The following is a 144,179-nucleotide window of genomic DNA, read 5'->3' as shown; positions in this document are numbered from 1 at the left end:
TGTCAAAACATTATGCCCTTTCCTGCTTACGAAGTCCTTCTTTATATGATTTAGCAGCTTCCACACATTTTTTCCGTGGCTTAGACAGCATAAAATTAACAAAACAGCGTATTTAGTAGTGTTGTTCTTGGCGGCCGGTTTTAATTTTAGTTTGTGTGAAGATGTCATTTTAGTTTTTATTAGTTTTAGTCACGTTCATACTCTTTTTAGTCTAGTCAGGTTTTAGTCAACTAAAAGTCTGAGCATTTTAGTCAGAATTATCCATGACTATTTTCGTCTAGTTTTAGTCGACGAAAACTGATTACATTTTCGTCTAGTTTTTATTTCATATGGTTATTTCATAGTTGATTTATTTTATGAAACTGTCCAAAAATCGCTTGGACATCTGAGATGCGAAAGCAACTTTTTCCACCTTTGACCACAAGATGTCATTAGTGTGCAACGTGTTAAAAATGGTTGAAAAGCTTCGAGTAATGTACCTTTTTACGATACAGTTAAGGGGAAAGCCTCTGTGCTTCGAAAAGCTTCATTTTCCCATCACTACTAAAAAACGCAAATAAAATGTGTGTATCGTTTCTTCTTTTTCTCCCAAAGACGAACCCCGGCTGGCCGGCCATCGGTCCCTTTATCTGTGTCAGACTTAACTTTGTGTGTAGTCGTCTTCTAGATAATGCAGCGAGTGTGGCTTGAGGAAGTGACGTCGCCTGCGTCTGCACGGTTTAGGCTAGAAGGAATACAGCTCTGGCTACTGGGCATGCACTGGGCATACATAACTAATCAATACAAATGATGCGTTTTTACGACCGGCCATATTGGTGGCACTGAATGTAAACAATGCCACTGAACCAAACGAAACTCCTATATTTTGTTTATTCCTGCTGAAAGTGATCAATTATTGTCTTGTTTTGGGCTGCACTAATCGGTCAGACCAGGAAAAACAATTGGAGTTCTATAGACTGCCAAACGTTATAACAAATCAAGGAGAATAGTGCAAAAACCTTTCTGTGGATGTGATTGGCCAAACTGAGCAAGAATCTTGACAACATTCATGTTTGTTTTTATCATTTCCAGTCAGGTAGGTGAAATATTAGGCTAATATCTCAATTAATACTGCTTGTATGTATCTTTACCATCGATTAACTATAGTTTGTCAAAACATTATGCCCTTTCCTGCTTACGAAGTCCTTCTTTATATGATTTAGCAGCTTCCACACATTTTTTCCATGGCTTAGACAGCATAAAATTAACAAAACAGCGTATTTAGTAGTGTTGTTCTTGGCGGCCGGTTTTAATTTTAGTTTGTGTGAAGATGTCATTTTAGTTTTTATTAGTTTTAGTCACGTTCATAGTCTTTTTAGTCTAGTCAGGTTTTAGTCAACTAAAAGTCTGAGCATTTTAGTCAGAATTATCCATGACTATTTTCGTCTAGTTTTAGTCGACGAAAACTGATTACATTTTCGTCTAGTTTTTATTTCATATGGTTTTCGTAGCACGAGTTGATTTATTTTATGAAGCTGTCCAAAAATCGCTTGGACATCTGAGATGCGAAAGCAACTTTTTCCACCTTTGACCACAAGATGTCATTAGTGTGCAACGTGTTAAAAATGGTTGAAAAGCTTCGAGTAATGTACCTTTTTACGATACAGAAAAGGGGAAAGCCTCTGTGCTTCGAAAAGCTTCATTTTCCCATCACTACTAAAAAACGCAAATAAAATGTGTGTATCGTTTCTTCTTTTTCTCCCAAAGACGAACCCCGGCTGGCCGGCCATCGGTCCCTTTATCTGTGTCAGACTTAACTTTGTGTGTAGTCGTCTTCTAGATAATGCAGCGAGTGTGGCTTGAGGAAGTGACGTCGCCTGCGTCTGCACGGTTTAGGCTAGAAGGAATACAGCTCTGGCTACTGGACATGCGCACATCAATCTAACGTTATAACATTTCGTTTCGTCTCGTTTTCGTCAACGAAAATAAAGAGACATTTTAGCATAGATTTTATTTTGTAAACCACATTTAGTCTCGTTTTTATTCGTCATCGATATTGCATTATACATTTAATTATAGTCATCGTCACATGACCAGCATTTACGTTTCATCTCGCCTCGTTTTCGTCACGTGCTAAAGGTTCGTTGATGATGATATTTAGTCATAATTTTCGTCGACGAAAGCAACACTAGTATTTAGTTGTACATTAACCGTGCAATCCATGCTGTTGTTTACATCCGAGTATCACCAATATGGCCGCACCTCCGGATAACTAACCAAATCGTGACTTAAGTGCAAACCCTCTATTACTGTGTTTTTAAACAGTATTAAAAACTATTTTTTATTGCAATGAATGCTTTTATTGTGGATTTAAAAGCCAACATTTTAGGTCCTAAAGATATAAATAAGAATACATTTATAAACACTGTCATTAAATAAAGACATCTCATATTATAGAACGGTTTTAGGTCAATTTCTTCTTCTCTCTCCTTTGTATTCCCCCATGTGTTCTGTATTGAATTATATTTCTCCAATAAAAAAAAATGTCATAAATGTGACCCGGGTTAATTTTTTTAACTTGATATTTACACATCACCTGAAAGCTGAATAAATAATTGATATACGGTTTGTTAGGATAGGACAATATTTGGCCAAATTACAACTATTTGAAAATCTAAAATCTGAGGGTGCAAAAATATCTAAATATTGAGAAAATTGTCTTTAAAGTAGTTCTTATGCATATTAGGAATTAAAAATTAATTTTGATATACACTACCAGTCAAAAGTTTGGACACACTTCCCCATTAAAGAGAATGGGGAAGTGTGTCCACACTTTTGACTGGTAGTGTATTAACAGTAGGAAATTTACCAAATATCGAAATAGATCATGATCTTTACTTAATATCCTAATGATTTTTTGGCATAAAAAAAAAATGTATAATTTTCACCCATACGATTGTATTTTTGCCTAATGCTACAAATATACCTATGCGACTGGTTTTGTGGTCCAGGGTCACAAATACCAGAGTCTGTGCACCTGTTGACTTTTGAGATGAATCGATAGTCAAATTAAATTTCTTTATAACTGATAGCTGACTTAACAGTAAACGTGTGGAAACATAAAACCTGTTTTTATATTTGCTTTCTAAAATGTACGTCCATAATCATCCAAGCCGGGTGTATCCAGAAAGTATAACTAAACAAAGGCTGTCAAGCATTCACAAGCCTCTATATTTCTCCAAGTGTGCATGAAATAAACCACTTACCTTTTAACTAACTTCGTCTACCGCCGTATTTTCCCTATAGGACGCATGAGGATGCAAATAAACTGCAAACCGGTCAGATGAAATCCACGTTTCATGATACTCTTTGAGGAAACATATTAACCGTGATCTTTAATAAGCGGGAGGCAAATGTTGATGAGCAAAAAACTTTCCTATCAGTTTTTTTGCGTCTTCCAAGCGGTGGCCCAGAAATCCGAATCCACCATTGAGACGCAGTGAAATCTAAGCTCGTTTATTTCCTTATTACAAACGTCTGTACGCTAAAAAGCGTAATCGTTTATATGTATTATTTATAAGAAATAGAGCTTGATAATAAAACAAAAATTCGCTCTAGTAATCTCTATAAAATTATGACACAAAATAGTATATTCTGTAATCACAAACGATTGTGATTGGTCCATCCTAATCAGCGATGAGAAAAGTATCAGGTATCAGGTGACATTGGCTGCGTCAGCATCGTTTTGAATAATAATTTATACCTGAATAATGTCTCTAAATAACAATTGCTCTACGCTGAATTGAAAATACCCAGTAATAGTCAAATATACAAAATAATTATTTAGATCCAGCGTACCTTGACTAATCACAGACAACCTCAGTGCCGTCTAAGCCACGCCCATCTTATTATTTCGCTTGTGAATAAATAATGTGAATAAACATTATTTTTTATATATAACATTATGTGCGTCTCTACTAAAGACATTTGAGTTTGGTTTCTAAAACTGGTAAATTAACAACATTTTATTGATTATTAATGTACCTTCTTTCTTTGAGAATGTTAACAGTTGAATATTTTCAATAAGATTTGTCATCAGCAGGTGTTTTATAGTTTGTTGTGGCGCCCTCTGGCGATAAGTAAATAGACTGCATTGCAAAAACCCATGATGTCTACAGTCGTGGCCAAAAGTTTTGAGAATGACACAAATATTAGTTTTCACAAAGTTTGCTGCTCAACTGCTTTTAGATCTTTGTTTCAGTTGTTTCTGTGATGTACTGAAATATAATTACAAGCACTTCATACGTTTCAAAGGCTTTTATCCACAATTACATGACATTTATGCAAAGAGTCAGTATTTGCAGTGTTGGCCCTTCTTTTTCAGGACCTCTGCAATTCGACTGGGCATGCTCTCAATCAACTTCTGGGCCAAATCCTGACTGATAGCAACCCATTCTTTCATAATCACTTCTTGGAGTTTGTCAGAATTAGTGGGTTTTTGTTTGTCCACCCGCCTCTTGAGGATTGACCACAAGTTTTAAGATCTGGGGAGTTTCCAGGCCATGGACCCAAAATGTCAACGTTTTGGTCCCCGAGCCACTTAGTTATCACTTTTGCCTTATGGCACGGTGCTCCATCGTGCTGGAAAATGCATTGTTCTTCACCAAACTGTTGTTGGATTGTTGGAAGAAGTTGCTGTTGGAGGGTGTTTTGGTACCATTCTTTATTCATGGCTGTGTTTGGGCAAAATTGTGAGTGAGCCCACTCCCTTGGATGAGAAGCAACCTCACACATGAATGGTCTCAGGATGCTTTACTGTTGGCATGACACAGGACTGATGGTAGCGCTCACCTTTTCTTCTCCGGACAAGCCTTTTTCCAGATGCCCCCAACAATCGGAAAGAGGCTTCATCGGAGAATATGACTTTGCCCCAGTCCTCAGCAGTCCATTCTCCATACTTTTTGCAGAAGATCAATCTGTCCCTGATGTTTTTTTTGGAGAGAAGTGGCTTCTTTGCTGCCCTTCTTGACACCAGGCCATCTTCTAAAAGTCTTGGCCTCACTGTGATGCAGATGCGCTCACACCTGCCTGCTGCCATTCCTGAGCAAGCTCTGCACTAGTGGCACTCCGATCCCGCAGCTGAATCCTCTTTAGGAGACGATCCTGGCGCTTGCTGGACTTTCTTCGACGCCCTGAAGCCTTCTTAACAATGCAGTGGAAAGTTTTTTTCGGGATTAAGTTAATTTTCATGGCAAAGAAGGACTATGCAATTCATCCGATCACTCTTCATAACATTCTGGAGTATATGCAAATTGCTATTATAAAAACTTAAGCAGCAACTTTTCTAATTTCCAATATTTATGTAATTCTTAAAACTTTTGGCCACGACTGTAGACATGAGAGCATTTTTTGGGCAAAATGAGGACGGTAAGCAACATTTTAAGCCATAAAAGGGAACAGTTGATCATAAAAATAATATGCTTTTAAATATATATTCATTCTATTAATATGAACAAAGTGTGATGATAATGAATGAGATAGGAAGCAAAAGCAGTGTGAACACATATATTTATTAACGACAAATATGGTGAACACAAACTCCGTGAAGACAATGATGAACTCCGTGGGTGATGATGTTATCTCTCGGCTGGGTGGCGCAGTGGCTTGATGGCTTGGTGATGACGTGGCGTGAATCTCCCGTGATGAATACAAATCCAGTGACGATCAACGGCGAAATAGACAATCCAACATGAACAAGACCAAGACAAACCAACACGACAGTCCGACATCCAGATCAACTATCAGACAGGGAAGGAGAGAATGAGGTGAGTATATGTAGCTGATGGTAATGTGTGACACCTGGTGCGGGGACTGATTAGCAGCTGAATCCAATGAGCATGACAAACCACATGAAAGACACCAAATCACAAGACCTGAGAATGCAGCCGATCCATGCACCGTGACAGTACCCCCTCTCCTAGGAACGTCCCCTGACGTTCCCAGCCTCCTGTACCTGTTGATTGAATTCATCAATAAGTGAGTGATCCAGTATGTCTCTAGCAGGTACCCAACTTCTCTCCTCCGGACCGTAACCTTCCCAGTCCACCAAGTACTGGAATCCGCGTCCCCTCCGCCTAGAGTCCAGAATACGGTTGACCGAATAGGTTGGTTCCCCGTCTACGAGCCGCGGCGGTGGGGGAACCGGGGCAGGCGGATTTATGCGAGCAAAAAATACGGGTTTAATTTTAGATACATGGAACACGGGATGAATCCTCCTGTACGCTGGAGGGAGGTTGAGGCGGACTGCCACCGGACTAATGATTTTGGTGACAGAAAACGGGCCAATAAATTTGGGAGCAAGTTTATTCGAAACGGATCGGAGAGGAATGTTCTTGGTAGAAAGCCACACTTTGGAACCGACGACGTATACGGGAGGCCTCGACCGGTGGCGATCGGCTTTGGCCTTGGTGCGCGCTCCCACCTGGACCAGAGTCTCACGGGCTCTGGACCATGTGCGACGGCACCTCTGGACGAAGGCGTGAGCGGAGGAGACCGCGACTTCGGATTCCAGACTGGGAAAAATTGGTGGCTGGTACCCTACACTACATTCAAATGGCGAAAGGCCCGTGGCAGACACTGGTAAGGCATTGTGTGCGTACTCCACCATCGACAGCTGCTGACACCAGGAGGAAGGATTTCGAGCGACCATACATCGTAGTGTTCTCTCCAAATCTTGGTTGGCTCTCTCAGTTTGCCCATTGCTTTGAGGATGGAACCCCGAAGAGAGACTAACAGTGGCCCCCAGAAGTTTACAAAACTCTCGCCAAAATTTGGACACAAACTGGGGTCCTCTGTCAGAGACCACATCTGTCGGGAGGCCATGTAACCGAAAGACGTGATCAATGACTGCTACCGCTGTCTCCTTGGCTGAAGGTAATTTGGGCAAGGGGATGAAATGAACCGCCTTCGAGAACCGGTCCACCACGGTCAAAACTACCGTGTTACCCTGAGAGGGTGGGAGGGCGGTAACAAAATCTAGCGCAATATGGGACCAGGGTCTCGAAGGGATTGGCAGCGGTTGTAGGAATCTCCCGTGATGAATACAAATCCAGTGACGATCAACGGCGAAATAGACAATCCAACATGAACAAGACCAAGACAAACCAACACGACAGTCCGACATCCAGATCAACTATCAGACAGGGAAGGAGAGAATGAGGTGAGTATATGTAGCTGATGGTAATGTGTGACACCTGGTGCGGGGACTGATTAGCAGCTGAATCCAATGAGCATGACAAACCACATGAAAGACACCAAATCACAAGACCTGAGAATGCAGCCGATCCATGCACCGTGACACAAAGTTGCCCAGCACAGGGGTGCTCAAACTTGGTCCTAAAAATATATATTTTATTTTATTGTATTATTATTGATTTATTTATTTTATTTTATTTTATTTTATTTTATTTTATTAATGTATTTTTAGGGCTGTCAAAGTTAAAGTGTGCACTTAAGTATTAATGAAATACACTGATTGTAATTATTATAGCAATTATTTTATGTTCCTTTCTAAAGACTGGCCAGAAATCAGTGCATAAATTACTATTATTTGATTTTTTTATTGGTTCTTTTTAAAATATTTTTCAAATTTTTTCTACTTTTCGTATAAAAAAGATATTTTAAAAAAATTAGAAAAATAAAAGTTTCATGTACTTTTTTTAATTATGTTTTAATATATTTAATATTAATACATAAAAATGTAATATTTCCATATTTGCACAATTTTAGTAAAATTGTGATGAAAGCGAAATACTTTATATTTATTTTAAAAACAATCACAGAATAAAATATTTTTAATATACATTTTATTTTATTATTATTATTATTATTATTATTATTATTATTATTATTATTTATTTCTATTAAAATGTGTTTTAGGGCTGTCAAATTTAAAATGTGCAGATTGTGCACTTAAGAAATTAATAAAATAAATGTATTTAAATAATTTTTTTATGTTTACATTCACTGAATGTAATTGATTTATTCTCCTTTCTAAAGACTGGTCAGGAATATATTATTGCTATTATTTTTCTGTGAAAAAATAAGAGTTAATCTAATGTACTTTTTAAAAAAAAATTCTAATTTTTTAAAATAATTTAAATAAATATTTTCCATATTTAAACAATTTCAGTAACATGGCAAAAAAAAGCTAAATTTATTTTTATTTTGAAAACAATTACATAGTTAATAATGTTATATTTAATATTTTTCCTCATACAGTATAAATTAATTTTCACACATCCAAACATACAGCTGCATTTTTATTTTATTTTATTTCTTGGGGTCATGTTGGATTTTCTGTTAAAAAGTTAATCTCATGTACTTTGTAACTTTGTAACTTTGTACTTTGTAAATTTTTAAACATTTTTTTCTACTTTTAAAATAATAAAAAATAGAGATATATTTCCATATTTGAACAATTTTAGTAACATGCCAATAAAAGCTAAATACATTATATTTATTTTAAAAACAATTGTTAATAATATTACATTTAATATTTTTCTTACACAATATAAATAAATTTTCACACATCCAAATATACAGCTGCTTTTGTTTATTTATTTATTTATTTATTTATTTTATTTTATTTTTCATTTTTTGGTGTCTTATTGGATTTTTTCCTGTGAAAAATAAAAGTTAATCTCATGTACTTTGTACATTTTTAAACATTAAAAAAAAACTTGCTAAAATAATTTAAAAATAAATATTTTCATATTTGAACAATTTTAGTAAAATGCCAATAAAAGCTAAATACTTTATATTTATTTTGAAAACAATTTTTAATAATATTACATTTAATATTTTTCTTCCACAATATAAATTAATTTTCACACATCCAAATATACAGCTGCTTTTATTTATTTATTTATTTTTTCATTTTTTGGTGTCTTATTGGATTTTTTCCTGTGAAAAATAAAAGTTAATCTCATGTACTTTGTACATTTTTAAACATTAAAAAAAAACTTGCTAAAATAATTTAAAAATAAATATTTTCATATTTGAACAATTTTAGTAAAATGCCAATAAAAGCTAAATACTTTATATTTATTTTGAAAACAATTACTTAGTTAATCATATTACATGTAATATTGTTTCTCACACAATATAAATTAATTTTCACACATCCAAATATACAGCCGCTTTTATTTTATTTTATCTCATTTTTTGGTGTCTTATTGGATTTTTTCTATTAGATAAGAATTAATGTCATGTACTTTGTAATTTTTTAAACAAAAAAAACTTTTTAAAATAATTTACAAATAAATATTTCCATATTTGAAGAATTTTAGTAAAATGCCAATAAAAGCTAAGTACTTTATTTTATTTTGTAAACAATTACTTATTTAATATTACAAATTATAACACAATGACTAAATTAATTTTCACACATCCAAATATACAGCTGCCCTTTAATTAATTTTTTTTTTTTTTTTTTTGAGGTCTTTAAAAAGTTTATCAAAACATATCCAAGACATCTTACCCTGGAACAATGAGAGTCTACATGTAAAGTTTAGTGTGAAACAGTAAAAAAGTGCTTACATCTGACACTTTTAACACTTTAAGAACAAATAATATTTCCAAAACACACTATTTGCATATATACAGTGAGCCGCTGCTTCTGTGCATTGTGAATGGAAGTTCAGGGGTCTCTGAATAATGAGCTTCATGATCCTCAATGAACTGTCACCAGTGTGTTTAGAAATCCCCGGACAAGCCTTCTCTCCCCCCAGCAGAGTTCTGGTGTTAGATAAATAAGGAAACAGTGAAAGAAAAGACTCTTCTCTCTGTGTCACGCTGAGCTGCACTTCACCGCAATCGCCGTAGTCAGAGTAGGGAGAAGCGTGAAGCGAATTTCAATTTCCCGTCAGCTCCCAGTCTGCCACCAATGAAGAGAGATGGGAAACAAGCTTGACACAATGAAGTACATTGCCAGCTTTGTCCCGTCACAAAAGCTGTTTTGTACATTGAAGGACTTGCCGGAGGAGGAAAGTAACGGCGGCAGGGTGGGCTGTCAGACTCGGGCCAGCTATGTCAAAGTTGATTCATGCAGAGTTGGGGAGGTTTTATGGTGGTCAATGATGTTGTTGTGTCTTGTCTTCCACTTCATTATGCATTGAAATATGGACTGTGTTGCTGCTATTGAAGATTTCAAAGAACTGTGTGCTTAAATAATAAAAGCTTAATACTATTAAACAACTAAACAGATTTAAAGGAACACTCCACTTTTTTTGGAAATAGGCTCATTCTCCAACTCCCCCCGAGTTAATAAGTTGAGTTTTACCATTTTGAAATCCATTCAGCCGTTCTCCTGTTCTGGTGATATCACTTTTAGCATAGCTTAGCATAGATCATTGAATCCTATTAGACCAATAGCATCACGTTCAAAAATGACCAACGAGTTTCGATATTTGTCCTATTTAAAACTTGACTCTTCTGTAGTTATATCGTGTACTAAGACCGGTGGAAATGCAAAGCTTCAATTTTCTAGGCTGATAAGATTAGGAACTACACTCCCATTCCGGCGTAATAGTCAAGGAAGTTTGCTGCCGTAATATGGCTGAAGCAGGAGCAGTAATACCATGCAGCACATGTGCAAATGCTAAACTAGCTGGGAACTCATTTCTGATAATACTCCGCCTGCTTCGGCCATATTACGGCAGCAAACTTCCTTGACTATTACGCCGGAATGGAAGTGTAGTTCCTAATCTTATCAGCCTAGAAACTCGCAGCTTTGCATTTCCACCGGTCTTAGTACACGATATAACTACAGAAGAGTCAAGTTTTAAATACAACAAATATGGAAACTCGTTGGACATTTTTTAACGCGATGCTATTGGTCTAATAGGATTCAATGATTTATGCTAAGCTATGCTAAAAGTGATATCGCCAGAACAGGAGAACAGCTGAATGGATTTCAAAACGGTAAAAATCAACTTATTAACTCGGGGGGAGTTGGAGAATGAGCCTATTTCCAAAAAAAGTGGAGTGTTCCTTTAATGTAAGCCGTAGAATATCATTTTCAGGAAACAGTGCCATGTGTTTGCTTCATTCACTACTAATATTATTATGACACTGTAAGGATATTGAACTTATTTTATTACTTATTTGTGACCCTGGACCACAAAACCAGTCTTAAGTAGCATGGTTTTATTTGTAGCTAAGGCCAAAAATACATTGTATGGGTTCCTTTAAGTCAAAATATAACAATTAGATTTGATTAGTAATATGCATTGCTAATAGCTTCATTTGGACAACTTTAAAGGCGATTTTCTCAATATTTCGTTTTTTTTGCACCCTCAGAATTATTTTTTATTATTATTAATTTAATTTATTTATTTATTCAAAATACACAACTGTTAAAATTTTGGAGTTATTTTTTAAGGAATTTTCTTCTGCTCACCAAGCCTGCATTTATTTGATCCAAAGTACACCAAAAACAGTAAAATCTTGAAATATTTTTACTATTTAAAATAACTTTTCTAAATATATTTTAAAATGTAATTTATTCCTGTGATTTCAAAGCTGAATTTTTAGCATCTTTACTGCAGTCTTCAGTGCATGATCCTTCAGAAATTATTATAATATTCAGATTTGCAGCTCAAAAAACATATAGTCTTATTATTATGTTGAAAACAGCCGAGTAGAATTACTTTTCAGCTGAATTTCTTACTGAAAAATAAACTTAAACTTATTTGTGTTATTATCAATTATGAAGACAGTTGTGCTGCTTAATATTTTGTGTAAACTGATACCTTTTTGCAGGATATTTTATGTGATTAACAGAATTTCAAAAGAACAGCATTTATTTTCGACAAAATATAAATCATATAAATAAATATCTTTACTTTTGATCAGCTGAATGCATCCTTTCTGAATAAAAGTTTTAATTTCTTTCAAAAAAAACTTTTGAAACAGCAGTGAAGTTCAAACAGAAGTAAGACTTAAAAGACTTTTTAAAGACTTATATATATAGAATTTTCAATTATAGTACATGCATTATATAGGCCTATACACTGTATACCTTTGCATTTAATCATTTAGGAGACACTTTTATCCAAATCGACTTTAGAAATGAGAGCAATAGAAGATTATTTTTTATTATATATTTTTTAATAAATAAAAATAATAAAACAGTTAAAAAAGAGATTAAGTGTTAGAAGGTCATGTGTTTTTTTCATAATTAAAAAGAAAAAAGTTTTTTATTAAACAAAAAGAAAACAAGTAGACAGAATAAAAATAGAATAGAGAGTAAGCAGTTAAAGTTATTTATATTTTTCATTATAATTAAAAAGAAAACGGGTAGATAAAACAGAAAACAAATAGAGAATGCTAATGTTAGAGGGTTGTATTTTTTAGTAGTAAGTAGATAGAACAAAATTAAAATGAAGAGTTCTAGTGTTAGAACAATATATTTAATGAATAGTAAGCTAATATTTCATTCACTCTTAAACATGAAGGTTCCAAAAGGGTGTTTTTGTGGTGATGCCATAAATAGAAGAACCATATTTGGTTCCCCAAAGAACCTTTCAGTGAACAGTTCTTAAAAGAACCATTTTGAAGAACATTTTAAAAATCTAAAGAACCTTTTCTGCATTTGAAAGGTTCCAAGGATGTTCAAGGTTCTTCATGGAATCATTGATGCTAATAAAGAACTTGTGTTTTTAAGAGTTACTTGCTGTTTTCGGTCCACAAAGAAACACTAGATGGCGCCTTCCACTATTTGTCTATTTGGGGATAAAGTCAAGATTAAAAAAAAAAACTTTATTACTCTGAAGGCCAGATACACAATAAAAATGTCAGTCAGTGGAAACTTACATAACTGAGATTATTTATCATTAAGCAAGAACTATCCAAAGAAATCAAACACTTGGGTTGGTCACGCATTGAGGCTCGCATCTCTGTCAGTCAGGTGACTGGAACCGCGGTCACGCTCCAATCAGTTCTGACGGTTTTGATTGGGTCAGTTTGGTTGTGACGTTTACCGTCTTTCATTCCCACGTCCGTTCTCTTAAAATTTAAGGATTACACTTGCAGACCTCGCAGACCTGGAAAACAAGATCCACAGAGTAAGACTGCCCGAGTATGACACAACACAAACAGTCATTATAATTTACAGCTAATTTAGAAAATGCCATTATTAATATAAATATATTTGATGTTAATAATGACATTCAATAATAATAATAATAATAATCATAATAATAAAATAATAAAATACATTTGGGCACGCAATCCTCAGGGCATTAGAGAAACCTTAATACTTGAGATTCAAAAATAAAAAATTTTAATTAAATATTAAATTTAAATAATAGAGATTGTTAGTGTGATTCAAAAATGAAATGAATAATAAAAGATTTAATTAATTTTTAAAATAAAATAGAATTAAATTAATTAGGGATTATTAGTGGAACTTTGAATTCCTGCAATTCAAAAATTAAATGACAAAAAAAATTAAATTAAATTAAATTATTTAGGGATGATTAGTGGAACTTTTAATACCCGCAATTCAAAAATTAAATGAATAATAAAAAATAAATTAAATTACATTACATTAAATTGAATTATTAGTGGAACTTTTAATACCGGCAATTCAAACATTAAATTAATAAAAATTAAATTAAATTAAATTAGTGATTATTAGTGGAACCTTTAATACCTGCAATTAAAAAATTTAATGAATCACATAAAATAAAATTAATTAGGGATTATTAGTGGAACTTTGAATTCCTGCAATTCAAAAATTAAATGAATAATAATAATAAAATAAATTAAATTAAATGAAATTAGGGATTATTAGTTGAACCTTTAATACCTGCTATTCAAAATTTAAATGAATAAAATAAAATAATAAAATAAAATTAATTAATTAAATTAATTAGGGATTATTAGTGGAACATTTAATACCTGCTATTCAAAAATGAAATTAATAATAAAAAAAATTAAATTAAATTAAAATTAATTAATTAAGGATTATTAGTGGAACTTTTTAATACCTGCAATTCAAAAATTAAATGAAAAAAAAAATTAAATTAAATTATTTAGGGATGATTAGTGGAACTTTTAATACCTGCAATTCAAAAATTAAATGAATAATAAAAAATAAATTAAATTACATTACATTAAATTGAATTATTAGTGGAACTTTTAATACCTGCAATTCAAACATTAAATTAATAAAAATTAAATTAAATTAAATTAGTGATTATTAGTGGAACCTTTAATACCTGCAATTAAAAAAATTTAATGAATCATATAAAATAAAATAAAATTAATTAGGGATTATTAGTGGAAACTTTAATACATGCAATTCAAAAATTAAATGAATAATATAAAAAATATATATATATAAAAAAAAATAATAAAAAATAAAATAAAATAAAATAAAATTAGGAGTTATTAGTGGAACCTTTAATTCCTGCAATTCAAAAATTAATCGAATAAAGTAAAATAAAATAAAATAAATTAGGGATTATTAGCGGACCTTTAATACCTGCAATTCCAAAATTAAATGAATTATAAAAAATAAAATAAATTAAATTATTTTATTTTTTTAATAAATAAATAAACTAAAATAAATAATAAAAGTTATTCTCCTGCAGGTTCACTAACTAAAAAGTTCAATAATATAAAAACAAACAGCAGTTTTTACAAAATGATGGATTAACTGGTCGCGACAGGACATTAAATGTGTTGTATTAAGTAGTCTGCCATCTGAGACTGCCATTTAAGAACAACTGTGTTAAAACAAGGATTTGTGCAGGTGAAGCTGGTCTTACAGTAGATCAACTGCCCACTTAGTAAGTTTAGATGAATTGGTGGGAGGGGAAAGTAAAGAGGCGGAGCAAGCGGAGAAAACACAGGGAATATGTGATCTAAAAATAACCAATGGTTCTGTTGGGGTGGAGCTAATCCTCTTTGCAACAGAATTACTGGCTGTGGGATTAGGCAGCTTTACTGTGTGCAAGACATCTACCCTCTATAATACTGTCCCGGAGCAGGCCGTACAAACCAGCTCTGAACATAACCGGAAATGGGCATTTTAGGCCATACTGTGTCTCTGATGTCAGCAAATTTCTGTATGTTAATAAAAAAAGTTTTGAAAGATATTGTACTTTGACACAAGCAAACATTGCAGGCCATGACAGCTAAAAGAAACACATTTGGCTATTCAAAGGATATAATCCGTGGTTTAATCTAAATTAATAAACCAAACATGTTCCAAACTTTTAATTCAATAACAAGCATGTGAGGTAAAATCATTAACATACATGATTGTAACAGTATTCTCCACCCCCAAAACATGCAATAGCATCTGGTTTGGTCTATTCATGTGTTCTTTAAACTGGACTCTACCATTTGTTCTGGCAGCATCAAGTGTAGGGAGAATCCATCTGGATGAGCCGGAGGCACTGATCATGAGGTCGACCCATAATCCTCTGGTCTGCCCAACAGCCTCCTGTTAAGGTGACATGTAGGGATTGCCTTCTGAAACTCTGCCAGGATTTTCCTTTGGATTTTTAACATTCGTATCAAACACCATAACACAGAAAGGAAAAATAATTCTGGTAAGTTATTTTCATTTTAACATCTTAAAACTGCCTTCAAAGCCATTGTTTTTAAATCATGCCTGCATTTAGTGATGTGAATGCTTCACGTTCAACTTTAAATGTCCGCAGTAAAATATTCGACTACACAGTATTGGATCACAACAGTAAAATGGAAACCATGAGCAGAGATTAGAATTCTAGTTTGAAAGTGACTGTTTCACGCTATTTTGCAGATCTATAAAGCTGATGGAAAAGCTTCATGACATGTTGCCTTGCATTGTACAACAGATTGTTTATTGATTTTTAGCCATTGACATTTTTGGTCCTGTCTGTCCTACAGTTTATGATTACAGTTATAAAATGACAGCTCTAAAATTAAATAGCTATATATATAAATTCTATATATTCAACGTGTGTGAATAAACATATATATGTGTGAATAAATATATATGTATAGCATTCGTATATATCCTGCACACCACTTAGACTTATTTTAATATACATTTTAATTTTTTTTTTGCTCTTATATTTGTGGATTTCTTTTGTATACTATGCCTAAGAAAGGTCAGCTTATTGAAATGCTGCAAAATAAAAATTATTAAACAATTAAACAACGACAGTTGTGTGGGATATACACGTATGCAGAATATAAGAAACTATAATAAAACTAATGCATTTATAAAATTAAAATGCAGAAATATATCTAAATGAACTATGTTGATACAAGGTTAAAGGTGACTGCCATTGCCCAGAGACTACAGGTGACATGCTTAAGTGAACGTGCCCTTCAGACTTGCCCTCCGTTAGGTACCGCCTCCTCCCAGTGACATCACTAAAGACCCGCCCACACCATGTGCACTTTCGGCCATATATGGATATATCACCTGATGGAGAGGATGTCACAAATTAATTTAGTGGGAAGATTGTATAAACACTTAATTGTTGATTTCAGTTTAGCTTTCAGATGTTAGAGCTTATTTTAAATGCAATATATTATTATTGTTATTATCAATAATAATTTTATTATGATGTTTTAAATGAAATTTAAAATGCAAATGTAATGACTTTTTAATATATATTAGTAGTACTAGTACTAATTTTTCCTAATTTCGTGTCATCTACTTTAATAATGTTTCAGGATATATGTATGCATACCACTTTTATATTTTTATATTCACGACGTGAATGGATGAATATCATGATCTAATGTCATAACAGTCCCTACAGACCTAACTGCATGCATTTGCTAGGTTTGTTTTAGCTTATTTTGTCACAGTACAAGTCTAAAGTTATATAATGCCCATCTGGGGTTGTCAGATCAGGATGGCCAGGTCGAGACGGGATACTCAGTGAATGTATTCGCTCAGTAATCTCTTTTCTACTGTTTTTAATTTTTGGGCAAAGGACAATTGTCAGTGGATGGATAGCATTTTTTAACTAGTTCAATCTATGTATCTGTTTTGCTCTTATACACAAAATCTTATACTCTGTTATACTCCAAACATTTGAACATTTTATCGTAGTGTTCATCACCCTCCAAATTTAATCTGGCCTTCTGGGAATGAATAAAATTCATCTGTTTTTAAGCTGGATTAAATCATAGCTTTCACTTGGAAAGCAGGAGGAAATACAGCACATGTCAGGGCACAAGAAAAGCTGTCTGTCTTTATAGTACTTAAACATTTTGATATTGCAAGTGTTTTGATCCATTGCTAAACGGTGCATTGTCATAAAAGCTGCCACATTTTGTTGCATTGGCATTTATTCATCAGATCTGCAAATACATAACTTTTCAATAAATATATTTTGATTTCAGGCATGCAATGAGCAGGATGTCTTGTCTCTGTGTGGTCAGATCAAATGGCTTGGGCTAGATAAGTAGGGGTCTTATAATGAAGTCCAGTCTTGACCAATGAGAGTGTGGGATTATTGTCTTGTATCACAAAACACTCGCGTGGCAGCACGAGACAAGAGGAAGTGGCAGTACAAAATGTAACCATTGTTTGTAAACATTTCAAAAGTTATTGAGAGCATGTACACTCTTGAAAAATAAAGGTGCTTTAAAAGGTTCTTCTCAGCAATGCCGTAGAAGAACCATTTTTAGTTCTACAAAGAACCATTCAGTGAAAGGTTTTTTTTTAAAGAACCATGTCTTTCTTGTCTTTTTTATAATCTGTAGAACCTTTTATGACACAAAGAACCTTTCGTGAAACAGAAAGTTTCTTTAGATGTTAAAGGTTCTTTATGGAACCAATTAAACAAAAAAGGCTCTTCTATGGAATCGTGAAGCACCTTTATTTTTAAAGGTATACTCCTCAGTGTTTATACTATGTTTGCTAAATGGCACTTAAAAGTATTTGGTCAATGTTTTACAACCATAAAGTGTCCTATTCTCTGATATACACTGAAGAAAGAAAGAAAGGATGAGGGATCGACAGCTGATATGATGGGAACCGAGAGTCTACTTATTATAGTCCAAGCTGTTCTAAAGCATCCTAATTACCCTGATTCATTGGGAACAGCTGTTTTAATCAACTCAACAGGTGAAAAACAGAAGCTCTCTGCTGTTGGTTTGTGGACAGTCGTGTCTAAGACAAAGGAGCTCAATGAGGACCTGCGGCTGCGCATTATGGCTGCTCACAAGTCAGGAAAGGGCTATAAGACCATATCTAAATGTTTTGAAGTTCCAGTGGCTACAGTGCAAAGTATTATTAAAAAATACAAGAGGTTCTGCACTGTGAAAAATCTCAGAGGACGTGGTCGGAAGCCAAAAGTGACACCTGTGCTGGCCAGGAGGATAGTGAGAGAGGTAAAAAAGAATCACCACCAAGGCCATCCTGATGAATCTGGGCTCTGCTGGTGGCAACATCTCAAGGCAGACAGTCCAACGGACACTGCACACCGCTGGGCTCCACGGACGCAGACCAAGGAGGACACTGCTTCTCCAGATAAGGCACACAAAAGCCCGCTTGGCCTTTGCAGATGCTCATCTGGACAAAGAAGAAGACTTCTGGTCTTCTGTTTTATGGTCAGATGAAACAAAAATTTAATTGTTTTGGCCACAATGATGTAGCCTTCATTTGGCGTAAAAAAGGAGAAGACTTCAACCCTAAGAACACCATCCCCACTGTCAAACATGGTGGTGGGAACCTAATGTTTTGGTTGGTGTTTTTCAGCCGGTGGACCAGGGAACCTAATCACAGTAAACGGCACCATGAAAAAGGAGCAATACATCAAAATTCTCAACAACAACATCAGGCAGTCTGCAGAGAAACGTGGCCTTGGGCACCAGTGGACATTTCAGCATGACAACAACCCAAAACACACAGAAAAAGTGGTGAAGAAATGGTTAGCAGACAAAAACATTAACGTTTTGCAGTGGTCCAGCCAGAGTCCTGACTTAAATCCAATTGAGAATCTGTGGAAGGAGCTAAATATCAAGGTGGACCCTCAAACCTGAAAGAGTTGGAGCTCATCGCTAAAGATGAATAGGCAAAAATACCAGTGGAGACATACAAAAAGCTGGTCAGCAATTATAGGAAGCATTTGATTGCTGTAATAGCCATTAAAGGCTTTTCTATTGATTATTGAGAAGGGTATGAATAATTTTGGACATGACACTTTTTGTTCAAATGTAAATAAAATATGGGAGATGTCTGTGTCATTTCTAATCAAAAAAAAAAAAAACTTGCTGGTTGAATAAAAGTAACTTTAAGTCAGAATTTGCCAGGAGTATGAATAATTTCGGGCTTGACTGTATATAGCGCGACTCTTTTACAAATGACTAGTGAGTCGGTTCTTTTTAGTGAATCAAACATACAGCGCGACTCTTATACGATATATAAGCCCAATATTTCACCTACCTGACTGGAAATGAAAAGAAGAAACATGAAAGTTGTCAAGATTTTTGCCCTTAAGATCCTGGTTCAGTTTGGCCAACCACAAACTCCTTTTGTTCCTCAGACAGTTTTTTGCAGTCTTCTCCTTGATTTGTTATAACTTTTGGCAGTCTATAGTACTCCAAATGTTTTTCCTAGTCCGACTGATTAGTACAGCCCAAAACATTACAATGATTGACCATTTTCAGCTGCAATAATCAGCAAAATATGCAAGTTTCATTAGGTTCAGTGGCAACGCGTCATGAAAATAAGTCGGTTCTTTTTTCATCAATCAAACACACACTCAAAAAGATTGTAAAAATGAATTACAGTAAACAACTTTTGTGAGATGAAATTCATTTGGCAATGGAATTGCATTTGTTTTTTTCAACCTCCCTCCAAACTTTTATTAACTAATGTTCTTTTTTTTCCAGGTTCAGCATGTGGCCTTGTGTAGAACCAACCAAAGGGAACTAACTCACTTGTCATAACTATTGAGGCCTTAACTTAAGCCAGGTGCAATTAATATTTTAAGATCTTTTTTGGATTTGGAACTGTTACCAAAGACTCAGAGATTTCTAAGGGATTATGCTAATTTAGCTATTTTTTTCTTCAAGAACATAACAAATTCAAGCCAAAATGGATGACCCCTACCAAAACAATATAAACCAGCAGGGAGAAGCCTATCCCGCGTACGGAGAAGGAGGAGAGTACACTTACCCCTATCAGACAGATTTCCCTCCTCGAGAGGAGGACGATGCTGCTAGTGATGCCACCGAGGGGCATGATGAAGATGATCAGATGTACGAGGGCGAGTACCAGGGCATCCCTCATCCGGACGAGATCAAGGAGGCCCGGAGAGCCGCCCGAAGAGAGGCCCGCATGAAGGCCAGGATGGCAGCTGAGGTCGAGGAGGAATCGTTGCCTGAGCAATACGAGTCCATCATGGAAGACTGCGGTCACGGACGCTTCCAGTGGACCCTCTTCACGGTGCTAGGTTTGGCCCTGATGGCTGATGGGGTGGAGTGCTTCGTAGTGAGTTTCGCCCTGCCCAGTGCTGAGAAGGACATGTGCCTGTCGAATGCTGACAAGGGCATGCTGGGTGAGTAGTTTTAGTTATATTTCATTCAGAATAAATCAATATGATAAGTCTTTGTTTGTAGGAAAGCCCGAATTAGACTTCTTTTATAATGTGGTTCAATGCCTAAACACTGTAAATGCTGTTGTTTTTACACATTCCACAAATGGACTTTTATAGGAATGAATACTCTTATTCAGCTACTATGTGTTAAACAGTGCAGGAAGTAAGAGTAAAGACGTTTATAATGTACAGTTTCCACAAAAATATTAAGTAGCATAACTGCATTCAACGCTAATAATAATAATAATAAATGTTCCTTGAGTAGCAAATCAGCATATTAGATTATTTCTGAAGGATCATGTGACATTGAAGACTGGAGTAGTAATTCTAAAAATTCAGCTTTGCATCCCCAAAATAAATTACATTTTAAAATATATGAAAATAGACAATATTTATTTTACAATATTACTGTTTTAACTGTATTTTTCATCAAAGAAGTGCAGCCTTGGTGAGCATTAAGTGAGCACCTCTTTTTAGAATTCTTTTCAAAATGTTCTGATCCTAAACCTTTGAACGGTACTGTATATTTATTGTTTGAGACTTGACTCTGAACGAATTTCACTAACCAAAAAATTTAATATTTTCTTTAATCTCTAGATATCAGACCACATTTAAACCCTGAAGTATATCTTTGTGTACTGTGTTTTGTTGGTGACAGAATGGCAGCTCAGGTCGAATGAGAACGTTTCTTTGCTCGCGTGCCATAGTAAGAGGGAAGCAGGAAAAGTTTCAATCAGGGATGAAAGTAGTCTGCTGTCTAGTAAGGCGTGTAATCCACAGGGAGGTTCACAATCCCTGCCACGTGCCTGATAATCACTTATCCCATTCTCTAATTAGCTGTTTGAGACTTGGTGTGTATGAGAGAAAGAGAGACAGTAGCAGACGACTAATAAAGGCAAGAGAGACACAGATAAGGTGTGATATTTTGATGCTTTTGTTAAATATTGATTGTGATAAAGATCAAACATTTGTCCAAACTAATAAATACTGTACCTTAAGACCTACTTTTACAGGGGGACGTTAGAGGAATTTGTGTTTCACCAACATACTTTGCTAATTTTATCCCGTGTGAATCTGCCAAGTGTGTTAGTGCCAACCTTCATAAAAATTCCAGTGCAAATTACCTACTGTTTTTCAGCAAACTCAATGGTCCTCTGAGAAATCTAATCCCGTAAAAAAGGCAATGTCTGTGATTACTGATTTTGTATTATCCCAACACTTCTCCACACATGTTTTTTTGGAGTTACCATTTGCACACCTATCTTACACATTTTACAATGTATCGGACCAAAAAATAAAATAATATAAATTAATAAGAAATTCACAGAAGCTGACTAGCCATTTTAACTTCCCTGCTAAAAACAACTAAAACCAGTCTAAGCCAGTTGGCTGGTTTTAGCTGGTCATCCAGTTTTAGAGGGGTTTTGGCTACTTCTTTAGTAGGTCAGGCTGGTCTTAGCTGGTCAGGCTGGGAGAAAACCAGCTTGGCCAGGCTGATAGACAAGCTTGACCAGCCTAGTCAGGCTGGGAGACAAGCTAAAACCAGCTACTTCCAGCTTAAACCATCTTAGACTGGTTTTAGCTGTTTTTTTCCAGCAAATGCTTGTCTAGATTTCTCTGGCTGGGTGTATTATGAGCAGCCACTTTTATAAAGTGAAGTGAAGTGAAGTTTATTTAAATTAAAGTTTTTTTATTATTATATTATTACATATATCACAGACATATACGGCATATTTGATGCATGCAACCACATAAGGTTTAGAAAACACACTCACCTCTGTAATAAACATGGAGATGTTAGTCCTGTCCTTGGTATACGAAAATCGCAGATGTTGGGTAAGAACTGAAACTCAAACGTAGTTTAGAAAACTAGTCTTGTCCAAATAGAGCTTTAGGAAGGGATATTTCACAAAAAAAATCTGTTATCATTTTTTCATCCTTTTGTCATTCCAAAGTTATATCACTTTCTTTCTTCTGTGGGACGAAAATGAAACAAACAAAACAGCTGGAAACTGCTGTTTTTAACTTTGATTTTCAAATTTTACAGAAGTACCATGTAGATTTACTATGATTTGCAATGTTTTCCTCAGTAGCTGACTGTCTGGCTCTCTGTTTTGTGTGTATGTTCAGGTTTAATAGTGTACGTGGGGATGATGATCGGCGCTGTCCTGTGGGGTGGTCTGGCTGATAAACTGGGCAGACGACAGTGTTTACTCTACGCACTGGCCATCAACTGCATCTTCTCCTTCCTGTCCTGTTTCGCACAGGGCTACGGCTTCTTCATCTTCTTCAGGCTCTGCTCGGGAATCGGGTGAGACTTTTTTTTCCAAAATGAGCAGGAACTACCATATGCATATACATTACCATTCAAAATGTTGCGGTCAATGAGACTTATTAATGTTTTTGGAAAAAAGTCTCTTATGCTCCTAAAATGTTATATTTGTTTGATCAAAAATACTGTAAAAACAGTAATATTGTGAACAGTATTGGGGGTAACACATTACAAGTAACGCAGGTCACGTAATCAGATTACTTTTCCCAAGTAAGTAGTAAAGTAAAGTGTAACGGAGGCCAGCCAGTAGGTGCTGTGCAGGTAAACCTCACTCCCCGATCTCAAGAGACGCACTAGCGACTGACGCTAGAGGTTGCAGCCTTTAGCCTCCTAGTTAGTGGGTCCGCCTCCTGTGCCGGAGACCCGGGTTCGAGACCAGCTCAGAGTGGGTGCGCTAGGACCCGGTTGTGAGGGGTTACATTGGTGCCGTGACCCGGATGGGAGTGAGGTTTAGGGGGGTGAGTGTAACGGAGGCCAGCTAGTAGGAGCTGCGCCGGTAAACCTCACTCCCCGATCTCAAGAGATGCACTAGCGACTGACGCTAGAGGTTGCAGCCTTTAGCCTCCTTGTTAGTGCATCCGCCTCCTGTGCCGGAGACCCGGGTTCGAGACCAGCTCGGAGCGGGTGCGCTAGGACCCGGGTGTGAGGGGTTACATTGGTGCCGTGACCCGGATGGGAGTGAGGTTTGGGGGGTGAGTGTAACGGAGGCCAGCTAGTAGGAGCTGCGCAGGTAAACCTCACTCACCGATCTCAAGAGATGCACTAGCGACTGACACTATAGGGGTTGCAGACTTTAGCCTCCTTGTTAGTGCGTCCTCCTCCCGTGCCGGAGACCCGGGTTTGAGACCAGCTCGGAGTGGTTGCGGTAGGACCCGGGTGTGAGGGGTTACATTGGTGCCGTGACCCGGATGGGAGTGAGGTTTAGGGGGGTGAGTGTAACGGAGGCCAGCTAGTAGGAGCTGCGCCGGTAAACCTCACTCCCCGATCTCAAGAGATGCACTAGCGACTGACGCTAGAGGTTGCAGCCTTTAGCCTCCTTGTTAGTGCATCCGCCTCCTGTGCCGGAGACCCGGGTTCGAGACCAGCTCGGAGCGGGTGCGCTAGGACCCGGGTGTGAGGGGTTACATTGGTGCCGTGACCCGGATGGGAGTGAGGTTTGGGGGGTGAGTGTAACGGAGGCCAGCTAGTAGGAGCTGCGCAGGTAAACCTCACTCCCCGATCTCAAGAGATGCACTAGCAACTGACGCTAGAGGTTGCAGCCTTTAGCCTCCTTGTTAGTGCATCCACCTCCTGTGCCGGAGACCCGGGTTTGAGACCAGCTCGGAGTGGGTGCGGTAGGACCCGGGTGTGAGGGGTTACATTGGTGCCGTGACCCGGATGGGAGTGAGGTTTAGGGGGGTGAGTGTAACGGAGGCCAGCTAGTAGGAGCTGCGCAGGTAAACCTCACTCCCCGATCTCAAGAGACGCACTAGCGACTGACGCTAGAGGTTGCAGCCTTTAGCCTCCTTGTTAGTGCATCCGCCTCCTGTGCCGGAGACCCGGGTTCGAGACCAGCTCGGAGCGGGTGCGCTAGGACCCGGGTGTGAGGGGTTACATTGGTGCCGTGACCCGGATGGGAGTGAGGTTTAGGGGGGTGAGTGTAACGGAGGCCAGCTAGTAGGAGCTGCACAGGTAAACCTCACTCACCGATCTCAAGAGATGCACTAGCGACTGACACTATAGGGGTTGCAGCCTTTAGCCTCCTTGTTAGTGCGTCCTCCTCCCGTGCCGGAGACCCGGGTTTGAGACCAGCTCGGAGCGGGTGCGCTAGGACCCGGGTGTGAGGGGTTACATTGGTGCCGTGACCCGGATGGGAGTGAGGTTTGGGGGGTGAGTGTAACGGAGGCCAGGTAGTAGGAGCTGCGCAGGTAAACCTCACTCCCCGATCTCAAGAGACGCACTAGCGACTGACGCTAGAGGTTGCAGCCTTTAGCCTCCTTGTCAGTGCATCCGCCTCCCGTGCCGGAGACCGGGGTTCGAGACCAGCTCGGAGCGGGTGTGGTAAGACCCGAGTGTGAGGGGTTACAAAAGCATTACTTTTTAATTGACAAGAAAATATTTATTACTTTTTCAAATAAGCAACTGCAGTTACTTTGTTTTATCATTGCCTGATTGACAGCTCAGAGTCCAGAGTCGAACTCTCAATATGCCGCAACCCTGCAATAATTAAATATGTTATACAACACATTTACGTTCCTTTATGTTTTTAATCCCATTTTATTTGCTGCTGACCTTCAATGATCCAATACCAATACCATACTAATAAGCAAAAAGTATTTTAATCTAACATTAAACTAACATTTTACATAATTTGTGCTTCATTTTTTTTTTATATTAGACTTTTTTCTTCTGCATTCTACGTTACAGATGTAAATTCACATTTCCTTCAGCCTGAGACTAATTAATTTCACTTTTGGTGTGAAAAAGATTTTACCTTTGCCAAAAATATAACTTTTTATATTGAAAACAAACAAGCCAGCACAGATTTAAAAAGTAACGAAAAAGTAAAGCAACACATTACTACATACTGTAAAACGTAGTATAATTAGTTACTTTTTTAGAGAGTAATGCAATATTGTAATGCACTACTTTTAAAAATAACTTTCTCCAACACTGATTAAGAATTTTATCACAAATAATCATTTTAAATTGGCAATATGTTTTAAAATGTCATTTATTCTTGTGATACAAAGCTGCATTTTTAGCATCAGTCTTCAGTGTCACATGATCCTTCAGAAATCATTATAATATGCTGATTTTGCACAAAACATTTCTTATTACCATTTCTTTTTGATGAATATAAATTTCAAATCAGCATTTATTTGAAACAGAAATATTTTGATACATGATATTTGTCTTTATTGTCACTTTTGATCCATTTAATGCATCCTTGGTGAATAAAATATTAGTTGATTTAAAAAATCTTATTGACCCTAAACTTTAGAATAGTAGTGTACATATGCTTCTACATTATTTCATATTTCACAAGTGAAAATTTTCATACATTTGTTTAACATAGACTCATTTACCACAGTATAATTGTTGTGGATTACACCAAGGCAGAAATATCTTACTATACTGGCCGTATGGTAAAATAAAATTTTATTAGTCAATTAAATTACATTAAGACAGTCTCTGATGATCTCCTGCAGGATTGGCGGCTCAATCCCTGTCGTGTACACGTACTTCGCTGAGTTCCTGCAGATGGATAAGAGAGGAGAACATCTCAGCTGGCTGTGCTTGTTCTGGATGCTCGGAGGACTGTATGCTTCTTTCACCGCATGGGGAATCATCCCACATTATGGTCATTCATCATAATTCTTTACATTGTTTCCAATAATGGCAATTACTACAACTGTAAAAGCACACTTGTAGAAGACAAATGTCTTTAGACGTGACAAAACATATTTAATGAATAATGAGTTTTCTGGAAGTACCAAAACCACTTGTCAAGATTCATGTTTTCATGTTTCTCTTGAGGTTTCTGATGATTTAGTTTTTTTTTTTTTTTTTTTTTGTTGCAGGCTGGGGTTTCAGTATGGGGACAGAGTTCCAGTTTCACAGTTGGAGGGTGTTTGTGCTGGTTTGTTTCCTTCCCTCTGTGGCTGCTCTCGCTGGGCTGGTGTTCATGCCAGAAAGTCCCCGTTTCCTCCTGGAGGTAACATAGTGAATGATAGTTTACTAGTAGGGCGCATGGGAGTTTAGCACATTTTTGTCATATGTGACCCTGGACTACAAAACCAGTCCTATTGGTCAGTTTTATGAGATCTATACATCATCTAAAAGCGGAATAAATAAGCTTTCCATTGATGTACTGTTTGAAAATCTGGAATCTGAGGGTGCACAAAAAATCTACATTTTAAAATCGCCTTTAATGTTGTCCAAATGAAGTTTTTAGCAATGCACATTACTAATCAAAAAGTTTTGATATATTAACAGTAGAAAGTATACAAAATATCTTCATGGAACATGATCTTTACTTAATATCATAATGATTTTTGGCATAATAAAAAAATAAAAATCAATAATTTTGACACATACAGTGTTTTTTCGGCTATTGCTACACATATACCTGTGCTACTAAGGACTGGTTTTGTGGTCCTGGGTCACATATAAATTTGTTTATTTAGAAATATATTTTAATATTATTACTTATAAATAATTTATTTTAAACAAATAAATATTTATTTAAATAAACAATTATATATATACAATATATATATATATATATATATATATAATGTTTTCCTGTCTAATTTAAGTTTATATTTATTAAGACATCTGTAACTTCATGACAAACTAATAACACATTTATATATTTTATTATTTATATTATTATTTATAAATAATTTAATATTTTAAATAAGTAAAAACAATCATTTAAATAAACAAATATATTATAATATTATATATTTTATATATCTATTATTTTTATATATCTATTTAATTTTTTAATTTGATATCCATTAAGACATATCAGTAACTTAATGTAAAAAAAAAACTGAAAATCCTGCACACATTTAAATTGATTTATTGTTTATTTAATATTCATAAATAATTATTTTTAAATAAGTCATATATATATATAAAAGAATAAAAAATATATTAAAAATATATATTAAAATAAATAATAAATAATAAATCTGAGTAAAGAAAAACCTGCACACAATTTCCAAAAAAAAAAGTGCTGTCAAAAACAAAACATTTTGATATCACACCATAATTGTTTAAAAACAGTAATCAAATAAATGAATAAATAAGATGTCAATAAAATAATAAACTAGTTTATTAGCTCAACATTGAGTTCAAATAATAATTGGTGCACACAAAATTCATGGTATTTTAATGTGAATTTCAGACTGCAAGACACGATGAGGCCTGGATGATCCTGAGGCAGGTTCACGACACCAACTGGAGGGCGAAGGGAGAGCCAGAGAGAGTGTTTCAAGTAAAGATGTCCATTTTAAACTACTAGACCACTAAATAACTGACCCTCTATTCCCTGAGTTTACTGAGTACAGCCTTGATATTAAAAACTGAATTGGTGACACCTGATAAATCCTGTTATGTGGCTCGGCTTACATGGTCTTATCTATGAAATAAATCGGTCTCTTTTAGGTTTCTCAGATCAAAATACCTCAAACACAGGATGATGAGTTCATAGAGATTCAGAGTGAAACTGGCACTGCCTTCCAGAGATTCATGGTCAGACACATGACCCTGGTTAAACAGGTATGCTAATGAGTACAGTCAGTATCTTCCAACATATTCTTTCTCATCCTGCACTCTTTGAGCTAAAGACCTGAGTGACGACTAAAAGTGTGAGGCTTGTTAAGGAGGGGTGTACTATAACCTTTCATAGTGATCAGAATTAGTTGCAATGAAAAGATTAGATGTTAAGATGTTTGTTTTCCATTTCCATTGTTCTTCAAAGGTCATGAAGAACCTGATGTCACTCGCTGCACCTGAGCTTAGACTTCATGGTTTGTTCATTGCCATTGTGTGGTTTACAATGTCCTTCAGGTGAGCAGCTCTTGACAGAGCAGCCTTATAGCTGATATAGTGAGCCTCAAGCTGCCAATTTTTTACGTCGCCTATCCTAACAGTCAGAGAACCTCATAAATGATTGTTGTGAAATGTTCTTTAGTCACCACCATGTCTGGAGCATGTAAATAATAATCTCTCAGTAGACTTCGGAACAGAGCAAAATGACTTTAACAGTAAACAACCTACAGTTTTAATCTATCTTCTGCCACACAGCTATTATGGCCTGGGAGCGTGGTTTCCTGACCAGATCAAGTACCTCCAGTTCGAGGAGTACGAGTCCAATGTCAAGATCTTTCATCGGGAGAAAGTGGAACGCTTTCATTTCAACTTCACTCTGCACAATCAGGTCCACAAGGAGGGGGAGTATATCCATGACAGGTACATTTATTTATTTACAGTAGTACACTTTTTTATTTTATTCCTGTGAAGCAATGCTGAATTGTCAGCATCATTACTTTCAAATGGTAATCTTTGTGTATTGGCTGAGCAGTCAGTTTTATATACTTTACATGCAGGTTTATCAACATAGAAATAAGAAACGTGAAGTTTGAGGAATCACTCTTTGAGAACTGCTATTTTGAGGACATCAGATCAACAGACACCTTCTTTGAGAACTGCACCCTTAAAAACACAGTCTTCTACAATACTGGTATTCAATTCATTCATATATAAATACGGTGGAGGTCAAAAGTTTACATGCATTTTGCAGAATCTGCAAAATGTTAATTATTTTACCAAATAAGAGGGATCAAACTAAATGCATGTTATTTTTTATTTAGTACTGACCTGAATAAGATATTTACTTTAAAATACATTTACATATAGTCCACAATAGAAAATAATAGTTGAATTGAAAAAAATGACCCTGTTCAAAAGTTTACATATACTTGATTCTTAATACTGTGTTGTTACCTGAATGATCCACAGCTGTGTTTAACCCCTTCCAACAATGACTGTTTGATTATGAGAGCCATCTTTTAACACTGAGGACAACTGAGGGACTTATATGCAACTATTACAGAAGGTTCAAATGCTCACTGATGCTTCAGAAAGAAACACGATGCATTAAGACCCGGGGGGGTCCTTATCAGGGTAAATTTAACTTATTTTGTCTTCTGGAAACATGTAATTATATTCTGTAGCTTCTGAAGGGCAGTAATAAATGAAAAAAATATGATATTTAGTTAAAATAAGAAAAATGTACACATTTTCATTCTGTTCAAAAGTTTTCACCCCCTGGCTGTTAATGCATCAGTGAGTGTTTGAACCTTCTGTAATAGTTGCATATGAGTCCCTCAGTTGTCTTCAGTGTGAAAAGATGAATCTCAAAATCATACAGTCTTTATCAGGTCGGTACTAAATAAAAGGTTTTGATCCCTCTTATTTTGATAAAATGATTAACATTTTGTAGATTCTAAGTGTATGAAAACTTTTGACCTCAACTAAATTAACCCTTAGCCTATTAGATTTTTGAATGATTATTGGAGGGTTTCCTTTCATTAACTGTCATTTTTATCACTATTCTTGCAGACCTGTGGGAGGATTCCAAGTTCATTAACTGCAAACTGGAAAATACAACATTTCTCCACCCCAAAAAAGGCTGCCATCTAAATTTCCAAGAGGAAAATGACATCCTGATCTACCTAGTCAGCTTCCTGGGTTGTTTGTCTGTATTACCAGGGAACATCATAGCAGGTCTATTAATGGATAAAATAGGACGACTCAAAATTATAGGTGAGTGGTTACACAAAGCAGTTACAGCTTTGTCAATAACTGTAATGGGTTTATCCACCTTATTTGTCCTGTAAGAGTTGGCGCAGCCATTTGTAAACTTCTGGTCTCATCCGCGTCCAGCTATTTTTATCTGTACAAAACAGCTCATTTTGCTGCTTGAAATTGCAAACTGGTGTGTCTTACCATATTATTTTAATGTAATATCTTGATTATGAACACAACGGTTTGTAGTGCAAAGAGTTTTACCGTTTCTGCACATTGTTATTCTTCTCGTTATTTATAATGAACTGGAAGTCTCACCCATAGGCTTACTTCTGCATTGAAAAATAAGGTGGATAGTACCTAAATGAATTGTATGTGTGTTTGTTTGCAGGGGGATCCATGTTATGCTCTGCTGTCTGCACATTCTTCTTGCTCCTGTGCTTCGATCAGTGGGCTGTCGTCTTGTTCCAGTGCCTGTATTTCGCAGCCAGTGCTGCAGCTTGGAACGGCATTGAGGTCATCACAGTGGAGCTCTATCCAGCCTCAAAAAGGTACAAAAGATCTTAATACTTAAAGGAATAGATCACCCAGAAATGAAAATTATGTTATTAATTAGTGATCTAATGTCGTTTCAAACTTGTAAGACCTTCATCTTCAGAACACAAATTAAGATATTTTTGATGAAAGTCAAGAGCTTTCTGACCTTGCATAGACAGCAATGTAAATGAAATGTTCTCAGTCCCAGAAACACAGTAAGGACATTGGTAAAATAGTCCATGTGACATCAGTGGTTGAACCGAAATTTCACTTTTTGTGCACAAAGGAAACAAACTAAATGACTTTATTCTCCCTATAGTCATTGTCCGCTGCCATTATCAAGAGTACCACAATTGAACCAAAATCTTAATTTATCTTAATCAATATCTTAATTTGTGCTCCGAAGATAAATGAAGGTCTTATGAGTTTGGAAAGACATGAGGGTGAGTAATTAATGACAACATTTTCATTTTTGGGTGAACTAACCCAAAAGTTCATACAAAGCAGATAAAAACAGCCTTTGAATACATTCCTAAAACGGCATTTACTTTTTGAACTACACTACCATTCAAAATATTTTCAAGTCTTTTATGCTCACCAAGGCTACATTTATTTGATCAAAAATACAGTAGTAATATTTTTTTCTGGATTTTCAAAGCTTGATTTTCAGCATTATTACTCTGGTTTTCAGTGTCACATGATCCTTCAGAAATTAGTCTAATATGCAGATTTTCTGCTCAGGAAACATTTCTGGTTATCATTAATACTGAAAACAGTGCTGGTTAATATTTTTATGAAAACTGTAATACTTTTTCTCCAGGATTAATAAATGAATAAAAGTTCAAAAGAACAGCATTTATTAGAAATAGAAATCTTTTGTAACATTACAAAATTGCTTTACTGTCACTTTTGATCAAATTGATGCATTCTTGCTGAATAAAATTATTGATTTCTTAATAAAAAATCTTACTGACCTCAAATGGCTGGTAAACACTAACATAAATCACTGAAAGATTTAGATAATTAAATCCTTTAGATATGATACTGTGGTCAACATGTAAAGTATGAAACAAAACAAACAAAACATTTACGCTGCCGTTCAAAAGTTTGGGATCAGTAAGATGTTTAGTGTTTTTAAAGACGTCTCTCATGCTCATCAAGGCTGCATTTACTTGCTCAAAAATACAGAAAAAACTGTAATGTGAAATATTATTAGCATTTCAAATAATGGTTGTCTATTTTAATGTATTTTAATATATAATTTATTCCTGTGATGTACAACTGAATTTTTATCAGCCATTACTCCAGTATTTAGTGCCACATGATCCTTCAGAAATCATTCTAATATACTGATTTATCATCAAAGTTGGAAACAGTTGTGGTGCTTAATATTTTTTTGCAACCTGTGATACTTTTTTCAGGATACTTTGATGAATAAAAAGTTCAAAAGAACAGCATTTTTTCAAAATAGAAATCTTTTCTAACAATATAAGTAAATTTAATAAATTTAACACATCCTTGCCAAATAAAAGCATCAATTTCTTTCAAAAAAAGAAAGAATAAAAAATATACTGACCCCAAACTTTTGAACGATAGTCTAAAAAATGCTGAATGAATAAATGCTGTTCTTTTCAACTTTTTACTCTTCATGAAATTCTGAAAAAAAGTATTACAGGTTTCAAAAAATAAAAAGCAGCACAACTGTTTTTAACATTGATAATAAATTAGCATATAAGAATGATTTCTGAAGGATCGTGTGACACTGAAGACTGGAATAATGATGCTGAAAATTCAGCTTTGATCACAGAAATAAATTCGATTTCAATGTATATTAAAATAGAAAAATGTTATGTTACATTGTAATAATATTTCAGAATATTATGCTTTTTTCTGTATTTTTGATCAAATAAACGCAGCCTTTACTCTTAAAAATAAAGGTGCTTCACGGTGCCATAGAAGAACCTTTTTGTCTAATTGGTTCCATAAAGAACCTTTAACATCTGAAGAACCTTTCTGTTTCACAAAAGGTTCTTTGAAGCGAAAGAAGGTTCTTTAGATTATAAAGAGGTAAAAAAGAGATGGTTCTTTAAAGAACCTTTGATTGGTTCTTTATGGAACCAAAAATGGCTGTGAAGAACCTTTTAAAGCATCTTTATTTTTAAGAGTGTTGATGAGCTTAAAAAACTACTTTCCAAAGGTTTTTATCTAGAAATGTGCAGAAAAGTCATTTTTTTTCACTATAATTTGAACAATCCAAGTAGATGACTGCAACATATTAAACAACCTGAATTTCTATGCCTCATAGAATGTGTCTGAATAAAGTGCATGATGTTCTCCAACATTATACTCACTCATCTATGATTTGTGTCCTCAGAGCCACAGCTTTCGGTGTGCTGAATGGCACATGTAAACTAGCAGCTATTATTAGCACTTTCGTCTTTGGCAAGTTTATCGGCATCACCAAGATCGTCCCCATCATCCTGTCCTTCTCAGCGCTAGTGTGTGGAGGACTGCTAGCGTTTAAGTTACCTGAGACACGAGAGGTCATTCTTCAGTGAAAAAAAAAGCCAAACTCCTCAAGGCCTCAGCGTTTGGTCCAGCTGGACACTGGATGACTGCATACTGGACTGCTGAACACTGACAGCAAAAGGGCTGAATAAAGCAAAGCTGATATGGTGAACCACTGTTAGAACCACTGTACTGTAGTATTACTTTCATAGTATTACTTCTTTTAAACTTAAGTTGTAGAGTTTATGTTTAATTTGTCCACAGTGGCTATATTTTGAATAAGGAATCCAAAATGTGGAAACAAGGGGAGATTTATTTGCTACAATTATACATGATAGCAAATTCCCTTTTTTATATTGGAAGAAATAATGAATTAATTCAATTAGATTTCTGCATTTTACTTTTATAAGCAGAAATCTTTATCACCAGTTTTTGGTCTTCTGCTAGTTTTTGTTGTGTTGTACTTGTTAATACTGTGGTATATATTTATTTCACATTAGATCATTATATTTTCATTGTGTTTTAACTCTGATGTTCTTGGATTCCCATCTTTTCAACTATTGTTTGTCATGCCTTTTAATTAGAAAATAACCATACTATATCAGAATGACAATGTTTGTATGAAAATAGACGTTTTTAAATTTGACTTGATGTGAAGTGTGTATAATGCTCTTTTCCTCTGAGAAAATATGTAGATGATGTGATTTGGTTTTATTTTTCTTCTTTGTTTTAAACATGTGAATAGTAATTATGAAAGGAATGGCTTATAACAAAAGAAAGGTCACAGAAAACGTTATTTTACTTTATTGGTCAACACTGATTAAATATGAAAGGGCAAGTCTTAATAGCTTTATGTCAAATCTAAAATATATTCTTTTTATATTTTATGTTCAGAAATTTAAATAAGAAATCGTTTAATCATGGTTTTTGTTTGTTCCGGTTTGTGATGGTATAAAAATAAAATATAAAACATAATTTTACTTCTGATTTTGTGTTACTCATGTTCTTTCTCAGCATAATATATTGGAAAATGGCAAAGAAAATGGGAAAACCACAGTGTTTTGGTCTCGTTTTAGGTTCCCATGCTTTTCTGTGAGTATGTGAGCATGGAAAGGCACTTGTAAAAACAAGGCCAAGGCCCACGTGTGAATCAGTCACACCTCTTGTGAGGGTCACTTATTTATGCAAAGGTGTGAAACAAAAATCTAGATAATTCTTTCACCATATTTACTAGATTGTAAGATTGTCTTCTTGTAAAAGCTGAATATGCTTCTCTTCTAATTTTTTTATTTATTTTTTTCTTACATTCTTAAGTTTGTGGCTCTTAGCACAGCTGTATTTATTCATTTAGGAACCATCATCAGCATCATTATTCACTGATGTCAATCAGATAATTTGCTTGTGCAATAACAGTTTCATTCATGCACAATGTGCTTCTCAGTTTAAATCTAGTCTGTGATTAAGTCACTTGTCTTGTTTCATACCAAGGGTGTGAAAGGCCTCACCAGGCCTTTTCTTGCCAGACCACAGTGAAATTTTGATTTGCCAAGTAAACAAGTAAATGAGTACAGTAACTAAAGGCAAAAGAGGCACAAAATGTGAAACTGTATTATCATGTATGTTTCCCCTTTAAAAATAAGCATGAGGAACAGATATTTTAGTTGCGTTTCTGTGGGAGTTCGATCGAAGCTTGCAGAGGAGTGGGAAGACACACACAGGTGCCAGCTTCACTCATTCTTCTGCAGTACGGACTACGGAGGTGCCAAATCTAGCACGCTACTCATTCACTCTAACACTAAAGAAAGACAGAAAGGAGGCGAGATGGAGGTCACAGCATCGGTCACAGAGGTCAGAGTATCCCTTCTTACAAAACAAATATGGAAGATTTTAAACATTACCTGCTTGCATTATAAGTTTAAGGGCAAACTAATCAAAACTATTATGACAGGCCTACAAACAAAAGCTAAATTCTATTATTTGCAAACTTAAGTGTGGATTTCCTCATGACTGTTAACCACTTTCTTGGAAGTAGCACATGTTATTTGATTTTCCTGTGTGCTTCCCATAAAGACAATGTGGCTTATCTGTTGTACACTCTTAAAAATAAAGGTGCTTCAAACGGTTTTTCAAGTGATGCCATAGATGGAAGAACTATTTTTGCTTCTACAAAGAAACATTTAGTCAAAGGTTCTTTAAAGAGCCATTTCTTGCTTACCTTTTTAGAATCTGAAGAACCTTATTTGCCACAAAGAACCTTTTGTGAAACAGAAGGCATTGTGAAGGACCTTTATTTTGAAGAGTGTACTCACCGTTCGTTCTTTGCAAAGCTCACAGTTTATTTCACCTTCTGCAGCTCTCTGGTCTTTTGGTATTCTTTTGTTTTTATTGGGATTTTTTTTTCTGGATCCACCTTATTTTTTCAACACAGAAGCCTATGGGAGAGACTTCCAGTTCCTTAGCCGCTATAGAGAAATAACGAGAATAAAAACAACGTGCAGTAAACAGTAAAACGGTTTGAACTACAAACCAGTGTGTTAATAACTAAGATAATATTTTAAATTATGGTGAGACACACCAATTTGTAATATCAAGCAGTAAAACGAGCTGTTTTGTACAGCTAAAAATATCTTGATTCTGATGAGACGGGAAGCCACATCCATAGAATTTACAAATGCTGCGCCCGCTTTAAGGAAGAGAAAGGTGGGCTGTATCCAAAATCGCCCCCTATACCCTCAAATAGTGCACTATTTGAGGGGACAGCCATTTTAAGTGGTGTTCGAAACCATAGTGGACGTTCCCGAGTGCACTCATTCAATCCCACAATGCACCGCAAAAACAAGTGTACAGCCTATGTACAGTCAACAGCTAGAGATGTTTAACTATAGGTTTTATATGTAATTTCCGTGACATAGTTCAAGATGATTATTAGTTTCAATTGATTACTAAACAGCAAGCACAAACAATGCAAAAGTGGCAGTCCTTCTGGTGCACTGCTGAAAAAAACAGCATATGCTGGTTAGGTAAGTTTTGGTGCTGGGATGCTGGTTTATGCTGGTCCTTTGCTGGTTTTTGCTGGTCCTTTTCTGGTTAATGCTGGTCCTTTGCTGGTTAATGCTGGTCCTTTGCTGGTTTATGCTGGTCCTTTGCTGGTTTATGCTGGTCCTTTGCTGGTTAATGCTGGTCCTTTGCTGGTTTATGTTGGTCCTTGACTAGCAACATGACCAGCATAGACCAGCAAAGGACCAGCATAGACCAGCAAAGGACCAGCATAGACCAGCAAAGGACCAGCATAAACCAGCTAAGGACCAGCATAAACCAGCTGAAACCAGCATCCCAGCACCAAAACATACCTAACCAGCATATGCTGTTTTTTTCAGCAGGGCGAATTCACTCACTCGTTTTCATTCACTCCTTTAAGTAAACTGTATGAGTGGCCTAATGTAGGGAATAGTGAATAGGGTATAGGGAGCTATTTCGGATACAGCCATGGATACGCACATTCTAATCTGCATCGGTAACAACAATATCCAATTTTCCAACATTCCTGCTCTGACTTGAGTTCAAGATTCTCCAGTAATTTGAAGGCATTTTTCCGGAATCAAAATCCAGTGTGAAGAATAAAGTCAACAGGTGAAAACACACCCACAATTCACTTTTACTTCTAATTGCAAACTGATAAGTTGTGTATGCTATGTGCCATTTATATACACAAAATATTAATAGGCTATTAATGGCTTAAATCAACCAAAAATGACAGTAAAGGCTATTTTAATGCTACAAAAGACTTGTATTTCAAATAAATGCTATTCTTTGTGTTTATTAGATAATCCAAGGGGAAAACGTGAATGTTTCTTAAACTGACAATCAGCATATTAAAAAGATTTCTAAAGGATCATGTGACACTGAAGACTGAAAATCCATCTTTGTCTTCACAGGATTAAATTAGGTTTTAAAATATATGAATAAATTTCACTTTTCATTGGTCCCCTCTACATTATACTTTTAATACATATTAATACTTTTTCCATTTAATAAAATTAAATACAGCTGAAGTCCATACACATACACAATGCAGAATCTGCAAAATGGTAATTATTTTACCAGAATATGAAGGATCATACAAAATGCATGTTATTTTTTAATTAGTACTGACCTGAGTAAAATAGTCACATAAAAGACGTTTATAATACACAAGAGAACATAATAGTTGAATTTATAAAAAATTACCCTGTTCAAAATAAACATGTAAGTATCTTCTGTAGCGTCTAAAGGGCAGTGCTACATGAAAAAAAGGATATTTAGGCAAAATGAGAAAAATATACACATCTTCATTCTGTTCAAAAGTTTACACCCCTGGCTCTTAATACAATTTCCTTCTTGAGCATTATAACGTTTGAATCTTCTGAAAAGATGGATCTCAGTATAATACAGTCATTGTTGGAATGGGTTTAAATACTGAAAAAAACACAGTTTAAAGAACAGCGGGCAGTTTAACTCTTCAGGACAAACAAGGGACTCATGAACAACTATCACTAAACAAAAAAACACAGACATATTGTTTTCTCTCGTGGACTATATGTAAACATCTTTTATGTGAAATATCTTACTCAGGTCAGTACTGAATAAAAAATAACAAGCATTTTGTATGATCCCTGTTAATTTGGTGAAATAATGACCATTTTGCAGATTCTACAAGGTGTAAACTTTTGATTTCAACTGTATGTTACTGTATGTTAATTAACATAGTTATATAATTCTAACTCTACACTGAGTTTAGTTTACGTTAGTTTAGTGAACTCATTATCACTTTGAGTCTCTGAATGAGACCCTCTTGACTGCAGTGACTATCTCGACCACTAAACTGCAAACCTGGTCACCAGTCTGTGTGAATGTCACACCTCAAGTGCAATCTGCTAATGGAGTTTATTAAGCATCATTAAACATCATTAAGGTCAATTATGCTGCTTAGCTCTTTGAAATACAACCCCATACAAACAACTACCAGCAGTTTTGAATTTTTAGACTGAGGATTGTGACTGTATCTTATATATAATTCACTGTAGTCTGCTTCCACATATAATGGGAATCATCATATGATTAAACTCAACTGTTTTACCTTACTAGTTTAACCTAAAAGATATAAAAGTATTTGAAAACACAGTTATTTGATATACATTTTTTAAAATGTTGTTAAAAGAAGTCTCTTATGTTGACAAAGTCTGCATTTATTTGAATAAAAACACAGTAAAAACAGTAATGCTGTAAAATATTATTACAAGTTAAAATAACTGTTTTCTATGTTAATATATATTAAAATGTAATTTATTTCTGTAATTTAAAGCTGAAATTTCAGCATCATTACTCCAGTCTTCAGTGTCACATGATCCTTTAGAAATCAAGAAACGTTTTTAAATGATCAAAGTTGAATTATCAGAGGTGTATTTCTTAGATAAATCAAAATCGATTAAACATTGTTTGGTCAGTTGCACATAAGGAGTCTTCTGGCAGAGTAGCTGCGCTGGTTTGTTGTTTTGAAGAGGAGTCAAAATTCACACCTCTGCTCCTGCAGCCTCTCAGAGTCTTTCCCAGACAGACCCAAGCCGAGTCCTGGGGTCTGAGAGACAGCGATGGCTACCGTAAGCCTGCAGAGGTGTCACCTCGCACCTCTGAGTCCAACATATAAACCTCCAGCCCTCCGTCCAGCCTTCATTCACCCTCAGAGTCACAATATGGAAAGCTCAAGACACAACCAGCAGAACCAGTGGAGCTGTTCGAGCTCAGAGTCAGAGTTTTACAGCGTTTCTTCTCCAGACACAGTTTCTCCAGATCCGTCTATGGACCAGGGCTTCTCCCCGTCTCACCAGGCCCAGCCTGCATGCTCAAAATCAGTCAAACCTGCAGGTGCTGTTAAGAGGAAACGCAGATTACGGCTGAAGAACCCGAGCGAGCAACGCCAGAATGCTAGTGAGAAGGAGAAGCTGAGGATGAGGGATCTGACCAAGGCTCTTCACCATCTCAGGACCTACCTGCCTCCGTCCGTAGCTCCCGTAGGGCAAACCCTCACCAAGATTGAGACGCTACGCCTCACCATACGCTACATCTCGTTTTTGTCTGCTCAGCTGGGTCTCAGTGAAGAAGAGCTGAACCATAGGAAGAACTCCATGAACTCCGGCGCCTGCTCTCATTCTCCAGAGATCGTTGGTTATTTTCAGTGCAGGTCTATGGCTGGAGATTGGGTTGAGCATGGGCAATATGATGGACGGTATGAGGGATGCTCTGGTCATACACAGCAATGTGATGAGATCAACATGGATCAGTTTGGTGGTTCCTCACAGCAGCATTCAACAGAGCAAAACTTCTCTGCAAATATAGACGGCTTCCTCCAGTCTCAACAGTGTGCTCAAACAACACAAGCATATCAGGTATGTAAAGAATGCTTAAAATGATTGTATATATTTTAATATAATTTTTAAAATAATTTATTGTAGTATAATATTTGTATTATATTTACATATAATTTATATATATTTATATAATTATAATGATTATATAATTATACATTTAAAAAATAAATAAATAAATAAATATATATATATATATATATATATATATATAAATTCTGGAAAATTATATGCAGTAAAATAATCAATATTTATGTACAGAATCATGTATTTATACATTACATTTTAGTATTACTTATAATTATATTATATAATTATGCATTTAAATTTAATGTATCAAATGTATGTGTATATATATATATATATATATATATATATATATATATATATATATATATATATATATTATGGAAAATGATATGATATATAAATAGTGTAGAAGCTGTAAAATAATCAATATTTATGTACAAAATCATCACATTACATTTTAGTATTACTTAATCATTTTTTAAGGTGAGAGGACCAAATAAATATTTAGCTGAACTTTAGCTTAAGTTTAATTAGCTCAAGAAATAAAATAAAAAAAATTGAACAACTGACCTTTAGGTGTCGCTAAACACCTGGTTCATTGGTGTAAGTTCATATTATTTTTAGATACTTTACATGTAACTGGTCACTATTCTTACTTTTTTCAGCACTTTAAATAGCCCAAACCTTCAGGGAAAAAATGAAAATAATTAATTAATAAAAGGAAAATTAACAAAGAAATAAATAGCTTGATAAAAACAAATATAATTGATTTTGAACTATCTTCATACTGAATATTGAACAAATTTCACAGTTAAAAATGAACAAATCAAGCAAGCAAACTTAGATGTACTCTATTCTGACCAATTCTCTATCCTCTGTTTCAGGTTTATGGCAGAAACTTTGGCTATCATCTTGTTCCTCAAGCTTACTGGAGCTGACAGCAGAAACGTCTCCATCACACCCAATGCAAAACGGCAATACCTACTACTGTATTGTGTACAGTTAATGGATGTGGATGTTTGGCTTGTGAAAGCAATAAATGTGAACCAAAGTTAATCCTGTTATTCTTATAATTTAAATGATATGTGTTGTCCATGTCTGTTCTATGTAAATACAAAACTATATTTGATACGTATTTATAATAAAACATGTATTATTCAAAATTGTTTCTTCTTATTTTGTGTTCTTTATTGATATTTACAAATCCTACACTGGAGTTTCAGACATATTGACCACAATACAAAGATGTTTTGTCTTTTAAAGAAATATTCTGTTCTATATATTCTAAATATACTATTTAGAATAACTGTTTTCTATTTGAATGTATTAAAATGTAATTTATTTCTGTGATCAAAGCTAAATTTTTAGCATCATTACTCAACTCCTTCAGAAATCATTCTAATATTCTAATATTAAAATTCTGATTTGCTGCTTAAAATTTTATTATTATTATTATTATTATTATTATTATTATGTTGAAAACAGCTGAGTAGAATTTTTTGAGGTTTCTTTAATAAATAGAAGTTCAGAGGAACAACGTTTATGTTTCTTCTGTAACATTATGTCTTTATAATCACTTTTGATCAATTAAAGCCTTGCTAAATAAAAGTATTAATTTCTATAAATTCTTTCCCAGAAAAAAAAAAAATATATATATATATACTGACTATATACTGAATAGTATAGTGTACAATGGTACAAACGCTTTTTATTTTAGATAAATGCTGATCTTATAAGAAGATGTACTCAGCTGTTTTAAATATTGATAATAATAATAATAATAATAATAATAATAATAATAATAATAATAATAATAATAATAATAATAATGATAAAAACAATTCTTGAACAGCAAATCAGCATATTAGAATGATTTCTGAAGGATCATGTGACACTGAAAACCGGAGTAATGATGCTGAAAATACAGCTTTGATCACAGGAATAAATTACTTTTTAAAGAATATTCAAATAGAAAGCAGTGATTTTAAATAATAAAAATTTTAATGATTTTACTGTATTTTGATCAAATAAATGCAGGCTTGGTGAGCAGAAGAGACTTCTTTAATAAAAACATCAAAAAATCTTACTGTTCAAAAACTTTAGACTGGTAGTGTATATGTTTAGCCTATAAAAAAAAATAATAATAAAAAAGATTTTTATTTAATTTCTTTTTATGTGTGGTGATTATCCTGTCCTTTGGGTCTAAACAAAACCTTAAAATTCGCCCTCTATTGGTCATCAAGTATACAGCTTTTATATAAACTGGCCTTTATAATTTATAAATTTACATAATATAGTGGTCAGCTATTATATTTGTAGAGATCAATCACGTAAAGTCAGCTATAAAATGACACAAATAGTATTTTGTCCCTGTAAACAACTTTTGGTTTAGGTTACTTAATGTGGAAACTCATGTCCCACTATGCTCCTCAACTACTTCCGGATTCAGGAAAAAAATCCAACCTGCCAGCAGATGTCAGTAAAGTATAAAAAGTAAAACATAAACATGCTTCTTTTTGTTATCTTTAGAAATGTAGTGTTGACAACAAAAGACAATGTTACGTTTTTTTTTTTTTTACTTAATATAGTAGTTATCGTTTGTAAATTGATGATTGACCGCGTAACATTAACGTCTTTAATATTTGACCTGGCTGTTGCTCATAAGACGTAGCCTAATTTTTAATACGAGGGCGGATTTATGTCATAATGACCACTTGAATATATATTTTGAATGCCTAAATGAAATTGAATCGGTGTAGAAATATAACTGACCAATCAGTCAACGCAGAAGTGATACTGTATTTTACGCGGATGAAAACAAGGCTGTGACTGAGAGATAGACTTGCAGTCTTTACAATGACAAGCACAGTATGAAGGTAAAAATATTAAATAATCGTATTTAAAGAAACGAAGTAAACAATATGACCAAACTTTCGTCGAAGCAGGATAACAAAGGTACGTTGTGACAACCGTAAAAGTGAAATTCTGTATTCGTTTACAACGTAGTTTTGTGAGTAACTTCGATGTGGCAAATAAAAATGCTTTTCTTACTTAGATTTTTTGTCTTGTTTCAAAAATATCTATTTATTTTTAAATCAAGAGTTATTTTCTAGACGAGTAAAAATTATTGTCTTGTTTTCAGAAAAAAAAAACAAGTCAGAATTAAGTGTGTTTTCGCTTGAAACAAGCTAAATAATCTGCCAATAGGGTAAGAAAAATTATCTTGTTTCCAATTTGAAATAAGATTTCTTGGTTTGCTAACCTTGTTCTAAGCAAAAACTCACTTAATTTTGACTTGTTTTTTCTGAAAACAAGAAAATATTTTTTCCTTGTCTAGAAAATCCTTCTTAATTTAAGAATTTTTAGATATTTTGGCTGGAAAAAGACAAAAAAAATCTAAGTATTAAAAAAAAAAAGATTATTATGTTGTCTGTCAGTGTCATTTACTTGTGATCATATGTGACCCTGGACCACAAAACCAGTCATAAGGGTCAAGGGTCATCTGAAAGCTGAATAGATAAGCTTTGCACTGATGTATGGTTTGTTAGAATAGGACAATATTTGGCAGAGACACAATCTGAGGGTACAAAAAAATCTAAATAATGAAAAAGCAATTTAAAAGTTGTCCAAATTAAGTTCAATGTTCAATTAATCAATGCATATTACAAATAAAAAAAATGTTCAAAAGTTTAAAAGTAGGAAATTTACAAAATATCTTTATGGAACATTATCTTTACTTTAATATCCTAATGATTTTTGGCATAAAAGAAAAATCAATCATTTTGACCCTTACAATGTATGTTTGGCTATTATACAAATGAGTACTACTTAAGACTGGTTTTGTGGTCCAGGATCAGATTTAAACACAGCCTTGGTGATGATAAGAGACATTTACAAACCAATTTTGTGATTCTGTGCATTAATACATTTGAACTAATATTCAGGCTCCCTCAGAAAACAATGAGTTAAAGTGTTTGGGCAAAATCAATGGAAACTTGATTTGGTTATTTGTTGGTCTGTACTTTAATAACTATTCATAATGGATCTTCACCGCTTTTTGGACGATATTTCGCCCTCATTCGCTGTTTCCACATCTGTTTGCATGTTTACAATGTATTGCCACTAAAGAATGTTTGTTGTGTTCTGATTCAATGAATCTTGTAATTGTATTCACTGCAACTTTAAAGCTGGCACATAACTGCATCATAATAACCAAGCAAATGTGATGTTTCCTGGATAATTGAACTAAAACAATAAGCAGAAAGGAAACCACTTTGACCGCTGATCGCAGATATTAGTTATTTTGTAAGTCGTAGTGTATTCCATCCAAGCTCCAGGCCTGATCCTTCAGAAGTGATGTGTATTAGGTCTGTGACAAGTGAAGCCTATTGCTGCTAATGAAGTTCAACTGACTGTGAAAAGCCCTTCACACCACAAAGTCTAGCCTCAAACCTAGCCCTCGCAATACTCATGTCCTAATGTGAGCGAGCTGCATTTCAAATGCATAGAACAGTTGCGTGTGAATTACGGTATGTTGTGGAATTAGCCCACAAAGTTTATTTTGCCAGCTTGTGAGGGATATTTGATGTGCAAATCCCAATGTCAAATACACACATTCAGCTCTTTCATCTTGGAAGGCAAATACACAATTAAAATGTGTGAATGTGTCACAATCACGCGTTAATCGGCTCATAATCACTTGGGTGTTAAACAAAGTTAGAGGAAATCCCACAAATTAAAGGAATAGTTGTAGCTAAAAATGAAAGCTTACTCTTAGGCCATTCAAGATGTACTGTAGATGAGTTTGTTCCTTCATCAGAACAGATTTGGAGAAATTCATCATTGCATCACTTGCTCACCAATGGATTCTCTGCAGTGAATGGGTGCCGTCAGAATGAGAATTCAAACAGCTGATTAAAACATCGCAATAAATCCATCATTTAGACGTTTTAAACTTTTAACTCTTGTTTCTGGCCAAAATACGTAGCAAAAAAAAAATGCTTTTCTTACTTAGATTTTTTTGTTTCAAAATTAAGTTTTAGCTAATGGGGTAAACTAAATAATCTTGTTTTCTGTTTGAAATAAAATTATTTTGCTTACCCATTGGCAGATTATTTAGCTTGTTTGAAGCAAAAACTCACTTAATTTTGACTTTTTTTTTGAAAACAAGATAATTTTACTTGTCTAAAAAATCCTTCATGATTTAAGAATTTTTAGATATTTTGTCTGGAAACAAGACAAAAAAAAATATAAATAAGAAAAGCATTTTGTGCAGTGTAGACCTTATGATCCATATCCATCCATAGTCTATAATCCAAAAGATCATTCTCTGTTGCTTTCTGACATCAAAGTACACAAACATACTTGTTTCAAACTGTTTTTGTTTGTTAACAGGGCTTGATCTGTTCATATTTCTCTCCTGATTCAGATGAGATGACCTTTTCACTGGAAAAAGCAATATTATGGATAGAGGACCCATAGCTGGAAGCAATGGTTTCGAGGTAAAACATCTTTTGATGGATTTGTTTCTTACAAACACATTTTTTCACTTCATGAGATGGTAACTGATGGACTGGAGTTGTGTGGATTACTTGTGAATCATTGTGATATTTTTTATCAGCTGTTTGGACTCTCATTCTGACGGCACCCATTCACTGCAGAGGATCCATTGATGAGCAAGTGATGCTAAATTTCTCCAAATCTCTTCTGATGAAGAATCAAACTCGTCTACATCTTTGAAGGCCTTTGAGGGTGATTACATTTTCAGCAAATTTTCATTTTTGGATGAACTATTCCTTTAAGTTACATAAGACACACTCTCATTCTGGTAGTTTAGTTTAGTTTATCAAATTTTAGTGTTATATGTGACCCTGGACCACAAAACCAGTCAGGGTCAGTTTTTTTAAAATTGAGATTTATACATCATCTGAAAGTTGAAAAATAAGTTTTCCATGGATGTATGATTTGTTAGGATAGGAAATTTTTTTGGCTCAGATAGAACTATTTGAATATCTGGAACTGAGGGTACATGCGGTAATCGGCTCATAATCACTTGGGTGTTAAACAAAGTTAGTGGAAATCCCACAAATTAAAGGAATAGTTGTAGCTAAAAACAAAAGCTTACTCTCAAGTTTGTTTCTTCATCAGAACAGGTTTGGAGAAATGTATCATTACATCACTTGCTCACCAATTGATCCCTTGCAGTGAATGGGTGCCGTCAGAATGAGAATCCAAACAGCTGATTAAAACATCACAGTAAATCTATCATTTAGACGTTTTAAGTTTTAAACCCTTGATTCTGGCCAAAATACACAGCAAAAAATACTTTTCTTACTTAGATTTTTTACTCTTGTTTCAAAATTAAGTGAGTTTTTACTTGAAACAAGCTAAATAATCTGCCAATGGGGTAAGCAAAATAATCTTGTTTTCTGTTCGAAATAAAAAATACCCCATTGGCAGATTATTTAGAACTCACTTAATTTTGACTTTTTTCTTTAAAAAAAAAAATCATTTTTACTTGTCTAAAAAACCCTTCATGATTTAAGAATTTTTTGATATTTTGGCTGGAAACAAGAAAAAAATCTAAGTAAGAAAAGCATTGTGTGCAGTTTCGTCCTCACAATCCATATCCAGCCATAGTCCATAATCCATAATAACGATTTCTCAAGTGAAAAAGGTCATTCTCTGTTGTTTTTTCTCCCCTGATTCAGAAAAGACAACCTTTTCACTGGAAAAAAGCAATATTATGGGTAGAGGACTCATATTGTAGCTGGAAGCAATGGTTTCGAGTTAAAATGTCTTAATGATGGATTTGTTTCTTACAAACACATTTTTTCACTTCATGAGATGGTAACTGATGGACTGGAGTTGTGTGGGTTACTTGTGAATCATTGTGATATTTTTATCAGCTGTTTGAGGTTGAGTACATTTTCAGCAGATTTTAATTTTTGGATGAACCATTTCTTAAGACACCCTCTCATTCTCGCAGTTTAGTTCGGTTTATCAAATTTCAGTGTTATATGTGACCATGGACCACAAAACTAGTCATAAGGGTAAATTTTTAATATTTTTAACATTTGAGATTTACATTATCTGAAAGTTGAATAAATATGCTTTCCATTGATGTGTGGTTTGTTAGGATAGGACAATATGTGGCTGAGATACAACTATTTAAAAATCTGAAATCCAAGGGTGCGAAAAAATCAAAATATTGAGAAAATCGCCTTTAAAGTTGTACAAATGAAGTTCTTAGCAATGCATATTACTAATCAAAAATTAATAATAGTTTTAATACATTTACAGTAGGAAATTTACAAAATATCTCCATGGAACATGATCTTTACTTAATATCTAAATGGCAAAAAACAAAAATCAACAATTTTGACCCACACTCTTAAAAAAAGGTGCTTTAAAAGGTTCTTCACAGTGATGCCATAGAATAACCATTTTTGGTTCCAAAAAAGGACCATCTCTTTCTTACCACTTTTTAATCTGAAGAACCTTCCTTTGCCACAAAGAACCTTTTGTGAAACAGAAAGGTTCTTAAAATGTTAAAGGTTCTTTATGGAACCATTTAGACATAAAGGTTCTTCTACGACATTGTGAAGCACCTTTATTTTTAAGAGTGCATACAATGTATTATTGCCTATTGCTACAAATATACCCATGCTACTTTTGACTGGTTTTGTGGTCCAGGGTCACATGTCAGTTCAAAACAGCATGTCTGTCAGTAGTCCATGAGAACTTTCTGAACTAACACCGTAAACCTTTCTGAGGTGTGACTTCACACCTTTGATTGAGAAACTACACAATCTTCTTAGTTAAAATAGTCATTTACAATTAAACTAATACATAATTTGTGATCACATTCATTGAGCACATCAATGAGATCTTTCGTATAAAATTACAGCATATATAATTTGTGTTTATATCTATATATATGTGTGTTTCTGTTGTTGCAGGAGTCAAATGCGACACTTCTGTTTGTGGGAACTGCAGTCAGTGATCTCGTCCAGCACCATCATCTGCTTCATCACTACAGGAGCCCTAAGAAGGTGTCATTTTCAGACCCCTGAGGTCAAAACTTCTTGTCTAGCTATGAATGTAATCAAAATGGTGTTAATCATGTTAACATGAAGGAGCGGGTGTGATGGGATTGTGTTTTTCTCATGCCCCTCTTCTCACATGTTTTGATAGAAGCCAGATTTACTGATAAATCCTAATGATTAAATCCTATATTATCTGCTGGTAGAGCTACTGTGTTTGCTAGTCAGGGGATGAATTGTATTTGTAATTTGAGACGGAAACATCTTTGACCTGAATCAAACATGTCATCGGTAGTAAATAAGCACTGACCTTGAAAAACCCAGGGACATCTGAGCTCTAGAGTCTGAGTTCATAATGAAAACACACATAGAAATTCTTCAGACATAGTGCAGCGCTGAAGCCATTGCTGCATTTCTCAGAAATGCTGTATAGATGTGACGATTTAACTGTTCTGCACTTGGCGTTTCAATTCTAGCTTTGTACTGTGTTGCTGACTAATAACATGGACATCAAGATTTATGTTAAAATCTATAGATGATTAATGGAAAGTGCTGTAACTATTAGCATTATTCATTCATTATTATTCTGTATGTTTCTCAGTATTTTTAGATCATATTTTAGGTTTCTTTCAGTTCACTAAAACAGTCTTTTGAAAATACATGCAATTTTAAGAATTAAAAAAAATTACATGTAGTTGCTCTTCAAATTTAGTATTTGAAATGGCAAGTGATACACACACACACACACACACATATATATATATATATATATAAAGAAGTATTTTATTCAGCATTTATTTGATCAAAAAACAGTAAAATAATAATATTTTAAAATCGTTACAATTTAAAATAACTTTTATATTTTAATTAGTGCTGTCAAAATGCTTTTATTTTATTTTTACCACTAAATAATAAGATTAAAATACAAATTTCTATCAAAGGCACATACAAACATTGCTCACATCCACATAAATAGTTTTGCATTATTTGTGCTGTTATTAAGTAAAAATAAAGTAATATTTTAATGTTAAAATAGAAAACAATAACAAAATTGAAATAACAAATTACATTTTGAAATAAATATTTACATTTTAAATGGCATTTTTACGAGTGCTGTCAATCAATAAGAAAAAATTGACTAATAAATCAGACATTTTTTTCTGAAATTAATCACGATCAATCCCACATAACATTAAAGTTTTTAAATATACTTTTTAGTGCTGTTAAAATTATACAATTATACAATATATATATAAATATGTATATACTTGATTTTTAATCATATTTTAGATCTCATTTTCGTCTTTTTTTGCTTTGTTTATTAAACTTTTACTTTGTTTATTTACTTTTTTAGTGCTGTCAAAATTAGCACATTAACGCAGGCAATTTCTTTTTTTCATTTTAACGGAAATAAAAATATTTAACTTATAAATATATATAATCTGATAGTGTATATATTGGGATATATATATTAATATATATACATATATATATATATATATATATATATATATATATATATATATATTAATATTACTTTATTACTTGATTTTTAATCATATTTTAGATCTCATTTCATCTTTCACTTTTTTTTTGCTTTGTTAATTAAACTTACTTTGTTTATTAAACTTTTTAGTGCTGTCAAAATTAGCGAGTTAACGCAGGCAATTTCTTATTTTTTTTCAGTGTAATAGCAATAAAAATATTTAATTAATAGTGTATATATTGGGCATCGAGATTAGTTCAAATTTATTTTTTGCTTACTTTGCTTACTTTTTTAAAAACTTTTATAATAATAACAGGGTAAAAATACAAGATAAAAATACAGGAGAATAATGAAAAAATATTGTTCCTACACCCAAACTCCCAACTTAAAATTAACATAAAATAAACTAGTTACATATAAAATACACACATATGAAAAATAAACAACATCCAAAAATGTACTCAATACCTAATTATACTGTAATATAGACTAAAGGCCATTGAAATTTTGGCACATAAAAAAATAAATACAACCTCACGTTATGTCAATCGAGTTTACACACTGCCTCCAAAACTTTCGTCCATCATAAAAAAATTCAGATCAGGTTTTCTGCTTTTTCACATCCGTATCAAGCATTTTGATAGGAATGGATGACGAATATAGAAAAAAAAAAAACGAAAAAACATACGGAAATTTCGGACTCAGTGTGCAGTGACTTTAAGTCTGTAATTTAGAGCATGTAAATTAATTTTACAAAGTATACATGTAATAAAAAAATTGCTCTTTAAATTTAGAACAGTATTTTAATACAATGTATATAAATGTGACCCTGGAACACAAAACCAGTCATAATGGTACATTTTTTTAAAATGGAGATTTATACATCATCTGAAATCTGAATAAATAAGCTTTCCATTGATGTATGGTTTCTTAGGACAATATTTGGCTGAGATACAACTATCTGAAAATCTGGAATCTGAGGGTGCAAATAATAATAATAAAAAAATATATAAATAAAAATATTGAGAAATCGAAAGTTGTCCAAATCAAGTTCTTAGCAATGCATATTACTAATCAAAAATTAAGTTATATTTATGGTAGGAAATTTATAAAATATCTTCATGGAACATGATCTTGACTTAATATCCTAATGATTTTTGGCTTAAAAGAAGTAATTTTGACCCATACAATGAATTTTTGGCTATTGCTACAAATGTACCCGTGCTAATTATGGCTGGTTTTGTAGTTCAGGGTCACATATATGCAAAATAACTTTTCCATATCACCGTAGATGTATATATGTGTAAAATATTTACATTTTACACATATACAGTCTGCCTATCTATCTATCTATCTATCTATCTATCTATCTATCTATCTATCTATCTATCTATCTATCTATCTATCTATCTATCTATCTATCTATCTATCTATCTATCTATCTCTTAATTAAAATTGCAAGGGTTGTGTGCTCAGGCAGTTTCTGCTCCTCACACCTCACATCTGAGGCAGGAGAAGCTCCTCTTTCCCACAGACCCCCTAGTTCTGGTGTCACTTCTCCTCTCAAGTACTGACTGGGATCCTCTGAGGTGCCAACTCGCACCTCTCAGAGGATATATACAGGAGTAACACGGCCCACCAGCAACCACAACCTCATTCAGCAAAGACCTTCTCAACTCAACAGCCATGGATATCTCCAGCTCTTCCCTTCAGCTCCAAAACAGCAGCTCTTTCCTGTTTGACTGCGAGAACCTTCTGGATCAGAGCTATGCCGTATCAGATGCAGGCTACTACAGCGCCTGCAGCAGCCTGTCTCCAGCCTCTTCCATAGACTCCTGCAGTTTCTCCCCTCCGGCCTACCCTTGTGGAGCAGGACAAGACATACCACAGATCTTTCCACAGCAGGAAAAGAACAAGGTCCAGCAGTCCAAGAGAACCGGACGGCCAAGGTCCAAATTCCCTGGAGTGAAACGGCAAACTGCAAGTGAGCGGGAGAAGCTGAGGATGAGGGATCTGACCAAAGCTTTGCATCACCTCAGAACGTACCTGCCTGCATCAGTGGCTCCTGTTGGAAAAACCTTGACCAAGATTGAGACCCTGCGGCTCACTATTGAGTACATCTCATGCCTGTCTGCTCAGCTCGAACTTGGTGACGACGAGGCGAATCGTGGAGCCCAGGCCGAGGTCAATGCTGCTTCAACCATGTTTGACAGCTTTACTGCGACTCCTTCAGTTACTCAAAGTTTACCAGCTCAGCAGTTCCCATCTATGGCCTGTTATCAGGTATGTACATTGTACTTCAACACTATTTATATACTATTTTAAATAATACTTACTATGAAATATTTTAATATGTAGTGAATTTATACTTTATAGCCAATATTGTACTTTTAAGTGTTGTTTTGTTCTTTTATAGCTGTTATATGTGACCCTGGACGACAAAAAGTCTTAAGTAGCACAGAAATATTTGTAGCAATAGCCAAAAATACATTTTATGGGTCAAATTTGTTGATTTTTCTTTTATGCCAAAAATCATCAATTTCCTACCATAAATATATCAAAACTTAATTTTTGATTAGTAATATGCATTGTTAAGAAATTTGAACAACTTTAAAGGCGATTTTCTCAGTATTTAAAATTTTTTGCACCCTCAGATTCCTGATTTTCTAATAGTTGTATCTCATTCAAATATTGTACTATTCTAACAAACCATACATAAATGGAAAGCTTATTTATTCAGTCAATTTCAAAAAATAACCTTTATGACTGGTTTTGTGGTCCAGGGTCACATATTTATAAAATAATTTTAAATTATAATAATAATGATTCAATTTTTTGTGTTTAAAAAATGTAACTGAATAAAAAAACGTTCCTGCTCTTTTTCTTAATTTGATCTCTATTTTATTTTCCAGACTCAGAATCCAGTCGAAGGCGATTTCCTTTCATTCCCAGCTCAGGATTTTTGGCTTCTGGAGCAACAGAATTTCTTCCACGGATAGTGCTGATCAAAAGGGACTGAAATGCACGATCTGAATGCAAATATTAATTTGTGAAATGTTTGTAAGATAATGAAAATTTAAGACTTATATATTTGTAAATATGTTTGTACAGATATTTATATTTTTCAATTAAAAAAAATATATTAATATTTATAATCTCAATTTTCCAGCAAATAAAGCCTTGCAAAATCTTACATCACTTTTATGAGTTGTTTTTTAACATTACATACCAATGATTTCAATATTATGCCTTTTAATCAATGTACACCATAGAGCAGATCCACTGAAAGAGTTAGTTCACGCAAAAATGAAAATTAGCCCATTATTTACTCACCCTCCAGGCATCCTAGGTGTATGACTTCCTTCTATCAGACGAATCCATTCGGAGTGATATTAAAATTATCCTGCCATTTCCAAGAATTAGAATTGCATGGATAGGTGTTTCTCTTCATCAGTGCAAAACAAGTCCAATAAAGTGCATCCATCCATAATAAAAAGTGTTTCACATGGCTCCGGGGGTTGAATAAAGGCTTCCTGTAGCAAATCGATGCATTTTTGTGAGAAAAATATCCATATTCAAAACATAATCTACATCATCCGCCCAGAGCTGCTTCCGTGTACAACAGTGAGCGCAAGCTAGATTAAAGAGATTATTACATTTTAAATATGGATATTGTTCTTACAAAAACACATTGATTCACTACAGAAGGCCTTTATTCAACCCCCTTTATAAAGTGAATGCACTTTATTGGACTTGTTTGTTGAAGAGAAACACCCACCCATGCAATTCTAAAGCTTGGAAATGGCAGGATAATTTTAATATAACTCCGATTGGATTTGTCTGAAAGAAGGAAGTCATATACACCTAAGATGGCTTGGGGCTGAGTAAATAATGGGCTAATTTTCATTTTTTGAGTGCACCTTACCTTACCGTTTAAGCAGCATCCCAATGAGAGACAGCTGTGATGGTCATTCCACGTTGTAATTCACACGTTTAAGGAAACACCCCTGCGGAGTGAGCATTAATGTGGGCAGGAAAGTAAACTAACTCTCACAGGTGAGATCCTTTAATACCCCTCAGACTGTAAACGCAGCTCTGTGGGGCTCTTCTTCTGAAATGCAAGGCCTGATGCCTCTTTCAAGACAAAAAGATAAACAGGTTTCATGATATTTTAAATTCTTTTTTATCTTAAAGGAACAGTTTACACAAAAATGAAAAGTTTCTGCAAATTCCATCAGGGAATCCAAGATGTAGGTGAGTTTGTTTCTTCATCAGAACAGATTTGGAGAAAATTGGCATTATATAATTTTCTCACTAATGGATCCTCTGCAGTGAATAGGTGCTGTTAGAATGAGAGTCCAAACAGCTGATAAAAACATTACAATAATTCACAAGTAATCCATTTAATAACGTCTTGCAAAGTGAAAATCTGTGTGTTTGTAAATAACAAATCCAGCATTAAGGCATTTTTCCTTTAAACCATCGTTTCTGGCCAAAATACAAGTCCATAATCCATAATAACGCTTCCTCCATTTTCACGGCACCCATTTACTGCAAATGATTCATTGGTGAGCAAGTGATGCAATGCTAAATTTCTCAGAATCTGTTCCAAACTCCTCTACATCTTGGATGAGTACATTTTCAGCAGCTCTATGAGGCTCTTCTTCTGAAATTCAAGGCCTGATGCATCTTTTAAGCCAAAAAGATAAAGAGGTTTCGTGATATTTTAAAATTCTTTTTTATTTAAAGGAACAGTTCACACAAAAATGAAAATTTTCTGAAAATTCCATCAGGGAATCCAAGATCTAGGTGAGTTTGTTTCTTCATCAGAACAGATTTGGAGAAATTTGGCAGTGTATCATTTGCTCAGCAATAGATTCTCTGCAGTGAATGGGTGCCGTCAGAATGAGATTCCAAACAGCAGATAAAAACATTACAATAATTCACAAGTAATCCATTAAATAACTTCTTGCAAAGTGAAAATCTGTGTGTTTGTAAATAACAAATCCAGCATTAAGGCATTTTGCCTTTAAACCATCGTTTCTGACCAATATATATATATATATATATATATATATATATATATATATATATATATATATATATATATATACCAAAGTCCATAATCCATAATAACGCTTCCTCTGTTCTGACGGCACCCATTAACTGCAGAGGATTCATTGGTGAGCAAGTGATGCAATGCCAAATTTCTCCAAATCTGTTCCAATATCATCTACTCTTTGGATGAGTACATTTTCAGCAGCTCTGTAGGGCTCTTCTTCTGAAATGCAAGGCCTGATGTCTCTTTCAAGCAAAAAATGAAAAGTTTCTGAAAATTCCATCAGGGAATCCAAGATCTAGGTGAGTTTGTTTCTTCATCAGAACAAATTTGGAGAAATTTTGCATTATATAATTTGCTCACCAATGGATCCTCTGCAGTGAATGGGTGCCATCAGGACAGCTGACAAAAACATTACAATAATTCACAAGTAATCCATCAAATAACATCTTTCGAAGGAAAAAATCTGTGTGTTTGTAAGAAACAAATCCAGCATTAAGGCATTTTGCCTTTAAACCATTGTTTCTGGCCAAAATACGAGTCCATAATCCATAATAGTGCTTCCTTCATTCTGACGGCACCCATTCACTGCAGAGGATCCATTGGTGAACAAGTGATGCAGTGCTAAATTTCTAAATCTTAAATCTGTTCCAAAATCATCTACATCTTGGATGAGTACATTTTCAGCAGCTCCGTGGGGCTCTTCTTCTGAAATGCAAGGCCTGATGTCTCTTTCAAGCCAAAAAACAAAACAAAACAAAAAACACACAGGTTTAATGATATTTAAAATTCTTTTTTATCTTAACGGAACAGTTCACACAAAAAATGAAAAGTTTCTGAAATTCCATCAGGGAATCCAAGATCTAGGTGAGTGTGTTTCTTCATCAGAACAAATTTGGAGAAATTTTGCATTATATAATTTGCTCACCAATGGATCCTCTGCAGTGAATGGGTGCCATCAGAACAGCTGACAAAAACATTACAATAATTCAAAAGTATTCCATCAAATAACATCTTTCGAAGGAAAAAATCTGTGTGTTTGTAAGAAACAAATCCAGCATTAAGGCATTTTGCCTTTAAACCATTGTTTCTGGCCAAAATACGAGTCCATAATCCATAATAGTGCTTCCTTCATTCTGACGGCACCCATTCACTGCAGAGGATCCATTGGTGAACAAGTGATGCAGTGCTAAATTTCTAAATCTTAAATCTGTTCCAAAATCATCTACATCTTGGATGAGTACATTTTCAGCAGCTCTGTGGGGCTCTTCTTCTGAAATGCAAGAACTGATGTCTCTTTCAAGCCAAAAAGATAAACAGGTTTCATGATTATTTTAAATTATTTTTTTATCTTAAAGAAACAGTTGACACAAAAATAAAAAGTTTTTGAAAATTCCATCAGGGAATCCAAGATGTAGGTGAGTTTGTTCCTTGATCAGAACAAATTTAGAGAAATTTGGCATTATATAATTTGCTCACCAATGGATCCTCTGCAGTGAATGGGTGCCGTCAGAATGAGAGTCTAAACAGCTGACAAAAACATTACAATAATAAAGTAATCCATCAAATAACATCTTTCGAAGGAAAAAATCTGTGTGTTTGTAAGGAACAAATCCAGCATTAAGGCATTTTGCCTTTAAACCATCGTTTCTGGCCAAAATACAAGTCCATAATCCATAATAACGCTTCCTCCATTCTGACGGCACCCATTCACTGCAGAGGATCCATTGGTGAGCAAGTGATGCAATGCTAAATTTCTCCAAACTTATCTACATCTTGGATTAGTACATTTTCAGCAGATTTTGGTTGAAATATTCCATAATGTCAGCAATAAATCTCATGATGCAACATCCAACATTGCACAAAAAACCTTGCTGTGACTTCATTAAAGATATAAATAGCACCATTAGTTATGTGAGTGACAGCTGTTCTTCAGTGTCCATTTATATGTGGTAAAAAGTCGTAAGAGTCTTAAAGGTGACAAGTCAGCAGCTGCTTTCAGACACCATAATAATGAATCACTTCCTCACCCTCCCTTCCTCCCATTTGTGCAGTCTTGTCTACTTCCTCTGTTGAGTCCCTAATGACACAGACGAATTAACCATGTTCATCTATTTACAGATACAAGATGTCCTGTTACATCTTGGCCTGTGTTATTGAAGGTCTGTTTCACTGTGAATACCATTAGTTCATCTTTTATATGCAGTATGTGCAAAAGAAGTATTTTTCCTGTTAATTTCCTCCAAAAAACAATATAATTAAAAATTAAATCCTAAAAATGGTCTTTTAAAATGCAATGAAACTATTCATTCTATGAAGAAATTGCCCATAAATCATAAATGAAGAAATGACAGTACAATATAAAACTGGTGTTTATAAACATAAAATATATTTCATGTTTATTGCAAGATATTTAAATGCATACAATTTTGTTTTTTGAGAAAAGGAAGACTTACATTAGAATTATGAACAACTACATTATAATATACTACAAAAATATTTTAGTGATCTAATTTAATAATCAAAGGCACAGAACAGCTGATAATCAAACTTGATTAGAAAATGTCTGTATTTATTTTCAAAATATAAATATGTGTAATACTCATGTAAGTACACTACCAGTCAAAAGTTTTTGAACAGTAAGATTTCTCTTCTGCTCACCAAGCCTGCATTTATTTGATCCAAAGTACAGTAAAAACAGTAAAAATGTGAAATATATTTTTATTATTTAAAATAACCATTTTCTATTTGAATATATTTTCAAATGTAATTTATTCCTGTGTTCAAAGCTAAACTTTCATCACCATTACTCCATTCTTCAGTGTCACATGATCCTTCAGAAATCATTCTAATATACTGATTTGCTGTTCCAGAAATGTATTATTATTATTATTACTATCAGTATTTAAAACTGTTGAGTTTATTTTTTCCAGGATTCTTTGGTGAATAGAAAGATCCAAAGATCAGTATTTATCTGAAATAAAAAGCTTTACTATACAGTAAAAAAGCTTGGAGTCATTTTTTTTTCTTCTTTTTTTGTGGAAAAGAAATTATAGAAATTAATACTTTTATTTAGCAAAGATGCTTTAAATTGATCAAAAGTAATGATGATAAAGATATTTGTGTTCTTCTGAACTTTCTATTCATTAAAGAAACCTGACAAAAATTCTACTCAGAAGTTTTCAACATAATAATAACAAATGTTGAGCAGCAAATCAGAATATTAAAAGGATTTCTGAAGGATCATGTCCCTGGCGTAATGATGCTAAAAATTCAGCATTGAAATCAAAAGAATAAATTACAATTTAAAATATATTCAAATAGAAAATAGTTATTTTAAATAGTAAAAATATTTAAATTTTCTTTTGTTTTTGCTGTACTTTGGATCAAATAAATACAGGCTTGTTGAGCAGAAGAGACTTTGTTCAAAAAAACATCTTACTGTTAAATCTGACTGTGTATGAAAATATTATACAGAAACATTCCTAATGAGAGTGTGTTTAGGCTGATTGTTCAATCAGCCAGTTCATCACCTGTGCTTTGTTTTCAGACATCCATTTACTGTTGGCTTTTGTCTGTTCAATGGCCTGCTCTATCGCCTGCGTACCAAAACTAAAACTGCTCGCTGCAATTTCCTCTTTAAATTGTTGTAACTGAAATTTGTCAAAGAAACAGAGAGAAAGAAAAGGGATAAGTACACACATTTCCACATTTTCTAAATTTTCTAATAAGTCTACCACACATAAAAATGGAATATAGCATCATAACAGACCATATTAAGCTTAAATTTAAAATACAAAATATTACATATATACACTCTTGAAAAGTCTGAGGTCAGTAAGATTTTTTCAGAAATTAATCATTTGAAATAATTTGAAATGGCATTTATTTAGAAAAGATACTTTAAATTGATCTAAAGTGACAGTAAAGAACTTTCAATGTCTCATGGTTTCCAGAAAAAACACATTCTACATTTTTAATGTATTACAGTACTAAATGATTATTAACTAGATAAAAAAGTTCGGCAAGACAAACTTTGAAGTTGGCTTGAGAAAGCTGGACCAAAACATTTTAAAAGTTTGAAGCTGTAAAAAGTTTGAACAGTTTAAAAAAGTTTAAAAAGATGTCCAAGTTTTAAAAGTTTGAAGTTTGAAGTTTTAAAGTAGTTTTAAAAGCTTAATGTTTGATAGATATATATAGACATATAGCATGTTTCTTGCATGACTAGCATGTTTCCAGCATGATTAACATTTTTTTAGCATGTTTCTAGTTTGATTAGCATGTTACAAGCATGTTGTTAATATGATTAGCAAGTTGCTAGCACGTTTCTAACACGCTTCTAGCCTCATTAGCAAGTTGATAGCATGATTATAGCATGATTACCAAGTTACTAGCATGTTGTTAGCATGTTTCTATCATGATTAGCAGGATACTACTGTTTCTAACATGTTTCTAGCATGGATACTACTGTTTCTAACATGTTTCTAGCATGTTTAGCAAGTTGCTAGTATGTTTCTAACATGTTTCTAGCATGATTAGCAAGTTGCTAGTATGTTTCTAACTTGTTTCTAAAATATTTAGCAAGTTGTTAGTATGTTTCTAACATGTTTCTAGCATGATTAGCAAGTTGCTAGTGTGTTTCTAACTTGTTTCTAACAAATTTAGCAAGTTGTTAACATATTTCTAACATGTCTCTAGCATGATTAGCAAGTTGCTAGTATGTTTCTAACTTGTTTCTAGCATGATTAGCAAGTTGCTAGTATGTTTCTAACTTGTTTCTAGCATGATTAGCAAGTTGCTAGTATGTTTCTAACTTGTTTCTAACAAATTTAGCAAGTTGTTAGTATGTTTCTAACATGTTTCTAGCATGATTAGCAAGTTGCTAGTATGTTTCTAACTTGTTTCTAACAAATTTAGCAAGTTGTTAGTATGTTTCTAACATGTTTCTAGCATGATTAGCAAGTTGCTAGTATGTTTCTAACTTGTTTCTAGCATGATTAGCAAGTTGCTAGTATGTTTCTAACAAATTTAGCAAGTTGTTAACATATTTCTAACATGTCTCTAGCATGATTAGCAAGTTGCTAGTATGTTTCTAACAAATTTAGCAAGTTGTTAACATATTTCTAACATGTCTCTAGCATGATTAGCAAGTTGCTAGTATGTTTCTAACTTGTTTCTAACATATTTAGCAAATTGTTAGCATATTTCTAACATGTTTCTAGCATGATTAGGAAGTTGCTAGCATGTTTCTAGCATGATTAGCAAGTTGCTAGTATGTTTCTAACAAATTTAGCAAGTTGTTAACATATTTCTAACATGTCTCTAGCATGATTAGCAAGTTGTTAGTATGTTTTTAACATGTTTCTAGCATGATTAGCAAGTTGCTAGTATGTTTCTAACTTGTTTCTAGCATGTTTAGCAAGTTGTTAGCATATTTCTAACATGTTTCTAGCATGATTAGCAAGTTGCTAGTATGTTTCTAACAAATTTAGCAAGTTGTTAACATATTTCTAACATGTCTCTAGCATGATTAGCAAGTTGCTAGTATGTTTCTAACTTGTTTCTAGCATGTTTAGCAAGTTGTTAGCATATTTCTAACATGTTTCTAGCATGATTAGCAAGTTGCTAGTATGTTTCGAACTTGTTTCTAACATATTTAGCAAGTTGTTAGCATATTTTTAACATGTTTCTAGAATGATGAGCAAGTTGCTAGCATGTTTCTAGCATGATTAGCAAGTTACTAGTATGACTAGCATGTTACTAGCATGTTTTTAACATGATTAGCAAGTTCATTTAAATAAGTTTGAATAGTGTTGGCTCATTTGAACAATCCGTCAATGTAAGTCTATGGGATTTTTCCCTGTTTTAATCATCATTTTTAGGAAAACCTGATCAGTTAGAAAAGATAGAGCAAGACTGGAGTTTGTAAAGTTAAAGCTCCAGGAGGAGATAGAGTTCATAAATTTAGTCTCAGAAGAATAATAATAACTGTCTGTAAGTTTAGGTTGGATTACAGTAAGTTGGCTTTCTCAAGTATTACTGTTTTTACTGTTATTTAATCAAACACAAAGCCTTGATGAACATGAGACATGAGACTTGAGACTCGAGACTTGAGACTGAAAAATCATACCGACCCTAGACGTTTTAACAGTGGTGTAATAATTTGTTTTGTGTTTGCAAATACAAAGTCTTGTTAAAATAGCACAAACCTGTTGCAGTTCAAATTTTGTGTAAAACTTCTTTGTGATGCCCTGGATCAGTCTTCCAAGAAAGAAGGACCCATCATCAAAACTATGGAGATCACATGATAGAAAGTGTTAGTAGAGATTATAAATATACATTTAGAAAGAAAGGAGGAAACACAGTACTTACTCTTTAGTTATATGTTCCCAGTTGGCTCTGAAAAAATCCCAAACCAATGACTGCCCGATTACATTTCCTGCAATATACACAATAGCGTAGGTAACGTCCTGCTTCCTGATCATGTTTGGATCTATTGTGTATTCCAGGTACCTTTAGAAATAAAAAGGCAATTAAATAAGCATACATTAATATTAAAACAAATGAATTCAAATAAACAGATAGTATATGCTATGCAATACAAAAGTTTGGGTCGGTAAGAATATTTTTTGAAAGAAGTGTTTTATGCTCATCAAAGCTGCATTTATTTGATCATTAATATTGTGCAATATTATTACAATTTAAGTGTCACATGATCCTTCAGAAATCATTTTAATATGATGATTTGCTGTTCAAAAAACTGTTATTATATTATTAATGTTGACAGCTGCTGTATTGCTTAATACATTGGTGGACACTTATAGTCTTTGATTATTAGAAAGTTAAAAAGAACAGCATTTATTATTTGAAATAGAATGTGTTTACTGTCACTTTTGATAAATTTATTGAATAAAACCATACATTTTTGGTTTATATACTAAGATGCTGTATATAGGACTTGCCTGTTTAACAGCCAGGGCTCTTTAGTGCATGATAGACCGTATATCAGTTTTTCTGCCTCTGCTGCAATGGTAGTGTTCTTGAACATCTGCCATCCGAAATCCCACTCCTCAACACCACCAGCGGCGATGGCATTACAGTACACAGTGACCTTCAGATTTGGGGGAATTCTTGAGTGGAAAAAATAAAATAAACAGAACTGAATTGACTCATTGAACTGAACCAAATTAGAATAGAATAGAATAGAAAAATCTGACTTGAATTAAACTGAACAATATCTGCATGAATAGAACTAGAAAGAACTGAAATGGTTTTAACTGGATTTTGAATTAAATTTAATTAAATTGATTAACTGAACTAAACGAAAATCAGTGATATCAGTAGTCTTAGAAAGAGCTTAACTGGCTTGAAGTGAATTCAGACTGAAACTGAATTGAGTTAAACTCCCATAAGATTTAAAAAAGAACTAGAAATAAGTGAACTGAACTGGCTTTAACTGAATTCCGACCTGAATTCAATAAAACATATTAACTTAAATCGATAGTGTGAATAGACCTAGAAAGAGATGAAATGGCTTAAAGTGAATTTAGACTGGAACTGAATTGACTCCCATAAAAAGATTTAATAAGAACTAGAAAGAAGTGAACTGAAATAACTTGAAATGAATTCTGACTTAAGGAAACTGAAGTAAAGTCAAGAACTAAACTGGTTTAAACTAAATTCTGAGTGGAAATTAATTGAACTTAGCTCCTATGAACTCCTATGATTAAAAAGAACTAAAAAGAAGCGGTCTGAACTGAATTAAAATAATTTCTGACTGAATTGCACTGAATGAAACATATTAGCTGAACTAAACTAAAATAAATTCATGGTGTGAATAGGTCTAGAAAGAGATCAACTGAATTCAGACTGGAACTGAATTGAATTAAACTCCTTCAAAAAATTTTTACATAACTAGAAATTTGTGAACTGTACTGGCTTGAACTGAATTCTGACTTGAATTGAATAAAATATATTAAATGAACTAAACAAAAATCAACAGTATGGATAGAATTAGAAAAATCCGAAGTGGCTTAAACTGAATTCAGAGTGGGATTTGAACTGAACTCCCATAAACAGATAAAAAAAGAACTAGAAAGAAGTGAACTGAACTGAATTCTGAAACTGATTAGCTAAACTAATATCAGTGATATCAATAAACCTAGATAGAGCTTAACTGGCGTGAACTGAATTTAGATTTGATTTTAATAAAATATATCAAGGAGCAATATTATGGGAAAAAAAGCTGAACTGGCTTGAACTGAAAAGAAGTGAACTGAATTAACTTAAAATGAATTCTGACTTGAATTAAAAGAGACTGAATAACTGAACAAAAATAAAAATCAAGTGCTAAACTGACTTGAAACTGAATTCTCAGGGGAAATTAATTGAACTTAGCTCCCATAAACAGATTGAACACAACTAAAAGAAGTGAACTGAACTGAATTAAACTGAATTCTGACTTGAATTGCATTGAATGAAACTGATTACTACTGGCTTGAACTGAATTAAATTTCTATAAAAAAAAACATTTAAAAAGATCCAGAAATAAGTGAACTGGCTTGAACTGAAATCTGATTTAAATTAAAAATAATGTATTAACTGAACTAAGATAAAATCAATAGTATGGATAGACCTAGAAAAAGCTGAATTGGCTTGCCTTGAACTGAATTCGAAGTAGAACTGAACTGAACTCCCATAAACGGATGAAAAAGAACTAAAAAGAAGTGAACTGAAATAACTTGAAATGAATTCAGACTTGAATTAAAAGAAACTGACTAACTGAACTAAACTAAAAGTCAAGAGCTAAACTGGCTTGAAACTGAATTCTGAGGGTAAATTAATTGAACTTAGCTCCCATAAACAAATTGAAAGGAACTAAAAAGAAGTTAACTGAACTGAATTAAACTGAATTCCGACTTAAATTGCACTGAATGTAACTGAATAGCTGAACTAAACTAAAATCAGTATTATGAACAGGCCTAGAAAGAGATGAACTAGCTTGAAGTAAATTCAGTCTGAAACTGATTTGAATTAAACTCCCATAAAAAGATTAAATAAGAACTAGAAATAAGTGAACTGAATAAAATGTATTAAGGAGCAATAGTATGGATAGACCTAGAAAAAACTGAACTGGCTTGAACTGAATTTGGAGTGGAACTGAACTTGCACAAACAAATAAAAAAGGACTAGAAAGTAGTGAACTGAAATAACTTGAAATGAATTCTGACTTGAATTAAAAGAAACTGACCAACTGAACTAAACTAAAAATCAAGAGCTAAAGTGGTTTGGAACTGAATTCTGAGGGGACAATTATTGAATTCAGTTTCATTCAGTGCAGTTCACTTCTTTTAGTTCCTTTCAATCTGTTTATGGGTGCTACGTTCAATAAATTTCAAGCCAGTTTAGCTCTTGGTTTTTAGTTTAGTTCAGTTTGTCAGTTTCTTTTAATTCAAGTCAGAATTCATTTCAAGTTATTTCAGTTCACTTCTTTCTAGTTCTTTTTTATTTGTTTATGGGAGTTCAGTTCCACTCCAAATTCAGTTCAAGTCAGTATACTATGGATACTATGGATAGACCTAGAAAAAGCTGAACTGAATTCTGGCTTAAACTGAATTCTGAGGGGAAATGAATTTAATTTAGCTCCCATACACAGATGGAAAAGAACTAAAAAATAAGTAAAGAAGTGACCTCTGAAATTGAATTTTGACTTGAAATAGCATTGAATTAAACTGATGAGCTAAACTAAATTAAGAAGACGTGAACTGAATAGACCTAGAAAGTGATGAACTGGCTAGAACTAAATTCAGAGTGGATTAATTCAAGTGCATTAGCAGAATAAGAAAGATCTGAACTGGGATAAACTGAATTCAGATTTCAGGTGAAGAGAAGGGGTTTCCATACAGGTTACTGTCAGGGTTTTTCATCCATTGTCTGTACCACATTATAGTGAGCGCTGAACATTCTTTCACTCCAGTTTTGCAGGCCATTGAGATTGCGTTTATTTGGTTGTATCTATAAACAGAAGTCACACAAACCATACAATATTTTAGTGAGCAATTTATCATAGGGAACATATATTACTAATTTTAATGCAAAAACAGAAGTGATTTAAACTCATAACTCATATGTTACATAAATTACATTTTTAATGTTTTTTTTTTTTTTTCCACTGAGTTCAACTTAGTTTTTGCACCAGTAATTACAGTAATAATTTATTTTTTATTACCAGACTATATGAGTTCTTTTTGCAGTTGTGCCTATATAACTTCTATGTAAACATCCTCTTTGCATGTATAATTACATGTGGTTTTGCACAAGCTATGACAGATTTTCCCACACTTTACCACATTTGTCTTATGTTTCTGACTGGTATATATTTCCTCATTACTTCTTAATGCTTATATGTGGGTGGTCATTTTTTCTTGTGGTCTGTCTGACGTCAGTACAGAACGAGTTGCTCAGTTTCAATAAATGGTTCTTATTTACTGAGAAGAACGTTTTCATAGAACTTTAACTCTTTAATATCCAAACATCAAGACAGTTTGATTTCTCATAATGTGATCCCTAAAATTCGTCATGTTTGTGGTTATAGAATTACAAAGAAGTAATCATGTACTTACTGGTCCATGAATCTTGGTGGTTTCTGAGTCCAGTTTGATGTGATAGCTTTGAAGTGGTCAAAAAGAGGCTGCACCTTTTTCCGCAAATACGTCTGGAGAGTTTTAAAGAAATGTATAGATGTTAAAACAAGTGTCTAGTATGTGTCAGACATGTTATTTTATGTAATAAGAGAACAAAGATACCTGAAAAGGTCCAAAGACTTCTGTCCGTTCAAACATGAGGAAAAAATACTCCAAATTTCTTATGGCAGATTCCCACGGTATGTACTCCATCTCCTCAGACAGATACTTGGTTGTTCTCAGAGCCAAGGTTATGTTGATTATCTCTGCCCTATTAATAATCAGATTCAGATTTTCAATTTTATTATTTACAGCTAAATAATTGCCCATTGATGAAAACTCCTTGGAGCAGAGTGCTTACCTCGCCAAATTAAATGCATCATCGATGATCTGGCCCCTATTAAGAACTGGAATAACCTTTTTGAAAATCAAATTCTGACTTAAAGTTACTTTTATTCAACCAGCAAGGTTTTTTTTTTTTTTTTTTCATTATAAATGACACAGACGTCTCACAGAAGATAATAAGACGATGTACAAGTGGCATCATTGTGGAATTTACATTTGAACAAAAAGTGTCATGTCCAAAATTATTAATACCCTTCTCAATAATCAATAGAAAAGCCTTTATTGGCTATTACAGCAATCAAACCCTTCCTGTAATTGCTGACCAGCTTTTTGCATGTCTCCACTGGTATTTTTGCCCATTCATCTTTAGCGATGAGCTCCAACTCTTTCAGGTTGGAGGGTCTCCTTGCCATCACCCTGATCTTTAGATCCCTCCACAGATTCTCAATTGGATTTAAGTCAGGACTCTGGCTGGGCCACTGCAAAACGTTAATGTTTTTGTCTGCTAAAATTTCATCACCACTTTTGCTGTATGTTTTGGGTCATCTGGTGCCCAAGGCCAAGTTTCTCTGCAGACAGCCTGATGTTATTGTTGAGAATTTTGATGTATTGCTCCTTTTTCATGGTGTCGTTTACTGTGATTAGGTTCCCTGGTCCACCGGCTGAAAAACACCCCTAAAACATTAGGTTCCCACCACCATGTTTGACAGTAGGGATGGTGTTCTTAGGGTTGAAGGCTTCTCCTTTCTTACGCCAAATGAAGGCTACATCATTGTGGCCAAACCATTACATTTTTGTTTCATCTGACCATAAAACAGAAGACCAGAAGTCTTCTTCTTTGTCCAGATGAGCATTTGCAAAGGCCAAGCGGGCAGAGCCCAGATTCATCAGGATGGCCTTGGTGGTGATCCTTGGATTCTTTTTTACCTCTCTCACTATCCTCCTGGCCAGCACAGGTGTCACTTTTGGATTCCGACCACGTCTTCTGAGATTTTTCACAGTGCGGAACGTCTTGTATTTTTTAATAATAATTCGCACTGTAGCCACTGGAACTTCAAAACATTTAGATATGGTCTTATAGCCCTTTCCTGACTTGTGAGCAGCCACAATGCGCAGCCGCAGGTTCTCAGTGAGCTCCTTTGTCTTAGCCATGACTGTCCACAAACCAACAGCAGCTTGTGTTTTTCACCTGTTGAGTTGATTAAAACAGCTGTTCCCAATGAATCAGGGTAATCAGGATGCTTTTGAACAGCTTGGACTATTTGGAATGGTATAGAACTTTGGATTTTCCCATAGACTGTGGCAGTTTGCAAAGGGTATGAATAATTTTGGACATGCCACTTGTTGAAATGTAAATAAAAGCTGAGAAATATTTTTTTGCCACAATGATGCCTCTTGTACATCGTCTTATCTTTTGGGAGAAGCCTGTGTCATTTCCGGTCAAAAAAAAAACTTGCTGGTTGAATAAAATTAACTTCATTACAATAAAAGTAACTATACATTACTAGTAATTTCATCAAATTACTAGTAATGTATAATTATATTTAGAACAATTTAGAACAATAACAGTTTATATAATAGAACACTTTACATAAATGTTGTAATATTTAATACTATGTCATATACTATAACTATATAATTTTTGTTACAGTTTTGCTAAATGGATCATTTTTAATGTGCAATTTGCAATTTTCCTGTTATTCAGGTATGCTACTTTGATGAGATACCTACTTTATGATTTAAAGTGAGTTGTGTAACGAGACGTTCCCAGTTCTGGGGATCATAATTAACCCTGTAGTATCCCGTGACATTCAGGTTGGCCAATAACCAGTCAGTATTTGTCTTCATGGGCTTATATGAATCGTTTTTAGCAAGCAACCAGTGCTGGCCCATGTTACTGCCACTCTTCATCCATGTGATTGGCACAAACCATTCATAACTGCAAAACATTTTTGAAGATAAACACAGTACACTTTAGAAGTACAGGACTCTTACGTAAGGTTGCCACACATTTGTCAGTGTAAACATACTTGTAGCCAGATGGCTTGTCCACTACTGCCTCTGAGTTTATCAGGAAGTGCTGTTGAGAGATACTTCCTGTTCGAGTGTCAATGGTTATAACAGGGAAACCCATCTGAAGAATCCAGCGATTCATAATTTCATTTATTGAGGTTGGGAGCCGTATGCTTGAATCTGCATCTACAACCTGGAAAAGATGTATAATGAAATATAATATATGTGACCCTGGACCACAAAACCAGTCATAACAGTCAATTATTTGAAATACATATCACCTAACAAACCACTGATGTATGGTTTGTTAGGATAGGACAATATTTGGCTGAGATACAACTAATTGAAAATCTGGAATCTGAGGGTGCAAAAAAACAAAATATTAAGAAAATCGCCTTTAAAGTTGTCCAAATGAAGTTCTTAGCAATGCATATTACTAATCAAAAAATAAGTTTAAATAGATTTACATTAGGAAATTTACAAAATATCTTCATGGAGCATAAGCTTTACTTAATATGCTAATGATTTTTGCAATAAAAGAAAATAAATAATTTTGCCCCATACAATGTATTGTTAGATATTGCTACAACTATACCGATACTGCTTATGACTGGTTTTGTGGTCTAGGGTCACATATGGTTGTAAAAACAAACAAACTTAAAACTAATATTTAAGGATTCCATTGCATCAATTTTGTAACTTACTTCCTGGAGTTTTCCCCAAAGATCTGTGTACACAGTGTTGCTGTATGCATACTCATGCAGATAGTTCTGTGGAAATAACGTACAGGTTATAATTTTATTTTGAGAAAAAGACAGTCACATGAATACATCATAATATCTCCATCTTTAAAACCCCAAACCCTTCATACATACATGAAGTCCTTTAGCAAAGACAGACTCTGTCAGAAACTCAGACAGCATTCTCAATACTGCTGCCCCCTGAAACAACAACAATTTACCAACAAACACTGCAATATTACACTGCTTAATAGTGTTATTTCAAGTTGGCGCATGATGGGTACCTTGCTATATGTGATGGTATCAAATAGCTGGTCGATTTGATCCGGTGTGACAACTTCATCCTCCTTAGAAGAAAGCGGGTGAGAGGAAACAAGAGCATCGATGGCAAACGCCCTCTGAACCTGTTGCAGCACCATCAGATCTTTCTTCAGGAAAGAACATATAGCAAATTTGTTATATCTTGACAGGCGGCATTAACAACACCCCACACTTTATAATATATATGAATAATACTTAAGGGGAGACACTGCAGGCAAAAGCACAGTTTTTTCATGCACCTGTCAAGTTTGAGATTATGGCCTTTTTGGTTGAGCATAAAGTGTTTTTTCAGACTTGTGGAAAGAAAACTTCCAAAAGACACTGTTAAGTGTTTCTTTTATAGCACTTTATCTATTTGTGTCAATAGATTTCAACTGCAATACGTATTTTTAAAGTCCGTTTTCGAAAAATGAGTTTTTTCTCCTACACTAAGCCATAAATCTCCACTTTAGTAGAATTTACACACACCAAACTTTACATTTTTATTTCTGTCCATATCCTGAAGGTTTTTACAGAGGGATTTGTTCATTTATAATTTGCTTGATTTTATACAACATTTTATTTCCCCCAATTTTGTAAAAAAAAAAAAAAATATATATATATATATATGGTTTTCTGCCTGTTCTAAGTATTTTCTGAATAATGGAGTGATACAAATTCCCTCTGTAAAAACATTTAACTCTAATATGTCAAATAAATTGAACAATTTAAAACTGATTTAATCTACACTCAAAAAACTAATTTTTGTTGTTTGTTCAATTTAAGTAATTAAAATGAGTAGATATGACTTAAATATTGATTAAAATCATTTGAGCTTAATTGAATTTAATTTAGTCAACATAATTTAGAGAAAAATAGGTTTACAATATTTTTTCTAGTTGAGTCAACATGAACATTTTTTGTTAATCATGAACACCTGCTGTTAACCAAGCTGAATTACCGAAGAACCAAGAACTACAACTGACTTCAGCAACAGCCTCAGATGAAATCAACTGAGATAAAAGATACTAAATCTCTCAAGATCTCAGCAGAGGAGGATTAAACCGCTCCACATATAGTCAAATAGTAGCACCAGCTTCACTCATTAATTACCAGTCTGACCATATTTTTGTCAGAAGATCTTATTGAGAATGGTCAGTTTAAATGTTTTGTTTAGAAAACAATGTCACCATCATGGAGATCAGGGTTAACTTTGGTTGGGCTCCTGACCCTTAACTTGCGATATTAGATTTTTCATTGCAATGATACATATGTTGTTGTACAACAGTGAGATCAGTGCTCTATGTTGTGCAGTTATCCATTGCGTGTGATGAGACAAATGTAAATTGTCTGATCACTGATTGCATAAGTTCATTTTTTTGTTTAAATATAGGTTCTGTGTAATGTTTCTGTGATACCATAGTTTCAGAGTAACGTATTTCATCTGTTATCGTAAATCAGTTTCAACCCATGTACATGCAAATGTTTTGAATAGCTGTGTCATATAGACACACACATGAAGAATCAGCATATGAATCTCAACAATGGTGACAATCAACAAAATGCTTCACACTGCAATGCATGCTGGGTAACATCATGGTACAAAACTCCTATCATGCTCTGTAGTATGAATATTTATTGTCACCACTGTTGAGGTTTGTATGATAAGTGTTCATGTATAAAAGCTTGTGCTGAAACTTCTTCTTTTCTTTACAGCAGACTATAAATGTACACTTTATTATAATTATGAAAAAGAGTTTTTAATTTACTGAAACTTAATTTAAAGTGTCTCATTTGTTATGTTATGTAGGTATAATTTTATCTTGTAAGCAGGACAAAAATTTGTGTAGTTTACACTCTGACAAAAAAATGCAATTAATATGGCAATATTTTATTCATTATGCATGGCGAAATTAAATGTAGTTAATCTGACAAGAATTTCTCTATTAGGCATGGCAAAACATTATCAAGTAGGAATGACCAAATTTTAGTTTGTTGTTTTGATTAAATAAATTTATGTTCATCTAACAAGATTACAACAAATCATTTCAAACTGGTTAGATTTTGTTAGAGAAACGCAATTCAATTGGATGGAAAAGTTTACCATAATTTAGTTACGTTCATTCAACACCTTTTTTTTTTGAGTGTACTAACGTTACTGTACTAGAAATTCATGCAAATTTGCGCATATTTTTTAAAATAATGCCTCAATTGCATATTTAAACCTAACATTTTAGAAAACTTGTAATACAACAAATGTTTGCAATTAACAATGTAATCAATCAACTGAGTAAGATGATAAGTAGGCCTATTCGTTATTTTTTTTTACCCTATTCACCTGCAGTGTCTCACCTTAACAAATCAGTAGCTAGTCTATATAAAATGTGACCCTGCAACACAAAACCAGTCATGTCAATTTTGCAAAATTGAGATTTATACATCATCTGAAAACTGAATAGATCAACTTTACAATAATGTATATGGTATGTTAGCATATGACGATATTTGGCCAAGATACAAATATTTAAATCTGGTATCTGAGGGTGCAAAAAATCTATATATTTTGAAAATTGCCTTTAAAGTTGTCCAATTTAAGTTCTGATAAGTTTTGATATATTTACAGTAGAAAATGATTTACAAAATATCATCATGGAACATGATCTTTAGTTAATATACTAATAATTTATGGCATAAAAAAATCATTTTGACCAATACAATGTATTTTTGGCTACTGCTACAAACACATCCTACTTAAGACTGGTTTTGTTTTCTGAGCCACAAATATTAATCTACTCCATACAGATTACATTTTGTAGTCTGTATCAAGTAACGACCTCACGTTGCTTATGAATATTAATTACGTTACGTGAAGTACGTTACATGCGTTTAAAAAAAAAGACGTTACTAATAAGCTAGAAAATGAAGACACCTTACTATTTTGAGTGTATGGTTCATGAATGATTTAAGAATGAAACAACTTTACGTTGTTACGTAAGTTTACCAACTATCATCTGTATGACTTATCGGGAATCAAAGAGAGGACGTTTTTCTTTGGAAATCAAACAGGCGGAGCGCACCGGAATGTAAACGTGACGAGACTATTTTTAACGCGATACTCAAACGGTTCTTGGCGAAAGACGGTAATATACACTACAATCCGATTAAACACAATTAAACTGCAGGTTAAAACCAGAATAAACACAAGAACGCGCCAGCGTCACCTGAATGGAAAGCAATGCAAAATGAGTCGACCAAACGCAGTGTGACGTCGTCTGCGTAATGTTAGATGCATTACGTAGTTTTTAATAAAAATCAAGCCTTCTGTTTTGTAGTGTAACTGTTAATGTTATTATATGTGACCCTCGACTACAAAACCAGTCTTATGTAGGACCGGTATATTTACCAATAGCCAAAAGTATGTCTTTTAAAAAAATCTGCCAAAAATCATTCATGTTCCATGAAGATATTTTGTACATTTCCTACCGTAAATATATCAAAACTTAATTTTGCATTGCTAAAGACTTAATTTGGATAACTTTAAAGGCGATTTTCTCAATATTTTGGACAATCAGATTCCAGATTTTCATATTTGTATCTCTGACAAATATTATCCTATCCTAACAAACCATACATCAATGGAAATCTTTTTCTATGCAACTTTCAGATGATGTCTAAATCTCAATTTAGAAAAACTGACACTTACAGCTGGTTTTGTGGTCTATAGTCGCATAATGTTTAATACTAATTTCTGATCATAGACATGATTTTTTTTATTTGGTGAATATAGTAAATAAACACTTACAATATTCCAGGTGGGTTCTGCATAATCAGCTGCAAGATATGAAACATAACTTGCAAAACCTTCATTGAGCCACAGGTCGTTCCACCATCTCATGGTCACAAGGTTCCCAAACCACTAGCCAATAATTTGACTCACATAAATTAATTACATTAATTCAAATTAGTTAAATAACATCATTTTTAGAGAAAGAGGGAGAGAGAGAGAGAGAGAGAGAGAGAGAGAGAGAAATGTACTTCACATACCATGTGTGCAAGTTCATGTGTAATTACAGTGACCACCCATTCTTTATCTTCATTAGAGGACACTTTAGGATCATAGAAAAGCGACAGCTCTCTGTATGTGACCAGACCCCAGTTTTCCATGGCTCCAGCAGCGAAATCAGGCAGTGCGATTTGGTCTAAGGATAGGAAAGTATTAGTCTGACTGCTTTTTTACCCAGTGGCCTAGTGTTTACGCATTGAGACACAAAGTTTGGAATGAACTTGCATGTTTAAACTCTCACCTGATTTGGATAGGGGGTATGTGGTGTTGTAATAGTTTTCTAAATACTTCAAAATAGGGAGTGTCACATTAAGAGCATAATCTCCCTGTCCACTTTCGATGGCTTCTCTACGCCCCCAGATTCTGATCTAAAAAATCACATAATAAAAATAAAATGCATTTAATACTCATTTCATTTGTTATTTGCATTTAAAACACATATAAAAGGAAAGGAGGGAGAAAGAAAGTGCTTGTCTACCAAAACATTGGCCTCGGGTGGGGATCTTATGTTGGTAAATTCACTGACGACAAAGGCCAACAGATATGTTGACATTTTTTCAGTTGGCTCAAATCTGGTCCGTAAAACCTCTTGATTATCTACGGTGATGTTTTCAGTGTCTAGAAAAGGGAAAGTCAGGACATGAGTGAAGAATTAAAATGTGTCCACGGTTAATCTTATAAAAGTATACAGTAGTGCTGTTTAAAAGTTTGGGTCTAAAAGATTTGTTGTTGTTTTCTCTTAAGCTGTATTTATTTGATTGAAAATACATTAGAAACAGTAATGTTGGGAAATATTATTATAATTTAAACTATTTTTTAGAATGTAATTCAGTTCTGTGATGCAAAACTGCATTTTTAGCATCATTACTTCAGTCTTCAGTGTCAAATGATGCTTCAGAAATCATTTTATTTGCTGCTCAAGAAACATTTCTTATTATAATCAAGGCTGAAGAAAGTTGCACTGGTTAATTATTTTATGCAAACCTAGTTAAAAACTAGGGGTTGACCGATTAACGGCATTGCTGATTATCGGCGCCCATATTGAGCATTTTTATGATAATCGGTATTGTCGTTTTTAAAACCGATCTACCGATAAAATAATTTAAAAGGATTTTAAGAATGTTTTTGTCAGAGCCCTTGTTATAATAAGAAAATTTCTTATTATAATCAAGGCTGAAAACAGTTTTTTCCAATTTTTTTGGAAACCTAGTTATAAAGTAGTGGTCGACCGATTATTGGTGCTCATATTAAGCTTTTTTATGATTATCGGTATCGTCATTTTCAAAAACTATTTGCAGGTAAAATGATTTAAAAAACTGTAAAGAAAGTTTTAGTCAGAGGCCTTTGTTATTCTTAATTTTGACATTCATTTTCATTTTAAACCAGACATGTATATCGATTCAAAACATGGTTTATCGGTTGATCTGTTATAATCGGTATCGCCAATGACCCTGAAAAACACATTTGTGACTCTGGACCACAAAACCAGTCTCAAGTAGCATGGGTATATTTGTAGCAATAGCCAAAAATACATTGTATGGGTCAAAATTATAGATTTTTTTTTAATGCAAAAATTATTATGATATTAAGTAAAGATCATGTTCCATGAAGATATTTTGTAAATTCATAACTTCAATATCAAAACTTACTTTTTGATTAGTAATATGCATTGCTAAGAACTTCATTTGGACAACTTTAAAGGTGCTTTTCTCAATATTTTGATGTATATATTTGATATATCAGATTCCAGATTTCAACCAAAATATTTTCCTATCCTAACAAACCATACATCAATGGAAAACTTATTCAGCTTTTAGATGATGTATAAATCTCAATTTTAAAAAAATAACCCTTATGACTGGTTTTGTATTCCAGGGTCACATTTCTTGACCCCTATTCAAAAGAACAGCTTTTATTTCAGACAGATTGTTTGTAATATTGCAAATCCTTTAGTAAATAAAAACACAATTTCTTTCTAAATAAATAATCCTACTGACGCCAGACTTTTGAACAGCAGACATAGATAGAAAAAAAAAGTTAAAAATAATTGTTCGGAATGTTAAATGTTAATCTTGTCAGTGCTTGTATAACACGCTGAGGGGAAAATGTGGCCTCGATAAGTGATTAAACAGCAGGTTATAAGCCACCGAACAATCAAGGCTACAATTACACAACTTTGGAAAAACTTCAGTCAAGCTGACATAATTGGTAAGGTCTAAACTTAGTCTTTCAGACTGGCAACGTGTCTTCAAATTCAAAAGATTTGTGAGCTCAGAATCTCAGATTGCCAGTGTGTCTTAAAAGTCCATGATGTAGATCCTGTGATTTAAAGACTACTGGTTTTAAATTAAAAAAAACACTAAAAGTCATTTCACAAGATATGCATGTTTAATTTCATAACTCATATGATAATTATTTTAGCAAGATATTTCAGTCAATATTGTCTAAGATTTTCTAACATAATATTATCATGCCCTCAACAGCTTGTCACATTGATGTGAGCACTAACCCAGCTCCATGCCATTAGCGAGGGCCACAGTTCCAGGAGGGTGTAGGAGAGTCAGGTGAAAGACGGCCTTCATTGATGGCTCATCAAAGCATGGAAAAGCGTTTCTGGCGGCAGTTGGCTGCATTTGTGTTGTGGCAACAACTCTGCCAAAATAAAGGTATCTCAGTTAAGTGTGTAGGAAGTAATACAGCTTGCGAAGTCATCATAAATATTTTGTTTAAAATTCAGTATGTAATTCAATGGAAACTTGCCAGTGTGCCAACTTTCAGTACACATTTATGCATTTAGCAGGCACTTTTATTCAATATTCAATAACAATAATAATAATATTTTTTCAATAATTATAATAAAATAGTAAAAAATGGTTTGTGGTTTGATATGATATCAACTTTTAACTTTTTTAATTAAACATTAAATATTTCTTCTTTATTTTCTTAGAAATGCTCAAATTTATTTTTGCCCTGTTTTTATATATTGAGACACATAAAATATTTGTACATTTTTAAAATTAATTTGTCATACCACAGTACGAATGAAATGAACTGGATAAGAAATCAGGACCTAAAATACTTTTGATTTACATGCGTTTATGGTAAATAGAAATAAAATTGTTAAAAAGGTCATTTAAAAAATAAATGGGCATAAAGTATTTGTAAAAAAAAGTCAAGCTCCCAATTATAAGTTTGTATGACAATTAATTCGTATTATAAGTACTTATTTTAATGTTGAATAAAAAAAAATCTGTAAAATGTAAACATTTCAACCCTGTCTTAGGAAAGTAATGTCAGCATAGTACTTAAAGCTACAACACGTCCAGTGTTGGGAAAGTTACTTAGGAAATGTAATAGGTTACAGGTTACAAGTTACCCTATTCAATTTGCAATAAGTATTGTAACTACACTACCAGTCAAATTTTTTGAACAGTAAGATTTGTAATGTTTTTTAAAGAAGTCACTTGCTCACCAAGCCTGCATTTATTTGATCCAAAGTACATCAAAAACAGTAAAAAATTGAAATATTTTTACTATTAATAGTAAAAGTAAAACTGAAATGCTGATTTGCAGTTCAAAAAACACTTTTATTATTGTTATTAATATTTAAATCAGTTGAGTACATTTTTTCAGGATTCTTTGATGAATAGAAAGATTTATTTCAGATTTATCTGAAACAAAAAAGCTTTTGTAATATTATACACTACTATTCAAAAGCTTGGAGTCAGTATAATTTATGCTGTTTGTCTTAATTTTATTCAACAAAGAAAACTTTTTAACATATATAATAGAGTACTGACTGAAGTAATGATGCTAAAAATTCAGCTTTGAAATCAGGAATAAATTACATTTTAAAATATATTCAAATAGAAAACTAGTAAAAAATATTTCAAAATTGTACTGTTTTTACTGCACTTTGAATCAAATAAATGCAGGCTTGGTGAGCAGAAGAGACTTCTTTTAAAAACATTAAACATCTTACTGTGCAAACACTTTTGACTGGTACTTTATTAAAGTAATGCAACTGATTACATTTGATTACTTTATTGTTACTTTCTATAGTTCTAATGAAAGTTTCAACTGTTAATCATTTTGAAACATTTAAAGCAGGGTAACCTTGCAGACTTGAATTATAATAATTCAAGTTTAAAGCGCAATTATGACACAAAATCAGACTTTTGCCCCTCTTTTCACTTTGAGATCATTCTTCTGTTAAATACTGGTTTAAAATCATAACAAGATATAGTTAAACAGCTCTGATGCTGTTTTTGAAATCAAATCTTTGCGTAGTGAAATACTGGCATCTAACAATGCTTTGGAAAATACAGTTAATTAAAAATCCTTTAAAAAAGCATATACATAAATCCAAATAGGAAATAAAACAGTTATCAAATAAGCATGTGCCCTATTCTGTGTCTCATATTTTAGAGCAGTCTATGCAATTTAGGAAAGAAATCAATCAAACATTTTCATAAGTAACTAATTTAATTACATTTTTTCCCCCAGCAGCTGTAAGAGATTACAGTTACGTTTATTTTGTAATTAAATTACGTAATTGCAGTAGTAACTAGTCTTACTTTTTCACACCATTTTCTTTGTATTCGCTTCTGTAAAATCCTCTTAGGCCATCTGACAGCTCTCCACGGAATTCCACGTAAAGCCAATAGGATTTTTCAACTTGTAGATTTTCTTCCAGCTGAATCACCATGAACTGTGTTTGTGTTTGAAACCAGGTTTTCAGTACGGCCGGAGCGCTCGTCCCTCCCAAACCCGTCAGCTTCGCATGGTGCATCTCCGAGGTCAAGGTGAAGTTCAGCTCATGGGAATGAATAATGATCAGGTTGGTCTCCTTCACGCATTTAAACGCAACTCCCGATTTCCCAGTGAAAACGTACATGCCCTGCTCGTCCGGCACCAAGCGAGGCCAAAGCGTCACATTGTAGTACTCAGGAAGAAGGGTGTCAGGCAGTCTGTACTTGTCCCAGGGCTCGTTCGATGGTGCTGAGGTGCCTTGGGGTGCTGGAGTCATCACCATACGTGTCCCGTCTATGGCGTTTACCTCGTTTTTTCGTTTCTCTTGAGCGTAGACCACTGACAAAGTAAAAATGGTGAGCACGGCCCCGACGCCCAACCCAAATAGCGCCAACCCTAGAGGCTTACTTATATAAAAACCTTTCCCCATGACCGCAGAGTTAAAATGAAGTCTCAGGAGATGTTGTGAGGAAACATACAGGAGTTAATGATGGGGCCAGGACAGGATCAAGTCTATGCGGACAGCCATGAAGTATGTGTGATTAAATAGTGGTGACTGTGATGAATCATGCTGTGGTCATATCCATGCCACTTCTGCGGAAAACAGTTGCTCAAGCTCCAAATATTTGCATAGTTGTCATTTTTAAGTAAACAAAACAATGGCAAATATGTCTTTATTCTTTGCATTTGACTTGACTTTGCATGTGAGTTTCGGTTGCCAAGTTAAACTGGGTCATAGGGTTTATTAGCGATCGCTTCGGGGTAATTACATTACTCTCCAGTCTTGAAATCGCTTTATGCCAGTTCCAAGTTATTATTTCAAATATTATGAAACAGCCTCCTGGCTTTCAAGGGGTTGTGACAGTGGATGACATAGGAAAATGACATCCACCAAACAGCACTGTATCTGCTAACGCATTTTGAGTTAAGTGGTCAACTTGTCATTATGACATTGTATAAGCTCATTCAGAAAAGAGGAAGACAAGGTTACACAACTCAAAATGATGATTTCAAAACTTCATTGTTTATTAAAGACAGTAAAAGTACATGTTTCAAAAAAGGCTTCAAAAACAGTTTGTACAATGCCTACTGCACTGCAAAAAATGCTTTTCTTACTAAGATTTTTTGTCTTGTTTCCAGCCAAAATATCTAAAAATTCTTAAATCAAGAAGGATTTTATAGACAAGTAAAAATTAATGTCTTATTTTCAGAAAAAAAAAAAAAAAAACAGTCAAAATTAAGTGTGTTTTTGCTTGAAACAAGCAAAATAATCTGCCAACGGGGTAAGAAAAATAATCTTGTTTTCTGTTTGAAATAAGATTTTTTTTCTTGCCCCATTGGCAGATTATTTTGCTTGTTCTAAGAAAAAATAACTTAATTTTGGCTTGTTTTTTCTGAAAACAAGAAAATAATTATTACTCGTCCAGAAAATCCTTCTTGATTTAAGAATTTTTAGATATTTTGGCTGTAAACAAGACAAAAAATCTAAGTAAGAAAAGCATTTTTTGCAGTGTGCCACTACCGTTTCAACGTTTGTGGTCAGTAAAAAGTAGTTTTTTTTCTTACCCCATTGGCAGATTATTTTGCTCGTTCAAAGCAAAAACTCAAAAATAATTTGTACTCGTCTAGAAAATCCTTCTTGATTTAAGAATTTTTAGATATTTTGGCTGGAAACAAGACAAAAAATCTAACTAAGAAAAGCCTTTTTTGCAGTATTTATTTGATCAAAAATACAGTAATATTGTGAAATATTATTACAATTTAAAATAGCTGTTTTCTATTTTAATATATTTTAAAACTAATTTATTCCTGTCACAGAAAGCTGAATTTGTAGCAGCTCAGGACATTTCGTAGTCTTATTAATATTGAAAACAATCATGTTGCATAATATTTTTGTGGAAAACATGATTCTTTGTTTTTCAGGGTTCTTTATTAAATAGAAAGTTCAGATCACTATTACAAAAACAATTTACTGACCTCAAACTTTTGAACGGTACTGTATGTTTATACTTTTTAATGACAGCATATTATCAAAAATGCAGAATCCGGTCAATAATAGCAAGTTAACAATAAAAAAGATAAACAGATTTTTACATTTTATTAAGAAAATATGAGTGGCTCATATGGTTGCTTATACACAATTGTTTATGAGTGTGCATTGCTATAAGGTTGTTTGTGTCGTCAGGGTGTTTGCAAAGATGCTACTTAAGTAAAAAAATAAACAGATTTCCCAAGCTTGGATCATATGGAAGTCTATAGGAAGTCCAAACACTTAGAAACGTTTATTATACACAAATCCTGAAACAGGTTCCCTGCTTTTTTTTTAATACTGAGGGATCCATTGTCAGTGTATTTTTTATAGTCTTTAATGTAAATTCCTCCTCATTGGTATCTGAGTGATGTGATCTAGTGGTTAAATATTGGAGCGCTCTTGTGTTCTTGAGAAAGGCATTTCTCAGGTTACTCCAGGAGGGCTGTCCTTGTGATATGAATGCTTGGGTAAAAACAACCTGCCAAACTCCTGTTAGCACCCATTCATTTAAATTACATCAGGTTACAGGATGATGAATTCATGTGAGGCTAGAGCTGGTCCTGCAATACACACACACACACACACACACACACACACACACACACACGAAGATTAACAGGAATAGTTTACCCAAAAATGAAAATTCTGGCATATTCACTTCCATAGGTTTGGGTGTCAGTAAGATTTTCGAATGTTTTCGAATGTTCAAAAGTGTACATACACTTGATTCGTAATACTGTGTTGTTACCTGAATGATCCACAGCTATGTTTTTTTGTTTAGTGTTAGTTGTCTCAGAATAAAAGGTTTGGACGACAAGAGGACAAGTAAGTGAGTTTTTGAACTTAAGTGCATCCACTACTGAAGTAATACTTGAACTTACTTTGATCTCACAGCTAACAGATGTGAGTTTTATGCTGATTCTGAGAGGAACCACTGCAGAACTGGCTGCTTGTTTTCCGCCAGCCATTTAATCTTGCCTGTTGTCTTCTCAATGGCCTGCTGCAGCGCTTGAGTTCCTGAGCCGAATCCGGTCTCAGCGTTATCCTTTTGGAAGCGTTTCAACTGAACAAAGACAGCAAGGATTTAACACTTAAGTCAGGTAATGTCTTATAAGCCTCTCACAGGTACATGCAGTAGTTTTTAGCTGTGCCGTGTGCCATTGAAAGGTCAAAGGTACCTGACTGAGTTCAAATGGTGTGCAGAATCTATAGGTGATGTCACTAATTAATCTGGAGAAAGTGAATGATCCAGTGCCATACCTGTTGAGAAATAGCAAAAGTGTGTGTACTTTTGACATATTTTTCTCATTCTCTGTCTTTGTGCTTGTGTGTGTTAGGGATTTGGCATACTTACACTTTGAAGAAATAGTCCCAGTTTGCACGGACAAAGTCCCATGCCAAAGGTTGGCCAATAATATTACTGGCAATGAACCCAATGGTTGAAGTGGCATCCTGTTTGCGTATCTTTTCTGGGTTCATAGTATATTCCAGATACCTCAATAAAACAAAACAATTTACAAGTTATACTTCACAGATCATAGAGTATTACAATGCATGTATGCAAAGTGTTAAAAAAATACTTTAGAAATGCAATTCAGACAGGCGATGACTTGAACACAATTTCTATAATAAACTTGCTTCTAACTGATATTGTAATATTAATATAATTAGGGGTTCAAGCACATAGCGCTAAAAACCTATTGTTATTGTTAGAATAGCCAAGGATCAGCAATCTCAACATAAAACTGATTGGGTAGACTAAACTGTAAGTCGTAGAGACTTGAAACTTGGAGGGATGGTAGTACTCACACTGTCTACAACGTCACCAAGACTCACCCCAATTGGCCTGACGGGGGCGCTACAGCGAATAAAAGTCTGAAATTGCTAATAACTCCTAAACCGTTCGTTGCAGACTCATGTGTCTTATGTCATTGGATTCCTTGGCTCACAGTGGACAAAACATATGTCAGATTCATCTTTTGCCAAGTTTGTGGTATTAAGCATTTTTTGAAAGACCTACTTTTGCAAACTAGTCCTATAGTTTTTTCGCCTGATTGGAACCAAACCAGGGCAGAAATATTCTCTGGAGAGTGACGCTCAGTAATTATCAAAAAAGTGGAACTTTCAACTCTCTATTGCAAAGGAAAGCCAAAACGTTTGAAAGAGGCAGGTCTGCCTTCACTTAAATGGCAATAACTTTTGAACAGAATGAGATATCTTTGCCAAACTCACAACGCGTTTGTAAGAGCTAAATCTGAGGTCATGTGAAAGAAGTCGCAGAGCTTAGCCACTTGGTGTCGCTATAAGAGGGAAAAAAATGGCCATAACTACGCAAGCGGTTGTCCTATCAACATGAAAAACGGTATGCACTATCTTGGTCCAAAGTGCCACAAGTGGCTATAAAGACGTTTGCATACCTCAAAAAACATGGCCACCATAGGCAGATGGATTGGAACGAAACTCAGTGGACCCGTTGACTCATGGCCCTAAAGGTCTGTGACAAATTTGAAAGAAATCGGCCACTGGGTGGTAATATCACATTTTTCAAGGGTGTAAACGATTGTATATTGTGCTGTTTTTCTCACATACGCACGATATTTGTATCATATGATAGACCTCCTTATTCTGAACAACTTTGCCTTTAAAACCATTGCTGTTAATCAAATTGATTAAATCAAAATTCTAAACCATCATGCAACGTTGTAGGAAAATCGGACCACTGCTGGCACTATAACTGTCATAAACGTTAAAAAACATATTTCTATGGTAAATCACCAGGATTTTCCAAAAAAGCTTTTTTATATAATTGATTTAGTTTGTTACAGGCTTGAGAAATAATATGTAATGTCTTTTTTCGTGTGTGCTTAAATGTCTTAAAGCGCTTGAACCCCGCTAATCGCTGCTTACAGCTATATTTCTAATTGATATTTGTTTTGTGGGGCTTAAAAAAGTGACTCTCTTAAAAAGGTACAATTAAAAGGCTGAAATCTCAAAAAGTTAGAAAATTGAAATGATATACAGTGATATAAAGATGGGATGCATAAAAATATCAGAACATGATGTGACAATGTAAGTACTGTTTAGGTTTATTACATAGATCACCCCCAAAAATGTCTTTGTCTTTGAAAAGTTTCGTCTTTGACCCTTAATATGCTTTTCCAAAGCTACCTGTTGAGTAACCAGGGCACTTTGGTGCAGGCCAGAGCCGATCTCAGTTTGACAGCTTCAACTGCGACTGTGGCCTTCTGGAACATCTGCCAGCCAAAGTTCCATTCATCTGCACCGCCTGCAGCGATGGCGTCACAGTACACCGTTGACCTCAGGTTAGGATGAATCCTGTACGGAATTTATTCTCATTATTTATTTATTTCATCAAAAAATACAGAAAATGTTTCTTGAGCACCAAAAAGTGTAAAATATTGGTACTAGTTGTTTTGAAAAAGCAGAATTTTCAGCATAATTTCTCCAGTCTTCAATGTTACACGAAACACAAACATTTCTTTGTATTATAAATGTTGAAAACAGTTGTGATTCTTATTTATTTATTTTTTAAACTGTGATACATTTTTTCAGAATCTTTAGATGAATAGAATGTTTGACAGAACAGCATTTATTTGAAATAGAAATCTATTTGGAAATGTGTTTACTGTCACTTTTCATCAGTTAAATAAATCGCTGCTGAAGAAATGTAAACATTTCTTTTTAAACTTTAAAATTTACTTTTGAACTGTAGTGTACATGCAATGTGCAATATGCATGTTTTTTTTTTTATATTTTAATTTTGCATCAGAGAGGTGTGTTACAATATCAAAGCTGTTTCTGGTCTTATTGTGCACAATATTGGTGCACTGCATTAAAATATGTTTGCATTTATTATCTTTTATCAAAATGTAATGATTATGTTACAAATTGCATTTTTCAACCCCTCTCTTCCAGTCACCTGCCTCCATTCTGCTATATAACACTCTCATTTTACACTCACCACTCTAAAATTCAGCATCACATTATGGAAGTAACATCAGTTGTCAGTAGTGTTTGGCTTTAAGACCTAAGTTTAACTAACTGTACACAAAATGATTCTCAGCACACTCTGGATTAAAGAATTTTAAACTTTTCTTTAAAAAATCAGGTAGTATTTAAATAATTTGTTTACTGTGTAAAAATAAGTTTCCTCCACTGATATTAAATGCACTTGAAACTTCTCAAAAAAACACATCACATATTGTACAATGCAACATTTTGAAGAACTTGACATTTCAAAGGAACTGGTGGGATAAGTTACTAATCTCGAAATTGCTTAAGACACGCTACACAATCATCCATATAGGAAATTGCTCAATTTCATTTGAAGTTTGCACTCACGCATTGTTATTAGGATTCTGCATCCATTTCTTGAACCAGCCTCTGGTTAGTTCTCTGCATCCCTCCACACCTGTACTGCAGGCTAGAGACAGTGCAATAATCTGTGTGAACCTGAGGATAAAATCAGCTTTTTATTAAACATAACTTTACCTAATATACATTCTGGGAAATGTGTGACATATGAAAGATTTGTCCTTACTGATCAGTGTGGCCAGTCGGAACTCTTGTCCAGTTTGAGCTGATAGTCCCAAAATACTCAAACAGAGGTTTGACTTGTTTCTTAAAATACGTCTGAAAGAAATACAAACAGCAGCCCCTGTAATCTGTCTGTTTTACTGCAGCTTTGACTATAATAATGAGATTTAACCAACCTGCATGGCACCGTAAACTTCACTGCGATCAAACAACTGGAAAAAATAGTTAAGATTTCGAAGCCCTGCCTCCCATGGAATGAATTCCCGCTCCTTCAGAAGATACTTAGTTGTTCTCAAGGCGAGTGTTATGTTTATAATGGATGCTCTGGAAGAATAAACAAAAATGAGAGTTTTATATGAAATACAGTCATTCAGGTTTTTTACCAGTGAATTTTGATGACGTGCTAAATTGTTTTTAATTACTGGATAGATATGGATAGATTTGCCCAACCAAAGGGAACACTAATCTAATGGTAAGTAAAAAATGTTTTTTAAATCAACATCAATTTATGAAGTCAGCTTATGTGATGTTTTCACAAATATTTCAGTTGTGTTGAAAGTTCAACATTCAAGATGAAAGAAAGATAACCACAGACATGAAGGAAATGAGTAAACAACCTATTAAGAATTACCCCACCTCAAAAACGTTCCATTTCTTCTTCTGTTGTTATTTTGCACATTACCAGCATATTAGTGCACTGCTGTCTCTCACTGGTATATTAATGTCTTTACAGTCACTTTTGATTCATTTAATGCAATTTGCAATAACTCACCTTGCCAGATTGAATGCATCATCCATAATCTGAGCTCTGTTGACCACAGGTATAACCTATATAAAGAAAACATAAAAAATAGTTTATATGTTTTTTGGCACTTTTGTGACTGTTCTTTCTCATAATTTTTATGCAGGACCTGGTGATCTGACTCCAGTTGGTGGAGAAGTCGCTCCCAGTTCCCAAGATCGTAGTTCACTCTGAAATATCCCGACACATGGAGGTTGGCCAGCACCCATTCATTTGTGCTTGTGACTTTCATGGGTTTATGTATAGCTTGGAGCAGATAAAATAAGGTCATATTTTATACAGTATCTTCATGCAGGGAGAAAACATTTCAAATTACTCCAATCTTCAGTGTCACATGATCCTTCAGAAATCTTTCTAAAATGCTGTTTGCTGCTTAAGAAACGTTTTATTTTCAAATTCTTTGATGAATAGAAAGTTCAAAAGAGCAGCATTCATTTAAAACAGAAATCTTTTGTAGCATTATAAATGTCTTTACTGTCATTTTTCATCAATTTAATGCATCCTTGCTGAACAAAAGTATGAATTTCTCTCAAACAGTAGTATAAAGGGGCACTTTTCTGAATTTGCATTGACTCTGCAATTGGGTTTCTGACTGTAGGACACAGAGCTTCTTCTGTAAGTGTGTCATTACTAGCAGTGGGATGAAAACTGCTTTAGTAATGGTAAGATTGAATCTGAAAAATGGTATTGTTGCATCCTTAGTTTTAAAGTCGTGTTTGTTTTTAATAGGGATGATTTGAGCTCTTTTGTGGTTGATATGCAAGTGTTATTTATATTCGCTCGTGTTCATATTTCCAGGGCTAAAGTTGTTCAGGTTTTACCTTTCAAAAGCTTGGGGTTGGTAAGATTTTTAATGTTTTTGAAAGCAGTCTATTCTGCTCACCAAGGCTGCGTTTATTTGATCAAAAATACAGTTAAAATCTGTAAAATCGTGAAATGTTATTTCAATTTAAAATAACAGATTTCTACTGTAATATATTTCAAAACGTAATTTATTCCTGTGATGCAATGCTAAATTTTGACATAAAATTACAGTACTGGAAGTGCAAAAACAAAACTGAAATTTGGGCCAGTAGGTAAGCAACAACCCAGAATGAGTTTTACATGGTCAAACACTTTTCAGTTGGTCTTCAGTAAATGTAAATACGAATGCATGCACTCAAAGCTTTCTCTTGAGCCCAAATCGTTTTGTAAGCTTGGCTCTCTTGTCGTCCAAAAGCAAATCCAGAATTTCATACATCTCCAGCCCCTTGTAGAATAACAAGTAAGATTTGACTCTTTGCCTACTATAGATTGGCCGGATGCCCTTGCGTTGGAGTGCTGAGACCTAAAACTGCAAGAACCGAGTGACCTGTGATTTTATTGGCTGAGCGAGAGTCTGTAAAACTTGTTGCAAGGGCTTGAGGTACAGTAGATGCAAAGTATAAAGTGATTTAATAAGGTTTAATGTACCTGATTTCTGTAGAAGCCACAGCTGATCCTGTGCCTGACCTTGCTTCATCCATTTGATGGGCACAAACCATTCATAACTGAGGTTTAACACAGCAGTTAGATTTATAAGAAGGGTTTTCAGAGGATCTACAAATGTTATATTACAATGATGATGTTTGACAACATACTTGAATTCAGATTTCCTGTCCACTACTGCTTCTGGCTCCATAAGAAAGTGCTTTTGGCTGACGGTTCCTGTTTGAGTGTCAATGGTGACTACTGGAAAACCCATCTGTAGTATCCAGCGGTTCATGATCTCGTGAACACTATACGGCAGTTTCACCCCTGGAGTTTGATCTACTGCCTGGTTGAGATGTGAAAACTAAAACTGAGTTCCAGCATTTCTACACCATATATTAGGGCTGAGCAACATGGCAAGAATTGTAAAATTGTAATTTTTCCAGAACAAAGCAGATGTAAAACAAACTCACTTGTTAAAAGTGGAAAAGGTGCATTGAATTGTACAAACACACATATACTACAAGCTTGTCTTAAACAAAGTAATGTTTCTGCCACTGAACAAAAAATAAAAGAAGGTCATTGCAATTATTTATCTTGCAATTCTGACGGTTTTTTTTTCCTGCACGACTTTATATGTCACAATTTTGGCTTTTTCTCAGAATTGTGAGGTATAAAATCACAATGTTATAAAGTCAGAATTGCAAGATACAAACTTTTTGCAATTCTGATGTTTATTTTTCTCACAATTGTGAGTTATAAAGTCCTGTTCTGGGGGAAAAAATACTTTTTTTACAATTGCAAGTTTATATTTTGAAATTCTGATTTGATAACACGCAATTACAACTTTATAATATGCAATTCTGACTCTTTTTTTACAACTGCAAATTTATATCTCACAATTATGACTTTTTTTCTCACAATTTTGAGATGTAAACTCACAATTGCAAGAAAAAAACCATCAGAATTGGGAGATATAAACTGACTTTCTTCTTTCTATTCTGACTTTTTTCTCAGAATTTGCAAAATATAAACAGACCTTTTTCTTCCTATTCTGACTTTTTTCTCAGAATTGCGAAATATAATCAGACTTTTTTCTTTTCCTATTCTGACTTTTTTTTCCTCAGAATTGTGAGATATAAACTCACAATTGCAAGTTATAAAGTCCAATTCTGAGGGAAGATAGACTATTTCCTTATAACTGCTCATTTTTATATCTCACAATTCTGTCTTTTTTCAGAATTGTGAGATATAAACTCACAATTGTGGGAAAAAAATCTAAGAATTGCGAGATATAAACCACAATTCTGAGGGAAAAAGGACTATTTTGAGACAGAATTGCGAGACTTTTTTCTCGCGATTCTGACCTTTTCTATGAATTAAGGTATAAACTCACAATTGTGAGTTATAAAGCCTAATTCTGAGGGATAAAACTATTTTCTTACAACTGCAATTTAAACTCAAAATATAAACTTGCAACTGAGAAGAAAAAAAACATCAGAATTGCAAAATTTTTCTTCTGACTTTTTCAATTCTGACTTTTTCTCAAAATTGAGATTGCGAGTCATAAAGTACAGTTCTGAGGGAAAAAAAATATATTTTCTTATGACTGCGAGATTATATCTCACAATTCTGATATTTTTCTCAGAACTGAAAAAACACCAGAATGGAGAGATATAAACGGACTTTTTTCTTGCAATTCTGACTTTTTTCTCACAGTTGCAACATATAGACTGACTTTTTTTCTTGCAATTCTGACCTTTTTCTCACAATTGTGAGTTTATATCTTGCAATTTTTCCTGCAATTCTGACTTTTTCTCAGAATTAAAGTCCAATTCTGAGGAAAAAAAATACTATTTTCTTATAACTGTGAGTTTATATCTGACAATTCGGACTTAATAACTCCCAATTGCCTAGCCTTACCATATATAAATCTCAAGCAGTTAAACAGCCCACCTTTTGAAGATGATCCCAGAGATCTGAATGCACTGAGCTTCCAAAAGCAAACTGCTTCAGATAGTTCTGTGGGAGAAGAACAACACAAGGCCATGAAATACGATGTGAAAGTTGCATGAACTCTTGAACTTGTTCAAAAACATGAGAGTACAGTAAGACTTACACTAAGTCCTTTGGCAAACACAGGCTCTGTCAGGAATTCCGAGAGCATTTTAAGCACTGCAGCTCCCTGTAATGACAAACATATGAAGTGCACTTATCAGTGCTCAAGCTGAAACCCAACATAAAGATACAAACGTTTTTAATGTTGTAATGAATCCCACTGTTGTGAATGGTTGCCAGGATGTTGCTAAGTGGTTGTTCTGTACTAAATTGCTAGGTCTCATGATAACAGTAGATTTTTGTACCTTGCTGTAGGATATGGTGTTGAACATTTCGCTGATTTCTGCGGGTGTGTTGACCTCTTCCTCTTTTCGAGAGAGGGGGTGAGAGGAAGTCAAGCTATCCACAGCAAACGCTCTTTGCAGGTCGTACAGAATGATCTGGTCTTTCTGGTGAGGGATAGAGATGATTGGCAGGTACATGTTATGTGTGTCTCTTCTATACATTTGGCTGCACTACAGCATGCAACAATCATCCTCTCTGAAAGGTGAAGTGTGTAACTTCTGCACCACTAGCAGCTGTAGATGGAACTGAAAAAATAATTAATGTGTCCAGGTTTACCAAGTTAGTTTGTTTCCGAAACATGAATAATTACCTATTTATTCATTTATGAAAATTTCAGGTTTACCAAAAACTTGTTGCCTTATAAATACATAAATAATACAAAAAAATATATATTAGATAGTATTATATAAAATAATATTTCATAAATGTTTTAAGTTAAGAACTTGTTTGCTTCTAAACATGTAATTAAGTAAGTAAATAAATTAATAAATACATTTTTCATAAATGCTTCAGGTTTACAAAGACCGCCTTAATTCATTCATTCATTCATTTATTCATTCATTCCCCAGGTTTCCCAAAAGCCTTGCCAAATAAATAAATATTATTATTAATATTGTAACAATATGTTAAATTGACTAAGAACGACTAAGCCTTCTAAATAAAGTAAATAATTAAACAATTAAAAAAAATTATTTTGTAGGTTTTCAGGTTCACCAAGAACTCCTCCATTTATTTATTTATTCCCCAGGTTGCAAAATAAACTTGCCAAATAAATAAATAAATAATAATATTATTATTATATTAATATAATATATAAAATAATATTTCATATATGTTTCAAATTTTACTAAGAACTTGTTTGCCTTAAATAAATAGATTGGTACATAAATAGTATTTTTAAATGAATGAACTCAAGAACTCATTTGGCATTTCATTCATTCATTCATTCATGCATTCCCCAGGTTTAAAAAAACCTTGCCAAATAAATAAATACATAAATAACAATATTACTATTATTATAATATTGATATAATATATTAAATAATATTTATTGTATGTTTCAAGTTTACTAAGAACTTGTTTTCCTTCTAAATAAGTAAGTAAATAAATAAATAAATATTTCAGGTTCACAGTTGATTTATTCGTTTGTTTGTCAGTTTGTTTATTCCTCAGGTTTCCCCCCCAAAACCTTGCTGAATAAAAAAATAATAATAATACTATTATAATAATATTATAATATATAAAATAGTATTTCATATATGTTTCAAGTTTTCTAAGAACTTGTTGGCCTTCTAAATAAATTGGTAAATAAATAAATAAATAGAAGAACTCATTTGTCCTTTATTTATTTATTTATTTATTCGTTAGTTAGTTAGTTAGTTCATTCATTCCAAAGGTGTCCTAAAAACCTAGCCAAAAAATAATAATATATAATAAATATAATAATATAATAAATGTAAATAAATAAATTGTTATAATATATTATTATAATATCAATATAATATATAAATAATATTTCATATATGCTTCAAGTATGATAAGAACTTGTTTGCCTTCTAACTAAATAAAACTAGCTAAATACATTTTTAATAAATGTTTCAGGATCACCAAAAACTGCTTTGCCCCTGTATACATATTCATTTATTAATTTATTCATTAAATAAAACAACAATTCTCCCCTAGGTTTCCTAAACACCTTATATTTATGTTTCAGGTTCACCAAGAGCTTGTTAAAATAAACAGGCACTTTTTATATGTTGTTTTGTCAGACATTTTATATATTTTTTTAGAATACATGGCTATTTCTGAATGACCCTCAAGGGAAAAAGGTACTGTTTGGTCCGGGTGGTGTAGTTACAGCATTCATCAGCAGGACTATCAAAACCACTCTAACCGGCCAAACCTTGACCCTTTTGCTTAAACAAACAGACTGATGTTTTGAAAGCGCCTACAGATTGTTACTTTTAGTTGTTTCTGTTCTTTACATTGGAATAGAGAAAGTATGTACACACTTCAACTTTAAATATAAGCACATTTTTTTAACTATGTAAGGACCTTGATGAGTATACAGACTATTTCACAGAAATCCTCTGAATGATGTTCTTACCATATTCCAGGTGGGCTCAGCATAATCAGCGCCCAGATACTCCACGTATGAAGCAAACCCCTCGTTCAGCCACAGATCGTTCCACCATTTCAGCGTCACAAGGTTTCCAAACCACTGGAAGACATAAATCACATGGCAAACTGTGGGAAGCAAAAAGTACTCAAGAGTCCCCTTTACTGGGCCTACACGTACCATATGAGCCAGCTCGTGAGAAACAACAGTCACAATCCTCTGCTTGTTGGCATTGGCAGACATCCGCGGATCATATAGAAGAGCCGTCTCTCTGTAAGTGACTAGACCCCAGTTTTCCATGGCTCCTGAGTTGAAGTCAGGCAGCGCAATCTGGTCTAAGAAAACAGGAGGAGAACTGTTTATTCTACTGTGCTTTGATGGTTAAAGGCTTTCTTGAAAAATTTGGACGTACCTGACTTAGAAAGCGGATAGCTGGTGTTGTAATATTTCTCAAAGAACTCCAGTATTGGCTGAGTGATGTTGAGCGCATAGTTGCCTTGACCGCTTTCAATGGCTTTTTTTCTTGCCCATATTCTGACCTTTGACAAGCCAAACAAACAAGTTTTGAAATAAATGTCATGTCTATAAAAGGTCTATAAAATATTTAGATTTATGATTTGGTGTGGAGGTCCTACCAAAACTCCCTTCTTGTCTTTAGAATTGATGAACGTAAAATCACTGACAACAAACGCGACGAGATACGTTGACATCCTCTTTGTGGGTCCAAATATCGTTCTGGCAACAGTGGTTCCATCGATGATGACATTTTCTGTCTCTAAGATGAAAAAAAAAGAAAAAATGTAGCAAATTTGAAAGGTAATTGTGAGTTCTTATCTCACAATTCTGACTTTTTGTCACAACTGTTAGAAATAAACTCCCAATTGCAAGTTATAAAGTCAGAATTGCAAGATAAAAACTCACAGTTCTGACTTTTTTCTTAGAACTGTAAGATATAAACTTGCAATTGCAAGAAATAAAGTCAGAATTGCAAGATAAAAATTACTTTTTTATCACTGTTCTGAGTTTATATTTTGCAATTCTGACTTTTTTTCTCCTAATTCTGACTTTTTTTCTCGGAAATGCGATTTGTATCTCACAATTCTGACTTTTTTTCTCGGAAATGCGATTTGTATCTCACAATTCTGACTTTTTTTCTCGGAAATGCGATTTGTATCTCACAATTCTGACTTTTTTTCTTGCAATTCTGAGTTTATATTTTGCAATTCTGACTGTTTTATTAACTCAGCAATTCTGACTTTTTTTCTCGGAAATGCGATTTGTATCTCACAATTCTGTTTTTTTATTCCTGCAAATGGGATTTATATCTCGCAATTCTGAGTTTTTTCTCGCAAATGCGATTTGTATCTCACAATTCTGTTTTTTTATTCCTGCAAATGGGATTTATATCTCGCAATTCTGAGTTTTTTCTCGCAAATGTGATTTGTATCTTGCAATTCTGACTGTTTTTTGGAATTCTAATTTTATATTTCACAATTCTAACTATTTTTCTTGAAATTCTGACTTTTTTTTTCTCGGAAATGCAATTTGTATCTCACAATTCTGACTTTTTTCTTGCAATTCCAATTTTATATTTCGCAATTCTGACTTTTTTTCTCCTAATTCTGACTTTTTTTTCTCAGAAATGCGATCTCACAATTCTGACTTTTTATATGCAATTCCAATTTTATATTTCACAATTCTGACTTTTTTTCTCTCAATTCTGACTTTTTTTTCTCGGCAATACGATTTGTATCTCACAATTCTGACTTTTTCGTGCAATTCCAATTTTATATTTCGCAATTCTGACTTTTTTTCCTCTCAATTCTGACTTTTTTCCTGAAATTCTGACTTTTTTTTCTTGGAAATGTGATTTGTAACTTTTAATTCTGACTTTTTTCTCGCTATTCTGAGTTTATATTTCACAATTTTGACTTTTTTTTGAGATATAAATTTGCAATAGGGAGTTAAAGTGTTCTAAAGTTTTTGGAACACAAAAAAAGATATTTTGAAGTATGTTGGTAACCAAATATTTTTGGTGCCCATTGACTTTCATTATATGGACAAAAATACAATGGCAGTTAAGCGGGAATCAAACCTCTTTGGGAACAAACATTATATTTCTTTGTGTTCTGCAGAATAAAGAAATGTCTAGAGTTTTTTAAAGGTCAAGAGAGCAAGTAGATAACACAGTTTTCATTTTTGGGTGGACTATGCCTTTAAGTTGTACATTTATCAGTTATCATGCATTCTCTGGGAATCGAACCCATGACATTGGCATTGCTTTAACTGTTTAAGCAGTAATTTAAGCAGTTAATTAATCAAATAAATTGTAATTTTAGAACTGTCTGAGTATCAAGATAATTAAACTACATTAGATGTGTTGTGGCAGCCAAATTATTGAATACATAGACCTTTAAATAGTTTTAATATATCCATATTGTTAATCATGAGTCTATCACAGGCCTACAGTCCGGAGCAATCCTTTTTGCGGTTGAAAAGCATTTTTAAGAAGGATATTTTCGAAAATCTTGACAGGGTTTGATTAATGGGATACACAAACGCTGTTTTGATTTGAAATTGGCCCTGCAAGCTAAAACATGATTTGAGGCAAAAGTTTGCCTGTTTTTTGCTCATGTTCAGATAGTCAAGATTAGGTTTGAAGCCAATGGCAGATGAGGGAAAACAAACACAGCCGAAGTAAATGCCAACATCAGGAGGACAGATGCTGTCGAATAAGCACACAAGACATGTGAGTGAATATGCAAACTTTGCACTTTAAGGGAATAATTCATTAGTCGTCATCACTTTCATGTTGTTCTAAACTCATGACTCTTTCTTCCGTGGTTTACAGATGGGGATTATTTTGAATATCCTGCTCTGTTTTTTTAATGTTCTGAAGCTGTACTTTTTTGTTGTTGTACTGAGTTGACTGAAATTGAAGTCCTTATTTACTGAAAACCGTCCTCTCTGCAGTGGCTCTCTGTCTATTCACCATTTTTGTAGTCTATGATACAAAGCTAATATGTGGCTTCAGAGCACAAGTCACATACCCTGTGCCCCAATGTTCATACTTATACTACGCCTTTAAAGTATGTACTTTTTTGGTGAAGTACACACTTTTGAGTGTATAGTAGAGGAGTAGGCAAGCTTTGGTTTTCACAACAAAACCCGCCCAATTACTACTTAAAACTAGCCCAAAAGTAGGCCAAAAGCGTTTCGAGGGGGGTCCCCCGGTAAAAATTGCGTTTCAGGGGGTATAATACAAGTTTTTTGGTATACAAATTAGCTCTCCAGGGGATAAATATTACGTTATTGGGGTCGTTTCAACCCACGAAGATGAAACCCGCGGCAACAGTATAAAAGTAGCCCAATTCCGCGGGAAAACCACGGACTTGGCAACACATGCTTGTAGTTTTGTAACGCATTTTATTCGCATTTGTAGTTCTGGACCGAATCCTTTGCCAAAGCGCAATGGATTGTGGGCAACATTAGCCATTAGAGTGTGCACGGATCCACACCTAAAAAATCGACATGAAATAGTAGACCATCTGGGGACTTTTGGCATACTCTTTTCAGCATACTATGTTTTGGGACACACTTATTGTAATCTCACATACTATTTAGGATGGATAGTATGAACATTGGGACACAGGGATAGACTTTTTTGATTACATTTTTGTGGTGTTTTATTTTTGGATCTTTACAGACCCAGTTCACTTAAGCTTGTATGTTAAAAAAAAAGACTGAAATTCAAGATGTGAACTTCAAGGCAGTTTCTAGATATAAGCTGACTCTTTTAGTTTTAAGTATACTAAAAACTGGCTCAGGAAGCAGTTACGGCTCAATTAGACTCTTGTGGTCTGAGAGGAAGAATGTAAAAAAAAAAAAAAACATTTCATGGAACATTTAATGTTTATAGTATAGTTATTTATTCTTAATTTGTTGTAATTTTGATAATTTTTTTTCTTCATTTATTGTTATTTTAGGCTTTTTTTGTAGTTAATGTATTCCAATTTGAAGTTAATAATCTATATTTTCTTAAACATTTAAATTAAGTAAATAAAACAATTGAGTAGCACACACAGATTATACATTCAATCTTTCATTGAGCGCAAATACAATGTAATTAGTGAGGAACTTTTATAGGCTTAGTGATTGATTGTTTGTTCTTACTAATTTCTTGGCTGTTTGACAATGCTGTCATCTCCAGGTCATGGATGAGAGTGATATGAAACACAGCTTTCATGCCAGGTTCATCGAAACACGGGAACGCTTTTCTAGCGTAAGTTGCCTGCATCTGAGTAATGGCAATAATCCTGGAAAACATAAGAACATGTTTTGTTCAATCACAAAACCATAAACTGATGTTTAAACCATTGTATATCAGCTGTACTTATTAATAGATTTAATTACTTTTTGTTTGTCAGTGAGATATGTAATATTTCTAAATTTAAATAATCTTTTTTACGATTTAACGGAACAACATAAATTAAATTATTTTTAGTAACATACGTCACATGTCTTGTTTTGTTTGCTTTATAAAAACATCAACCCAAGTGGCATTTATTTTTTAGAAATATAGTGCACTTATTAAGCAAAACATTTCAGAAAAACAGAGGTTTGTTAAATTTTTAAATGGTAAAACCTGTGTTTTACCTGTGACAAATAGCTGAATTTTTAGTGTCACATGATCTTGCTAATTTGCTGCTCAAAATTATAATTTTTATTTTATACATATTAATATTTATTTATATTATCAAAGTTCCATTTATTTGATCCAAAATACAGAAATATGAAATACTATTGCAATTTAAAATAACAGTTTTCTATTTTAATACACTTTAAAATAGAATTTATTTCTGTGATGCAAAGCTGAATTTTCAGCATAATTTCTCCAGTCTTCAATGTCACATGATCCTTCAGAAATCATCCTAATATGCTGATTTATTATCAATAATTTTTGGAACCTATGACACTTTTTTCAGGATTCTTTGATGAATAAAAAGGTAAAAAGAACAGCATTTATTCAAAAAATAAACAAATATTATATATATTCAATACATTTCATTACTATCATTTTTAATCAATTAAACACATCTTTGCTGAATGAAAGTATTAATTTCTTTCAACAAAGGAAAAAAATAAAAATAAATAACTGACCCCCAACTTTGAACAGTTGTATATTGTTACAAAAGATTTCTATTTTAAATATATGCTGTTCTTTTAACATTTTATTCACCAAAGAATCATGAAAAAGTAGCACAAGTTACAAAAAAATATTAAGCAGCACAACGGTTTCCAACACTGATAATAAATCAGCATATTAGAATGATTTCTGAAGGATCATGTGACACTTAAGACTGGAGTAATATTGCAGAAAATTCAGCTTTGCATCACAGGAATAAATTCTATTTTTAGAGTATATTACAATAGAAAACCATTATTTTAAACTGTAATAATATTTCACAATATTACATTTTTTTCTGTATTTTTAATCAAATAAATTTAGCCTTGATAAGCAGAAAAGACTTAAAAATCTTACTGAACCCAAATTTTAAACGGCAGTGTGTGTATGTATATATATATATAGCCAATAATGCATTTCATGGGTCAATATTATCGTCATTAGGATATTAAGTAAAGATCATGTTCCATGAACATATTTAGTACATTTTTCGCACCCTCAGATATCAGATTTTCAAATAGTTGTATCTCAGCCAAATATTGTCCTATCCTAACAAACCATACATCAATGGACAGCTTAATATTTATTCAGCTAAATAAAATTTACCCTTATGACTGGTTTTGTGGCCCAGGGTCACAATTATCAATGTTGACAACATTTGTGCTTAGTATTTTTGTCCAAATCTTAATTATTATTTTTTTCAGGATTATTTGATGAGTGTTTGAAATAACATTAATAACATTAATTTTGTAACATTATGCATGTTTGCTATGACTTTTGGTCGATTTAATGCATCCTACAAATATTAATTTTAAAAAATGGTACTACCCCTAAACTTTTTAAAAGTAGTGTACATGCTATTCAGAATGAATGCAAATATGAGTTATAATGACATTTTCTGTTTGCTGAACATGAAGGAAAGTACACCTGTGGTTTGTCTGCTAGAACCGTCTAGGGATCGTGAAAGGAACTGACTTCATAGTATACATTCTCAGAAACATCCTTAAAAACAGTTGCTTAGAAGTAATTGCAGAAATGTCTCAGAAATGTCTCAGAGTTAGTTCTGAGAAATCTCTAGCAGATGTTTTATCTGTTTGCAGATGCCACTTTGTTTGATATTTTGCGTCTAATGAAATAACATTCTGACATTTTTAGCTGCTTATGTTCTTTTTGTGGAAGCTCTATTGCTTCGATAAACAACATCTCACTTTTTTTCACCATCTTCCATGTATTCGCTCCTGTAGAAACCCTCTAGATCATCAGCAAGCTCTCCTGTGAACTCTGTGTAGAGCCAGTAGGACTTCCCAGGCTTCAGGTTTCCCTCTAGTTGGATCACCAGGTAATGTGTTTCCACCTGAAACCAGGTTGTCTTTATGGCCGGAGCCATTACGCCGCTCAGACCTGTGAGTTTTGCATGATGCCCATTAAACAAAGTCATGTTCAGCTTGTTAGAGTGAATTAGTATCAGGTCTGTTTTCTTCACACAAGTAAACATCACCCCAGAGATCCCAGTGAAAATATACATCCCATTGGCGTTCTTAGCCAAACGTGGCCAAAGAGTCACATTGTAGTACTCAGGAGAAAGAGTATCAGGCAGTCTGTATTTGTCCCAGGGTTCGTTGGAAGTCTTCGGGGTGGGAGGTACTGGCAATATAGATGCATTAGTGAATTTGGCTGTGTTTTTGGACTTTTCTCTATTGTAAACCACTGATAATGCAATGATGGTCACCAGGGCTATTGCAGCCAGCACCATGGCTGCTGTGGCCAGATGTTTGCTGATGTAATATCCTTTCCCCATTGTTCACTGCGGTCTGAGTTGTGAAATTGGTGGTGTCCTTTATTTTACTACTTTGTTGTGTTGTTGAGATGATGCTAGCATGACAGTGCCTTCAACAAGAACAAATAGATGGTTTCCATCTTCGGTGATGTAAATGCCTAGAAGAAACAATGTTTCATTATATATTCAAGATGATTCAAGGAATAAATCATCTAAAAATCTTATTTAAAAATTGAATGACTTGAATATTATTATGAACACAAAGGGAGATATTTTGAAGAAAATTCATGCTGTTCTTTTCCAAACAATGGAAATGTAATTTTAGTTAAAAATTTTAGTTTTTTTTTTTCATGTATACACACACACACACACACACACACACACACACACACACACATACTGTATATACACACAGCTGAGGTCATACACCTTGTAGAATCTGCTAAATGTTAATTATTTTACCGAAATAAGAGGAATCATACAAATGCATGTTATTTTTTATTTCACAAATGACATTTACATAGTCCACAAGAGAAAATAATAGTTGAATTTATAAAAATGACTGTTCGAAAGTTTACATACACTTTATACTTAATACTGTGTTGTTACCTGAATGATCCACGGCTGTGTGTTTTTTATTTTATTTTATTTTTTTTGTTTAGTTATAGTTGTTCTTGAGTCCCATGTTTATCCTGAACAGTTAAACTGCCCACTGTTCTTCATAAAAATCCTTCAGGTCCCACAAACTCTTTGGTTTTTAATTTCAATACTTTTTTGTGTATTTGAACCCTTTCCAACAATGAATGTATGATTTTGAGATCCATCTTTTCACACTGAGGACAACTGAGGGACTCATATGCAACTATTACAGAAGGTTCAAACGCTCACTGATGCTCCAGGGGCATTAAGGGGGGTGAAAACTTTTGAACATAATAAAGAATTTGTCTTGTTTTGCCTAAATGTCATATTTTTTCATAGTGCTGCCCTTTAGAACCTACAGAAGATAATTACATGTTTCCCAAAACAAGTTAAATTTTCCCTGATTCAGAAGTTTTCACCCCCATCTCTTAATGTGTATTTTTTCCTTCTGAAGCATCAGTGAGTGTTTGAACCTTCTGTAATAGTTGCATATGAGTCCCTCACTTGTCCTCAGTGTAAAAAGATGAATCTTAGAATCATACAGTCATTGTTGGAAAGAGTTCAAATACACAAAAATGCTGAAAAACCACAGAATTTGTGGGACCTGAAGGATTTTTCTGAAGAACAGCAGGCAGTTTTAACTGTTCAGGACAAACAAGGAACAACTATCAATAAACAAAACAACACAGCTGTGGATCATTCAGATAACAACACAGTATTAAGAATCAAATGTATGTAAACTTTTTTTATAAATTCAACTATTATTTTTTCTTGTGGACTATATGTAAACATCTTTTATGTGAAATATCTTATTCAGGTCAGTACTAAATAAAAACTTGCTTTAGTAAAATAATTAACATTTTGCAGATTCTGCAAGATGTATGTACACTTTTGACCTCATATACTGTACATATATAAATATAATTTTTGTACTAGATTATTAGTTGTTACTTTTAGTTGTAGTTTTAGTTCACAATAACAACACTGGCTGTCTAACATTCAAATATGAAACACAAAACAAATTTTACTCACCCACAACTAATGAATAGTTTGCAAGCCATATGGACAACTTTTACAGTAGTTTTATAATAATTTTTCTGGAGCTCAGTAAATTTAATTTAATTTAATTTAATATTCATTTTAACTCAGAATAAACATGATGTTTGAGCAGTTTGCTGACTAAATGCTCTTTTGTTTTGTGGCAGTGTTGTTTTCGTCAACGATGACGATGACGAAATCATTTCGTTGACGCCACTTTTTTTCATGACGATAACGAGACGATGACGAGATAAAAATGGCTCGTTGATGACTAAAACATGACGAGACGTGTGTGAGTTTTCGTTGACGAGACGAGAATAGACGAAAATGTTAGTGGGTGGTCCGTCAGACGTTTAAAATGCATGACATTTCTGCTTATTGTGCATGCCAATTAAAACTTAAAAAGTATCTGACGCTATGGCAAGCCGTTTTAGCATTAAATACTCTTTGCTGTACTAGTATGGCAAGCCGTTTTAGCATTCCATCCTTGTTTGTCTTTTATGTTCTAAAACATTCCTTCATTATTGTAATTATTGGTGAAAATAGTCGATCCGGAAGCTCACATTGTGTTGAACTATAGGTCTGCTATTTTCAGAACTTATAAGTGACACTACCCAACAGCAAAATACTTACTGACCTACATTAATTTGTTAAAAGACTACTTTTTTCCCTTTTTTTGACTAAAACTAGACTAAAACCTTTTTGACATTTCGTCGACTAAAACTAGACTAAAACCTTTTTGACTTTTCGTCGACTAAAATTGGACTAAAACTATCACATATAGAAGTGACTAAAATTTGACTAAAACTAAGAAGCATTTTAGTCCAAATGACTAAGACTAAGACTAAATCTAAGATGGTTGTGGTGAGGAATAAAAATTGAACTCTGTTAACCTTAATTTAAGCTTTGTTAAAACAAAAAGTCACATGATGCACATCTGGCATAATCAAAAGCACTAATTACTGTTGTGCTCTTTCTCACAGGTGCTTCCTCTCGATGCCTGACCTCATTTATCATTCTCCTGTTACCTTCTTATGTGAGTTCAATCAACAATCACATGCACATATTGTAACACATATTTTAACAGCTGTTTATGTGTTAGTAAGCAGAAACAAGGGCAAAAATATGCCCTCCTGTGATCGACCTTCTGATTGGTGCAGGAAAGAATGGGATGGGATACCTTCCTTGTTCGGCTGATTCATTCTCAATTAGACCAATGGATAACGTGAGTCTTTTCCTAAGAAGATTTTCTCGTTGTAAGTGGGAAATGTATGTGAAAGTTCAACATGCAGATGTTTTTGCAATGGTCACATACGGGGGCAATGAAAATATAATCAATAGACCAATAAGCTTTGCCTTAAAAAACAAGAAATACCCTACATTACTCATAGTTAAAAATGCTCATGCTATTTGAAAGGTACTTGAAGTAGACTGAAAAGCTATTTTCTTGTAGTCTTTATTATATTTACAGTGTGGCCATGCAAACTAGTATGGAAATGCATGCTGGTCTCAACTAATCTTAACATGAATGCCATAGCCTTTATTGCATATTATTGCTTTGCATATCCAAATTCATGCAATCATTGATATGACTATTTTGCTCTCACCTTTCAGCTGTAAAACCACTTTGCTTAAACGCTTGTGTCTTACGCACTCTGACGAGTCTTAAGCCTTTCGTTCTACTACGTACAACCATCTCCACCTGGAAGTTATTTGAGGTAAGTAAATACACATAAACTAATTCTCTGTTACCCTCTAAAATATGAAACACCCACACTGCAGTCCAAACCGAAGAAACATCCGTTGACCATATGCTAAATCACTCTGTCTAAAAAATCCATGCATGCAGCAGGGCAGAAGCGCAGGAATCTTGCAGCAGTTCTTTTTCTTTCGTGAAAAGACTTCTTACTTCTTGTGTGTGAGGTAAAAGTCAAATCAAATAAACATGCACACACACACACACACACACACACACACACACACACTCGACTGACACTGAAGAGAGCAACACTGTACATACCAGGTATCCATAGGGAAAGTCACAGAAGTGGGAGAGTCGGTGTAGATGATGAGGCTGATGGGAAAAACAAACACACACACTCTCACACACACACTCCTTCCCGTTTGGGAGGAGGGGCGAAACGAAGCTCAAGTTTTCTCTTTAAATGTACACACACCCCAAACCCATTTCCACACACACAGAGTTCTCTGCCAAATCTTTGTCGAGGAGTTTTAAGGGGAAAATATGATCATCCTAAGTGTGTTTTGATAGCTCAAACTGAGCACAGTTTGAAACCTCTAATGGAGGCACACTGGATATTACAAAGGTGTTTTCAAAAGTCAAATAAGATATGAAGAGATATTTAGATTTTTGTCCTGTGGCTATATTTTGTATTTTTTGCACAAACATGCAAAATTGAAACTCATTATACAGCCATTATACTGTTTATCATCAGTCTGCCATCAGCTCTGATCTTGAAAGGTGATTTCGACATGATTTGATTATATTAAAGTCTCCCACTGTTTATTTTTTTCTCTTTTAAGAAACAAAAATGGTCACAAATACTCGAAAAACAACTTGGACAAAGTTTAATATTTAAGTTTTACAGTTTAAAACTTTATAGGCTGATTCGCTAACCTTAAGTATCGCAGTAGAGTGTTTTTATGTTGACAATGTAATGTAAACAATGCCACTGAACTGAACAAAACTTGCATATTTTGCTGATTATTGCTGTTAAAGTGGTCAATTATTGTCATGTTTTGGGCTGTACTAATCAGCTGGACCGGGAAAAACATTTGGAGTACCAAAGACTGCCAAAAGTTATGAAAGTTATGACAAATCGAGGAGAAAAGTGCAAAAAACTGTCTGAGAAACAAAAGGTGTTTGTGGTTGGCCAAACTGAACCAGAATTTCAAGAGCAAGAATCTTGACAATATTCAAGTTTGTTTTTTTTATCATTTCCAGTCAGGTAGGTGAAATATTAGACAAATATCTTAATTAATACTGCTCGTCATAATTAATACTGATCTTTACCACCTATTTACTTTAGTTTCTCAAAATATCTCACAATTTCCTGCTTACTAAGTCCTTTTCTATATGTGACCCTGGACCACAAAACCAGTCTTAAGTCGCTGGGGTATATTTATAGCAATAGCCAAAAATACATACCATGGGTCAAAATTATTGATTTTTCTTTTATGCCAAAAATCATTAGGAAATTAAGTAAAGATCATGTTCCATTAAGATTTTTTGTAAAATTCCTACTATAAATATATCAAAATGTAAGTTTTGATTAGTAATATGCATTGTTAAGAATTTAATTTGGACCACTTTAAAGGTGATTTTCTCAGTATTTTGATTTTTTTGCACCTTCGGATTCCAGATTTTCAAATAGATGTATCTCGGCCAAATATTATCCTATCCTTACAAACCATATACCAATAGAAAGCTTATTTATTGAGCTTTCATATGATGTATATATCTCAGTTTTGTCAAATTTAACCTTATGACTGGTTTTGTGGTCCATGGTCACATATGAAAAACAGCTTCCACATGTTTTTGTGTGTGTGTGTGTGTGTGTGTGTGTGTGTTATAGCATAAATTAGCAGACCAACATATATTCGGTAGTACATTAACTGCAATCCATACAGTTGTTAACGTCTGAGTACCAGCAATATCCTCTATTAAATCTTCGCGGAGTTTGATTGACAGCCGATCTGACCAATCATATTGTCGAATCTGACAAAGTCTGTCAGAGTCTTTCCGTGGTTGAAACAAAATAGCTTCTGATGTTCATCCATGTTTATTTCATGCTATAACTAGTAAAGGGGAAGAGATGATCAGTTACAGGGGTCATCAGATGCCCATTGTCAACAAGTTGATATGATTCTTTAGTGTCTTAATGAATAAAAGTCTATAACATACTTTAGTTCGAATATCTCAATGGTAGTGTAAAACAACACCCTTTTTACCTTGTCAAAACCAGCTTTGTTCAAAGTGAGCTGTTTCAGTGCATGTCCCTTTAAATGCTAATGAGCTCTGCTCACCCCATCCCTCTCTTCCATGGGGTGTCAAGTGGTTCTCTAAGAGACTGTAAACTTTTATTCATTCATTTAGCCGCATTCGTCGTGGAACTTGCTAACTAGCACGTTATTAGGAAAGGCTATTTGCAAAGATTTATTAAACACCTTATACTCACTTCTTCTGTAGGTGATGCTAGATCACGAATAAGACGCATAAATGCATTTAGGTAGATCAGCGGGCGCTTGCCCTTCAAAAACAAAAGTAACGTTAATTCTCTACATCTTCAGCGGCTCAGATGTTGGGAAATAAATGACGACTATATATGTGACCCTGGACCACAAAACCAGCCATAAGGTTAAATTTGACAAAACTGAGATTTATAGATCATATGAAAGCTCAATAAATAAGCTTTCTATTGATGTATGGTTTGTTAGGATAGGACAATATTTGACTGAGATACATCTATTTGAAATCGAAAATCTGAGGATGCAAAAAAATAAAAAAGACTGAGAAAATCACCTTTAAAGTTGTCCAAATTAGGTTCTTAACAATGCATATTATAAATCAAAAATTACATTTTGATATGTTTACAGTAGGAATTTTACAAAAAATCTTCATGGAACATGAACTTTACTTAATTTCTTAATGATTTTTGGCATAAAAGAAAAATCAAAAATTTTGACCCATGCAATGTATTTTTGGCTATTGCTACAAATATACCCCAGCGACTTAAGACTGGTTTTGTGGTCCAGGGTCACATATGTTCATTAAAAGGTTTTTTTTTTTGCTCTTTTACAAAGTCTTGATTTTGTTAGGGCACTAGAACATGCTCTCATGCTTGGTGGTTCAAAAACATTATTTTTCACAAAATTTACATTATTACAATAGCTTTCTCCCCAGGCTGGCACAAATGGCTCGATTAGGGTTTGATGAAGGTCCGCCTTCCTAAAAATTAAATGTGTTGTGATTGGTTAATAGTCCCACTGCTTTGCAATTGGCGAACAGCTTAGATAGCGTTTCAGTCCTGCTATGCCCCTTCCCAAAGCAGCAAGTCCGTGCACAACTGTTAGCGCAAGCTAGATTAAAGTGATTCTTACGTTTTAAATATGGATATTATTCTTACAAAACACATCGGATCGCTAAAGGAGGCTTTTACTGTCCCTTCCCACCAACGATTCGAATTTCCGTAGGTGGGATTTATTTGAATGATATTCTAATGGATCGCGTTGTGACATCATAGCACCCGGAAAACAAACGCTGTAGTCCAAATGAGCCATTCGTTGTAGTTCTTGAAAAGGGTTTTTTTTTTAAACTAAATATTTCCCTTTGGAGTGGACTTTCAGATTTGTAACTTTGTAGATGTTTTATATGCCCAAACATACATCACACACTGGCTAAAATTCAAAAAGGGAAAAAGCATAATAGGACCCTTTTAATACATCCAACAACAAAACACCTTAGTTGCTTAGGAGACATTCTTGTCTACTCCTGTTCTGACGTCGAAACAATGGTGAACTGTTTACAGCTCACTTAGGGCGGGTCTAAGGTAAGACAGCCGTGTCAATCAACAATTGTGGGAGGGGCCTGTGCAGCTGTGCAACTACATCACTCTGCCAAGAATCTGAGAACAGCTTACATACAAACAGTATTGAACAAAGATACATACAAACAGCATTAATTAAGATATTAGCCTAATATTTCACCTACCTGACCGGAAATGATAAGAACAAACTTGAATGTTGTCAAGATTCTTGCCCTGGAAATCCTGGTTCAGTTTGGCCAACAAAAAACGCCTTTTGTTCCCCAGTTTTTTTGCACTCTTCTCCTTGATTTGTTATAACTTTTGACAGTCTATAGTACTCCAAATGTTTTTCCTGGTCTGACCGATTAGTAAAGTCCAAAACTTGACAATAATTGACCATTTCAGCAGCAATAATCAGCAAAATATGCAAGTTTCGTTCGGTTCAGTGGCATTGTTTACACTCCTTGCCGCCAATATGGACAACTGATGTGTTGTGAAAACACTCTATTGTAAATATTATTTCAATTTAAAATAAATGTTTTCTATTTGAATATATTTTTAAATATAATTTATTCCTGTGATGCAAAGCTGAATTTTTCAGCATCATTACTTTAGTGTCTTTAGTGTCACATAATCCCTCAGAAATCATTCTAATATGCTGATTTGCTGTTTAAGAAACATTTCTTATATTATCAGTGTTGAAAACAGTTGTGCTGCTTGATATATTTGTGAAAACCATGGTACAATTTTGTCAGGATGGTTTGACTAATAGAAAATTCAAAAGAACAGCATTCTAATCAATTTTAATGCATCCTTGCCACACAGATAGTGTATATTTGAAAGAATTGCTAAATGAATAAATGTAAAGGAGTTAGAGAACACATTTTAAATGGCTGAAATCAGTGCAGAATTTATGGCTCAAACGCAGACAAAAATTACAGAGAAGATTGAAATTCATAGAAACTCATCTGTTCTCAGTATGCATGTGATAGTGTTTTCCCAACAGGATACAATAAACCATTTGAGCTGAAATGCACTGCACAGGGAATGCCAAACAGATAAACAGAGAGAAAGGCTTGATGGCCTCGTATTGTTTCAGGAGATGATTCAAATGGGTTCTGATATCTTTAGCTCTAAATCTGATGGGGATTGTTTGATGAAGTTTTGAAGTGTGAATATGTGTCGTTGCATAAAGTGTTGTAGATCTACCTCTATTTACTTGCGACTGAGTTGTAAAGCATCTCCAGGGATGGTGCCTGCAAAGAAATGCAATTTCCTGCTGTTTTGTGTTTCAAACTGCAATAACCAAAAAAATCACTCTTTAAGTGGCCAGCATGAAAGTACAGTTTGCTTAAAATACACACATAAGCAAAAGGTACTACATGCAGACAACTAGTGAATTTCTTTCACTAAGGTTATGTAGGAAGCACATGTTTGAGGTTCATTTTGAGGTTGTTTTTGCTTGGTATACTTTTCCAAACTTTTTCTCATTTCAAAGTACAGGAAGTTTGAGCAACATGCCATAAATCATGTGGTTCATTCAGTCGTGATCTATTTTAACCAAATGATATACGTTTACAAGCCACTCATGGAAATATTGAATGACAGAAAGAATTGTCAATATGGTGACTGTAGGTTCTTTCAATTGGCGACTTCAATTTCAAAGATTTCTTTACTGTTTTCTTTATAACCCTTCAGAAAGCCAAATGAAAACCTTTTTCCATGCCAGTATATTACTTTGATGTTGTCAGTTGTAGATTTATCCAGCCCTATACATCACATTCAAGAAAATCTGCTTTGTCACAGTACTTTAATTAGATAGGCGTTTATTTGCCAAACGTTTTCAGACCGTGTTGAATTTAATTATGTTGCCAAAAAAAAAGGCGAAACTCAAAATGTTGAATATTGAAAGTCATACAGGTTTTGGTAAGACTTAGGATAATTCTGTGTTATTATAGTTAACCAAAAAACAACAAAAAAACAACAACTAATAAACCCTTTATAACATGTACCTTTTAAACATTTAAAGATTTGAAAAAATATACAAAATATTTTATTTCTGTATATTTAAACAAAACAACAACAAAAACTAATTAAAAAATGACAAAAACAAAAATTACTCAAACTTGAATTACAAATGTACTACACTTTAACTTTAAGTATGAAAATAGCTAAAACTTAATAAATTGGAACTAATAAATACAAATTAATAACTACATATGTAACAAATGTACTATGTAGACATACAGTATTAAAATAAATGGCAAAACACAGAAAAATACTAAAACTTTAAATAAAAATGTAAACTTTTTCTTATTTTCATTTTGTTAAAGTACTCATTTAGTTTTTGTTAAACAAACTGAAACTAATAATTAATTAATTACTATTTTATTTAATTTCTTATATTTTTGTTTAGTTTAACTTTAAGTACAAAAATAACTAAAACTAAATCTTATACTAATAAATACAAATTAATAACAATATGAACATATTTAAAATATTAAAAAAGACAAAAAAAAAGAAAATGATTAAAGCTCTAAATAAAGTTATTTTATTTCATATTTTCATTTAGTTCAACTTGAAGTACTAAAATAACTAAAACTAAATAAACTGAAACTAAAATATACAAAGTAATAATTATACAAATAAAAAACAGCAAAATTTATACAATTTTGTCTAAAATCTTGTTTTTTGCTTTTTATTTTCGTTTAGTTTAATTTGAATGACTAAAATGACTAAAACTATAAACTAAAACTAATACAAATTAATAACTATATAGACATTAAAAAAACAATAAAAAATGGCAAAATTACTAAAACTTAGCTTAAAAAACTTAAAGATAACTAAAATATTAAACTTATTTTATTATATTTTGTTTCTTTTTTTAACTTGACTAAAATAACTAAGACGAAATAAACTGAAACTAATAAATACAAAGTAATATCTACATAGACTGATTTATTTAAAAAAACTTTTAAAAAATTTAACTGAACAATTATTTTATTTTATTTCTTATTTTCGTTTAGTTTAACTAAAACTAAATAAATTGAAAATAATAAATCCAAATGTACTTAAATTAAATTAAAATTAATAAAAATAAAAACAGCAAAATATTATTAACTATTAAAACTATTATTATTAACTAAAAACATACTTTATTTTATTTCTTATTTTTGTTACTAAAATAGCTAAGAAATACATTCATTTAAACTAATAAATAAAAAATAAATAACTATAGACATATAAAAAAACTAATAAAAATGACAAAAACCCAACAAAATTACTGAAACTTGAACTAAAAACTTATTTTATTTTGTATTTTCGTTATGTTACATTTAAGTACTAATATAACTAAAACTAAACAAACTGAAACTAATACAAATGAATAACTATATAGACATATATATAAAAAAAAATAAAAAGGACAAAACCCAGCAAATTTACTAAAATTTTAACAATTTTTATTTTCTATTTTTGTATAAATTACATAGACATTAAAAGAAAGCAAATAAAAATGAAGAAAAAAAAAAAACACAGCAAAATTGCTAAAACAATAACTAAAATCTTACTTTTTTACTTTATTTCTTTTTGTTACTAAAATAACTAAATAACTATATAAACATGTATTTAAAAAAAAATGACAAAAACAGTGAATTTACTGAAATGTTAACTAAAATTACATTTAAAACAGAAAATATTAAAATAAAATAACAGCACTAAAATAACTCAAATAAGCTAAAACTAATAAATAAAAATTAATAATGATATACATATAAAACAATCTAAGAAAATGACAATGAAAATAAACTAAAATTAAAAACTTTTCTTCATTTCTTATTTCTGTAAAAACTACAGTCATTAAAATGAACACAGCAAAATTGCTAAAACTTTAACTAAAAACTTTTTATTTTATAAATTTATTCCTTTTGTTACTTAAATAACAAAATGTTTAACTAATTTTTTTTTAACTAAAACTAAATAAACTGAAACTAATACAAATTAATAACTATATAGACATATAAAAAAGACCTAATAAAAATGACAAAACCCTGCATATTTACTAAATTTAAACTAAAAACTTTTCTTCATTTCTTATTTTTGTAAAAACTACAGACATTAAAATGAACAGCAAAATTGCTAAAACTTTAACTAAAAACGTTTTCTTTTATTAATTTAATTCCTTTTGTTACTAAAATAACAAAAAATAAATAAATTTAAACTAATAAAAAAGCTATAGGCCTATTTAAAAAAATGAATAAAAATAACAAAAACCCAACAAAATTACTGAAACTTTAACTAAAAACTACAGACATTAAAAAACCAAACAAAAAATGACAAAAACACAGCAACATTTCTAAAACTTTAACGAAAACTCACTTTTATTACTAGAATAACTAATAAATACAAATGTATAACTATATAAACGTTTTTTGTTTTTTTTAAACTAAAACTAAACTAAACTAAAACTTATACTAATTAATGCTATGCTTATCCTGAAGTTCTGAAATAACTAAAACTATTAAAAATAAATTAATAACTGTAGGCATTTAAAAAAACTAATAAAATTTACTGAAACGTTAACTAAAATTACATTTAAAACAGAAAATATTAAAATAAAATATAATTAAAAAACCATAAAAGTATATCAATGATGTTAAACAAATGATGATCTTTTAAGTGAATGTCTTATGTTTTACATGAAAAGCAAACAATGGCTAAAAAAATATTAGAGTAAAAATGTGCTGATTGATTGACAGAATTTGACAGTACGCTTAAACGGGTTAGTATTCTTCCAGTTTCACAAAAGAATTTGACCACTGACAGGAAAATGTAGAACATTTTGCTCTCTGTGGTTCATGGTGGTTAAGTTCAAATACCTTGGCCTCAAAACACATGAATCTCGTTTCCTGTGTGAAAATGAATGCAAGATGGTCATTTGGACCCCTCGCCTGACTTTGTTCACTTCTGAGAGCAGATTAGAGCACAGTACATCTTGCTCTGTCTCAACTCTGAAGTTATTGGTGGCTGGCACTGTGTCTGTTATTGTGTGTTACGTAAGCTCTTTCACTAAGAGACTTTAGCTGAGGGATACGGTTGGAGTTGTGAGAAGTTTGGACGGCTCATCAGACAAACATCATTTGTGACCTGTCTAAATGAGAGCGTGAACAGCTGGTGTTCATTGTCTTGTCTTTTAAGTTTAGTTGTTTATTGTGGTGTTCTTTCTCTTGGATTGTGTGTGCTAGAATGAATGGACATGAGTAAGTGAAGAGCTTTGCCTTTATAAACATTGCTCTCCTGTTTTTGATTATTAATGTCTATGGATTGGCACAAATCGATTCCCATGTGCTGGACCAAACTCTATGTGAATCATAGAGGAAAGTAGGTGGCATATAAGAGCTTTTACAGGAATACACTGCTATGTCTGGTTGCTAATACTGTAATAGTTGGTTTGTTTTGTTCTCTGTAGGTTTTAATGTGTCTGTTCACTTCTTTGTACCACATTTACAACCATTTTCTGTGTGCACTGCTTATTTTAAAGTGACAGGTTGAGGGGAATTTCTCTTGGGTTTGATATCAATATGATATCTAGTCATATATTTTTAATGCTTTCACTTTTTTTTTTGTTCACATTCACCAAATTTGAAAATATTGCTGCTTCTAAAGACATTCAGAAATCATGATCGTTTAATTTTTCATTACTTTTGATTTTATAATACAATTAATTATTCATTTAAAAAACGAAATAAAACTAATAAATGTTTAAAAAAATGTTGGCAAAACTTTAATTTAAAAATGTTAACTTTTATTTCTTATTTTCGTTTTTAGTTTAACTTTAGTTTAACTAAAATAACTAAAACTAAATAAGCTAAAACTAAATAATTAATCTGCATATAGTTTTGTACAAAAATGACCAAATAAAATGTCGGTGTTTTTTCAGAATATATATGACAAATTAGCCATTTATTTATTTATTTAGAAGGCAGACAAGTTCTTAGTAAACTTGAAATGTATATTAAATAATATTTATATATTAAATTAATATTATAATAATAGTGAGATATGATTTAATATTGTTTTTTTAAATAATTAAATATTTAGCTACTTTTTTATTTTAAATTTAGGTAATTCGCAAGAGGATCATAATATTTTTCACAAGTCTGTGAATATATAAATAGTACTAAAATGAAAGAATTATTTTATTTAGTTGTCTTTATAATATTAATATTTTTAACAGTTATGTATTTATTTATTTATTTATTATTTTGTTGTCTTTACAATGTCATGCTTAATATTTTTACACAGTTAAATCTTATTTATTTATTTGTTATGGTGTCTATAATATCATACTTAATTTTTTTACTCAGTTATATTTATTTATTTATTTATTATTTTGTTGTCTTTATAATATTATACTTACTATTTTCACAGTTACATTTTATTTATGTATTTATTATCTATTTATTTATTGTATTGTTTGTAATACTATTATACTTAATATTTTCACAGAATTAAATTGTATTTATTAATTTGTTTTTGTTTATCTATTATTTATTTATTTATTATTAATTTTAAGTATTTTTATTTATTATTTTGTTGTCTTTATAATATCATAATTAATATTTTCACATAATTAAATTGTATTTATTTATTTTGTTGTTGTTGTCTTTATAATATTGTAGTTAATATTTTTACAGTTAAATTTTATTTATTTATTATTTTGTTGTCTTTATAATATCAAATTTAATTTTTTTCACACAGTTAAATTTGATTTATTTATTTGTTTATTACTTTATTGTCTTTATAATATCATATTTAATATTTTCAGTAACATTTTATTTATTTATTTATTCTTTTCCTGTCTTTATAATATCGTATTTAATATTTCCACAGTTACATTTTATTTATTTATTTTGTTGTCTTTATATCATAATTAATCTTTTCACACAGTTAAATTTGATTTATTTATTTAAATTATTATTTAGTTGTCTTTATAATATCATACTTAATATTTTCACACACTTACATTTTATTAATTTGTTTTAATTATTATTTTGTTGTCTTTATATCATAACTGAATATTTTCACACATTCACACACACATTTATTTTAATCATTATTTTGTTGTCTTTATAATATAATTCGTAAAAATTTTCACAAAGTTACATTTTATTTATTTATTTATATTGTTATTATTTCGTTTGTTATTTGTTATGTAGCTACCTTTATGTTTTTAATTTAGGAGGAGGATTATCATATTTTAAAAAGAAGTTTGATAGTCCCTCCGTATATAAATATTATAGCCTGCTGTAATTATAGAAATAATTATTTAATTTGTCTTAGTTTTGTTGTCTTTATAATATCCCATTAAATATTTTTTACACATATACATACAAAATAACTAGAAACATGTAGCTACCTTTATATTCATATACCTTTAGTAGATTTTTCAATACGTTTAAGCCCTTTTGTACAGTATAAATGTATAACTAAATAAAATGTGTAGCACTTATTTTGCACAGAATTTATTCTGAACTCATTAAAAATATTCACAAACAGAAATGTGCATTATTAATTAAACAAGCATTCAAATAAGGAAGCCGATTTTGGTGACAAACCATCACTGCACAACACGACAGGCCACGTCTCCAGCAAATTCTTTCATTTAGCAAATATCCAAACTAGAGCTGTATTTGCAGACGGATGGCATTGATGTATCACAGCTGTGAAGTTCAAGGTCTAACTGTGTCAGGGACACCACACACAGCCCACCTGTCCCACTGAGCGGTGTTGGGTGTCCTGGACAGCCCACTGCTGTTTTCACTTCAAGTATTGCACCTTGTTGCACTGATTGCACGGCCGTTATGCTTTTCACGAGATCTGAGGAGCAACAGCAGGTTCACTTGACCTACGCTGACCTTTGATACATTACAAGCGGTGTTTAGATAAAGCGCTGTCAAATAGACCCTCGGTCCAGACGGCACACCCATGGACCGCCCACAGTCTGTTGACCGGCCGTCTGATGTATATTATACACAAAAAAGGCAGGAGCTTTCTCAAACTTGTAAACTTTAACTGATTGACTGGCTGTAAGGCAATGTATGGGAATCAGTACTCCAGAAACATTGCTACAGAATACACTTCTGACAAAGAAATATTTGTAACATTATTTGTAACTTATTTTTTTATATGAATGCACTACCAGTCAAAAGTTTTTGAACAGTAAGATTTTTAATGTTTTTCAAAGAATTCTCTTCTGCTCACCAAGCCTGCGTTTATTTGATCCAAAATACAGCAAAAACAATACAATTTTGACATATTTTTACTATTTAAAATAACTTCTTTCTATTTGAATTGACCAAAAACTGACCAAATAAAAAATCTTTAATTTATGGGATGTTATATTTATGAAAAATCAGTAGTTGATCAGTAATTCAGAAATTAACACTTTTATTCAGTCAAAACTTTATATTCATCAAAGAATGCAAGATGAAAAAAAAAATGTCTCTGTTTGCACAAAAATATTAAAAAGCTAATTTCTTGAGAATGATTTCTGAATGATCATGTGACACTGAAGAATGGAGCAATTCAGCTTTGCATCACAGGAAAAAATTAAATTTTAAAACGTTATTAAAATGGAAAACCGTCATTTTAAATTCTAATAATATTTCAAAATGTTGCTGTTTTTACAGTATCTTTGATCAAATAAGTGCACCCTTGGTGAGTATAAGTGACTTCTTTGGAAGGAAAATAAGTCTTTCTGACTCTAAACTTGTAAAAACTAGTGGGTTTATAGAAAATGACAGATCGTTTTGCTAGTTAAGACCCTTATTTCTTGGCTGGGATTGTGTTGAGTCCTTTGAAGCTGCATTGAAACTGCAATTTGGATCTTCAACCTGCCACCATTGAAGACCACTATATAGAAAAAATTCTGGAATGTTTTCCTTTAAAAAGCGTAATTTTTTTTCGACTGAAGAAAGAAAGAGATGAACATCTTGGATGACATCAGGAAGTTTTCATTCTGGAAGTGAACTTCAGAGTATGAGTTGAGTGACTAACCAGGCTGATCTTGTCATGTCATTCAGTTTAAGTTCTTGTAAAGACAGATAAGTGAGTAAGTGAACAGGCAGTGTTATAGTGATATGTGTGCACATGTGTGTTTTTGTTATTTTCTCTCCTTTTTGAACAAGCTTTCTCAAGCTTTTAAGCCTCCTGGTGTCATAGCTGAAATCCAGACTTCCTGTCCAGAGAGTCTGATGATTCCCTTTACACTTTTCACATTCTTCGCTCATGCTGAATTCATTAGTATCATTGTCTGTAGTGCTGTGAAATGTCATTTTTAATCCAAAATTGTGACATTTGGTTGAACTTATTGCTGTGGGGGAAGCCTTTAGTTGAAGTTTAGTTGCATACGTAGAATACAAAAGAAAGTGTTACATTGTCTTTTTACACATTTATATACAGCTTGTCTAATGATCAAGTGGCTCTTTCTTTCTTTCTTTCTTTCTTTCTTTCTTTCTTTCTTTCTTTCTTTCTTTCTTTCTGATTAGTAATAATGAAATACTTTTGAAATAATTCTGAAATTTAATTTAATTAAATTTTTTATTACAATTTTATTTTATTTATTTATTTATTTTTAATTTATGAAAATATATTAATAAGAATGTTGTTTTTTAAGAAGTTATATTAATTTATTAGAATTTTTGGACATTTTGGACAATTAATAATTAAAAAATACCAGGCCAGAAGCATCTTATTTTGTTAAAATTTAATTTAATTTAATTTAATTTAATTTAATTTAATTTAATTTAATTTAATTTAATTTAATTTGTTTAATTTAAATCTATTTATAAAAATATTGTTTTTAAGATATTTAAATTTTTATTTGTAAGATTTTTTTTTAGAAAGTTTCTTTCTTTTATTCTTTCTTTTTTTCTTTTTTCAAAATTAATAATTATGAAATACTTTTAAAAATAATTATGAAATTAAATTAAATTAAATTAAAATATATTTATAGGAATATTGTTTTTTTAAGAATTATTTCTAATTAATAATTATGAAACACCAGGCCAGAAGCATCTTATTTTATTACAATTTAATTTAATTTAATTTAATTTAATTTAATTTAATTTAATTTAAATTTATTTTATTTTATTTTATTTTATTTTATATATGTTAGAATTTAATTTAATTTAATCTAATTAATTAAATTTAATTTAGTTTAAATATATTTATAAGAATATTGTTTTTAAGATGTTATATTAATTTATACGATTTTCTTTTTTTTGATTAATTTCTTTCTTATATACTTTCTTTCTTTCTGTCTTTTGGATACGAATAATTTTGAAATACCAGGCCAGAAGCATCTTATTTTATTACAAATTTAATTTAATTTAATTTGTTTAATTTAAATCTATTTATAAGAATATTGTTTTTTAAGAAGTTATATTAATTTATAATAATTTTTGGACTTTCTTTGTTTCTACTAAATAATTATAAAATACTTTTGAAATAATTATGAAATTTAATTCAATTTAAATATATTTATAGGAATATTGTTTTTTAAGAAATTAAGATTTTTTTCTTTTGTTCCAGAAGCATCTTATTTCATTAAAATTGTAATTTATTTAATTTAATTTAAATATGAAAATAAATTTTTAATAATATTGTTTTCTAAGAAGTGATATTAATTTATAAGAATTTCCGGACAAATAATTACACAGATATTTAAATTAAAATGAGACTATCATATTTTAAGAATAGTTTACATTAGGTGTTTTAAATGTTTCAACTAAAATAAAGTGAATTATTTTTACTAATTGTTTACTTTAAATCTGATTATTAAAACAATTGTGTAAAAAAAATTATACCATTTTGTCTCAGAAATCCAGTCATCATCTTTTTTACCAGCCAACAAAACTTTCGATGCTGTATTTGATTAACTTAATTCAGAAATCTATTTAAAGTCGGACTCGTTTCATATTGTCATCCAGTTCCATCCATTGGTTGATTTGGTCCAGCACTAAAAGCTGTAAATTTGTTTTGTTGTTTTGTGGCGCCCTCTGCTGCTCAGACTAACAAATGAACTTAGTCTACAACTTGGCCAAGTCTCTACAAATAAATCTGTGGGATAACTTGTAATTTATTACCCTGAACTAGTAACATAATATTCAATTAGTTTTAGAGTGATTTTTATAAAGCCCTTTTGGGTTAGAAAGGACTCTATTCCAGTGCTTTGGTTTGTCATCATGCCAGTGTTATGAATCACATCTTACTGCAGAGTGAATTTAATTAGTGTAACGCATTTTGAGGTGTAATATGCATCCCTATAACATAATGCTTGTTGGCCAAGCGATTGTACAGTCCATCTTACTGAGAGTGTAATGTCTGGACTGTTTTTGTGATGGAAGCCTTTGATATCCAGATGACCAGCGACTTGCGCAATAACTAAAATAGCAACGTGTTGTTTAGCCAACAGTCAGTCAGCCTGGTTATATACTTCAGATACGGCACGATTACTAATCTTTGCCTCAGTCTGCCACAGTCTCGCCTGATTCCTGGAAATAAAGGAAAAAACCCTCCCTAGAATCGCCCTCAAGAAGATTCTTAGTAAGGCATTTTATAATACACTACTTATATGGGTCAGACTCAGCACAATTGCATATTTTTGTGTTTGATTCAGAGCTTTCACAGCAGTGCACAACCATGATACGTTCCCCAGAGAACTTTTCAGTAAATAGTTCTTGATTTTTTTTTTTCTTAGGCCACATACACACTGTAAAGTTTTTAAGAGTGTCCAATGCATTTAAATATATGAGTGAATCCTTTAGTCTTTTGTTTAGTGTGCGTAGGCAATTGCGATGATTGACACCATGGTAACCAGAGCAACATCCTGGCATCTCAAGCATTTGGTATCTGCTTCTTTTTGACCAAAGTAATATTACAGCAACTAAAGATTCATTAGGTTCTGCTATTTTAACTAAACCACTGTTGACAGAGTCATCCTGTTTGCTTTCTTCAAGTGTTGCCATGTCCACTTGTTATATAAGTGCAGTTTTGGGCTTGGCTCATTAAGCGATTGAGTTTTAGGTTTTGAATTGGGCAGGTGCAGGTTGTGATCCTTTGGTCTTATTTACAGAATGAAGCATTTGGATTTATTTATGTCTGTTCTGGGCTTGTTTTTGTTTTGCTGTTATTTGTTAGAAAGATCTGGCAACATGGATGAGTCATGTATATACTGTATGGAAGCTTGTATCTGCCAAGGGATGAAAAGATTTTCAGATTTTCAGATTTAGACTTAAAATTGCAATTATGAACACAGAATTGAAATCGGAATTAGAGAAAGGTTCATTTGCAGATGTGAGAAGAAAAATCTGAATTGTGAGATAAAAAGTTACAATTACCTTTTTTATTTTTTGGTGAAAACTTGAATTACAAGCTGTAAACTCATACTTTGGAGAAAAAAAATCTAAATTGCAAGATACACTCTAAAATTTGCAAGAACAAATACTTAAAAAACTTGTAAAACTTAAAAACTCTTAATTCCAAGAAAAAAGAAAAAAAAGTTGCAATTACCCTTTTTATTTTTATTTTGTGTTGAAAAACTAAGAAAAAATCTAAGAAAAAAAAATCATAATTTCAAAAAATGGTCAAAATTGTAAACAAAAACAATAAATTCCAAGAAAAAAAGTCAGAATTGTGAGATAAAAAATTGCAATTACCCTTTTTATTTTTAATTTAAAACTAAATTGCAAACTGTAAACTCATACTTCTGAAAAAGAAATTGCAAGATAAACTCAAAATTTAAAAAATAGTCAGAATTGTGAAAACACTCTTAATTCCAAGAAAAAAGTCAGAATTGTGAGATAAAAAATTGCAATTACCCTTTTTATTTTTTATTTTGTGGTGAAAAACTAAATTGAAAGCTGTAAATGTCTACATCTAAGAAAAAAAAAACAAATTTCAAGAAATGGTCAAAATTGTAAACAAAAACAATAAATTCCAAAAAAAAAAAAAAGTCAGAATTGTGAGATAAAAAGTTGCAATTACACTTTTTATCTTTAATTTAAAACTAAATTGCAAACTGTAAATGCATACTTCTGAAAATAAAATTGCAAGATAAACTCAAAATTTAAAAAATAGTCAGAATTGTGAAAACACTCTTAATTCCAAGAAAAAAGTCAGAATTGTGAGATAAAAAATTGCAGTTACCCTTTTTATTTTTTATTTTGTGGTGAAAAACTAAATTGCAAGCTGTAAATGTCTACATCTAAGAAAAAATATCCAAATTTCAAGAAATGGTCAAAATTGTAAACAAAAACAATAAATTCCAAAAAAAAAAAAAAAAAAAAAAAAAAAAAAGTCAGAATTGTGAGATAAAAAGTTGCAATTACACTTTTTATCTTTAATTTAAAACTAAATTGCAAACTGTAAATGCATACTTCTGAAAATAAAATTGCAAGATAAACTCAAAATTTAAAAAATAGTCAGAATTGTGAAAACACTCTTAATTCCAAGAAAAAAGTCAGAATTGTGAGATAAAAATTGCAGTTACCCTTTTTATTTTTTATTTTGTGGTGAAAAACTAAATTGCAAGCTGTAAATGTCTACATCTAAGAAAAAAAATCCAAATTTCAAGAAATGGTCAAAATTGTAAACAAAAACAATAAATTCCAAAAAAAAAAAAAAAAAGTCAGAATTGTGAGATAAAAAGTTGCAATTACACTTTTTATTTTTAATTTAAAACTAAATTTCAAACTGTAAACTCATACTTCTGAAAAAGAAATTGCAAGATAAACTCAAAATTTAAAAAATAGTCAGAATTGTGAAAACACTCTTAATTCCAAGAAAAAAGTCAGAATTGTGAGATAAAAATTGCAGTTACCCTTTTTATTTTTTATTTTGTGGTGAAAAACTAAATTGCAAGCTGTAAATGTCTACATCTAAGAAAAAAAATCCAAATTTCAAGAAATGGTCAAAATTGTAAACAAAAACAATAAATTCCAAAAAAAAAAAAAAAAAGTCAGAATTGTGAGATAAAAAGTTGCAATTACACTTTTTATTTTTAATTTAAAACTAAATTTCAAACTGTAAACTCATACTTCTGAAAAAGAAATTGCAAGATAAACTCAAAATTTAAAAAATAGTCAGAATTGTGAAAACACTCTTAATTCCAAGAAAAAAGTCAGAATTGTGAGATAAAAATTGCAGTTACCCTTTTTATTTTTTATTTTGTGGTGAAAAACTAAATTGCAAGCTGTAAATGTCTACATCTAAGAAAAAAAATCCAAATTTCAAGAAATGGTCAAAATTGTAAACAAAAACAATAAATTCCAAAAAAAAAAAAAAAAAAAAAAAAAGTCAGAATTGTGAGATAAAAAGTTGCAATTACACTTTTTATCTTTAATTTAAAACTAAATTGCAAACTGTAAATGCATACTTCTGAAAATAAAATTGCAAGATAAACTCAAAATTTAAAAAATAGTCAGAATTGTGAAAACACTCTTAATTCCAAGAAAAAAGTCAGAATTGTGAGATAAAAAATTGCAGTTACCCTTTTTATTTTTTATTTTGTGGTGAAAAACTAAATTGCAAGCTGTAAATGTCTACATCTAAGAAAAAAAATCCAAATTTCAAGAAATGGTCAAAATTGTAAACAAAAACAATAAATTCCAAAAAAAAAAAAAAAAAAGTCAGAATTGTGAGACAAAAAGTTGCAATTACACTTTTTATTTTTAATTTAAAACTAAATTTCAAACTGTAAACTCATACTTCTGAAAAAGAAATTGCAAGATAAACTCAAAATTTAAAAAATAGTCAGAATTGTGAAAACACTCTTAATTCCAAGAAAAAAGTCAGAATTGTGAGATAAAAAATTGCAATTACCCTTTTTATTTTTTATTTTGTGGTGAAAAACTAAATTGCAAGCTGTAAATGTCTACATCTAAGAAAAAAAATCCAAATTTCAAGAAATGGTCAAAATTGTAAACAAAAACAATAAATTCCAAAAAAAAAAAAAAAAAAGTCAGAATTGTAAGATAAAAATTGCAATTACCATTTTTATTTTTTATTTCAATAAAAAATGGTCAGAATTGTGAGAAAACTCTTAATTCTGAGAACAGGTCAGAATTGTGAATTGTTTTTATTTTCTATTTTGTGGTGGAAACTAAACACAAAAACAAAACTAAAAAAACTAAATTGCAAACTGTAAACTTAAACTAAAAAAAAAAATTCAAGATAAACTCAAAATTCCCCCCCAAAATTGTCAGAATTGTGAAAAAACTCAAAATTGTGAGGTTAAAAAGTAGGAATTGTTGTAATTACCCTTTTTTATTTTGTGGTGGGGAAAAACTGCAAGCTGTTAATTTGTACTTCTGAGAGAAAAAAAATCTAAATTTCAAGATAAACTTAAAACTGAAAAAAAAAGAGGTCAGAATTGTGAGAAAACACTCATAATTCTAAGAAAAAAGTCAGAATTGTAAGATAAAAAGTTGCAATTACCCTTTTTATTTTTTTATTTTGTGGTGGGGAAAAAACTTTGCAAGCTGTAAATTTATACTTCTGAGAAAGAAAATCAATATTGCAAAATTAAAAAAAAATCTGAATTGTGAAAAAACTCAAAACTGTGAGATTAAAAATGAGGAATTAGATAAAGATAAAAGGTCTTAATTACATTTTTATTTTCAGATTTGATAGGTCAGATTTGTGAGATAAAAAGTTGCAATTACCCTTTTTATTTTTTTATTTTGTGGTGGGGAAAAAACTTTGCAAGCTGTAAATTTATACTTCTGAGAAAGAAAATCAATATTGCAAAATTAAAAAAAAAAAAATCTGAATTGTGAAAAAACTCAAAACTGTGAGATTAAAAATGAGGAATTAGATAAAGATAAAAGGTCTTAATTACATTTTTATTTTCAGATTTGATAGGTCAGATTTGTGAGATAAAAAGTTGCAATTACCCTTTTTTTAAATTCTGTATTGGAAACACACACACACACACACACACACACACACACACACACACACACACACACACACACACACACACACACTCACACACACACACACACACACACACACACACACACACACACACACACACACACACACACACACACACACACACACACACACACACACACACACACACACACACACACACACACACTAAACTGTGATGTTAGGTCAGAATTGAGAAAAAATCTGAAAAGTCAGAATTGCAAAATCCAAACTCACAATTCAGAGAAAAAAAGTTGAAATTGAAATTATAAGATGTTAACTTAAGCACTAAAAGGTGAATTGACAACAGTATTTAGCCACAATATGTGGCTAGTTTGAAGAACATTTTAGTAATCTAAAGTATATTTTTGAACCTTTCCTGAAATGGAAACTTTCCCTGAATAATGGTTCTGGTTGTGGAACCATTGATGTCAATAAACAACATTTATTTTTAGGAGCGTAAGGAGATATTTGGATTGGGGCAGATTTCTAATTTTTCACCCCTTTTCCCATCTCATCCCAAATTCCATTCCTCCTGAAAAACAAACAGCGGCTCATTAGCATGTGTGACCCGCTGGTGGTAAACACATTTATTTCCACTTGAGCGCAGAGAGGGAATTAAACCAACAAGAGGCGCTCGAGGTAGGTGGGCTGTATGCCGTCTTTATGGGGACGGTTTATGAGGATTGAACAAATGCGAGAGGACAGGCAAAACACCGAGCGGGTGGGGGAGATCGGAAGGGCACGCCGGTACAGTTTGTGCTGGTTCGAGGCCGGATCGCTGCCGTCGTAGTCTTGGGTGGCCGTGGATGTACAGTCCATTGTTTAATGGGTGTATGTGTGCTCTCTCCCTATAATTTTCCAAATGTGACAAGGCCTTAAATGTGTGTGCCAGGATCCAGTTATTTGTGCCGCGTTAACACAGTTCTTTTGTGCTCTCCTCTTTGGGCCCAAAGAGCTCAGTAATTATGCTGATAATCAAGACTGTCACAGATTATACTTCAGCAAAAAGGCTTTTCTTATTTCATTAGAGAAAGGACCACCAACATCCAAACAAACCCCGAGCTCGCTGTGCTCTCTATCTTCCTGTTTGTTTGAAAACGCACCGTATCAGCCACAGGGTTAAATCATGATCTTCAGCATCCGAAGTAAATATAAATTAAGAATTGGTTTTGGACCATCTCTAAAGCAATAATGCCCATTCAGACTATTGACCCCTGTCTCTACCTAATATACTCCAAAATTTAGGGGACCCGTCTGTGATGTGGAGGCCTGAAAATAATCATAGAAATTAGGGCTGCACAATTAAGACAAGACCTTGAAATTGTAATTGCCATTACATAACACAATATACCATTGTTTGAAGCAACTGCATGCCATAATTTTATATAGAAATAAAAAACAAGCTGAAAACACTCTTCCTAAAAACTTTTATTGCTTTTCTCATTGCCACAGATGTCAATGATACATTGGTTTCTTTAAATAATAAAAGTAAAAATATGCAAATTGCATAGGGATATGCCGGTATCAATTTTCATGCTGCGATTAATTGATAACTATTCAACTATTCAATATATAGTTATTTTTGTAGAATGAATAAAGAATTCTAAGATGTTAACTTGCGATTGTGAGATATAAACTCTCAGTTCTGAGAAAAAAAGTCGCTATTACCCTGTTTATTTTATATTCTTTGGTGGAAACACACACACACACACACACACACACACACACACACACATACACACACAAGGAAATTGTGAGATCTAAAGTCAGAATTCAGAAAAAATCTGAAAAGTCAGAATTGCAAGAACTGTAAACTCACAATTGAGAGATATAAACTCTTAGTTCTAAGAAAAAAAGTCAATATTGTGAGATAAAAGGTTGCAATTACCCTGCTTATTTTATATTCTTTGGTGGAAACACACACAGACAACAAATTTATGAGATATAAAGTCAGAATTTAGAAAAAAATCAGAAAAGTCAGAATTACAAGATGTAAACTTACATTTGTGAGATATAAACTTACAATTCTGAGACGAAAAGTCCAAATTGTGAGATGTAAACCAAAATGATTTATTTCCATTTTGTTTTATTTTAGATGCGTTTTTTAAATGATTGTTGTTATGGACAACATATTGTGGGAGGATGCAAAAATTCAAGATTAAGCACTTATTATTTTACTTATTTATTTGTTTGTTTGTTTATTGAATGTGTTTTTGATTTGATTACATTTTATATTATTATTTATTTGTATAAATATAAATCATTTTTATTGAAAGCATTTTGTTTTACTGTAGACATATTTTTAAATTATTATTATAAATTCTAGTCATATTTGGTTTTAGTTTATATGTTTATATTAATCATTTAAAATGTATACTGTATGTGAATATGTATAAATATTTACTTACACAAGACCTATACATTTGTTGCTGGTTCACCTGCTCAAATATTGTTATGGTTATAGTATGCTTTGATTCTGTTCTGTGTATCTTTTCAAAGTTTTTTTTTTCTTTGTTTTGTGTTTGGTGTTATGAGCAAAATCAATAAGTACTAAAATCAAATGTAAAATGTATATATATATTAGATAAGATTTCACACTTTTCCTAATAACGAACCTAATAAAGTGATTCCAGAACAGATTTGTTTTTCACAGCCTTTATGAGATGGTACAGTTTTGTTGATATAGAGTATGATGTTCAGTCAGTAAGAGTCAGGGCTAATTTGTCTACACTGAACATTGCATTTGAATGTGTAAGTGCTTCAGATTTTCCTTGTTTTGTAATCTTCAACACATTTGCATGACTTGATTTTCCTCAGCTGATATTAATCACTCCGTGATAGTTATTGCACGGAAAATCTAGTGAGTGTTGAACGCTGTGGAGCAGCTGATAAATTCAGCCAGTTAAAAAAATATCTATGGCTGTTTATTAAATACTTCAAATCATTTTTTGTCACTCATATTTCATCTCCTATGTGACAAATTTTGTATGAATCAATATATTGTAAACTATTTAAATTAGCTTATATTTTTGAAGCACAAAGAATTCTGGAATATATTTTCCAGTTGTGAAATATAAATTCTCAATTCTGAGAAAAGTCAGAATTAAATTAAAGTCAGAATTCATAAAAAATCTGCGAGATGTAAACTCACAATTTATTTTCATTTTGTTTTATTTTTAGATGTATTTTTAAACGATAGTTGTTAGTATTATTGTGATGGACAGCATTTTGTGGAAGGTTGAAAATATGAATGATTAAGCACTTATTTTATACACTTATTTATAATTATTTATTCAAAATCAAAATATAAACTCAGTAAGAATTGTGAATTGTGAAAAAAATTGTGAGAAAAAAAGTCAGAATTGTGAGAAAAAATGTCTATGGCTGTTTATTAAATACTTAAAATAATTTTTTGTTACTCATATTTCATCTCATATGTATGAATCATCATATTTTAAATTATTTAAATTAGCTTATATTTTCAAAGCACAAAGATTTCTGAGATTATATCCTCCAGTTGTGAAATATAAATTCTCAATTCTGAGAAAAAAAGATGGAAATTGGAATTACCCTTTCTATTTTATATTTGGTGGAAACATACACACAAACTAAATTGTGAAATGTAAAGTCAGAATTCATCAAAAATCGGAAAAGTCAGAATTGCAAGATGTAAACTCGCATTTTGTTTTATTTTAGATGTATTTTTAAATGATATTATTGTGACGGACAGCATATTGTGGAAGGTTGAAAATATTAATGATTAAGCACTTATTGTTACGTTCATGTCTGTTTTCCACTTGGTTTCTTCCATTTTGTTTCCCCCTGTAGAACTGTGTCATTTGGTTTTACCCTCGTTATTGTCATTCCCTGCACCTGTCTTTGATTATTCCCGTCACCTGTGTTTAATGATTAGTTGGTCTTTAAAAGTCTGTCTTTGAGTTCAGTGTATTGTCGGTCCTTAATGTTGTCTGAAGTGTGTGAAGATCTCTGTTCCTGCCTTGTTCCTCTTGAAGATTGATATTAAATACAGTTATTTGTTTGAATACCGTCTATCGTCTCGTCTCGCTCTACACATCTCGTAACAGAAAGACCAACCGAAACAGTTCACGGCGTCTTCCCCTGCGTTTCTTTTCCGTTTTTTGTATCAGTGTTTTATTTATTTTTTTTCCCCTCATGGATGACCCCAACGTCCTCATTATCCTCCTGGAGCAGGGGAACCGCTCTCTCGAGGACCACACAAGAGACTTTGTGTTCCTCGCACCTCTGACACATTACCCGGACAGCTGCCTGTGCACGTTCTACCGTAAGGGACTTAACACCACCACCAAAGCGCAGCTGTCCGGGGAGGGTCCTCGAGAGAGCATCGCCGAATACATCAAGTGGGTGCTGGCGTCCTGTAGATCTTCCTGGACTGGTTGCTTCATCGAGGAGGACGTCAGCCCCACTCTTGAGCCAGAGAGCAGCAAACCATCACCCCGACACGCAGAGCACAAACCCGAGCACACTGCGGATGAGGGACTAGAGCCGCGAGCGACAGAGCCAGAGCCCTCTCCGACTGATCAGGTGCGTGAGCCGGTTTCTACATCTGCGACGGTGGATTGCGACGTGGAGCAGGTGAGGGAAATGGAGAGCCCTGCCCACTGCAACACCGCTGGGGGTGAGCTGGAAGACATCTCTGGGGACTTAATTGACTTTTTCTCCGAAGTTGTGGAGTATAACACGCCTGATTTAATAGACTTTTTCTCTGAGCCACTGGCTGGCATGAACTTCCCTCCCACCCGCCCTCTTCTGTCTGAATCTGCCTGGTCCCCGCTGGTTCCGCCCAGCCATCCTGAGTCCCCGCTGGTTCCGTCCAGCTGTCCAGAGTCCCTGAGTTCATCAGCCAGTCCCCTTGCTCACCCTCAGCCCACCATCCATGCAGTGGGCTCGCCGCAGGGCTGCCATGCTACATCGGTGGCAGGGCTGGAGGATCCCTCAGCTCCGCCTCCAGCCTCGCAACCCAGATCTCCACCTCGGACCTCCGACCCTGCGGCTCCACCACTGCTCTCTACGCCCTCAGCTCCACCGTCGACCCACCAGCTCCACCGGGCTCCATCGTCTTTCCGGCTCCGCCTTGGTCAGTCGTCGACGATCCGCCGCCTCGGGACTCCACTCCTCTGGCTTCGCCTCGTCCCTCCGGCTCTGTCAGGCTCCTCCTTCCCGTCAGCGTCGCCTTTGTCCTCTGTCGCTCCGGCTCCGCCGCGGACCTCCGGATCTCCGCCTCCGCCTCAGCCGCCAGAGCCTCCTGTTCCGCCTTGGCCCTCCGGATCCGCGGTGTCGCCCTGGTCCCTCGGCTCTCCATCTCCGCCTCGGGTTCCTTCACCAACTGCTCTGCCTCTGTCGGTCGGCCCCCTGGAGTCGGCGGTCCTCCTTCCACCATGGCTCCTCCCTCCGTCGGCTCCACCGTGGGCCGTCATCCTGGCTGCGATCTGGGTCCTGCTCTCCTGCTTCAGGTCCCTCCTGTTTTTTCCCTGGCTCCTCCCTCCGTTGTCGCCCCCTTGGACTATGTTGACTTGTTTTGGTCCCCCTCCCGGGGTTGCGTCCTCAACCCAAGCCTCCTCCTTTATTGACTCTGTTATCCTGTTTTGTCGCCCCTCTCGTCTGTTTTGTTTTCTGTCTACGGCGCGAGGACGCGCCTATGCAGAGGGGGGCGTAATGTTACGTTCATGTCTGTTTTCCACTTGGTTTCTTCCATTTTTGTTTCCCCCTGTAGAGCTGTGTCATTTGGTTTTACCCTCGTTATTGTCATTCCCTGCACCTGTCTTTGATTATTCCCGTCACCTGTGTTTAATGATTAGTTGGTCTTTAAAAGTCTGTCTTTGAGTTCAGTGTATTGTCGGTCCTTAATGTTGTCTGAAGTGTGTGAAGATCTCTGTTCCTGCCTTGTTCCTCTTGAAGATTGATATTAAATATAGTTATTTGTTTGAATACCGTCTCGTCCTGCACACACCCGTAACACTTATTTTATACACTTATTATTTATTGAAAATCAAAATATAAACTCAGAAAGAATTGTGAGAAGTCAGAATTGTGAGAAAGTCTATGGCTGTTTATTAAATACTTAAAACATTTTTTTGTCACTCATATTTCATCTCCTATGTGACTAATGTTGTATGAATCATCATATTGTAAATAATTTAAATTAGCTTATATATTCAAAGCACAAAGAATTCTGAGATTATATCTTCCAGTTGTGAAATATAAATTCTCAATTCTGAGAAAAGTCAGAATTCATAAAACAATCTAAAAAAAAAGTCAGAATTGCAAAATGTAAACTCGCAATGTATTTTCATTTTGTTTTATTTGAGTTTTTTTTTTTTAAATGATAGTTGTTAGTATTATTGTGATGGACAGCATATTGTGGAAGGTTGAAAATATTAATGATTAAGCACTTATTTTATACACTTATTATTTATTAAAAATCAAAATATAAACTCAGTAAGAATTGTGAGAGAAAAAAGTCAGAATTGTGAGAAAAAAAATGTTTATGGCTGTTTATTAAATACTTCAAATAATTTTTTGTCAATCGTATTTTATCTCCTATGTGACAAATTCTTTATGAATCATCATACTGTAAATAAATTAAATTAGCTTATATTTTCAAAGCACAAAGAATTCTGAGATTATATCTTCCAGTTGTGAAATATAAATTCTCAATTCTGAGAAAAGTCAGAAAGTCAGAATTCATAAAAAATCTGAAAGGTCAGAAATGCAAGATGTAAACTCGCATTTTGTTTTATTTGAGATGTATTTTAAATGATAGTTGTTAGTATTATTGTGACGGACGGCATATTGTGGAAGGTTGAAAATATTAATGATTAAGCACTTATTTTATACACTTATTATTTATCATTATTTATTAAAAATGGAATTACCCTTTTTATTTTATATTTGGTGGAAACATACACACAAACTAAATTGTGAAATGTAAAGTCAGAATTCATAAAAAATCGGAAAAGTCAGAATTGCAAGATGTAAACTCACATTTTGTTTTATTTTAGATGTATTTTTAAACGATAGTTGTTAGTATTATTATTCAAAATGAAAATATAAACTCAGTAAGAATTGTGAAAGAATTGTGAGAAAAGAATATCTATGGCTGCTTATTAAATACTTCAAATATTTTTTGTCACTCATATTTCATTTCCTATGTGACTAATGTTGTATGAATCATCATATTTTAAATCATTTAAATTAGCTTATATTTTCGAAGCACAAAGAATTCTGAGATTATATCTTCCAGTTGTGAAATATAAAACCTCAATTCTGAGAAAAGTCAGAATTAAATTAAAGTCAGAATTCATTAAAAAATCTGAAAAGTCAGAATTGCAAGATGTAAACTCGCAATTTATTTTTTATTTTGTTTTATTTTAGATGTTTTTTTAAATGATAGTTGTTAGTATTATTGTGATGGACAGCATATTGTGGAAGGTTGAAAATATTAATGATTAAGCACTTATTTTATACACTTATTATTTATCATTATTTATTAAAAATCAAAATATAAACTCAGTAAGAATTATGAATTGTGAACAAATTGTGAGAAAAAAGTCTATGGCTGTTTATTAAATACTTCAAATATTTTTTTTCACTAATTTTTCATCTCCTATGTGACAAATTTTGTATGAATCATCATATTGTAAACAATTTAAATTAGCTTATATTTTCGAAGCACAAAGAATTCTGAGATTGTATCTTCCAGTTGTGAAATATAAATTCTCAATTCTAAGAAAAAAATGGAAATTGGAATTACCCTTTTTATTTTATATTTGGTGGGAACATACACACAAACTAAATTGTGAAATGTAAAGTCAGAATTCATAAAAAAATCGGAAAAGTCAGAATTGCAAGATGTAAACTCGCATTTTGTTTTATTTTAGATGTATTTTTAAATGATATTATTGTGACGGACAGCATATTGTAGAAGGTTGAAAATATGAATGATTAAGCACTTATTTTATACACTTATTATTTATCATTATTTATTGAGAATCAAAATATAAACTCAGTAAGAATTGTGAATTGTGAAAAAATTGTGAGAAAAAAAAGTCAAGAGTTGTGAGAAAAAAAGTCTACGGCTGTTTATTAAATACTTATTAAATACATATTTCATCTCCTATGTGACAAATGTTGTATGAATCATCATATTGTAAATAAATTGAATTATTAAATATATTTTCAAAGCACAATTAGTTCAGTTTTACAAGCTCTGCCACAACTTCAAAGCTTATGCAAAATGATTTTGTCTAGATGCTCACACACTCAAAAACGTTACTGATGAAATTTTAAAAGTAATTGTTTTATAAAAAGCAATGGCAGTTTTATTCAGTGACCCAAAAAATGAAAAATTTATGAAAATGTACTCACCCTCCGGCCATCTGAGATCTAGATGAGTTTGTTTCTTCATCAGATACAAAAAATGTCATATTACGTCACTTGCTCACCATAGATCCTCTGCAGTGAATGGGTGCCGTCAGAATGAGAGTCCAAATAGCTGATTAAAACATCACATTAATCCACAAGTAATCCACACCACTCCTGTATTTTAGCCTGAAGCAATGGTTAAAAGTTAAAACGTCTTAATGATGGATTTGTTTCTTACAACAAAGCTTTTCACTTCACAAGACGGACGGGAAAAAAGTTACATTTCAGCAAATTGTCATTTTCTGGGTGAACTATTCCTTAAGACTTCTATACCAGGCCAGAAGCATACTTATATTAAGAGCATTTTCCTAAAACGTCGTCTCTGCGCGCTCCTTGTCTAGACTTGTAGGGTATGAGTACACGATGTGTCATTCGTTTAGTCTCATGTTTTGCCGTGTCTCAAAGAAAACAGCTTAATGGAACTATTCATTATGATGAACTCATAATGTGTCAGTGTTAAACGTATATAATTTGTCTCACAGCCCAAAGCCATTGCTTTTGGTTTTGAGTTAATAGTGCTTTCAGTAAGTAACCCAAACCGGCTGTTATTTGAGCAATGACTCAATGATGAGAAATAGACCGACAGCAGAGTGCTTACAACCTCAACCAAAGCCCCAAAAACAAACCAAGAGCTCTTTAAAGGAAAGCATGACCAATGTAAACTAGTTTAAATTAATTATGCAATATTTGTCTTCGCGTTCGAGAGAGAATTTATTGTATTGTACTGTACGTTTCATATATCAAATAGTTTAGTGCTTATGTGATAGTATAAATAGTATTATTTGAACATTGTAATATTGCTATTTTACCGTACATAATATATTTGGTATTTATTTCTGTAATAAAACATGCAAAATCATGCTATATGAGTTTGCACTAATTATGGATAAAAGCAATGATGTCATGTTACAGTATGACATCATACTGCATGAATGTTTCCCACAAGCAAAACAGTGTGTGCTTTGTGAGACCAAATTACAAGTGCGGCGTCTGATTCCCAAAACAGGCCTGACAATAAACTTGCTGTTTACTGTGTGTTTAAGACTGTAGTAGGAATTGTAGGAAAAATACATAACATTTTTGCTATTTTGTGTGATTAAAATTGAAATAAATAAATGTTATATTTTTAAATTTATATTGCAGTTATATTTAATTTTTGATTTTATAAATAAAAATATAAATAAATGTTATAAATATTATTATTATTATTATTATTATTATCTCTCTTGTAGAAAAAATGCACTACGAAATTATTGTCATGTGTGAAGGTAAAATAAATATTTTTTTTAAATAAATTGAAAATGTATAACTATAATAAATAATAATAATTATTATGAATAAAAATATAGATAATATTATAAATATTATTATCTCTTTTAAAAAAAATGCATTCTGAAATTGTTATTGTGTGAATGATAAATAGATAACTTTTTATAATAAATACTAATTATTAATAAAAAATTAAATAAATATTGTAATTATTATTATTATTATCTCATGTAGAAAAAATACATTATGAAATTGTTATTATGTGTAGATGTAAAATAAATGAGTAAATAAAAATAAATAAATATTTTTAAAATAAAAAATTATAACATTTTGTAATTAATAATTATTATGAATAAAAAATATAAATAAATATAAATTGTATAATACATTTTATTATAAATAAAAATATAAATAAATATGAATATTATTTTATCTTGAAAATACATTATACATTTTTTTTTATTGTTGTGTGAATGTAAAATAAATGTAAAACAATTAAACGTATATTTTTTCTATTGTATAAAAATACATTACGCATTTGTAATTATTGTGTGTGAATGTAAAATAAATAAATAATTAATTAAAAAAATAAATGTAAAATAATAACTTTATAATAATTAATAATGATTATATTATAAATAAATATACATATGAATATTATCTATTGTAGAAAATATACATAATGACATTGTTATTGTTATGTGTGAATGTTAAATAGATAAATGTAAAAATTACGACTTTTTATTTCTATTGTAGAAAAATAGATTTCAATATTATAATTAGAATGTAAAATAATAATAATAATAATAATAATAATAAACAATATTCTTTTAAAATAAATAAATGTTTTTAAAAATAAATGAAAAAATGATAATTTTATAATAAATAACAATTATTATAATTTCAAATATAAATAAATATTATAAACTATTATTATATCTTGTAGAAAAACACATCAAGATATTGTAATTATTATGTGTTGCTGAATGTAAAATAATAAATAAATAAAATCTTTTTTAAAAATAAACGTAAAAATGCTAACTTTTTATAATAAATAATAATTATTATTATAAATAAAAATAAATATAATTATTATCTTGTAGAAAAAAATAAAAATTGTTATTCTTATGTGGGAATGTAAAAACATTATTTTTATTAAAACTTTTCATAATATTTTTTCTCTTGTAGAAAAATGTCTTTAAATAAATGAATAATCAAACAAACAAATAATTAGATTTAAATAAATATAAAAACATGTTTTTTCTCTTATTAAGAGTCTTATATTTGTAAGAACTTAATCATATATATGAAATTATATGAAATATGTGACCCTGGACCACAAAACCTGTCTTAGTTAGTACAGGTCTATATTTGTAGCAATAGCCAAAAATACATAGTATGGGTCAAAATTATCATTTTTTTAATGCCAAAAATCATTAGCATATTAAGTAAAGATCATGTTCCATGAAGATATTTTGTAAATTTTATACCATAAATATATTAAAACTTGATTTTTGATTAGTAATACGCATTGCTAAGAACTTCATTTGGACAACTTTTAAGGCGATTTTCTCAATATTTACATTTTTTTGCACCCTCAGATTCCAGATTTTCAAATAGTTGTATCTCAGACAAACATTGTCCTATTTTAACAAACAATATATCAATGGAAAGCTTATTTACTCAGCTTTCAGATGACGTAAGAATCTCAATTTCGACAAATTTACACTTATGACTGGTTTTGTGGTCCAGGGTCACATATGTTATATGAAGTTGTGATATGCATTATAGAAATACAATAGCAATATTGTTTTATATAATTCGGTATATACACTGTAAAAAATATTTCCCAAAGTTGTAAATAAAAAAAGATTGAGTCCAAGAAAATACTATTTCAAAATGTTCAAACCAAATCAAAACCAAACGTGACTATAATAAATTAATATATAAATTAATTACATAAATATTTCCCTTGATAAGAGTGCAGCACGCTCCTATGAAGCTCAAGCATGTTATCTATTCCAAGTAAGCAGCTAAAGCTATTGAGACACCGCCAGCAGCACTCAAGTGTTTTCACCAATCCTGGCAACCTTCTAAATCAGCTCCCAATCCCTTTTCCCTGTGCGTGATCCATTCCGGTCTTTCTCTCACACCTCTATCCAACGTAACGTTAGCCTACTATGTGTGTGAGTGCATGAGTGTGTGTGTGAGAGAGATCGAGCCTTGTTTACAGCGTCAATTCAACGGAGAGAGACTACGGGATCTACTCAACATCTTTCACATCTCCTAAACGAACACAGATCCGATCTTTCACACATCATCCTCGTCCTCCATCGCCCGCGTCTTGAAAGGAAAAAAAAAAAATCAAGGTCTGAAATCTCAGACTGAAGATGGTGGGAGGCAGAGAGAAACCATTTTAAAGCCTGGACGGATATTATTTGGCATCTTTCGGAGTTTCTCCACCGATTTTAGGCCTTTGGAAACGCTGGATGAGAAGTGCTAGGCATCTTGCAGCTGATGAAGATCACACACGCATACGCACACTCGCCCAGACTGTTTTAGCCAGCGGATCTAAGCGGGGTTACAGCTAAAAGCAGCCTGCGAGGAGAGCTACAACGTGTTTTTCTATATTTTCCCACGACATGGAGCATGGAATTGCGGATTATCAAGCCGTTACGTGTTTTTCTTGGTTGTTTACGCATATATCGACGAGGAAAAGCTGCCAGAAATAATATTAAACACGTTTAAGCACCGCGAGAATCAGTGCGGGTGAATCCGCCTCATGGTGAGGGCAGAGCGGGCTGAGTCTTCTGGATAATCGCGCTAGGGTGTCTGGAGGGTCATTAATCCCAGCAAAACACCACGAAGATGGAAGAATTTGGTATTGTTTGATTATTTACAGCTGTTGTGTATCTATTTTTTTTTCTTCATCCCCTCCATAAGGAGGCACCAAGCTGGATAAACCAACTTTGATGATATTTTTGTACTGAGATAGAAGACTTCAAAAGTCAAGCATCATCCACTTTGAAGGGTTGAGCCGTCTCCCCTTCTTTTGCTATATATTTTTAAATCCCTTTATTTTTTTAAACAAGTGTTTGCCTTGTTTTTGTACAGGAATGAGGTCTAGCAGACAGAGGCGATATTGGACCTTGTTTTGTGGTCTGGTCCTGGTCCTCTCTACACTCTGTCATGGAGAAAGTAAGTTATTCTAGTGATATGGATGCATTTAGATAAGAAGTGTTGCTGATCTAAGAAACCTTCACTTTCAATTTGCTTTCAAAGTGTTTTAAGCTTTCATTTGCAAAGAGCACTGGCTCAAAATCCAGACCTGTTACTAGCATGTTTTTCCTCCTTTCCTTTCTTTAAATGTTTCGTAAAAGAAAGCAACTGGAAACAAGCACCTATTATGCATCACATGAGTGTCTGTGAGTGTTTTGGCTATGCAAAGTCAAACAAAGTCAAGTTTAGTCATGCTAACGCTGCCATAATAATAGCAATTTCATAGGTATTTTACTACCGTATCTATCAAATAATTCTAAAATAAGAGTCTAGTGTGGTGTATTGTGACCCTGGATCACAAAACCAGCCAAAAGGGTCAATTTTATGAGACCGAGATACAGCTATTTGAAAATCTAGAATCTGAGGGTGCTAAAAAGTCAAAATATTGAGAAAATCACCTTTGAAGTTGTCTTCTTAGCACTGCATATTACTAATCAAAAATAAAGTTTTGATATATTTACAGTAGGACAATTACAAGATATCTTAATGGAACATGATTTTTACTTAATATCATAAAAGAGAAATCAATAATTTTGACCCTACGATGTATTGTTGGCTATTGCTACGACTGTTTTTATGGTTCAGGGTCACAGTTGTGTTCACAAGTGCAATTATGTGCACCTGTAGATATAGATCAACATTTAGCAGATGTTTGAAAGTCAAATTTGAGTTATCACCACCATGTTAGCAGCATGGGGGAGTTTTCTTGTTTTATTAAAGTTACAAACCAACAGGTTTTTGATCGATTTGATTAGTTAAAAGCACTAGTGTTTGCCCCTATGCAAACCTGTCTTTCAGTCTTTGAAACATAACATAAAGTGCTCACTAATGAATATCTCAAGTTCTGATTTTTAATGCGTCTCGGTGAATGATTTGCAAGCGTTTGAACTTGAACACAGTTCATGTACAACTTTAGTAATCTCACAGCTCTTAAGAGTCCGTTGTAGATTTGGTAAATCAGTTTCACTTTGACACTGAAGGCTGTAAAGATTTGCCACAGATTATTATCTGTTGACTTTGGTTAACATAACCAACAGATAGTATTGATAAGTGTGATTACAGTTAGCGAGATTGCTATCAGGGGTGGGCCGGTCACTGTTAGGTTATAAGGATGTGTTGGGCTGCTGTGATGTGGTTCCCAGTAAATGAAAGTGATTTTGGATGACGACATGTTGGAATAACACTGACATGCTCTGTGCGGCGGGGGAAGTTTGTTTACTTGTTACTGTATGTCTCATGTTGATGATGCTGTGTTGCATTTGCATGCTTTCTTTGAGGTATTAACCATGGCATGCAAACATACTGGAAATGAGTTATTGATATTAGTTTAACCCACACGGGCAATGCAAATTGCCATCGTTTTTCTAAGCAAAACCATGCACATGCATATGTGAAAAACATGCAAGATGTTTAATATTCTTTATTCTGTTTCTTTAAAATCAATACCCCGGGAATAGCAATTTTTTGCTTCCCTTCATGTTTGACCACCACAAAATTTCCATGTTTCCAAGTAAACTGCAAATAAGACCCCCTGATTCATCCGATTCATCAAGAGAGAGAGGAAAAATCTGTGTTTTTAAAATAGAACGTGTAAAAACACCCGCTCTAGCAAAACAGACCGGGTTCTGTTGATTGGAAGAGTGAGGAGTTTGTGAAGTCTGTGTAATTGGGTTTTACTGTTAACCCCAGCGGTTGCAGGGCAGTGAGGCAGACGAGGTTCTCAGTGGAAATCCTAAGTATAACCTGTCTCCCTTGGCACAGGATGGTTAAAGATTCCCAGTGGGGTGTAAATGTGGCTCAGGTTAACTGGTTGACTTATGTTGAGACCAGACCATTGGCTTATTTGTTGATCTGCCTTTTTGGTTGGTTTAAAGCAGTTTGCATTTTTCTGTGTATCTCTTGTGTGAGTGTTGTATTCGCTTGTTAATAAAAAATTAATTTGTTAATTAAATTGTTAAAAATAATGTTTGTGCTGTTGTTTTGCTTCTAAAAATGGTCACTTCTTGGAGGAGGATGTCATATAAAAAAACTTGCTTTTGCATAGGACCAAAAGTGGTCTTGATGAAAATCTATTAAGTGATTCTAAATTAAAGCAATATTCCCAAGAGGGTTTGGACTTCTGTCACGGTTTGGTCAGATACTTCGATGCGTGTCCATATTGGTGATACTTGGATGTAAACAACAGCATGGATTAGAAGGTTAATGTACTACTGAATATGTTTTTCTGCTTATTTATGCTGTCTAAACCACGGAAAAAACATTTGGAAGCTGCTAAATCATATAGAGAAGGACTTCGTAAGTAGGAAATGGTGCAATATTTTGACAAACTAAAAGTTAATAGGCGGTACAGTATTAGCTTAATATATCACGTACCTGACCGGAAATGATAAGAACAACTTTAATGTTGTCAAGATTCTTGCTCTGGAAATCCTGGTTCAGCTTGGCCAACCACAAATGCCTTTTGTTCCTCAGACTGTTTGCACTCTTCTCCCTGATTTGTTTTAACTTTTGGCAGTCTGTTGTACTCCAAATGTTTTTCCCAGTCAGACCGATTAGTACAGCCCAAAACATGACAATAATTGACCATTTCCAGCCGCAATAATTAGCAAAATATGCAAGTTTTGTTCGGTTTAGTGGCATTTTTTACATTCAGTGCCGCCAATATGGCTGATTGATGATGCATTGTGAAAACACTCTATATGTTTAGCCTGGTGGAAGACAAATATGAAGAAATGACAGTTATAATTTTAGAAAGCCAAATTTGTACTGAATATTTACAATTCACTCCTTAGTTGATTTTGTGATTTTTAACTAATATGATTTTGTGTTTTTAGAAGTGTAATTTTTGAGTTTCTTCAAGTACATTAAGACTTATTTTATAGGGACATAAAAATGTAAACCGTTGTAGAAATGTATTTGTATATTTGTAATGCATTTGAGATGCTTGCAAACATACACTACCAGTCAAAAGTTTTTGGACAGTAAGATTTATGTTTTTTTAAGTTTCTGCTCACCAAGCCTGCATTTATTTGATTCAAAGTACAGCAAAACCAGTTTAAATGATCAGGTTTCCTTTGAAATGTATTTTATTCCTGTAATTTCAAAGCTGAATTTTTAGTGTCATTATTCCAGTCACACGATGCTACAGATACAGTAGTATCATTCAAATATTCTGATTTGCTGCTCAAAAACATCTATTATTGTTATGTTGAAAACAGCTGAGTAGATTTTTTTTGAGGTTTCTTTTGATTAATAGAATAGAACGTTAAGAAGAACAGCATTTCTATGAAATCTTTTGGAACATTATACATGTCTTTATCTTGATCATTTTAAAGCATCCTTGCTAAATAAAAGTATTAATTTCTATAATTTTCATCCACCCACAAATTAAACTGACTCCAAGTTTTTGAAGGGTATAGTGTATAACGTTACAAAATGTACTAAATTGTTTTAAATATTCATAATAATAATAATAAATGTTTCTTGAACAGCAAATCAGCTTTTTAGAATGATTTCTGAAGGATCATGTGACGCTGAAGACTGCAGTAATGATGCTGAAAATTTAGCTTTGAAATCACAGGAATATATTACATATTAAAATGTATTCAAATAGAAAGCAGTTATTTTAAATAGTCAAAATATTACACAATATTACTGCTTTTGCTGTACCTTGGATCAAATAACTATGGACTTGGTGCACGGGAAGAGGCTTCTTTAAAAAACATTAAAATCTTACCGTTCAAAAATGTTTGCCTGGTAGTTTAGGAGTTCAGCATTGAAATTATGAGCAAAGGCAACTATCAAAGTACAGTCTGACATTCTGTTAGCAAAAATAAGAGGTCGCCTTGTTACATGGTTACGTGTTCATGTGAAAGCCTTCTGTCGCAATCTGTTTTGTTGTAGAATCTGAAGTGTTAGGATTTACTAGCTTGGGTTAAGTGTGTTTTTTTTTTTTTTCTGCTTCATTTCTAAACAATGATATCAGTTTATGACCTAATTTCCAAATGCCTCCACTCTGCTACCTACGAGAGTTCGCAATGGCAAGCTGGAATTGGGTTATCAAATGTAAACATGAGATTTGGAGCGCCATCAAAGCAATAAAGATAGCACTGTTTACTCAGCAGTGTGAAAATGTTAGAGTCCGCAGACAGGCTGGGTGCTGTCTGTCTTCCGAGGCGGTGAAAGATGATTGTTTTTGCCGTAGTTTAATTGTATTTTCTATGCACCCATGCATACTTGTTAGAACCTGAATTTAAGGATGACTATTAAAAAGAAAAGATCTAAACCTTTGAGAGGATGGAGCCGGATTGGACTCTCTGAGAGCGTTATCTAAGATTTAAAGGGTTATAAACTTTTAGGTAATGTTATCTTTTAAAGTTTCATTCAGGATCTATAATTCAAGAGCTCTATAATTATCTTCCTGCTTTTTCCAGGATTCATTTTTCAGCTTGGACTAAATGTTTTAGGATCTTTCTTTGTGATTAGCTTGTGGGCATATTGCTCTGTGGAAAATAAACAACTTAATGGGTGGTAGTGAAAGCAGAGATGTTCATCTCAGGATACTTGTCATAAAAACACAAAAATCTGTCTTATAAAACTCCCTCATGACAGTGTGTCACTGGCAGAAGAAAAACTGCAGTTGATTGAAACGTTTCACGTCTACTCGGTCTGACTCAGTTTTAGTCTTCGTTCTGTATTGTTGTGTAAATGCTTTGGTTGGTTTCGGATTTCATATGTGACCCTGGACCACAAAACCAGTCTTAAGTAGCACAGGTATATTTGTAGCAATAGCCAAAAATACATCGTATGGGTCAAAATGATCGATTTTTCTTTTATGCCAGAAATCATTAGGATATTAAGTAAAAATCATGTTCCATGAACATATTTTGTAAATTTCCTACTGTGAATATATCAAAACTTAAATTTTGATTAGTAATATGCATTGGTAAGAACTTCATTTGTACAACTTTAAAGGTGATTTTCTCAATATTTAGATTTTTATTTGCTCCCTTAGGTTCCAGATATTCAAATAATATCTCAGCCAAATATTGTCCTATCTTAACAAACCGTCCATCAATGGAACACTTATTTATTCAGTTTGTGAGATTAGTTATAAATCTCTTAGTTTCAAAAAAATGTACCCTTATTACTGGTTTTGTGGTACAGGATCACTTATTCCTTTTTTTTTTTTTTTTGTGGAACATACAAGAAGATATTTTGAAGAACATTGGGATGCAAACAACATTGAGCTCCATTGAATTTGATTGTATGGTCCAAAAATTAAATGAAAATGTAATTTAAAATTTGGGGTATGCGATATGATGATTTTTGCTCGTGGACGAATAAAATGCCTCCACAATCTGATTTTGAAAAATATTGCCGGTAAATAGCGTTTTTCCGTCCGCGCTGTTCTGGCATGCGCTTCATTAGCACGTACACCCCTGCTGAAAAAACCAGCATATGCTGGTTAAGTATGTTTTGGTGCTAAGATGCTGGTTTTAGCTGGTTTATGCTGGTCCTTTGCTGGTTTATGCTGGTCCCTTGCTGGTTTATGCTGGTCCTTAGCTGGTTAATGCTGGTCCTTTGCTGGTGTATGCTGGTCATGTTGCTGGTCAAGGACCAGCATAAACCAGCAAAGGACCAGCATTAACCAGCAACATGACCAGCAAGGGACCAGCATAAACCAGCAAAGGACCAGCATTAACCAGCTAAGGACCAGCATAAACCAGCAAGGGACCAGCATAAACCAGCAAAGGACCAGCATAAACCAGCTAAAACCAGCATCTTAGCACCAAAACATACCTAACCAGCATATGCTGGTTTTTTCAGCAGGGACCTGAAGCGCTCACGCTAAAAGCCTGTCGAACAGCACCTGATTACTGGACTAAGCTATCTTTCACGTCTGGTTCACTAATACTGTCAATACTGTATATGTAATCCACACAAGGATTACATATAAACACAGTTAGTTATGTCTAAAGTGAAAGTACGCAGCTGAGAGAAAAACGGACACGCGCCTGTAGATATTAGATGCGTGCTGCTCTTAAAGCGACAGAACTAAACATGCTGCCTATTCAGTTCAATTTCAATTCAATTTCACTTTATTGTTGGAATTTCTTCCAAAAATGGTCTTGCATCCTATTTGCGTTTACTGTCTAACATTAATTCACAACAATACACATTACACAATACACAATACACATACATGTCAATACAAATCCATCTGCTGTTCAAATACTTAAGTACCCTCCATTCCTCCGAATATTACTGCCTACTTTGACCCCCCAGTTCTGGTTAATTGGTTTTACTGACTGATGAACAAAAGATTTCCGTAATCTATTCATTCTAGCATATGGTACTCTCAGTCTTCTATTTGATGGCAAAAGTTAATATTCCTCATATAGAATATGGGAACAATCAGACATAATTTTACGTGTCAAGGACAGCATTTTTTCTTATACAACTCATGAAAACTTGGCTCAAGCCTTTAATTGCCATTAAAGGGACAATGCACCAAAAAATTACTCAGAAGGTGTTAGGCTTGCTTCGATAGTTGGTGTTGACGGTGAAACCGGTGTGAGTCTGCAACATCGATTTTGTAACTTGTCCACCAAGGCACCGCCCCCACAGCATTTTTTATAGTAGTAAAAATCATTTAGTTCAGGTAGAGAAGAGGCAATACAATTAAAATTGAACGCGGCTGTTCTATGCAGTTTGCCTAAAGACAGTCGTATCACAGATCAGATTTAATTTATAAAGTAAAGAGAGTGAGTCGAGCTGTCTGACAAGAAGACAGAGGTGAGAAAGACAAGACAATGGTGGAAGAGTTTTAAAACTAAATGCAAAAGCCTGTTGACTTCTGCCATTTATCTAAGGCAATAGTGGATTTCATATTTATTTGGTTCCACAGTGTTTGCTGATTTTTATTTATTTAAACTGTCTATTTTTTTTTTATTTTTTATTTTTATATTACATCAAGGTGTATTCCATGCCTCCAGGCTTTCTTATTTGTTTAGCTAATGAACATTTTACGTTACTTATTTGGTTCCACTGGTTACTAGTTATTTTTAATTTTGTGTGTACCTGTTTAACCTTTTCACAGGTGAGTTTAAAATATTCTATCTAACCCCAAAGAGTGAGTTTTTTTAGGCGACCGTTATTTTGGAATGTTTGGCATTATTGTTTCCATGGCGACGCGTCATGTGACACACCGCAGCCACAACAGCACTGGATCGCTTTTATTTCGTTTTCCCTTTTTTATTATTAATATTCACAAGCATGCTCGCTATATTTTGAAATATCTGATATTCCGATTTCGAAATATGTGCAAGTAAATGTATTTAAAAATCCAAATACTTTTATTATGACCGCGTTAGTTAATCTATACCGGGTGATGAGCGCCGCCATGTTTGTTCGCGCTGAATCCGAGCTGTGGGATTTAACACACGCAAATGCATCCTCTACTCCCGAAAGACATTAAAGTAAGTCTCTGGTGAGCTGGGAGAAGAGGAGAGTGAACTTTATAGTTACCTGCATAATCTGTATATGATATCAATAGATTATGCTGTCAGAATATATTTGTAGGATCATTATTGCCGCTTCCATAGACATCAGTGTGTATTTTACAAACTATAAATGTATGGTTTTGCTAGTACTTATGTCTATTTAAATGTCTGAAACCTAAAATAAGCATTATATGGTTGAAAACACTGAATAGTTGTGATAATATGACAAGCACTCAGCGCGTCCGATCTGGCTCACGGTGTGTTCACACGGGGCGCAAGCGTCAACGCTTCCCATTGACTTTGAATGGGTGACGCCAAGCTTTGCCGAAAGGAATTGTGGATCCGTCGGCGGCGCTTCACTCGCGTTGCTCGCGACAGAAGTTGAGAAATGTTCAACTTCTGCCGCGAGCAACGCCAGTGAAGCGCCGCGTCAGCCAATCAGATCGCTCTATGCAAATACAGTGGCCAGGCGGCAGCCAATCACGTTCATCTTGTTCAAGAGCAGCATTTTATTGGCTGACGCTGCTATGACCATAAACGTCAGCCACGCCTTCCGTTAAGCGTTGACGCTTGCGCCCCGTGTGAACACACCAGAGCCAGCAAAAGCGCCAAAACAGATTTGAGTTCAGCAGCTGATCACGTGATGCGGCGAACGTTCGAATCACACCGGTGTGATCGTACGCTTCAGGGACCAGCCAAGACAAATCACACCGTGTGATCGTACGTTCTAAAGGGTTAAACTTTGTGTAATTTATTTATTATTTTATATTAGGCATATAACATTGTGTACTTTTATTCGTTTTGTTAATTAAAATTCATCACTTTACGCTAATTTAATTTAAATGTGAAAGTAAAACGTGCATGTCGCTTTTACAAGCTATTTAAAAGCAAGTGAGTGAGGAAATGAGGGAAAAAAGTGCTTGACGTCGCATAGCAGCTGATTTTAAAGTTACAGTAAAATGCATACTGTACTTTTACAAGATTTTTAAAGTGAGGAAAAGAGGGAAGTAAAATGTGCATGGTGCTTCTACCGAAGGAAAGAGAGGAAAAACACAAATAAACTAAAAACAAACAATTGCTGCTAATTTTAATTTTTAGATGGTGTCCCAAACCTCTATTTAGTACACCTACTGTACCTGAAAATGTAAAGTTTGTTTATTTTGTTACCTTGTAAGGCTTTGGTTTTAGAATAGGGAAATTAGTTTGGCTGTGCTGCTCAGACAACTTGCAAAATAGTAAAACCAAACATGAAAAAGAATCGTGATTAAAAACGTGAATCGTGATATTTCTGAAAAAAATCATGATGTGATGTTTTCGCCATATCACCCACCCCTATTTTGAACACAAACAACATTGAACCCCATTGAATTTCATTGTATTGACAAAAACTCTTGAAAGTCATACAGGATTAGTACATTTTGAGCATATTTTTGAGCATTCTGTCTCTTTAAGACTCTAGTACAACTAATTTGATGCGTATGTGAGGGAAACTTGTACAGTCTGTTCAGTGACTATATAAATTTCCTTCACATACGCATCAAATTAAACCTGTCTACCCCTGACTAAGATCCATAACAGAAAAGAATCACCTCCAGATTGTTACGTTTCCATGAATCCAACTATTCATTTAAATTTTGAAGGTCACTTTTTTTTTTTTTTTTTTTTTTAAGTCATCTGTGACTTGAATATTACAATCTGCATTGATTATCATGTGATGATTTCTGTATTCCTCCTTGCAGTCTGTGGTCCAGGCATTGACATTGGCAATGACATCAGTAATTTCAAGCGGCTGGAGAACTGTACGGTGGTTGAGGGATACCTGCAGATTCTCCTCATCGGAGGCAAAAACAATAACAACCAGGAGGTCTTCCGCACCCTCAGTTTCCCCAAACTGACCATGATTACGGATTACCTTCTCCTCTTCCGCGTATCCGGGCTGGACAGCCTCAGCACCCTGTTTCCAAACCTCGCCGTGATCCGAGGCCGTAATCTGTTCTACAACTACGCCCTGGTCCTATTTGAGTTAACCAGCCTGAAGGACATCGGCCTTTACAACCTGCGGAACATCACGAGGGGTGCGATACGAATCGAGAAGAATCCCGAGCTCTGCTACCTGGATTCCGTGGACTGGTCTCTCATTATGGATGCTGAATTTAACAATTACATTGCTGGAAATAAACAGTCCAAGGAGTGTGGAGATGTTTGCCCGGGAATCATGGAGGACAACCCTCAGTGTATCAAGACGAACTTCAACGGCAATGACAATTACAGATGCTGGACCTCCAACCATTGCCAGAAAGGTGAGTTGCTGGGTGTTTTTTAGTATTTGCCTGGTTTGTAGGCCAGCTGTTAAGATGTGATCCATTTTTTCAGACAGTGTGGTCTTATGTTTGGATGTTGGATGCTATAGTAAAGAAATTAAGAGTAGGTGAATATTGGCAGTATTGTGCATTTTGTGTGCTGTTTTACATATAACGTCCCAAGTGGAATTTAGATCTGGTTTTATAAACATTTAATTTAATGGGGGTAACAGATTACAAGTAGCGGGGGTTATGTAATCAGATTACTTTTTAAAGTAACTAGTAAGGTATTGCATTACTTTTTAAATTTACAAAAGTAGTCTGAAACAAGTCACAACTGAGCCGCTGTGCATCTCCATTCAAATACAGCGGTGTTTCGTTTATGAATGAAACGTGCGTTTTTAAACAAATCTAGTGAAATGCTTCAATTTCCCATTCATACAGATATTCACTTGCTTTATTTATGAATGAGCCATCCGTTCGAACGAATCAAATGAATTATATGATTCAGTAATTAAATCAGTGTATTGCCGCCACCTGCTGGCACATCTTTTCAGTTATTTAAATCTTTAATATTTCTGTATTCAAAATGTTATTTTTAAAACATTAATCTCAA

General features: G+C 33.2%; 6 protein-coding genes across 7 annotated transcripts in view; 4 read left to right on the top strand and 2 right to left on the bottom strand.

The window, feature by feature from the left end:
* The first annotated feature begins 15,481 nt into the window (after positions 1 to 15,481).
* sv2ba (synaptic vesicle glycoprotein 2Ba) lies at positions 15,482 to 34,258 on the top strand. Of its 2 annotated transcripts, XM_073837364.1 has the most exons (14): positions 15,482 to 15,605; positions 19,900 to 19,981; positions 20,083 to 20,567; positions 22,737 to 22,917; positions 26,130 to 26,281; positions 26,502 to 26,635; positions 27,836 to 27,925; positions 28,096 to 28,209; positions 28,412 to 28,500; positions 28,738 to 28,902; positions 29,040 to 29,173; positions 30,055 to 30,258; positions 30,632 to 30,791; positions 33,152 to 34,258. In XM_073837364.1, exons 3-14 carry the CDS (start codon positions 20,105 to 20,107, stop codon positions 33,333 to 33,335), a joined length of 2,070 nt encoding a protein of 689 aa, XP_073693465.1. In that variant the 5' UTR covers positions 15,482 to 15,605; positions 19,900 to 19,981; positions 20,083 to 20,104; the 3' UTR covers positions 33,336 to 34,258. The 2 variants fall into 2 exon arrangements, with proteins under 2 accessions (XP_073693465.1, XP_073693464.1); XM_073837363.1 differs by having other exon boundaries at positions 19,900 to 20,567.
* Positions 34,259 to 38,912: 4,654 nt separating this feature from the next.
* Positions 38,913 to 40,654, top strand: mespba (mesoderm posterior ba). The gene is made up of 2 exons (XM_073836706.1): positions 38,913 to 39,707; positions 40,601 to 40,654. The coding sequence occupies exons 1-2, from the start codon at positions 38,913 to 38,915 to the stop codon at positions 40,652 to 40,654; spliced, it is 849 nt and encodes a 282-aa protein (XP_073692807.1).
* A 10,279-nt stretch (positions 40,655 to 50,933) lies between these two features.
* On the top strand, positions 50,934 to 52,246 carry LOC141331313 (uncharacterized). Its single transcript, XM_073836334.1, has 2 exons — positions 50,934 to 51,530; positions 52,160 to 52,246. The coding sequence occupies exons 1-2, from the start codon at positions 50,934 to 50,936 to the stop codon at positions 52,244 to 52,246; spliced, it is 684 nt and encodes a 227-aa protein (XP_073692435.1).
* A 4,427-nt stretch (positions 52,247 to 56,673) lies between these two features.
* Positions 56,674 to 77,634, bottom strand: LOC141332237 (aminopeptidase N-like). The gene is made up of 19 exons (XM_073837362.1): positions 77,027 to 77,634; positions 74,959 to 75,101; positions 72,928 to 73,067; positions 72,691 to 72,817; positions 72,431 to 72,585; positions 72,189 to 72,302; positions 68,371 to 68,514; positions 68,222 to 68,287; positions 68,047 to 68,116; positions 67,364 to 67,532; positions 67,065 to 67,272; positions 65,350 to 65,405; positions 65,112 to 65,259; positions 64,929 to 65,020; positions 64,210 to 64,320; positions 61,269 to 61,436; positions 60,679 to 60,819; positions 60,516 to 60,597; positions 56,674 to 57,959 (listed from the first exon to the last, which is right to left on the bottom strand). Exons 1-19 carry the CDS (start codon positions 77,629 to 77,631, stop codon positions 57,807 to 57,809), a joined length of 2,892 nt encoding a protein of 963 aa, XP_073693463.1. The 5' UTR covers positions 77,632 to 77,634; the 3' UTR covers positions 56,674 to 57,806.
* A 1,475-nt stretch (positions 77,635 to 79,109) lies between these two features.
* LOC141331380 (aminopeptidase N-like) lies at positions 79,110 to 101,320 on the bottom strand. The gene is made up of 22 exons (XM_073836422.1): positions 101,223 to 101,320; positions 96,957 to 97,683; positions 94,737 to 94,879; positions 91,199 to 91,338; positions 90,976 to 91,102; positions 90,744 to 90,898; positions 90,552 to 90,665; positions 88,405 to 88,548; positions 88,161 to 88,226; positions 87,998 to 88,063; positions 86,212 to 86,387; positions 86,045 to 86,121; positions 84,702 to 84,838; positions 84,563 to 84,618; positions 83,967 to 84,114; positions 83,795 to 83,886; positions 83,596 to 83,706; positions 82,402 to 82,569; positions 80,588 to 80,728; positions 80,412 to 80,493; positions 80,115 to 80,296; positions 79,110 to 79,793 (listed from the first exon to the last, which is right to left on the bottom strand). Exons 2-21 carry the CDS (start codon positions 97,544 to 97,546, stop codon positions 80,144 to 80,146), a joined length of 2,886 nt encoding a protein of 961 aa, XP_073692523.1. The 5' UTR covers positions 97,547 to 97,683; positions 101,223 to 101,320; the 3' UTR covers positions 79,110 to 79,793; positions 80,115 to 80,143.
* A 20,079-nt stretch (positions 101,321 to 121,399) lies between these two features.
* Positions 121,400 to 144,179, top strand: part of LOC141331667 (insulin-like growth factor 1 receptor) — a 27,553-nt gene continuing 4,773 nt past the window's right edge. Inside the window, exons 1-3 of the mRNA XM_073836705.1 lie at positions 121,400 to 121,494; positions 125,031 to 125,143; positions 143,003 to 143,563. Coding sequence (XP_073692806.1) covers positions 121,400 to 121,494; positions 125,031 to 125,143; positions 143,003 to 143,563 — 769 coding nt within the window. The remainder of the gene's footprint in view (positions 121,495 to 125,030; positions 125,144 to 143,002; positions 143,564 to 144,179) is intronic.

This window comes from Garra rufa, chromosome 3 (assembly GCF_049309525.1).
Source record: "Garra rufa chromosome 3, GarRuf1.0, whole genome shotgun sequence".
In the NCBI taxonomy this organism is placed as follows: Eukaryota; Metazoa; Chordata; class Actinopteri; order Cypriniformes; family Cyprinidae; genus Garra; species Garra rufa.
The sequence above is the reverse complement of the archived record's forward strand: the minus strand, read 5'-3'. Positions and strand labels throughout refer to the sequence as shown.

Excerpts from the sequence above, each read along its gene's own strand:
- sv2ba (XM_073837364.1), top strand. The coding sequence starts at position 20,105 with ATGGATGACCCCTACCAAAACAATATAAACCAGCAGGGAGAAGCCTAT. Across the intron at positions 22,918-26,129 it reads AGGCTCTGCTCGGGAATCGG|GATTGGCGGCTCAATCCCTG; the intron begins GTGAGACTTTTT and ends GATCTCCTGCAG. Across the intron at positions 29,174-30,054 it reads CACAGTCTTCTACAATACTG|ACCTGTGGGAGGATTCCAAG; the intron begins GTATTCAATTCA and ends CTATTCTTGCAG.
- mespba (XM_073836706.1), top strand. The coding sequence starts at position 38,913 with ATGGCTACCGTAAGCCTGCAGAGGTGTCACCTCGCACCTCTGAGTCCA. Across the intron at positions 39,708-40,600 it reads AAACAACACAAGCATATCAG|GTTTATGGCAGAAACTTTGG; the intron begins GTATGTAAAGAA and ends CCTCTGTTTCAG.
- LOC141331313 (XM_073836334.1), top strand. The coding sequence starts at position 50,934 with ATGGATATCTCCAGCTCTTCCCTTCAGCTCCAAAACAGCAGCTCTTTC. Across the intron at positions 51,531-52,159 it reads CATCTATGGCCTGTTATCAG|ACTCAGAATCCAGTCGAAGG; the intron begins GTATGTACATTG and ends TTTATTTTCCAG.
- LOC141332237 (XM_073837362.1), bottom strand. The coding sequence starts at position 77,631 with ATGGGGAAAGGTTTTTATATAAGTAAGCCTCTAGGGTTGGCGCTATTT. Across the intron at positions 67,533-68,046 it reads GGGAAAACTCCAGGAAGTAA|ATGCAGATTCAAGCATACGG; the intron begins GTTACAAAATTG and ends TCCAGGTTGTAG. Across the intron at positions 65,021-65,111 it reads AAGTCTTTGGACCTTTTCAG|ACGTATTTGCGGAAAAAGGT; the intron begins GTATCTTTGTTC and ends AAAACTCTCCAG.
- LOC141331380 (XM_073836422.1), bottom strand. The coding sequence starts at position 97,546 with ATGGGGAAAGGATATTACATCAGCAAACATCTGGCCACAGCAGCCATG. Across the intron at positions 90,666-90,743 it reads CTCACGAGCTGGCTCATATG|TGGTTTGGAAACCTTGTGAC; the intron begins GTACGTGTAGGC and ends TATGTCTTCCAG. Across the intron at positions 80,494-80,587 it reads TGGGACTATTTCTTCAAAGT|GTATGGCACTGGATCATTCA; the intron begins GTAAGTATGCCA and ends ATTTCTCAACAG.